The sequence below is a fragment of the Taudactylus pleione genome, unplaced genomic scaffold (genome assembly GCF_031769625.1).
Source record: "Taudactylus pleione unplaced genomic scaffold, aTauple2 ptg001661l, whole genome shotgun sequence".
NCBI classification, from domain to species: Eukaryota; Metazoa; Chordata; class Amphibia; order Anura; family Myobatrachidae; genus Taudactylus; species Taudactylus pleione.
In genome coordinates this window covers 3,660,373-3,804,551 of record NW_028286058.1, presented here as the reverse complement: position 1 = coordinate 3,804,551, position 144,179 = coordinate 3,660,373, and the positions used below count along the sequence as shown (strand labels likewise).

Genomic DNA, 144,179 nt, shown 5'->3' with positions numbered 1-144,179 from the left:
CACACTGTACACCCCCAACTGACATAGCACACGCTGTACACACCCCAACTGACATAGCACACGCTGCACACCCCCCAACTGACATAGCACACGCTGCACACGCCCTAACTGACATAGCACACGCTGCACACCCCCAACTGACATAGCCCATTCTGTACACCCCCCAACTGACATAGCCCATGCTGTACACCCCCCAACTGACATAGCACACGCTGCACACCCCCAACTGACATAGCACACGCTGCACACCCCCAACTGACATAGCACACGCTGCACCCCCCCCAACTGACATAGCACACGCTGCACACCCCCAACTGACATAGCACACGCTGTACACCCCCCAACTGACATAGCACACGCTGCACACCCCCCAACTGACATAGCACACGCTGCACACCCCCCAACTGACATAGCACATGCTGCACACCCCCCAACTGACATAGCACACGCTGCACACCCCCAACTGACATAGCACATGCTGCAAACCACCGCAAATCACATAGCACATGCTGCACACCCCCAACTGACATAGCACATGCTGCACCCCCCCCAACTGACATAGCACATGCTGCACACCCCCCCAACTGACATAGCACACGCTGCACACCCCCCCAAATCACATAGCACACGCTGTACACCCCCAACTGACATAGCACACGCTGTACACACCCCAACTGACATAGCACACGCTGCACACCCCCCAACTGACATAGCACACGCTGCACACCCCCCAACTAACATAGCACACGCTGCACACCCCCCAACTGACATAGCACATGCTGCACACCCCCCAACTGACATAGCACACGCTGCACACCCCTGTGCTGCACATCCCCAAATGACACAGCACACGCTGCACACCCCCGAAATGACACAGCACACGCTGCACCCCCCCAACTGACACAGCACACGCTGCACACCCCCAACTGACATAGCACACGCTGTACACCCCCCAACTGACATAGCACACGCTGCACACCCCCAACTGACAGAGCACACGCTGCACACCCCCAACTGACATAGCACATGCTGCACACCGTCAACTGACATAGCACACGCTGCACACCCCCCAACTGAGACAGCACACGCTGCACACACCCCAACTGACATAGCACACGCTGCACACCCCCCAACTGACATAGCACATGCTGCATACCCCCCAAATGACATAGCACACGCTGCACACCCCCAACTGAAATAGCACATGCTGTACACCCCCAACTGACATAGCACATGCTGCACACCCCCCAACTGACATAGCACAAGCTGCACACCCCCCCAACTGACATAGCACATGCTGCACACACCCCCAAATCACATAGCACACGCTGCACACCCCCAACTGACATAGCACATGCTGCACACCCCCCCAACTGACATAGCACATGCTGCACACCCCCCCAACTGACATAGCACACGCTGCACACCCCCCCAAATCACATAGCACACGCTGTACACCCCCAACTGACATAGCACACGCTGTACACACCCCAACTGACATAGCACACGCTGCACACCCCCCAACTGACATAGCACACGCTGCACACGCCCTAACTGACATAGCACATGCTGCACACCCCCATCTGACATAGCACATGCTGTACACCCCCCAACTGACATAGCACATGCTGTACACCCCCCAACTGACATAGCACATGCTGCACACCCCCAACTGACATAGCACATGCTGCACACCCCCAACTGACATAGCACACGCTGCACACCCCCCAACTGACATAGCACACGCTGCACACCCCCAACTGACATAGCACACGCTGCACACCCCCCAACTGACATAGCACACGCTGCACACCCCCCAACTGACATAGCACACGCTGCACACCCCCCAACTGACATAGCACATGCTGCATACCCCCCAACTGACATAGCACACGCTGCACACCCCCAACTGACATAGCACACGCTGCATACCCCCCAACTGACATAGCACACGCTGCACACCCCCAACTGACATAGCACATGCTGCACACCCCCAACTGACATAGCACACGCTGCACACCCCCAACTGACATAGCACATGCTGCACACCCCCAACTGACATAGCACATGCTGTACACCCCCCAACTGACATAGCACATGCTGCACACCCCCAACTGACATAGCACATGCTGAACACCCCCCAAATGACATAGCACATGCTGCACCCTCCCAACTGACACAGCACACGCTGCACAACCCCAACTGACATAGCACACGCTGCACACCCCCCAACTGACATAGCACACGCTGCACACCCCCCAACTGACATAGCACATGCTGCACACCCCCAACTGACATAGCACATGCTGTACACCCCCAACTGACATAGCACACGCTGCACACCACCAACTGACATAGCACACGCTGTACACCCCCCAACTGACATAGCACACGCTGCACACCCCCCAACTGACATAGCACACGCTGCACACCCCCCAACTGACATAGCACACGCTGCACACCCCCCAACTGACATAGCACACGCTGCACACCCCCCAACTGACATAGCACACGCTGCACACCCCCAACTGACATAGCACACGCTGCACACCCCCCAACTGACATAGCACACGCTGCACACCCCCCAACTGACATAGCACACGCTGCACACCCCCCAACTGACATAGCACATGCTGCATACCCCCCAACTGACATAGCACACGCTGCACACCCCCAACTGACATAGCACACGCTGCATACCCCCCAACTGACATAGCACACGCTGCACACCCCCAACTGACATAGCACATGCTGCACACCCCCAACTGACATAGCACATGCTGCACACCCCCCAACTGACATAGCACATGCTGCACACCCCCCCCAAATCACATAGCACATGCTGCACACCCCCAACTGACATGGCACATGCTGCACACACCCCCAACTGACATAGCACATGCTGAACACACCCCCAACTGACATAGCACATGCTGTACACCCCCCAACTGACATAGCACATGCTGCACACCCCCAACTGACATAGCACATGCTGAACACCCCCCAAATGACATAGCACATGCTGCACCCTCCCAACTGACACAGCACACGCTGCACAACCCCAACTGACATAGCACACGCTGCACACCCCCCAACTGACATAGCACACGCTGCACACCCCCCAACTGACATAGCACATGCTGCACACCCCCAACTGACATAGCACATGCTGTACACCCCCAACTGACATAGCACACGCTGCACACCACCAACTGACATAGCACACGCTGTACACCCCCCAACTGACATAGCACACGCTGCACACCCCCCAACTGACATAGCACACGCTGCACACCCCCCAACTGACATAGCACACGCTGCACACCCCCCAACTGACATAGCACACGCTGCACACCCCCCAACTGACATAGCACACGCTGCACACCCCCCAACTGACATAGCACATGCTGTACACCCCCAACTGACATAGCACACGCTGCACACCCCCCAACTGACACAGCACACGCTGCACATCCCCAAATGACACAGCACACGCTGCACACCCCCCAAATGACACAGCACACGCTGCACCCCCCCAACTGACACAGCACACGCTGCACACCCCCAACTGACATAGCACACGCTGTACACCCCCCAACTGACATAGCACATGCTGAACACACCCCCAACTGTCATAGCACATGCTGTACACCCCCCAACTGACATGGCACATGCTGCACACACCCCCAACTGACATAGCACATGCTGAACACACCCCCAACTGACATAGCACATGCTGTACACCCCCCAACTGACATAGCACATGCTGCACACCCCCAACTGACATAGCACATGCTGAACACCCCCCAAATGACATAGCACATGCTGCACCCTCCCAACTGACACAGCACACGCTGCACAACCCCAACTGACATAGCACACGCTGCACACCCCCCAACTGACATAGCACACGCTGCACACCCCCCAACTGACATAGCACATGCTGCACACCCCCAACTGACATAGCACATGCTGTACACCCCCAACTGACATAGCACACGCTGCACACCACCAACTGACATAGCACACGCTGTACACCCCCCAACTGACATAGCACACGCTGCACACCCCCCAACTGACATAGCACACGCTGCACACCCCCCAACTGACATAGCACACGCTGCACACCCCCCAACTGACATAGCACACGCTGCACACCCCCCAACTGACATAGCACACGCTGCACACCCCCCAACTGACATAGCACATGCTGTACACCCCCAACTGACATAGCACACGCTGCACACCCCCCAACTGACACAGCACACGCTGCACATCCCCAAATGACACAGCACACGCTGCACACCCCCCAAATGACACAGCACACGCTGCACCCCCCCAACTGACACAGCACACGCTGCACACCCCCAACTGACATAGCACATGCTGCAAACCACCGCAAATCACATAGCACATGCTGCACACCCCCAACTGACATAGCACATGCTGCACCCCCCCCAACTGACATAGCACATGCTGCACACCCCCCCAACTGACATAGCACACGCTGCACACCCCCCCAAATCACATAGCACACGCTGTACACCCCCAACTGACATAGCACACGCTGTACACACCCCAACTGACATAGCACACGCTGCACACCCCCCAACTGACATAGCACACGCTGCACACCCCCCAACTGACATAGCACACGCTGCACACCCCCCAACTGACATAGCACATGCTGCACACCCCCCAACTGACATAGCACACGCTGCACACCCCTGTGCTGCACATCCCCAAATGACACAGCACACGCTGCACACCCCCGAAATGACACAGCACACGCTGCACCCCCCCAACTGACACAGCACATGCTGCACACCCCCAACTGACATAGCACACGCTGTACACCCCCCAACTGACATAGCACACGCTGCACACCCCCAACTGACATAGCACACGCTGCACACCCCCAACTGACATAGCACATGCTGCACACCGTCAACTGACATAGCACACGCTGCTCACCCCCCAACTGACATAGCACACGCTGCACACCCCCAACTGACATAGCACATGCTGCACACCCCCCAACTGAGACAGCACACGCTGCACACCCCCCAACTGAGACAGCACACGCTGCACACCCCCCAACTGACATAGCACACGCTGCACACCCCCCAACTGACATAGCACATGCTGCATACCCCCCAAATGACATAGCACACGCTGCACACCCCCAACTGAAATAGCACATGCTGTACACCCCCAACTGACATAGCACATGCTGCACACCCCCCAACTGACATAGCACAAGCTGCACACCCCCCCAACTGACATAGCACATGCTGCACACCCCCCCAAATCACATAGCACACGCTGCACACCCCCAACTGACATAGCACATGCTGCACACCCCCCCAACTGACATAGCACATGCTGCACACCCCCCCAACTGACATAGCACACGCTGCACACCCCCCCAAATCACATAGCACACGCTGTACACCCCCAACTGACATAGCACACGCTGTACACACCCCAACTGACATAGCACACGCTGCACACCCCCCAACTGACATAGCACACGCTGCACATCCCCCAACTGACATAGCACACGCTGCACACGCCCTAACTGACATAGCACATGCTGCACACCCCCATCTGACATAGCACATGCTGTACACCCCCCAACTGACATAGCACATGCTGTACACCCCCCAACTGACATAGCACATGCTGCACACCCCCAACTGACATAGCACATGCTGCACACCCCCAACTGACATAGCACACGCTGCACACCCCCCAACTGACATAGCACACGCTGCACACCCCCAACTGACATAGCACACGCTGTACACCCCCCAACTGACATAGCACACGCTGCACACCCCCCAACTGACATAGCACACGCTGCACACCCCCCAACTGACATAGCACATGCTGCATACCCCCCAACTGACATAGCACACGCTGCACACCCCCAACTGACATAGCACACGCTGCATACCCCCCAACTGACATAGCACACGCTGCACACCCCCAACTGACATAGCACATGCTGCACGCCCCCAACTGACATAGCACATGCTGCACACCCCCCAACTGACATAGCACATGCTGCACACCCCCCCAAATCACATAGCACATGCTGCACACCCCCAACTGACATAGCACATGCTGCACACACCCCCAACTGACATAGCACATGCTGAACACACCCCCAACTGACATAGCACATGCTGCACACCCCCAACTGACATAGCACATGCTGTACATCCCCCAACTGACATAGCACATGCTGCACATCCCCCAAATGACATAGCACATGCTGCACACACCCCAACTGACATAGCACATGCTGCACACACCCCAACTGACATAGCACATGCTGCACATCCCCCAAAAGACATAGCACACGCTGCACACACCCCAACTGACATAGCACACGCTGCACACCCCCGAATTGACATAGTACATGCTGCACACCCCCCAACTGACATAGCACATGCTGCACACCCCCCCAAATGACATAATTCATGCTGCACCCCTCCCCAATTGACATAGCACATGCTGCACACACCCCCAAATGACATAGCACATGCTGCGCGTGCTCCCCCCCAGGCCCCAACATCCTGCTGCAGGCTGCACTGCACCCCGCACAACTGACATTATTTACACATGCTGCTCACACGCCCCCCCTTCCCCCTGCTTCCCCCGTGGAGGTGTAGTTACCTGGTGAAGCTGCTACAAGCACATGCGCAGCGCAGCACATCTCCCTGCTGTGCGCTTGCCTCATGATCCTGCCCAGTCAGTGCCCAGTCAGTGCCCAGTTCGGAGGGCGGGCGGGCGCGGCAGATGGGAGTGGACAGCCTGGCCCCAACCACCGTCCAGAGAAAGGACAGCCCGGACAGACTGACAAGTGCAGCCAGCAGCAGGATGCGGAGGCCAGTCTCAGCCGGCATCCGGACTCTTCAGTGCGGCTGTGTGCGTGGCGCGCTGCCCCCTTTCTGTCATGTGCACCCAGGAGGACAGGAGGGAAGGCGGCTATTGGTTGCGCGCCGTGCGCACGCGAAGTTAAGTTACTGTAGCCGCTCGATTGGTTGAGGCTGGGAGACAGCGCTGAGTCGGACCCGGCGAAAAAGCGGAGCGCGTCCCGTGTGATTGCACGGGTTGCCCGCCCCTAGAAACGGCCCTGAACACCACTAGGCTAGTGTAGTAAAGGCCTCAGTGACCATTGGTTCCTAGGGAGGAGCCTAGCATGCTTCATGGATAATCGGGATTTATCCGGGCGCCTAATTTATTTTTAGTTAGGGATTTCCTTACTCATCCCAAATCCTCCCTTCTGTGGTAATATCTGCTAATTGCCAAACACCACCCATCTTCCTACACAACTTTGTGCACTTTGCCGAATATCTAGGCAGACTAGCGTATATCCAGGCACAAGGTGGGGCCGACAACAAAGCTGCATAGCACCTCGGCCATTTTGTACTTCAAAATTATATCCAGGATGAGTAAATTGCTCTTAAAATCATGCAGGCATCAGGATACTTGGTCCCAGTGCCTGTACGCCACAGCTATTCAGATACCCGGGTAATCTGTAATATATACTGGTACATGTGTGAACAGCAGAGGTGAGCAGTCACTGGGGTCAGTTATCCTGGAGCCTGCACCATTACCAGGGCAGACTGACCGCGTCATGTACTGTTAGCGTGTTGAGATTCTGTGAATATTCTCATCACAGCAGCCCCTAATCACAGGAAATTAATCTCATGAGATTAATCACCGACAGAAAGACAAATCTTCCTGCGCTCTCTATTTTAAATGAATGTTTCCTAACATCGTTACCGATCAGCAATTAATCACCTATCCCCATATAAACCCTATGGAGGCATTGCATCTCCTAAAGTTCGTGCAAGTAGATTAATTTGCAATGTTGAGTGGCTGAAGGAGATTATAACACTACAGTGATTTAGGGCTCATTCAAATACGCATATTGGGGCCTGATTTAATGGATCGCAACTGCCATTGCAATAGCGATTACGCACGCAGTCTCACTGCGATAGTGTGCTAATCCATTGCGATCGCTATGCCGTCGCAGCACAACATAAAGACGCCAGCTTTACCTTACACACATCTGTAATCCATAGCAAGACTGCGAAACCATCGGTACTATCAAGTACTATCGCAGCCTCACGCACACTTGCACGAGCTCTGACCTTACTCAGGAATTGCTAGGAACCATGCTCGCAGTGAGTACTCAAGCTGCTACGGCATTGCAGTGGATAATTTATGCACGCCCATGCAACGGCGTTCAAACGCACTGGAACGTCTGCATTTCGCCGACCAACCCAACCGTCGCCTCCCACAAACGGCACTTCCTGTCAATCACTCTGCAGTGGGTCTGTGTAGTCACTGCGATCGCAGTCCCGGTTGCAGTGGCCGGTTCGAGCATGCGCATTGCGATGCATACACATGCGCAGAATGCAACAATCGGACGATTGCGTGCGTAATCGCAGTTGCGATCGGTAATGAACCCATTGTCTGCAGTTGGGCCTTATTAAGCACCATGTTTTAAAAAATGTGCTTCAAAAATGTCATGGCTTTAAATAATTGTTTTCTTTTGTAAGCCGCTAATCGGTTCATTGCCTCTCTCCCAGCCTGCAGCTATGTGGATGAACCTCTCGTACTCCATATATGGAAGAAAGTCTAGGACAGAAGAAATTGGCAGAAATAAACAAAGTGAAGAGTGAGAGGGAAATCCAAGATGGAAAGAGCAAGACTTTCCTGCGTCATAACTATTTATGTAGCACTAAATCCCTCCCTTTATTTTCCTATAGGACAGCCAGCCAGAGCTCCGCCCACTGTCTATCACCCCCAAACCTTGGCACTTACATTCCCATGCTCTTTTTCTGCACTCGCTTACATCATTTGATAAAGTCTTTAAGAATGTATCAAAGTTTTGCAGAATTCATCATTTTTTTTTTCTTACGTGAACTTTTAGCTTTGAATTAATAGCACATAAAAGAGGTTCAATGCAATTTGTATTTTTTTTTTTTTTTATATATTTAATTTTCACATTGTTTGGGGTCATAAATCTTCAATAATTTAAGTGTGATATGAGGTTTGAAAGTAGTTAGAGAGAGATAAAGTGGACGGAGATAAAGTACCGACCAATCAGCTCCTAACTGTCATGTTACAGGCTGTGTTTGAAAAATGACAGCAGCTGATTGGTTGGTACTTTATCGTTGTCCACTGTAGCTCTCTCCATGGCTTAGTACATAGACCCTTTAATATTTAATTGGGTTTGCAATGATCCACTCTCCTGCTAATCATCATGACAGTGAATGAAGCTAAAAAGCCCATTTACACAAGACTTGTCACATTATGAATGGAAGAAGCACATACCTCCAACTATCCTACTTTCCTCAGGGCAGTCATGATTTTGGAAGACTCTGCCACTGTCCCATGATCTGGAATTTTGTCCAAATTTGCGGGGCTTGGGGGGTATGCCTCTACCAAACAGTGTTATTTTTTCCAGATAGAAATGCACACTGGGGTTTCCCCAATGCCCAATGGGGGAATGGTCATGTCCCAATCCCCCCTATTGGAGACCTCCGAATCTTGGCCACACTTGCTGTAATGCCCCACGTTGCCTGGCTTTTATTTCTTATTTCTCTGTGTCTCCACTATCCAACTCTCTATCTCTCCATCTCATTCCTCCCTCCTCCACTCTTTCTCTTCCCCCTTTTATCCCTACCACATCCCAACATTTTGTTCCCACCTCTCCTTCTCCATTACACCCCCCCCACACTGTCTTTTTCCATCACCACCCCCTCACTCCTGTGCATTGCTGACACTTGTGGGAAGGATCAGAGGTCATACCACCTCTCACTACATCCCAACATGATGACATAATTTTTTTTTATCAGAAGTCGATTTTATTATATAGATGAGAAGAGCATTCTAAAGATAGTGCAGGATGGATCAAGTGTGTGCATGTATCTACTGTTCACATGCTAATGACAGCTCAGACCAAAGCAATGGAAAATAGCACATTTACGGTTTTCTGTAGTTTTGGCCTAAACCATGGCTACCGTGTGAACAGCAGATGCATGCAGATATAGCAACCAATGATTATGGTGCTTCAGTATTTTTAAAATGCCATTCCTGCATCAGATTGTGGAATACATTCTGAAAAAACCTATGAAACCAGGATCCTAAACAATTGAAAAATAACCCCTAAATCTTAGTTATTTCATATGTGTGCTCAGTAATTCCACCACAGATTTTAATTTGTGAGTAAAAGAAATTTGAAAGTAATGGGAGACTGTTTCTCTGTGATGAAGGACATTAAGAAACATACATGACCTATAGATTGTAAGCTTGTGAGCAGCGCATTCTTACTGTACCATGTTGTCCTTATTAATCACTGCCCTGGCGCGGAGACAGCTGATCTGATCTGTACAATAATGAGGGTCTGCAGGCAACAGTGAAGCATGGTGGAGGGTCCTTGCAAGTTTGGGGCTAGATTTCAGCAAATGAAGTTGGGGATTTGGTCAGGATTAATGGTGTCCTCCATACTGAGAGATACAGGCAGGTACTTATCCATCATGCAATACCATCAGGGAGGCGTCTGATTGGCTCCAAATTTATTCTGCAGCAGGAGAACGACCTCAAACATACAGCCAATGTCATTAAGAAGTATCTTCAGCGTAAAGAAGAACAAGGAGTCCTGGAAGTGATGATATGGCCCCCACAGTGCCCTGATCTCAACATCATCGAGTCTGTCTGGGATTACAGTACATAAAGAGACAGAAGGATGTGAGCAAGCCTACATCCACAGACCATCTGTGTTGGAACAATCTCCCTGCCAAGTTCCTTCAAAGACTGTGTGCAAGTGTACCTTGAAGAATTGATGCTGTTTTGAAGGCAAAGGGTGGTCACACCAAGTATTTGTCAGGATTCTGCCTGGGATCGGCTGTTACTTACCGCAGCGCCGGCTTCCCCTCACTAGCGTGAGCAGTGAACTGTCAGGTGCAGCAGTAGGTGACTTGCTGAGTATTCTCCCCGGGACCGTGGTGTCTGTCATGCAATTCTCTGTATCGGAGTTCCTGCGGTGATGGTCATGGGTGCAGCCATCTTGGCTGAATCACCTGATAGATCCTTATACAGTGGTAGCTGTTAACAAGTTAAAGGGAGAAGGGAGGGGGAGGGTAATGGAAGAAAAAAACAAAATGGGAGGTCACGGCACAGGAAATAAAAAAGCCAGTAAAATATATATATGTATATGATGGCTCACAGTGATTCCTATACAACTTTCACTGGACTATGAGGTCCAAAAGAAGGGAGCAAAAACCTGTAAAGTAACACAATGATGTAAGAGCGCAAAAAAGTACTCCTGTTTAGGGGCACACCTCTCAGAAGTTATTTAAAAATAAATCTTAAATTAGTTCTATTAAAACTGGAATCAAAACAAGACAATATGGACGAGCAAAACATCTGGAAAGAAAAATTCCAGTTTAAACAATGACTTGGGAAATACAACAAAAAAAGAAACACATATAATCAGTGCTGTGAAGTTAGTGATAAATATAGATAATTGCCTGAAAGGCAAAAATCGGCAAAAATATAGGTAAGATTCAAATAAAGATAAAGGTGAAAGAAATACATATTAAAATGCACCAAGACCACAATATTTGTCAATCTCAATATAAATGTATTATTAATCTGAGACCATCCTGTAATGGATAACATGAGATAGAGTGCCAGGTCTCCCAAAACAGTAAAGCTGGCCACACATCTAAAGATTATCTGTCCAACCAGCCAACTAGTTGATTGGTTGCAATGAAAATCTGGTAATGTATGAAAGCAAATGACAATCAGCAATTTGCTCCCAAACGCTGGAAAATGGACAAAAACTGTTGTTTGAACAAATTGTTTAGATCAAACATTTAACAAACTTGTCTGACGTCATTTTCATCTGTTTTCTGGCCTTTAGGAGCAAATTGCTGATCATCATTTACTCCCATACATTACCAGATTTTCATTCCAACCAATCAACTAGTTGGCTTGTTTGACAGATAATCTTTAGATGTGGGGCCAGCTTTAGTGTATACCCTAATCCGAGTGGAAAAATATGTATTATTAATCTGTTACTGTTTTGGGAGACCTGGCACTCTATCTCATGTTATCCATTACAGGATGGTCTCAGATTAATAATACATTTATATTGAGATTGACAAATATTGTGGTCTTGGTGCATTTTAATATGTATTTCTTTCACCTTTATCTTTATTTGAATCTTACCTATATTTTTGCCGATTTTTGCCTTTCAGGCAATTATCTATATTTATCACTAACTTCACAGCACTGATTATATGTGTTTCTTTTTTTGTTGTATTTCCCAAGTCATTGTTTAAACTGGAATTTTTCTTTCCAGATGTTTTGCTCGTCCATATTGTCTTGTTTTGATTCCAGTTTTAATAGAACTAATTATTTATTTTTAAATAACGTCTGAGAGGTGTGCCCCTAAACAGGAGTACTTTTTTGTGCTCTTGCATCATTGTGTTACTTTACAGTGGTAGCTGTGTCAGTTCTCAGCTGACTTGCTCTTCAAATGGACAGCTACCTGGGAGTATAAATAGGACTCCAGGTGAACAAGTAATTGCCTGATCAACTTCGTTATTCCCAGATGGTTGCTGTTTGCTTCATCCAGGCTTCACATGCAATCTTCCATAAACCCTTTCCAGTGGTATTTCCAGTATATGCTCTGTACCTGTCCTGTGTATTATTTACAAAGTGAAATATCCTTGTGCAGCAGTGTGATAGTACATCCTTGCCTGTTTGCTATTTATAAGAGCCATAGGGCCCTATTTATCATACCTTAAAATTCTCTGGAGGTAATTAGGTAGAACTCACATGGAGTTCTACCTAATTACCAGAGGAACTCATCATTCCTCCTCTCCATAACTATCTATTCCGAAAAGCTGTCATTTTTGCGATGACAGCTTTTCGGGAAATAGTTACCCCTGTCTACTCTAACTTACCGCAGCTGTAATCAGTGCTGCGCATGTGCTGTTACATTCGTAAACCCAGTGCATGCGCAGCACTACTTACAGCTGCGGTAATTTTGTGTGCCCCCCCTCCTCTCCCCTCCCCCCCCTCCTCTCCCCTCCCCCCCGTCCCGCAGTTACATGCCCGCGCAGCAGCCTCCGGCTCCGTCTGCTATGCTGTCATGTGTTCTCCCAGCAGACCACAGTACAGTTTAGAAAGAAAAAAAATAAGTTATTTTTTTTTCTAAACTTTATTGTATTCTGCTGGGAGAACACAGTTGTCCGAGCAACCACCAGAGCCAGAGGAGGGAACAGAGCGCCGGAGGAAGATGCCAGGGACCTGTCCAGCTGGAAGCAGGTAAGTGTTACTTGCTATTCACCACCTCACAGTAGCGGATAGTACCTCCATCAAATTCCGAAAATACATCATTTTCGGAATTTGATGAATACCATAATTTCCACATCCCCATACTAATGTACTAATGTATGGGGAGTGCGGAAATTAATGCAGGGGGACTTAACACAGGAGATGTCACTGATATCTCCTTGCTAAGTCTGTTCATGAACACTAAAATAATGTTATTTAAGGAAAATGTCCTTACAAATGTTATTTTAGTGTTGATGAATAGGCCTCTTATCCTTGTACAGCAGTGCTGCAGTACACCTTGCCTGTGTGTGCTCATTCAAGTGCCTTTTACTATTTACCGGTGTCATATCCTCGTGCATCAGTGTACAGACACCACATCATCCAAACATGTGCAATCATCACTCTCCTTCAGTGCCTGCAGCATATCCTCATTCTCCAGTATTAGCTGCAGAGCCTACTCCTCAGTGGATCCTCTCCCTCTGGTCTGCCACAGCACCTCTTCAGAAAACCTCTCTATTGTGCTTCTCTGTACTAGTGGTACAGAGATTATATTACCAGTGGGCCATAGCGCTGTGTCTTTCTCTATTCCCACTCGTATCTGATCCCTGACCTGGGGACTGCGACCTGCTTGCCGGGTGCAGCTGAAACCCATATCCCGCTTGGAGGGGTCACTGGTGAACACCTCCCGGCAGGTTAGACTCCGCACCCTAGGACAGGTCTCGCCAACATCCGATGCTTGTGGACGAGGAGACTGGACATCTAGGCCCCTCGTTTTGACTCCTTCATTGACCCGGGACCACAACTTTCAGCCCCTCTGTAGGGGACTCCAGGACGCTAAATGTGACAATATTGATTTAATTTAGATTTCTCTTCTGTTCATTCACTTTGCATTTGTTAATTGCTAAAAATAAACTATTAACACTTCTATTTTTGAAAGCATTCTTACTTTGCAGCTTTTTTCCACCACACCTGCCTAAAACTTTTGCACAGTAGTGTACACACACACATATCATAAAACAGAAATCTATAACCAATGGCGCTGAAAAGTGGAACACTAAGAATGCTTGATGTTATTGATAGGTGTCTACACGCAGCTGTTTATGGTTGCAAACCAAAAGTAAACACACAAAAAACAGTAAACAACAGCGCTGTGTTTACTGTACCAATCTCTGCCCATACATTTACCACCTATAACCACAGCTGCTACATTAGGTGTATATGGTGATCCAGATTTATATGCCACTAGTTATCATTTATTACAGTGTTTATTGGCTCTTTTTTGATGTTTAGTGTTTTTAGACACATTTTTTGATATGTATATGTACATTTGTTACATTGGCCAATGATGTCTGTTTCATATTATTACATTTGTATTTTTATTCAAGTATCCTTCATGATTTATTATTTAACGTTAATATTTTTTATTTCTGGCACAATTTTTGTATTGCATTCTATTTTTAATTTTTACTTTTTTATTTCTTATTTTTAATGTAGACTATAGGTGGTACGCACACATATCATACTTGCCTACTATACCGGAAGATGTAGGAGGCTCCCAATTTTTGGGGTAACCCCCCGCACCCCTGAAAGTGTAGGCAAATCTCCTGGATCACGTCCACTTTCTAGTGAAATGGGCAGGAAGGGGAGATTTTACTAAGAATTCAGGGGTCTGTCAGGAGGGGCTAAAAATCTGGGGCCTAATGACGTATACAGTCCGGCACCGCCTGTAAAGTCGGCAAGTATGACACGTGTCACACATACATCACACACATGTATATGTAACACATACAACACACACACACTCTCTCTCTCTTACCTTGCAACAGCTGCACATAGCAGATGGGGACAAGACCAGACTCCATGTAATAGGCCCCTCCCCCTAGCGGCAAAATACTGCGATTCATGAGGGGCGGCGCCAAAATTACGCAAATCTAATGAAATTGTGTAACATTGACACCGCCTCCTCCCCATAGACCCGCGAATTGTGGCATTTTGCCATGAGTGGGCGGGGCTTAATAAACATGGTGCCCGCGCTCTCGTCTGTCAGGATAGGTTTCTGGATACTCAGAAAACACTCTGTGTGCGCTACTGGTCTCCACAAGTCTTTTCACTGCTCCTTTCATAGCAGTGTAACTCATGCCTACTTTGAATTTTAGTTTCAGGGAGATTCTACGTGGCATGAGAGTTCGCACGGCCTATGAGCGTGTCTATTGCCACTCAGGGTGGTGTCCTGCATTGGCAGGTGGAAACTAAATGAGTAAGTGCAGCACGTTGCCAGAGCAGGCATGTGCAGTCGCAAAACATCAGTAATTTATGTGATCATTTACTAAACCAAAATGAGTCCTCTAACAAAGTGTTTTTATAACCTCCAGTGTTTAGACACACATAGGTCAGTGCCATCCTACACACACACACAGAGCTCAGTGCCACCCTACACAGAGCTGGCCCTAGGCATAGACAAGGGGCATGGATTCCAAGCCTATGGCCAACTCAGCTTGAAAGCAAGCAATGATGGGACCGGGACAGGCGGACGCACCTCTACTCTTGCTGTTCTAATGCGTTTGGAGATCTCAGCTGAGCTCTGATCGGGTGGCAGCTCATACAGCCAACAGCAGTGGGAATGGGGAGCAGAGACAGCGGGGGGGGCGGGCAGTAACAAAAATTGCCACTGGTGGAGAGATGCTGGGCATGCCCAGCCAACAGCAGCTTCTCCTCCCATGGACCTTTGCAGAGTCCAGTAGCCTGGGCCTATCTGTAGGGAGACAAACAGGGGTTTTGGGGCACCAATGCTCTTGCTGGCACAGGGCACTAACATGTCTAGTTACAGCTCTGTGGATGAGGATTGCAATGGGTGAAGGGTGATGGATGTTGCTGGCTGCTGCTGTGATCTGTACTGCTGGTTGATTGGTGCTGTGCTTGGAGAGGGGTGCTGGGTCAGAGACGGAACTAGAGATGGTGCAAGGGGGCACCACCCAAAATCCTGCCTAGGGCATCAAACATTTTTAGGGCCGGCTCTGACCCTACACACACACACATTAGTGCCCCCCTACACATACACATAGGTCAGTGCCATGGAGCTGCTGGGGTAGAATCACAGACACTTACCTTGGGACAGTGTGGGAATCTGGCAATTCTGGCAAATGCCAGAAGGGCCGATGGCCAGATGGGCCGGTCTGGATGTCCTATAGGCATGCCTGGCAGCTCTGCCTCCCGGGGCGACTTACCTATGTTGCTCAGTCAGCTAGTCATTGCGGCTGTGTCTTTGTGGAATGACGTTATGATGCGGCTGCGTAGTGACATCACTACACAGCAGCCGGGCATGATAGTGCGGCGGGGGGAATCTCAGGGGAAGGCCGGAGTCCAGGCGCCTTATGTTACCTGGCGTGCAGGGCTGCCCAGAAGTACTGTATGGAAGGAGGTTCACACTGGCGCGAGGAGCTGAGGATGAGGCGGCCTTGTCATGGTCATAAGGAGATCAGCGGTGCGCGTAGGAGGCGGGGAAGCCAGCAGCACTCGGTTCGGAAGCAGTCTCCCTGGCGAGAGGTGACTTGCTGTGGGGGGGTCACTACTGTTTGGCATATAGTGTTATGGGGGCATTACTATTTGAGCATAATGTTATTGGGCATTACTAGGGCACAATGTTATGGGGCATTACTATTAGGGCATAATGTTATAGGGGTATTACTATTAGGGCATAATGTTATGGGGCATTACTATTGGGGCATAATATTATGGGGGCATTGCTATTAGGGCATAATATCGGGGCATTACAATTAGGGCATAATGTTATGGGGTAATACTATTTTAGCATAATGTTATGGGGGCATTACTATAGGGCATAATGTTATGGGGCATTACTGTTTGGTCATAATGTGTTATGGGGGCATTACTGTTTGGCCATAATGTGTTATGGGGCATTACTTTTTTGGGACAATGTTATGGGGGATTACTGTTTTGACAATGTGTTATGGGGGCATTACTGTTTGGGCATAGTGTGTTATGGGGCATTACTGTTTGCGCATAATGTGTTATGGGGCATTACTGTGTGGGCATAATGTGTTATGGGGCATTACTGTGTGGGCATAATGTGTTATGGGGCATTACTGTTTGGGCATAATGTGTTCTGGGGAATTACTGTTTGGGTGTAATGTTTTCTGGGGGCATTACTGTTTTGGTATAATGTAGAAGGGGCACTACTACTGCAAGGCATAACGTGAATAAGGGGCAATACTGTGTGACATAACAGGAATATGGATCTCCTCCATGAGACGTAACGTGAATATGGGGCACTGCTGTGTGACATAACATAAATGTGGGGGCTCCATTGTATGACGTAACATGAATAAGGGGCTCCACTGTGCAGGGTAATGTGACGAAGGGGCACCACTGTGCGGTATAATGTGATGAAGGGGCACCAAAGTGTAGTGTAATTTGAATTTGGGGTATGATTGTGTGGTCTACCCCTTCCCAGCGAGTCCACATCTGTTTTTTTTTTTTTTTACGGGGTAATGTGAAGAAGGGGCACCAATGTGTGGTGTAATTTGCATTTGGGGTACGATTGTGTGGTTTGCCCCTTCCCAATGAGTCCATAACTGGGTTTTATCTGCGCGCGCTCTCCTTGCTCCAGTTGTGGCTGGCGGCACCACTGCTCTTTATGTACGCAGGGAACCAACATGTATAATTATGGCTCTGCTTTTGTGTGCACAGATGTGTCATCCTCTGCATGCAGCACCCCTGCCCTAAAAAATTCCTACAGTAAACACTATCTAATCCTCTAAAACTGCTAAGCTAGGGCTTGGTCAATTGGGAAAATGATTTCCCTTTTCTTTGTGTGTGACCTCCACCAAAGAAATTCCAGCTTTACCTAATAGAACCAACCAAATACCAAATGTCAGACTATGGCACATTTTTGAATCCCCTGCGGGATGAGCTCTGTTGTGTGTATTTTATTACAGAGAATGATGTTCACTTGTATGGTTTTCTGATATTAATTATATTTGTAAGAATATAGACTAAGAAGTGGGAGGAGTCAGTAATAGTAAGGGGAGGAGTTTATGCCAGGAGCCAGGTGCGAACGCGAGGTTCGCCTGTGTGTTGTAAATGCCAGGGTCTATTTTTAGTCCCAGTCCGGGCCTGCCTTGGGACCTGGCACTACTCCTCCTCCTCCTCCAGCCTCTCTCCCGGACCCAGAGGCCACCGAATAGCAATCTCCACGCCGGGCCAGCTCCCCCATCACTACTCGCACGTCTCAATCCCCGTGGCTCCCAGCGTGAATGGGGGAGTGGGTGAGGGATCCACCACTGCTGCTTCTACTGCCACTGATGCTAGAGACACTGTGGTGTGTATGGTCTCCATGTCTGCACTCACTCTGGCCACTGACAGGCTCAGCTTGGTTGGATGTCCGAAGTTGCCCATGGTCCTGTGGTGCGTGCCCTGCATATTTTGCTTTGTCACGCTAAGCTCCGCCCCCAATGCGGCCGGACTCATGCCTGCACGGTCCAAATTTCAGATGGGGCTGGGGGATTCTGGGGGATTGAGAGGGCTTTGCGGGCAGCAGGAGACTGGTGGGTGAAACGGGAGGTTCCCACAGGCAGCAGGAGCGTTGGCATGTATGATGTAACTAGTGTTCCTCTGTGACCTACAGGTCATGCAGGCACACAAAAGCCCCGGCGTCCAGTGCAAGAGCCGGACAGGGGCGGAGGGATCCAAAAGGATCCCTCTTTGCAACCTGGGATGGGACTAATTCCCATAGGGAAGGAGTGGGTTGCAGGAGCAAATGCATCTGAATATGGCAAATGCTCCAGCAATCAAGCTCCGAAAATATTGTATTTTTGGAGCTTGATGAATTCTGTCTACTAGTGTATGGGGACAGAGGGCCATTCCGGGAGAGGAAGGTAAGCAGGAGATATCTGTGATACTAGTGTATGGGGACAGCGGGCCATTCCGGGAGAGAAAGGTAAGCAGGAGATATCTGTGATACTAGTGTATGGGGACAGCGGGCCATTCCGGGAGAGGAAGGTAAGTAGGAGATATCTGTGATACTAGTGTATGGGGACAGCGGGCCATTCCGGGAGAGAAAGGTAAGCAGGAGATATCTGTGATACTAGTGTATGGGGACAGCGGGCCATTCCGGGAGAGGAAGGTAAGCAGGAGATATCTGTGATACTAGTGTATGGGGACAGCGGGCCATTCCGGGAGAGGAAGGTAAGCAGGAGATATCTGTGATACTAGTGTATGGGGACAGCGGGCTATTCCGGGAGAGAAAGGTAAGCAGGAGATATCTGTGATACTAGTGTATGGGGACAGCGGGCTATTCCGGGAGAGAAAGGTAAGCAGGAAATATCTGTGATATTAGTGTATGGGGACAGCGGGCCATTCCGGGAGAGGAAGGTAAGCAGGAGATATCTGTGATACTAGTGTATGGGGACAGCGGGCTATTCCGGGAGAGAAAGGTAAGCAGGAGATATCTGTGATACTAGTGTATGGGGACAGCGGGCTATTCCGGGAGAGAAAGGTAAGCAGGAAATATCTGTGATATTAGTGTATGGGGACAGCGGCCATTCCGGGAGAGGAAGGTAAGTAGGAGATATATGTGATACTAGTGTATGGGGACAGCGGGCCATTCCGGGAGAGGAAGGTAAGTAGGAGATATCTGTGATACTAGTGTATGGGGACAGCGGGCCATTCCGGGAGAGGAAGGTAAGCAGGAGATATCTGTGATACTAGTGTATGGGGACAGCGGGCCATTCCGGGAGAGGAAGGTAAGCAGGAGATATCTGTGATACTAGTGTATGGGGACAGCGGGCCATTCCGGGAGAGGAACGTAAGCAGGAGATATCTGTGATACTAGTGTATGAGGACAGCGGGCCATTCCGGGAGAGAAAGGTAAGCAGGAGATATCTGTGATACTAGTGTATGGGGACAGCGGCCATTCCGGGAGAGGAAGGTAAGCAGGAGATATCTGTGATACTAGTGTATGGGGACAGCGAGCAATTCCGGGAGAGGAAGGTAAGTAGGAGATATCTGTGATACTAGTGTATGGGGACAGCGGCCATTCAGGGAGAGGAAGGTAAGTAGGAGATATATGTGATACTAGTGTATGGGGACAGCGAGCAATTCCGGGAGAGGAAGGTAAGTAGGAGATATCTGTGATACTAGTGTATGGGGACAGCGGCCATTCAGGGAGAGGAAGGTAAGCATCTGTGATATCTTCTGCATTGACGTTTAGATGAATGGTCCGAAAAAGTAATTTCTACAAAAGCAGGTGCAAATGTTCATTTTCACCTACTTTTGTAGAAATTAAGTGAAGATGAATAGACTCTTAGAATCCTTTGGGAGCTGGTTGAAATTCTGCATATGCACTGTCTGCTGACCTCGCATGCACGAGTGGTGAGTGCCGGGGAGGGATCTCCCAGTACTTTTTGCGGAAAGTAGCCCATAGGCTACAATGGCTACAGCCACCTGGCTACAGGGGCCAAGCTTCTGAATGCATTGTATTCTGGAGCTTAGTGCTGTAAATTCGTCAAGAAATCTGGCCCCATAAATACCAATGGGGCAGCATTTACAAGCAAAAACTTGGTACTGCAGCTGCTGCGGTCACCTGTAAACATTTTGGGGATACTATTTGCAGGTACTCCCCAAAAATGGGTGTTTTCTGAGGATTATGCATTTATTAGTTGATAAATAGGCCCCTAAAGCGCCATTTATTCCTGTGTTTCAGTATACCGTGGGTGCACTGTAGTGGGAGAACAGCGCCATCTGGCAGGCAGGGATTGTAGCTCTACAGCAACTAGAGAACCACATGTTGTTGAATATTGCTCTGCGTAAGCAGCATATTCTTACCCCCTACAGACAGTGAACTGCAGCCAACACTGACATTTCAGTAAATTAGTTTTATTCAACAACACTTCAATAATTCATCTACTGGCAATATGAAAAGCAGATGTGGAATCCTTTCTGCAAGGCATAAATACATCTGTGTGTGTATCCCAGATGTCAGGCTAGTTAAACACCTCTGATTTACAATCTTCAGCTATAGATGGAGCTCTGGCTCCATCTACTGGTACAAAGTGACTTCCGCGCATGTTGAAGTAAGAATGTTAATTTAATAGTCTTTTTGTGTCAGATGATTTATACAATGCTGCTATGAAATGTAAAGCTAAAGGTAAACACTCTGTGGGCCCAATTCAGAGATTTACACTAGTACAATCGCAACTGCATTTTCTCACTGATCGCAGTTGCTAAAACATGCTAAAGTCCTCCAAAGCACAACTGAGCATAGGGACGACCACTGCTGCCTTCTCATATCCATCTGACAATTGCAACAGCGTAAACATCGGTACTATCGATGCACATCGGGCAGTTACGCAGCATGTAAGTCATGTTTGACCAGCCACAAGCACTGCAGCTCTAATGACGCACAGAGAGCTCTCATTCTGCACAGGAGATCGCAATGGCTCATTTATGCAGCCAATGAAAGAGCGTTAAAATAGTCAGACACGTCTGCGTCTTCTTAACCACCTCAAGTTACATCCCTGACTCACTTTGGGAATGGTTCCTCTATACGAATGTGGTTGCAAAACAATGAGTAAAAAATATGGAGGGGGCAGTGATAGAGATAAGAAGGGGGCAGTGATAGAGATATGGAGGAGGCAGTGATAGAGATAGGGAGGGGGCAGTGAGAGAGATAGGGAGGGGGCAGTGATAGAGATAGGGAGGGGGCAGAGAGAGAGATATGGAGGGGGCAGTGAGAGAGATATGGAGGGGGCAGTGAGAGAAATAGGGAGGGGGCAGTGAGAGATAGGGAGGGGGCAGTGATAGAGATAGGGAGGGAGCAGTGATAGAGATAGGGAGGGGGCAGTGAGAGAGATAGGGAGGGGGCAGTGATAGAGATAGGGAGGGGGCAGTGAGAGAGATACGGAGGGGGCAGTGAGAGAGATACGGAGGGGGTAGTGAGAGAGATACGGAGAGGCAGTGAGAGAGATATGAGGGGGCAGTGAGAGAGATATGGAGGGGGCAGTGAGAGAGATATGGAGGGAGCAGTGAGATAGATATGGAGGGGGCAGTGAGAGAGATATGGAGGGAGCAGTGAGAGAGATAAGGAGGGAGCAGTGAGAGAGATAAGGAGGGAGCAGTGAGAGAGATAAGGAGGGGGCAGTGAGAGAGATATGGAGGGGCAGTGAGAGAGCTATGGAGGGGCAGTGAGAGAGATAAGGAGGGGCAGTGAGAGAGATATGGAGGGGGCAGTGAGAGAGATATGGAGGGGCAGTGATAGAGATATGGAGGGAGCAGTGAGAGAGATATGGAGGGGCAGTGAGAGAGATATGGAGGGGCAGTGAGAGAGATAAGGAGGGAGCAATGAGAGAGATAAGGAGGGAGCAGTGAGAGAGATATGGAGGGGGCAGTGGGAGAGGTATGAAGGGGGCAGTGAGAGATATATAGAGGGGCAGTGAGAGAGATATGGAGAGGGCAGTGAGAGAGATATGGAGGGGGCAGTGAGAGAGATATGGAGGGGGCAGTGAGAGAGATATGGAGGGGGCAGTGGGAGAGGTATGAAGGGGGCAGTGAGAGATATATAGAGGGGCAGTGAGAGAGATATGGAGAGGGCAGTGAGAGAGATATGGAGGGGGCAGTGAGAGAGATATGGAGGGGGCAGTGAGAGAGATATGGAGGAGACAGTGAGAGAGGTATGGAGGGGGCAGTGGGAGAGGTATGGAGGGGGCAGTGAGAGAGATATGGAGGGGGCAGTGAGAGAGATATGGAGGAGACAGTGAGAGAGATATGGAGGGGGCAGTGGGAGAGGTATGGAGGGGCAGTGAGAGAGGTATGGAGGAGCAGTGAGAGAGATAAGGAGGGGGCAGTGAGAGAGATATGGAGAGGGCAGTGAGAGATATATAGAGGGGCAGTGAGAGAGATATGGAGAGGGCAGTGAGAGAGATATGGAGGGGGCAGTGAGAGAGATATGGAGGAGACAGTGAGAGAGATATGGAGGGGGCAGTGAGAGAGATATGGAGGAGACAGTGAGAGAGATATGGAGGGGCAGTGATAGAGATATGGAGGGACAGTGAGAGAGATATGGAGGGGGCAGAGAGATATGGAGGGGGCAGTGAGAGAGATATGGAGGGAGCAGTGAGAGAGATATGGAGGGGGCAGTGAAAGATATATAGAGGGGCAGTGAGATAGATATGGAGGGGGCAGTGAGAGAGATTTGGAGGGGGCAGTGGGAGAGGTATGGAGGGGGCAGTGAGAGAGATATGGAGGGGGCAGTGAAAGATATATAGAGGGGCAGTGAGATAGATATGGAGGGGGCAGTGAGAGAGATATGGAGGGGGCAGTGAGACAGATATGGAGGGGGCAGTGAGAGAGATACGGAGGGAGCAGTGAGAGAGATAAGTAGGGGCAGTGAGAGAGATATGGAAGGGGCAGTGAGACAGATATGGAGGGGGCAGTGAGAGAGATAAGGATTGAGCAGTGAGAGAGATAAGGAGGGGCAGTGAGAGAGATATGGAGGGGCAGTGAGAGAGATATGGAGGGGGCAGTGAGAGAGATATGGAGGGGCAGTGAGAGAGATATGGAGGGGGCAGTGAGAGAGATATGGAGAGGCAGTGAGAGAGATATGGAGGGGGCAGTGAAAGAGATATGGAGGGGGCAGTAGGAGAGATAAGGAGGGGGCAGTGAGAGAGATATGGAGGGGGCAGTGAGAGAGATAAGGAGGGGCAGTGAGAGAGATATGGAGGGGGCAGTGAGAGAGATATAGAGGGGCAGTGAGAGAGATATGGAGGGGGCAGTGAGAGAGGTATGGAGGGGGCAGTGAGAGAGATAAGGAGGGGGCAGTGAGAGAGATATGGAGGGGGCAGTGAGAGAGATATGGAGGGGGCAGTGAGAGAGATAAGGAGGGGGCAGTGAGAGAGATATGGAGGGACAGTGAGAGAGATAAGGAGGGGGCAGTGAGAGAGATATGGAGGGGGCAGTGAGAGAGATAAGGAGGGGGCAGTGAGAGAGATATGGAGGGGGCAGTGAGAGATATGAAGGGTTTAATGAGAGAGATTAGGAGGGTGGCAGTGAGAGAGATATGGAGGGGCAGTGAGAGAGATATGGAGGGGCAGTGAGAGAGATATGGAGGGGGCAGTGAGAGAGATAAGGAGGGGGCAGTGAGAGAGATATGGAGGGTTTAGTGAGAGAGATATGGAGGGTCAGTGAGAGATATGAAGGGTTTAATGAGAGAGATAAGGAGGGGGCAGTGATAGAGATATGGAGGGGGCAGTGAGAGTGTTTTAATGAGAGAGATAAGGAGGGGGCAGTGATAGAGATATGGAGGGGCAGTGAGAGAGATATGGAGGGGGCAGTGAGAGAGATAAGGAGGGGCAGTGAGAGAGATAAGGAGGGGCAGTGAGAGAGATATGGAGGGGTAGTGAGAGAGATATGGAGGGGCAGTGACAGAGATATGGAGGGGGCAGTGAGAGAGATATGGAGGGGGCAGTGAGAGAGATATGGAGGGGCAGTGAGAGAGATATGGAGGGGGCAGTGACAGAGATATGGAGGGGCAGTGAGAGAGATATGGAGGGGACAGTGGGAGAGGTATGGAGGGGGCAGTGAGAGAGTTATGAAGGGTTTAATGAGAGAGATAAGGAAGGGGCAGTAAGAGAGATATGGAGGGAGAAGTGAGAGAGATATGAAGGGTTTAATGAGAGAGATAAGGAGGGGGCAGTTAGAGAGATATGGAGGGTGTAGTGAGAGAGATATGGAGGGAGCAGTGGGAGAGGTATGGAGGGGGCAGTGAGACAGATGGGGAACTTGCAGTGATGTGTCAGGCTATTGTCCCATGTGTATCAGGGTATGGTTGGTCTCAGTCACCTTCCTGTTCACAATACGTATCCTATTCACTGTCATGCAGGGTGTGATATCTCCTCTGCTTTGCCATATGCCAGTAAGTACATTTGGGTCCCAAAGTCCCCTGTCTCTCTCCCCTGAATGAACCCTCTTGTGTTTGTCACATAATAATATACAAGGTGTAATATTGGGACTTTTACAGACTGTGGGCATGATTCAGATTTGGGAATAGAGGGGCTGATTCAGCAGTGCACAGAACTGAACCTGTCAGCAGCTGGGATCACCATCGCAACCATCGGCACCCGCCGGCTGAGTAAGCCTCATCTTACGTAGACTGGCCGGCTTGCGAGGCCTTATCCCTCCTGGAAAGCGTGGGCAACACCCCCCCTCCCTCCCCTGTTTCTGGGAACGCCCCCGCATCATACTGCAAACGCCTCTGTCAATCTGTCAGAAGCATAGGGGGGCCTGCGTGCGATCTCACAGGACCCATACTGCACATGCACAGAAAAAGCCTTGTGCATGCACAAAATCGTGAATCTGCGTGAGAATACCAGTCTGCATCCTCTGCAGAATCAGCCCCAAGTAAGAAAGACCAAATAACTTTGCACCTTGGTAACACCGTGCTGCACTGCAGGTGGGGCAGATGTAACATGTACAGAGAGATTTAGATTTGGGAGGGAGGTGTCCAAACTGACGTCTAAATTGTAGTGTAATAATAAAGCTGTATTTGTGGGCTACATGCAAAAGCAGCCAGTATTTACCCTACATGCAAAACAAATATATCTATTTGACCCCCTTTAATTACAACATGGTTTGTCCAGGTGCAATGGCCAAGTCAATCCCCTGACCTGAATCTGATTGAGCATGCATTTCACTTGATGAAGACAAAACTGAAGGGAAAATGCCCCAAGAACAAGCAGGAACTGAAGACATTTGCAGTAGAGGCCTGGCAGAGCATCACCAGGGATGAAACCCAGCGTCTGGTGATGTCTATGCGTTCCAGACTTCAGGCTGTAATTGCCTGCAAAGGATTTTCAACAAAGTATTAAAAAGTGAAAGATTTAGGATTGTTTAGTTTGTCCCATTACTTTTGGCCCCTTAAAAAGTGGGAGGCACATATAGAAACCGGTGTAATTCCTACACCGTTCACCTGATTTGGATGTAATTACCCTCAAATTGAATCTGAAAGTCTGCAGTTAAAGCACATCTTGTTTGTTTCATTTCAAAGCCATTGTGGTGGTGACTAGAGGCCAAAATCTGAAAATTCTGTCAATGCCCCATTATTTATGCACCTGACTGTATATATATATATATGTTGTTGGTTTAAGAGAAAGTCATTTGTGAATGTCACTGACAATTGAATTTGTGTATCCACCCTCAATCCATTAATGTTAGCGATGGCTATAAGAATATGCAGCAGGGCTTCTAATGCCATAATAAAAGTAAGGGTAGGCACCACCATTACATATAGGAAAAGGATCTGAGTGAGTGGCTTTTACCTGCACCCTTCAAAGGAGAATGAATATATCAACTTAATCATCTCATCATCCTAGGTAGAAGGTTCCAAAAGACTTGGCTGAATCTCTGGAATCAGGTTTTGGGACAAACCACACTTGGGAGCTTATGTAATAGAGGGCCTGATTCATTAACGATCGCAATTGCGATTCCGCACGCAATCGGATGATTTCTGCGACCTGCGCGTGCATTGCGGTGCGCGTGTGCGAACTGGCCACTGCGATCGGGACTGCGATCGCAGTGACTACACAGACCCATTGCATTGTGATTGACAGGAAGTGTTTTTTGTGGGAGGTCGCCGGGGTAGGGGGTCGGCGAATCACAGGTGTGCCAGTGCTTTTGAACGCCGTTGCAGGGACGTGCATATGTCATCCACTGCGATGCCATATGCAGCCTGACGCCTCATAGAGTGCGATGGGGTTAGCAATTCCTGAGTAAGGTCAGGGCTTGTGCAAGTGTGCGTGAGGCTGCGATTGTACTCGATGTTACCGATGATTTTGCAGTCTTGCTAAACATTACGGATGTGTGTAAGGTAAAGTGGGCGTCCTAATGTAGTGCTGAGACGGCATAGCGATTGCAATGGGTTAGTATATCATCGCAGTGAGACTGCATGCGTAATCGCTATTGCAATCGCAGTTGCGATCCTTGCTGAATCAGGCCCACAGTTACTTGCTCTAATCTTACTCTATTCCCAAATCTGTATCAGGCCCTGTGCCTTAGCCTACTATGTCATAAAGCCTGATTGCTGCTTTAAAAAACGGGAAGACTGGCAGGAGTTCCTGCAGCGGCTGCAACTCGCACCCCATTACATAAGCCACAAAATGTCATATCAGTATGACCATTTGGCACTTCCTTGGTATTGTTGGAGGAGTGAGAATAAGAATAGGCAGTTATGGCGGCCATTAGTGATGGAGGGCGGTGGTGAGCGGGGTCTTGGTCCCGGATAACAGAAAACCTACCTTTGTCCTTGTATTAGCTCAGTTGCTACTTGTCTGGGTTCTAGAACACCAGGGTCCTGTTTGGAAATGAGATCAGTACTATTCATCTCCAGGAAACATGAGCAACAAGTTGACATTTTTGGAATGGTAAATTCCTAACTTGCCTCAACATTAAATCAATAGCACCCACATTTAATGAATAGTCCTATTTTCCAGTACCAGCAGGCTCAGAGGTCCAGGGCTGGTTATGTTTTTGGGAGTAGGGACTCTGCGATTAATCCTTTATTTAATTGTTTACGCACAAAAGCCTGCACAGATCATACTGAGTTTGTTAAAAGTTTGATCTAAACAATTTGTTCAAACAATAGTTTTTGTCCATTTTCCGGCGTTTGGGAGCAAATTGCTGATTGTCATTTACTTTCATTCCTTACCAGATTTTCATTCCAACCAATCAACTAGTTGGATGGTTGGATGTAAGTTGGTCTAGTGTGTGGCCAGCTTAAAGGTATTGTCGGCCTTCAATGAAAACAGAATAACAAATTTTATGAAGATGTGACCTCTCAAAAAATAAAGAGCGCTGTGCATCTAACAGGAATGATAGTTAATCAATTTATTTAGAAGTAAAACAAATATATATATATTCTCATAATATCCAATATAAAACAATATCGCATAGTACATAATTAGTAATCACATATAATGAAATACAGAACTTCAATTATAAAACTGAGAACATTTCTAAGTCTTTTTAGTGGATAGATACAGTATATTGCACATAATATAGGAATCATTAGTCCTTACATTTTTCTTATATTTGATATATAATGTTAGTAGGAAGAATTCTTTTTTATATTAGTGTGCTCCTTTCATCCAGTTTAGGAGTAATTCTTTGAAAGTTTTATTAGTAGAGTTATACCCCATTTACACCTGAGCTAATACCCAGGTTATTGCAGGGTTAACCCGAGTAGCACCTCGTTGTAAAAGGGGAGAGGGTTGGATCGCTGGGTCGAGTGACCCGGCAATCCAACCCAGGTAACTTGTAGGGTTTAACAACCCAGGTAAATTGTAGGGTTTAACAACCCAGGTAACTTGTAGGGTTTAACCCGTGAAAACCTGCAGTTTGAAAGTAACGCTCCGGGGCGCGCCGCATGCCGGCCGATTGGTCCGGCTTCCGTGGCGCTTGGAGATGACGTCATCTCCAAGCGTCCACTTCAACGCCGGAAAAGCCAGGTCTATGCAGACCCGGCTGCGGTGTGATCGGCGCCGACTCGGGAATATCCTGGGTTGGCGCCGGCTAAATTCTGGGTCTGATCCAGATTGGAACTCTGGGCCTGATTCAGAGCCGGACGCTCTGACCAGAGCGCTCGCTCTGAATCAGGGCCCTCCTACATGAAAATGGAGCGTCCCCCTGGACGCTCGCATAGCTGTGGGTGACCACCCACAGCTTATGCGAGCGTCCATGATGATGGTCGCGATGGTCAAGACCATCGCGACCATCGGGCTTGCGACGGAGACCCTGCGGTAGGGTCTCGCTGCTGCAAGCCCTGGAGTGATTTTGGCTCTATCAGAGACAAAAACACTCCCACTGACATCACTACTGATGTCAGTGGGGCCGGCTTCAGATGGTAGGAGTTCCCATGAGAACGCCTCCGTCGGGCAGTCACGCCCCCGGCACGCCCACCAAAGGGGGCGTGCTGTCAATCAACATCGACAGCACGCCCCCTTTGGTGCGAGACCCGGAGCGACGGCTACCCCGTCGCTAGCCGGGTCTCGCGCATGCGCACGATGGAGCTCCCTTCGTCGTGCGCATGCGCAGTGGGGTAACATCGACCAGACCCGGAATTTAGGTGTAAAAGGGGTATTAGTATGCTTGCATTTATTAAACACTCCTGAGTCCTTGCGATATTTTTTTATGTTGGATATGAGAATATTATATATTTTTTTACTTCTAAATAAATTGATTAACTATCATTCCTGTTAGATGCACAGCGCTCTATTTATTGAAGGGTCACATCTTCATAAAATTTGTCATTAACGACTTGGCATGCAAATAATTTTTATTAATGCACATTGTAGGTAGGTCCAGTCAGCACCGTAACAGGGCTAAATAGTGTCCTGTACCAGGCCCCGCCCCCTTAGCCCTGACATCATGACTATGAGTGCATGACATCATTACGTCGCGTGGTTCTGGCAGCACCAGTAAGTGCAGCACTGATCTGAGCATCCTGAAGACACGCTAATCAGCGGCACAGACCGCAGAGTACCTGCCAGGAGCATCTAATGGACGTTCTGGCGGTGCCGCAGCAGTGATCCCGGATGCAGGATGCCGTTCCAGACAACCTATTAGCCAGCAGCAAGTAGCTAAGATACTATTATGCAGTACCACAAGAGGGCAGCGCAGTACTATAAGTACACAGGTTCTTACCTCCAAGCTGCTTGATAAATACCTGTACACAAGGGCTCACAGTCACACGCCAGATATATATATATATATATATATATATATATATATATATATATAAAACATATATTACCCTTTGCGATAATAGATAAATCAAATTTGTTGACTGCTGCATTGCTGGTGAAGTTTACAGACACACAGAAACAAAGCTCTTAGCATTGTAGGATCACTGTGACGTCCAGGTCGTGAGATCTTCTTCTAACACAACTTCCTGCTGAAGTCATGCAGCTTCTCGCTGTTTGTGCAACACTGGGGACTACGGTGGTGCCTCACACATAACAGGTCATTGGAAAGTGACTTAAACTGGCAATGGCTTAAGTAGGCATTGTGTTGAGCAGCTGCCCAGCAGGGAAGTGGTTAAATAGGCAGCTATATTGTGCAAGCAGCCAGCTTTAGAATGACATTTATCACGCAAGGCCGGAGTAGCCCTGAATTGTTAGGTTCTCTCTATGAGGCTGACACTGTCTATTCAGCAGGCTCATTCCGCCATCTGGCAGAATGGTGGAGCTCTCACCACAAATGCCTGTCTCCTGCACTCCCATCTCCGGGACCTAACAACCTACCCCTGCTCTCCCTGCCTTACAGGACTAAACGGGGGAGTAAACCGTTCCTCCTCATTTACATTCTGTCTGCTGGGCTATAATACCACACACAACACTTTTAATTCCTCTGCGCTGGGGTTTTAAGTAATGAAACGCACATTCGAGGGGGGGGGGGAAAAAACATTATAAAGAATAATTGATTCTTTACACCTGTAACCTATGCCTAATAAGATTTGCTAAACTGCCGCTGTGCTGCCTGGAAAACTCAATTGTACCTGTCGCTGGTTCTGGCATCTGTTTTGTGCCAGACTAGGAATTAATGACATCACGGAGGCATGAGGCATGAGGCACGACACCCGACGCTCAGGCCTGGGCTGCTAGATCCAGTCGATTTTGATAATATTGGTTTTGACCAAGTTTATAGTTTAGGGGCAGGGCTTGTAGGCCAAGGCCATTATTATTATTATTAGTAGTAGTATTACAGAATCAATACACATAATAGAAAATTAGCATTTCCAGAATAGGTGGTTGCCTGATTTTTGGGACTGTAAATAGATATATTAGTGCCAATTTGAGCCTATTTGCACTGATATCACTGTATGGGGAGATGTACTAATCCTTGGAGAGAGATAAAGTGGAGAGAGATTAAAGGGGTCTAATCATAAAGAACATGAAGTGGCTGACGATAAATATCACTATATCACATCACATGGATGCGATATATGGTGATGTTTAGTAGCCATTCATGTACACTTACCTCTTCGACGTCTTCATGCGCTCCCCGCACCCTCCGCGATCCCTGGACGCAGTGAGATTACAGACATATTGGGTGCCCGAGATGTCTGTATTCTCACTGCGCACGCGCCTGAGAGCTGCAGGTCAGGTCAGACCTGCTGCAAAGGTCGCTGGGCAAAAGGGGGCGGAGCCAGCGCCAGGTGCCGGGCAGAGAGAAGGAGAGTATGTAAGTTCCCTGTTCTGTTCGGCTTGTGGTACCAGAAAGCGCTAAAAATTAAGGGTCTCATTCAGACCCGCTCGCAAGCGCCTGAGCGCTCGCAAGTGGGTCGATGTTGATTGACAACTTGCCCCGTTTTGTAGGCGTGGCCGGGGGGTGGTTTCACAAATGGAGGCGTTCCCAAGCGAACGCTTGCCGTTTGTGGGCGGCCCCACTGACATCACCAGTGACGTCAGTGGGAGAGCTTCCGGCTCTATTAGAGCCGAAAGCTCTCTATGGCTTGCGGCAGAGGAGACCCTACCGCAAGGGTTTCGTCGCAAGCCCCGATGGTCGCGATGGTCTTGACCATCGCGACCATCATTCTGGTCGCTCGTTAAAGCTGTGGGTGGTAACCCACAGCCTAGCGAGCGTTCAGAAGGCCGGATAATTTTTTAGATGTGGCCACCCTCATTCAGAGCGAGCGCTCGCATTTTGCGAGCGGCTCTGAATAAGGTCCTAAGTGTAATAAATACAATAAATATGCCTAAAATGATAGCAAAAAATATATACTAAAATATATAATAAATGTATAATAAAAATGGTTCTGCAGGGTGTAATCAGTTATCTCAGTCAGGAACAAAAACAGCACGCCGGCTATCTGCACTGACTGTGAGCAGAAGATCACTCGGTAAGGTAAGACAGGGAGGGACAGGTCGCATGCCCTACTTAAAAAGGGGTGGCGCCTATTACAAATGGGGCGGAGCCTCGCTGCTTCCCCCGTTTTCGTCACTTTGGGAGCATGCCCAGCACTCTCCGAGATGCTGGGCAGCCCCCAGGCAGTCCGCTCGCACGAGAACAGATGCCGTGCGCATGCGGACGGCATCTGTTCTCCTCCTGCACACCTGTGCTTTCCCCAAATTCCCCCCACCACGGGACACTGCAGCCCGCGGGCGGGACAGCGGGACAGTCCCAGAAAAACATGACCGTCCCGCTGAATGCAGGACACTTGGGAGGTATTCTTACTGTGCCGGAACCCGAGAGGTTGATCACCACATTCATAGAAAAGGGGCTATAAACATCTTCTAAGTGTGCATTTATGTGTGTCCTATTAACTGATTACACCCTGCAGATCTGTTTTTATTATACATTTATTATATATTTTATTATATTATATATTTTAAGCTATCATTTTAGGCATATTTATTGTATTTATTACACTTAATTTTTAGCGCTTTCCGGTAACCACACGTAAATGTTAAGTAGAATCTGATTGGTTGCTATCGGTAACATCTCCACTTTTAAAAACCCACACTTTAGTAAATATACCCCCTACTTGCCAACTGTCCAGGGGTGAGGGGGATTTTAGCAAGCTCTTCTGGACTCACAAGAGTGTAGGCCATGGATCTGCCCATTTCCCCAAAAGAAGTGGCCTGCCCAGTGGCTCAATGCATGATTCACTGTAAAGCTGGGTACACACTGGAGCGAGGGGCATTCGTTCTGACATTGGGACAAATGCCCTTGAACGGGGATTGCCCGTACACACTGGAATGAGTTAATGAACGACAGAATGATCACTGTTCCGTCCTTCATTAACTTACTACCGGACTGATGTGCAGCACATCAAATCTAGCGACCATCGCTAGCGACCAGGGGAGCGCGCAATCACTGGCACACACTGAGTGATGTAGGCGATTTGTCGTTACGAAACAGCAAATCAGCCCGACATCGCTCCAGTGTGTACCCAGCTTTAATGGCATCACCACAGCCCCTGCTGCACAATGCTAGTGTCATCAAGGCACCACACACCCCGCACCTCCCACTTGGGCCTTCCCATCCCATCTCTAGGTTCCCAGGTAAAATGCTGGCAAGTATACAGCATGTGTGGCCAGCATTACAGCTTTTAGCTTATCAGTTAATAATGAAGGATAACGATATAGGCGCATCTGTTGTTAGGCTTTTTCGGGTTTATTTACTAAGTCTTGGATAGAGATAAAATGAACGGAGATAAACTACCAACCAATCAGCTCCTAACTGCCATGTCACAGACTGTGTTTGAAAACTGACAATTAGGAGCTGATTTTCTGGTACTTTATCTCCAACAACTTTTATCTCCATCCAAGGCTTAGTAAATAGACCCATTTGCCGGAACATGGGGGGCAATGGGGCACCCCCCCAACATTTCAGAGGCGCCAGTCAATGCATTGGGGCACACTGAGGCCCTGATTCAGAGCCGGATGCTCTGACAGAGCGCTCGCTCTGATTCAGGGCCATCCCTCTGAATTTTAGAGCGGCCTCCTGGCCGCTCGCATAGCTGTGGGTGACCACAAGCACCTGCAATCAAAAAAACACCTGGGGCATACTTGGGGACCCCCCCAAAGTCAAGTTTGCTAGTTTTTAACTTTGTCACCCCAAAATTTTTCTTTTTAACCCCCTTTTTCAAACTAATTTTTTGGGGTGTTAAGTTTTTTTTTTTTTTTTCTGACAGCTTACCTTTGGGGGACTGTCTGAAGGCTGCATGGGGGTTCCGGCAACGTTGCACCCCAAAACCCCAATTCTGCACTTATTTCCGCCTTCTATTCATAGGTGAAACTTTTTGGCCTAGTACATTGCATTGACTTTCCGCCTAGGTGGAAAGTCTTTCAAATTGAATACGGAGTAAACGCAAAACAGGCGAAAATGACATCATCGGCGAAAAAGTATGGCGGATCCGGACTTTTCTCCTCAAATTGAATACGGGCCATAGTGTGTGTAGGGGTGTCTGATAATAATCCCCAGGTGTGGCATGGATGTAATGTGTACTGCACCTATTGTGCTAAATGTAATGCATTATTAGTTGTTGCACGAATTGCAGCATGTGGGTAACCGTCTTCCTCCTCTCCCAACGCTGGTAGGATAAATGATCTGTACAGGGACGCGCTTTTTGGCTGCAACTGTTCCCTTAGCTGCGCGGTAGCGCTGTGTCAGTGTTGTGTCTGTGAGTCAGGAGTCTGGGAGAGAGCAGTGATGTCCACATGCAGAGGCCAAATCAGCAAAAGCAAAGACCCCCTCGGGCTTACTCATGTCTGCCATCAGGTCGGTGGTGTAGCGGGTTACTCCAGCTGCCCCTGAGGGGGCGACATTCAGCGTTCTTGGGTCACCAAAATGAAATTATATCTTGCCCCCCCTAACCTAAAAACATTCTTGTACCACTGGACGGACAGTTGTGGGATTTGGAAGACAAGCAGAGGGGGGGGGGGGGGCAGCTGTATGATGTCTGTGACATGTGAGAGACCAGGCACTGTGAGATCATGTGGAGACATTGCTACAGTCCATGTACCAGACTGACACATCCACAGCACCATGATGAATTATGCCAGGAACACTACGCATGTGTCGATTCAAATGTAGTGGTGGCCCCTTGGGAGGAGTGGGGGGGGGGGTCTTTTGTTAATTGTTCCTTTTCACATTTACATTAGAAGGAACATGGTCTGAGTAGAGAGGCACAATAGGAAGTCGCTGCCTCTTAGAAAGCCCTTGTACCACCTCCTGCCACAATGTGACCCTGGGGAGTTTGTGCTCTCTGGGATATAATTCCTGAATGGCATTACTGTACTCAGAGGCTGCACCTGCTAGCACGCCATCCATCAGGGGAGGGAGAGCACACGTGTATTACACCAGTCAGACATTACACTATTCAAAGTACCTCTTACATTTCACACAGCATTTCATCAGGGCCGCTGCACCGTGGGGGCAAGAGGACGGGGTTGTGACCATTGTGTGGGATTGCTACTCTGCCAAACTGCTGGGAGAGGGGATTGGCTTCCAATCTGGCCACACACAACGGTTAGCAATATGGTCAGTATTGCACACAGGTAGTCCGGGGAAAATAAATCTATTATTTTTGTGGTCACTGGTTCCCCTTTAGGTGGGTACACACTGGAAAGATATATCTGCAGATGATGGTTCTTCATACACACTGAAGAACCATCACTGCCTCTGGCCGCAGGTGCCACTGGCCGGGGGTAGCGCCGCGACCCCCTTCCCAGTGGCCCCTGCAGCAAGTGTACGGGCGGTCGGCTAGTTTCCGCATATCTAAGGTAACGGGCCATTCATCATCAGGGGTCCTGATATTCACCAAACTAAACGTTTTTGGAGTTTGCCTGCGAGAACAAGCGCCATCTTTAGAAGGAGTTCCAGGGACGCAAAGAGAGATCCGAGCGGATCCCTCCGCCGTCCCCTCACCGACTCCCCAGTGGCTTAGCACATGCATGACTTCAGGTCACACATGCAAAGAAGCCGGCGACGGGGACAGGTAACGCAGCTACTAATCGCGGGGACATCTGCTTTTCAGAGCACCTGTCCCCCCTCGCGGTGAGGAGGATACTTATACCCCTTTTACACATGAATGCGCATCATCCCGGGAATTTAGTCACTGTAAACAGATCAACCCTGTGTCCAGAGACGCGGAGATCCGACCCGGCTAGCTTGCAGGGTTGAGCATGGGTTGTACCCGGGTCACGCCGCATGCAGTATGATTGGCGGGCTTCAGTGGCGTTTGGAGATTACATAATCTCCAAGCATCCACTGACGGGCCGACCAGAATGGAGCATCGCTCCCCATCCACCCTCCCTGCCTCCGGACCGCTGTGGAGTAAGGTAAGAGGGTCACGGAGGGGGAGGGAAAGGAAGAAGCGCTGCTAGTCTGTGCCGGAGAGCCAGGTCAGTGCTGACCCGGGTCCGGTGTGAACAGTGTCGACCCGGGCATAGCCCAGCTCGGTGCTGCGGTATTAAAGGGGGTCTGTCCCGGGTTGAAACCGTGTTTCAAATCCCGGGTCAGACCCTGGACTTTGATGTAAAAGGGATAGTAATCATACGGCCCCCGATGATGAATAGTACCCTGTCTCTCACAGGGGAGAAATGAGTGAGCTGCTTAATGAAGCTGGGCGGACAATCCCTGGAGTCAAATAAAAAGACCTGAAACTCCATCTTAACATTTTATCCCAATCTTTACATATCTGGAAGACAGGACAGTAGCCCAGCCCTCCTCTAAGCCTCAGGACATATTTACCAGCCTTATCAGCCCCATGTGAAAACGTCAAAGATATCTCCTGTGTTCTACTAAGGAATGATATCCAGTCCCCATTATTTACAATGGGGAATGCGCTGTGGGGAAATGTACACCAAGTCCTGTGAATCTTAGCTTACAGAGCATGGTCCCATCTGGGAGGTGTCGGGATCCAGCCCAGGGTACTACGGTGCCCATCACTAATCCAGTCCTGTGTTATCAGCTCTATTTTGTGTTACTGCAGTTACCTGATGCTCAAGTTTTACAAACAAAAACAAAGAGACCCTGAAAGTCTATTTTCTACACTGGGGGTACATGAAACAACAGGTTCCCATGTAATAAAGCCCATCTTAATACTTGAGGTATGATATAATGAAGTTGGTTGCCCACGTCCTGCATTGGTGCTGGCATTAAATTTCTGACATATGCCTTTACTGATTGGCCTTGATCAAACTACGGTGTGCTGATTAGTGGCGTCTGAGAGCTGTGAGCGCACGGGACGCAATAATAATACCATACGCCCAGCATTGTGTGGCCAGAGGCCAGGCTGAGCACAAGTTACAGGTCTGCTATTTTGGCATTATAAATATCTAATGATCTATATACCTAAATGTCGCCGTTTAGCGTAGCATACGCATATGAAATAATCGCTTTCCAGACTTTGAGTGTGGTTCCAAAGCACAAAAGTTATTGTTCACATAAAAAGCATTTAGTTACACGCTGTAATCTAAATACAAATAGCGCAGAAATAAGGTACAGTCAATACATTACGCAGGCGCTCTGGATCCAGATTTCCAGCATCAAAGGTGAAGCCTCTGTCAAAAGAAAGAATATGGTGACTGACTACTGAATACAGAGCGCCTGAATATATCCCCATACAGAGTGCAGGCAATACAATAGGAAAGAGTTGGCATAATCCCATTGGTTCTTCCTCTTGGTTCTTCTGTCATAGGTCAGTTTGTACAATGGTAGTTCAGCCCTCCAATGGCTCTTTGTGTGTATTTTAACTAATCAATAGACACATCATACAGAATGTATTCTAACCAATAATTTCCTATATTCCATAACCATCGAACGCAAGATAGGACTCCCTCGCTGATAAATTCAGATGTCTGGAAATAAACAGGGTGTCAGTTTAGTACCAAACATGCCAGGTCTATCATGTTGTATACCATTAATATCAAATACATACATTTTACATCATAATTAATAACTTTAATATAAACCATAATGTGCAGGAACCTTTTATGAGTGCGTGTATATTTATGGTTATATGTAAGTATGCGTTGTGTGTCTACATGCAGTGTAAAAAGGTGCGCTGTGTGCAGGGCTTGTGTTTCTATTTACAAATGCAACTGTATACATATGTGTGCACGCATTGTGGATACCCATGTGATCGTTTAAGTGTGTATATATATACATATATAATATATATATATATATATATAATTATATATACATGGCTTCAAACTGGTTATTATTATATTACTTCTGTCTGAACTAAAAGAATGACAGACAATGGGGTTTTGTCCTGTTCATAGATGGAGCAAGCTTTGGCAAACAATCTGATAATTTTAACAAAAGGATCTCCAGAATACAACTGTTAGTTCTACTTAACCACATCAACATTGGATACAAGGCCTACAATTGTTAAACGATGGCTAAACATCTGACCATTGAGCCTGATTCAGAGCCACTCGTAAGCGGCAGCTCGTTCGCTCCGAGCGATGTTTGCCCAACTGCGCATGCATACGGATCGTTATACGCATGCGCGAACCAGTCAGTGCGGCCGAAATTCATGTGCTCGCAAAATAGCGAATGCCTGCTAATTTGAGTGACAGGATGAGGCGTATGTGGGTGGTAACAGGGGAAGGTGCTTGAAAACGGGGAGTGGAGATCCGAACGCAGGCGTGCTTAAAGGTCAAAACGGGCGTTTTATGGGCGTGCAAATTTAAAACAGCAGCGTCATTGACCACGTCACTGGGTTTTTTTTAAGCCAGAACTGCTCGCAAAATTGTGGTAGCAAAAACCAACCACAAGAATAGCGAGCAGCTCATACCCTATTCGATGTACTTGATTAATCTAATAAATAGCGGACATGACGTAGGATGCGAGCGGCCAGGGGGCGTAGTTTCCCAAAAAACGACCGCATGTTTTGGTCGCTCGTTCAGACCTAGAGGCGTGAACAGACCGCAAACAGCGAACGGTTCATTTGTATAGCCACCCCTATTTTCAGGACGAGCGAGCGCTAATTGCGTCCGGCTCTGAATCAGGCCCACTGTCTCCAAATCTACGTTTAGCATATCAGTGTCTGTGTTATACTTCAATTGTCATAGACACACTGTATCAATATGCAGAGAAAACACTCACAGTATCCTTGTGTATTCTTAATTATTTGTCACAAACATGTCCACCAGACATGTCTGTCATCACTGTGTAGTCTTAATAAATTTATGAATTGTTTTTGTAAGGACTTTTAACAGTGTTCTATTGCGTAGGAAACGCACGACGCTAAATAATAACATAGCGCTGTATACTGTGTAGGTTTCGTAAAATGGTGCTGAGTAGCCATTCGCAAAATGGAGTAGTGCAGATTTTGATTTAAACAGATTCTGTCTTAGCCAACCATCCAGCTTTGACAGTCCACCCTTTGATAGCAAATCAAGCGCTATCGCAACCTGTCCTGAATCTGTTTAGCCATGCATGATAATATACTGTTTAATGTTATGTATGGCATGACACAGTGTGGTCATTTGAACCATTAAATAATGCGCCTCTGGAAGGGACATAAAACTGCCCTTATAAGCACACCGCAGATCTATAAGGGATCATGGAAAAGATGTGGGGATGCATCTAACCTATAAGGGAAGTCTTGAAGGGGGATTGGGACTGCATTATCTAGGATGTTTTTAAAATAACATCAACAATACATCTCTGCATGACCAAACGAATCCAGATTATATCATCATATTGTACACTCTAATTCAGGATTGTAATGCAGTTCCTCCTTGACCTTGGTTTCCATAATATCATTGCTTATCACCATCATCTCGGTTTCTCTGTTCCCCTGGTACATTTTCCGCACTTCAATACATTAGGAACACACCTGAGACATAAGCCAATTACTAAGATGACAATCAGTATAAGTGATCAGGAGTTTACCCATGGTAGCAACCAGTTCCTGGACCCATTCTACTAGACCGGGGAACCATTTCACAGGGTTCAGCAAAGTGAACCACTCTTCTACCTTTTCCTCAACTTCAATCAGTGAAGCATTATGGTTCTTTCGAAATTCCCATTTCAGCTGCAGAATTTCATCCATCTTCTGATCTATCACCTCCCTCGGGTCACTAGTGTTCATAATGCATATGAAGATATGGAGATGGTGTGTTTTTATGGATACCAAGCATTTCACTATGTGTAAGGATTCGTAGAAGGGGGTTATATAAAAGTGCCGGTGACATGTGTGCATTCGGGTATTTACATAGCCAGCTTGGCAAGGCAAGAGCACCTGCTTGACTTGAAACTGTTCTATGTGAGCACCTTATTGCTATGATTGATATATGCTGTAATGCTTTAAAAAGGCCAGTTTGGACTGAAACTTCGCATTTAATCTGCAAGCATGGAATAAGTATTAAATAACCTTTTGGTTGCATCTGCTAGGTGAGTGCTTTCTTGTAGGACTATATTATTGTCTAACAATCAGGATGGACTGTGCGGGCTGTAGTGTACCCCATTGTTGACTACAGTTATGGATGTAAGTGCGGCACCTTTGACATATATTATATACACAAACACAGTATAGCACATTCATATATTACATAGGACGGGAAGCAGTCGGCATCCCGGATTATCGACATCGAAATCCCGACAGATCGGGATCCCGGTACCAGTATCCCGACCACCGGCATCCCAAAGGTAAGTATCGGGGTATTAGGGAGAGGTAGCGGGTTAGGGTTAGGCATTAGGAGGAGGGTTAGGGTTAAGCACTGGGGAGGGAAGGTTTGGATTAGGGTTCAGGGAGGGGGAGGTTAGGTTTAGGTACCAGGGAGGGGGTGTTAGTTTTAGGGTGCGGGGAGGGGGAGGATAGGCTTAGGCAGTAGGGGGGTAGGTTAGGGTTAGGCACCGGGGAGGGAGGGTTAGGGTAGGGGGTAGAATTTAGTTACCAGTGTCCTCTATGGGTGTCGGGATTCTGGCTGTCGGGATGCCGCTGTCGGTATTCTGACCAATGGCATCCCGACAGCCGGGATGTTATACCCATTCCCACAGGACATAGACACACACACATTTTATTTATATATATACGACCGTGAGTGGAAAAAAAATTTGGTCTTTTGGGGGGAAGGGGTTCTGAGTAATACTGGCGGGTGTGATGGAGGATAGAAGTAATAATAGAGGGTACTGTACTCTATTTTCTGCCCTGTGACCTAATCAAGATTGAAGATGGAGAAGTGCATTATGCCCAGACAGGAGGACGTAGGAGGGGGAGGAGCGTAGTGGGAGGCGGGCCCATCAGTTAGCAGCACTGCTACAGTTGTGGCACCTGGATGATGACGTTCCGCACAGTGCGCAATGTAAGGAGGAACATTGAGTGTTATTCTCGTGTTCCAGAGCAGAGAGGCAAGAACGCTAGGGTGGGCGATCGCTCCAATCGCCCCCCCCCCTGGATCCACCACTGCCTCATTGTTACTCTTCAAATATTCCTGTGGACTTACAATCAAATGAGGTTGTCTACCAAACAGTATTTCAAAGGGGGACAGATTGAGGGGGGGGGTCTAGGAGTTATCCTGATACTATGAAGGACTAGCGGTAATGCTTCTGGCCACCCCAGTCTAGTTTCTGCCATGATCTTACTTAATTTATTTTTAATAGTCCCATTCATTCTCTCCACCTTGGCGCTGGATTGCGGTCGGTAAGGGGTGTGAAGTCTACTATTAATACCCATGAACTCGCACATGTTCTGGAAGACATCACCTGTGAAATGAGTACCCCTATCACTTTCAATAATTCTAGGGATACCGTATCTGCATACAAACTCCTGAACAATCTTTTTAGCAGTAAACACAGCAGTATTAGTGGCAGCAGGGTATGCCTCTACCCAGTTAGAAAATACATCTGTACAAACTAATACATAATTGAGATTCCTGCAGGGTGGTAATTGGATTAAATCAATTTGTATTACCTGAAAAGGTCCGTCTGTCGGAGGAACATGGGATGGCTCGGTGTATTGTTTTTCCAACGTTCCAACGTCAAACAGGACATTGCCCTCTTTTCAGCTTGGGAAGAGAAACCTGGTGCACACCAATACGCCCTAACCAACTTGCACATACCTTGCTGTCCCAGGTGAGTCAGACCGTGCGCTGCCTCAGCCAAGCTTGGGTAATATGCCTTGGGTGCCACCGGCTTACCTTGTCCATCTCTCCAGAGTCCAGAGGACTCTTGCCCACATCCCTTAGATCTCTAGACTGCCTTTTCCTGAATGGAACACAAATTTTGCATCTCAATTAATTTCTGCATATCAATTGTTTGGAAAACCATCATCATTTGATTAATTGGCGGGTTTACTCTTAAACCTACTGCCCATTTGGCAGCTTCTTCTGCCCTGTTATTGCCCAGTGACACCGGATCGTCTTCACATATGTGGGCTTTACACTTAATGACAGCTACTGCCTTAGGCATTTGGATAGCTGTCAATAATCCTTTTATATGTTTTGAGTGTTCGACTGGTGTGTCTGCTGCTGTCATAAAATTTCTCAGCCGCCATAGAGTGCCGAAATCATGTACTACCCCGAAGGCATACCTAGAGTCAGTGTAGATATTAGCAGCTTTGCCTTCTGCTAATTCACATGCTCTCCTTAGTGCCACCAGCTCCGCCACTTGGGCCGAATGAGGTGGACCAAGGGGTTCGGCTTCTATGATGTCATCGTCATTTACAACAGCATTACCTGTACATAACTCTCCAGTGTCAGTTTGTCTATGACAACCCCCATTCGTGTAAAAATGTCACATCTACATTTTCTAAAGGTGTATCACGTATGTCAGTTCTTGCAGCAAAGGTCTGATTTAAATATTCCATACAATCATGTGTATCAGTATATCTGCAAAACTCACCTTCCGCCAGCGACTCGCCTCTCTCCACCCTTTGTGCATCCTGAGGCACATATGGTAAATACGTTGCTGGGTTTAACGTACTGCACCGTTTAATTGTGATGTTTGCAGGTGCTATTAGAGCTAGTTCCCATTTTGTGAACCTAGCTGAGGAAACATGGGTGGTGACAGGGTCTGGGCGCCAGAAAGGGGGGAGTGGAGGTGCGAATGCAGGCGTGCCTGAGCGTCTTAACGCCGTTTCAGAGGCAGCGTCATAGTACACGTCACCTGGCTGTATTTCACACTGAACCGCTCGCAGTGCTTGCGGTAGGGTATGGTCAGCCACAAGCGCTGCATATGCATCCGATGTTACCTGATGTATCGATGGTTGCATACACTTCCTGGAGATGATGTGCGCAAGTGGGCGTCTTAAGACAGGCTGGTGGACGTCTGCATACACACAGCGATCGCACATCAAGACATAATGGGCGTGCTAATGCCTTGCCGTGCGATTGCCTGCCTTGCCGAATTTGCATACGCATCTGGCGAGCGGGTCTGAATCAGGTCCTAAGATGCCAGTACCAGTGAAGCTGCGTTCAAAGACGCAGATGATTGATCCGACACTCCTATAAAGCAGTTGAGACACGCACACATTTTTCTACCCACCCCTCCGTTACCACCCACTAACAGATGTGCGGTTGGCACCGGTGGGCGTCTCATTACCTATCCTGGCGTCCCCAACATTTGAATATTATCACACATCAGCCACGTACAAGATCGCAGCTGCATTGCATTAGTGTACATCGCTGACTCAAGCCCTATATTGCAAACACAGCTGCCCTCCTCAAGTTATATATAACTTGGGAATCGGTATGAAATACCAGCAGCGGCAGCCCGACAGCGCTGGAAATCCCGATCGTCTTCAGGTAATAACTAACCTAACCCCCCTAACCCTAACCCTCCTTAGGGGTGCCTAACCCTAACCTCCCCCCCAAGTGCCTAACCCTAACCCCCCTTCCCCGCTGCCTAAACCTAAGTCCCCCTGGGGGTGCCTAACCCTAAGTGCCCCCCGGGGGTGCCTAACCCTCCCTCCCCCTAGCCTAACCCTAACCCTCCCGGGGGGTGCCTAACCCTAAGTCCCCCCCGGGTGCGCTAAACCTAACCCTCCCCCCCGCGGCTGTCCGCTCGCGGCGCCCGGCATCCCTTCGATCGGGATGCTGGGCGCCTGTCTCTCGCGTCGGGAAAATGACAGGCATCTAGATATAGACGCCTGTCATTTAACCCTCGCCGGGATAAAGCAGTTGGGAAGCCGGCTGTCGGGATCACGTCATCCGGTTTCCCGATTGCATCCCATTAACTGGCATCTAAGCTGCAATAATAGCCCATCCCTTAGCTATTAACTCTGCCAGGAGTATAGTGACTGAGGGGTCTATTTACTAAGCAGATTAGGAGACAGAGTGAAAAGTGATAAGAAAGTGATAAGGTGCCAGCCAATCAGCTCCAAACTGACATCTCACAGGCTGTTTGAAAAATGACAGTTGGCAGCTGATTGGCTGGTACCTTATCACTTTTCACTCTGTCTCCTAACTGCTTAGTAAATAGACCCCTAAGCCTTGGATGGAGACAAAGTGAACGGAGATAACATCCCAACCCACCAGACCCTAAATGTCATTTTTCAAACAGAATGTTAGGAGCTAGGAGTTAGGAGCTCTTTGGTTGGGACTTTGGGCCTGATTCAGACCCGGACGCAAGTGGCCGTTCGCTCGTTCGGCGTACGAGCGTAAAAATGTAAAATCAAGCGCTCGCTCGTATGTTCGCTTGCAGCTAATCTTCCGCCCCATAGTCTCCCAACCCCGCCTCTAGCTAGTGAACGTTCTAAATAGCGTCCGTCCGTCTCCTCTTTGGTTGCAGGGAACGCTCGCACAAGTCAAATCCGGAAGTGGGCCTGTCAGTTTTCGATTGCCTGCTATTTCATTCAGCAAACATACTTGAATCGATTAATGGCAATCACTATATTAATTACCTTAATTGGTATTCACATGTTTGCAATCCTTTTTTTTTTTTCAATGTCAATAAACTTTATTATTGTTAGTGTGTGTCATTGATTCCGCAGAATACGTACGGCTGGACCAAGGAGATGGTTGTTCAAAATTAAAAGTTTGTTTGAATGCTACTATTGCTTTGCGTTTTTTTATATGCAGATTTTTCATCTTTTTTATTAATATTTAAATTAGCTTACGCATGTCACTGCATCGAGCCTATCAGAACTCACATTATATAATAGGAGAAAGAAAGTGGATATGTGCGCACAGAAACCCTTGCAGCTGGTAAGTGACACTCAAACAGAGGTATCCCCACACCTCCACCAATATACAACAGCAAAAAAGAAAATGAGTCACATAACCTGCGCTTGGTTACAGTTCACAATTAGGGAAAAATATCCCACTAATTATCCCATCAGTCAGCAGAGAACTGAGCAGGGGGTACAGCTGGTAACCAGTCCCTTTATGGACCTGTAGAAATATGCTCATAGGCACAACAACACAAAGAGGAAAAACAAATGTGCAAATAGTGAAGCACAATATGGACAATTTTAATTAATCACATTAAAATAAAACAATACAAAATAGCAGCATCCATTTGATGGATAGTCCTCAAAAGGCAGAGGTACGTAAATTACCAGAAGGCTGAGAGGTGAAAACCTCAAATGAGCGTATATTGTATCTCTCCAGCATCAGTCCCGGGCACTCTGCTGGTACGCGATCATGTCCACAGCCATCAGGATAGGAACAACCTCCGTCAAAATCGGGTATCCACCTTCCCTCACCGACACGTTTCGACCCCTCACTCGGTGGTCTTTTTCAAGGTGTCCAGGACGTAGATGCCACTCCCTCCCACAAGAGCCCTTTTATATCTCCTAGTCCAATCTAAACAACTCCGGCGCAGCTGATCTCTATACAAAAGAAAACTACATCGTCCATGATCCTTTACTGCGCCGGGAGCAGTGTTTCCTGCCTACGTGACGTCACTTCCTTTGGGCACATGTTACCCACGTCTTTCCATTCGCAGGGAGATCATTCCTTCCCTGTGCAATACGTGACGTTCAATGGTAGCCTTTGTTGCCATAGTGATGATAAACAAAAGCACATATGTCCTCCGCGTTATATTTCTCCATAGCGCATATACCTTTGCTCAGATGAATTCATCCATAGGTGGCATAACATATTAAAATATCCTCAAGAAAAAAAAAATGCATCAATTAGTCACAATATAACGTTAAAATAGATCAATAATACTTAATATTTTTCATAAGGATACCATATAAAACAAATCATCAGGTGTTCATATATAAAAATATAGAAATATGAAGCAAAGAGTGTGAAATAACAGGAAATCCGCAGAACGTGCAAATTGGACCAAAGAAAGTGCAATCTATCATAGAAACCATTTTATCTCAAAATCCATGTTTAGGCCTCCCAGATTTAAGGTGCCGAGATCAAAAATAGTTTTCATCTTGGCCCTGGCTAGCTGTTTAGCCAAATCCCTCCTCCGCCAGTGGCCCTCAACATGGTGTAAACCCATAAAGCACTTGATATCCATGGGATTGCTATTATGGTATTTTTTAAAATGGTTCGACAAAGCATGGGTTTCTAATCCCTTACGGATATTCCTTAAATGTTCCCCAATGCGGACCTTCAGGGACCTAGAGGTCCTCCCTACATAAAATAGGTTGCAACTGCATCCTATTGTGTAGATAACACTCTTTGTGTTGCAGGTAATAAAAAAATTTATTTGGCAAGTCTTGCCATTTATCTCTACTTCAGTTATTTTGTTTCTTCCCTCACCTTTAATTCCCTTACAGCCCAAGCACGTCCCACACCGATAAAAACCTTTTGACTTAATTCTTGCAGAGTTTATATTTCTCGGTAACGCACTCTTCACTACATTACTACCTATATTGGGCGCTTTCTTAAAGATACATTTGGGTACTTTAGGTAATTTTGACCCCAATATTGGGTCTTTCTGTAATATTCCCCAATGTTTACGTAAAGATCTTTCAAGGATTTTGTGCTGACTACTATAAGTAGTAACAAAGGCCCACTCAAAATCTGGAGATTTTTTTCTAATATTAGTATCATAATTCAATAGATTTTCTCTCTCTATGAGTTCTACTTGTTTGCTGGCTTTTTCGATATTTTCCATTTTATAACCTGATGCCACGAATTTAGCTTTTAATTCATTTGCCTGTATCTCATATTTATTTGGGTTGCTGCAATTCCTTTTTAATCTTTTCAATTGGCCCCCAGGAATAGATCTTAACCAATTCGGATGATGGCAACTATCCGATTTAACATAAGCGGTTGAATCTGTGGGTTTAGAAAAATTGGAGGTGTGAATCTGGTTTTCTTCGATATTTACTGTGATATCTAAAAAATTAACTGAACTGGTACTCTCATTAAAAACAAATTCAATATTTAAAATGTTATCATTCAAATAATTATAAAAGTCCTTTAGCAAAATATCTCCTCCTCTCCAGATAAAAAAGACGTCGTCTATATACCTTGACCAGGACACCAGGTTCGCTCCAAATGGGTTGTGGTTCCAAATATGATTCTCCTCCCACTGACCCATAAATAGATTAGCATAACTTGGAGCGAACCTGGTGCCCATAGCGGTCCCGACTTTTTGTAGATAAAAGACATTGTTAAAAACAAAATAATTATTGTTTAAAATAAACTGCACACCATCCACCACAAATTTTTGTAGGCCTGTGTTTAGATTGCTATCTACTAGACTTTTAGTGATGGCATCAATTCCCGCCTGGTGGTCAATAATCATATATAACAATTTGACATCTGCCGTTACCATAATGTCATTTTCCTCCCATTGAATCTTGGAAATCAAGTTTAAAAAATCCTTAGTATCCTTCAAATGGGATCGATTCTTTATGACGAGTGGTTGCAAAAAATGGTCTATAAACTCTGACATATTTGATGTCACAGAGTCAATACCTGACACTATCGGTCGTCCAGGGGGAAGTGTGGGATTTTTGTGGATTTTGGGGAGTATATAGATGACTGGTATGACAGGTTCTGGATTCCACAGAAATTGACTTTCTTTATCCGTAAGCACATTATTTTCCTTGTATTTTTGTAATAGACTTTCCAGTTTATCCATTATACCCTGTGTAGGGTCTGCACGTAATTTATGATAGGTGCTTCTGTCCTCAACCTGTCTCAAAACCTCTGCTTCATACATATCCTTATTCAGAATTACCACCCCCCCACCTTTATCGGCGGGTTTAATAACTATATCCGAATTTGATTGGAGGTCCCGTAAGGCTTTACGCAATTTATTAGTCAGATTATATTTCATTTTTTTGTTATCCATAACTTTAATATCATCGTACACTAATTGAAAAAAGGTCTCCACAAAATTCCCCTTCATATAGGTTGGATAAAAAATGGACTTAGGTCTAAACGGTGTCCTTTCTCCATTAATTGATGCCTCTTCCACATTTTCCTTTTGTTAAAAATAATTTTTTTATAGCTAGTTTTCTAATATATCTATTTAAGTCTATAAAAGTCGTGAATTTATTCAGAGGAATGGAGGGGGCATATTTTAATCCCTTTTCCAAAACACTTCTCTCTTCCATAGATAAATTATGTTCACTTAGATAAAAAATTTTGACTACGCCATCTGAAATTGTCCCTGATGTAGAACTAATCGTATTTAAGTCCTCCGTCATTTTTTCTATATTTCCTACTGACCTTTTCAAATTTTTCCTCTTTTTGTATATCTTTCTTTTCTGTCTCAATGTACTTAATTGTTTTCCCCTGCATCCCCTCTTACTTTTCATCTTGGCGTGTGAGGGTGTAGGTCACATGACTCATACAATAACCAATAGAATACTTTCTGTTAATTTACAAAGTACATTAGCCAATCAAATTTTTTCTAGGACCTTTATTAAAACTGTTTGGTGTAAAAAAAATCATTGCCATCATGAGAGCCGCAGCTTTTTGTCGCAGAGAACTCCTGGTCCTCACTGATGTGATGGACCGGAGATTAACGAACTCCACGGGCCCCATCACTAACCTCCGCAAGCGGCTTGCCTACGCGGAGGTGCAGCGCCGCCTGCGTAGGATCGGATTCCGCCAAAATATCGGACAGTTAGAAAGGTGGTGGTCCGATCTCCGGCGCCGATCCCCATGCCTGTTGGACAATTTGCGTCAGCAAATCATGGAAAGTAAGTGTTTTTTTTTATAATATTTAAAATGTAAGCATACCTGCGTGTGCATGTTTCCCGTATAGCCCTATTTCTTTAATTTGGACATACCTGCATGTGCATGTTTCCCGTATAGCCCTGTTTCTTTATTTTGGACATACCTGCATGTGCATGTTTCCCGTATAGCCCTGTTTCTTTATTTTGGACATACCTGTGTGTGCATGTTTCCCGTATAGCCCTGTTTCTTTATTTTGGACATACCTGCGTGTGCATGTTTCCCGTATAGCCCTGTTTCTTTATTTTGGACATACCTGCGTGTGCATGTTTCCTGTATAGCCCTGTTTCTTTATTTTGGACATACCTGCGTGTGCATGTTTCCCGTATAGCCCTGTTTTCTTTTTTTTATTTTGGTGTGTAAATTTTGGATTCAAAATTTAAAATATGTAATAATATAAATTTTTCAACATCATTTAGGGGCTGAGCGCAGACTACGACGTCTCCAACGTCACCGACGTCGGGCTCGTCCCCTCTCCCCCACTCCCACCCAAACATCCTCTCCCCACTCTTCCCCAAATTCCCCCTCCACCCCAGACCTTGCAGACCGTGAGGCCCCTCCCTCTCCTCACATTACCATCCCTCCAACTTCATCCTCCCCTACACCCCCCTCTCTTTTCCTCACCCTCCCCTCCACCCCCCCCTCTCTTTTCCTCACCCTCAACGTCTTCCCAAATCACCCCTCCTCCCTCCGTGCAGCACTGGCCTACCTCTGAGGAGGACGATTTCGGGGCACCTGGCCCAGGCAGCATTAGGCCCGGTATGTTTCCCTTTTAAACTATGGTTGCTTTGGCATTTTTTGGTTTTTGGGTGATGTTGTCCTTTTGCCTGTGCAGTTCAAAATTGTAAAGTATTTCTAATGTTTTTGATATATATCTTTGTGAAACAATGTCTAGGATGTTTTCCCCTTACACATATGACACATGTCCAAACACTCATACTTGTGTCTTTCTTGTTTACGGTAACAACAAATGTAGTATTTTTGCGTAGTTGTAACTCTCTTTTATGTTATTTTGTCCAAATAATTTTTGTCTTTGTTTTTCCACAATCTTTTCGTTTGGCATTCATTTTATTGTGTCACCTTTTTTTCTATAGTCTGTTTTTTTAGTTGTTTTCTCACATATAAATGAAGGTGTCATTTTAGTAATCCGCACATTTTTTTGACACACAGAGGACCAGAGGCGTTATGAAGACATTTATGCAGGATTGCAGATTATGAGGGGCCATGTAGTTGGGCTGCTTGTGGCGTTGGATCACATTTTGGCGCGCCTGCACCACTAATTTTTTTTTTTACACCTCCAAAAATGTGGAAAAAAATCAATTTTATTTTGGTTTATTTAAGTCTCATTCCTTGTGTGTCAATTTTAGATTGGTGAACCTTACATAAGTCTACTATTTGGCCATGTTTTTTAAAGAAATGTAAATGTGTTTGTCGAAAGCTCAAGTAAGTATGTAAGCTTGCACATTAAACACATAACAATACCAATAGGTTTGGAGAAGTAACCTCAAAATGTGAAGATAGTTTGGTGTGGGTAATGTTACATTTAAAGCTACCTGCTTATGCCTACAATTGCAAACATACTGATTCACCATAATACCTTTGGTGTTTGTTTTTAGCAACAAAGCAGGGTACTAAACTTTTCCAAATATGAAATTACAATATTAGGCATTAAGCAACTTTGCATTTTTAGAAACAGGTTACACTTGGTTGTAATTTACGATGGAAATCATTGGTGAACGTCAAATAAAAGTTTAATGCACACAAATAATACCAAGTGAATACACACAATAATTTAAAAAAACCAAACCACACACACAAGTTAAAAATCACACCCAAAACCCAAAAAAAACACAATCAGGAACTGTTTGAAGAAGTAGCATGCCAACATGAATCCACAAATGAGGAGAAGAAATCATTGTTCCCGAAGTTATATCCAATGTGTCCACATAAAGTCATTTGTGTTGATCAGGTAGTAGGCATGGTTTTTTATGGTCATTTTAGGGATTAAAAAGAAAGAAACAAAAAACTGTTAAAAGTGAACTTTAAAATATTACATATCTACATTGTGGCATTTTTAAACATTATGAGGAAATAATTACCTAAAATATCTGGCCACAACTTCATTGTGTATGGCCCCCCCACATACTGACCACCGACCAACCTCGGGGGGGCCGTCCTCAGGCAAGGCATCCTCTGGCTGCATTGGGACACCACTCCTTATGGTGATGTTGTGAAATATCCCACACAGGACCACAATTTTCAAAACCATAGCCGGAAAATACATGAGGTCGCCACCAGAGCGGTGGAGGCATCTGAATCGGCCTTTTAAAAGGCTGATACAGCACTCCACCACCTGCCTGGTGGCTGTAAGTGCGGAATTATACTCACTTTGTGGCCCTGGTGTGGGAACCAAATAAGGAGTGAGCAGCCAGGGCGTGCAAGGGTAACCACTGTCTCCTATGAAAAAATGAAAACAAACATCAGGACCATTGTGGTACAAGCTTTGCATTGGTTTCAACAAAAGGTTTCAACTTACCCAGAAGCCACGCATCACCAGCTTGTAGGTTGTTTAATTTGTGCCAAATCCCTGATTGCCGGATGACGAAGGAATCATGTGCACTGCCGGGGAATTTGGCATTTAGGGACAGGATCTGGAGGGAGACATCACATACAACCATTACATTCATCGAGTGAAAGTGCTTTCGGTTCCTAAATATAGCCTCCAGCCTTGCTGGAGGCTGAAGTGGTGTGTGAGTGCCATCCACAACCCCTATGATGTGTGGGAAGCCAGAAATTTGGTAAAAATTCACCTTCGCCACATTAAGGGTACCCATATCCAATGGCATTTTAATAAAATGATGGAGGTGTTTAAAAAGGGCCTCCATCACTGCCCTCAGGATCCTTGAAAAGGAGGATTGGAATATTCCCGCAACTATTCCCAAAGTGGTTTGAAAGGATCCTGAGGCACAAAAATGTAACACCGACATTAATTGAGTAAGTGGTGGTATTGCTGTAGGACTGTCAATTTGCTGTTCAAGATCACTCTCTATTAATGAGAGAGTGTCTATGATGATTTCGGGCGGCAGACGGTATCGCCGTAACACCTCATCATCTGGCATTCCAAAAAGGGTGACATGTGTTCTATATATCTGGGGCCTTGCACGCCTATGAGGCATATGCCTGGGATGAAGTTGAGGTTGGTCGGGTTCTGGAACCATGGCCAATATAATACGACCAACATCAACCTGAAATGGTAAGCCAGGTAGTTATTGTTTTAGACAAATGTGTAAAGAAAAATATACTTATCTTTTCTCAGAAATCCAAAGATGCTTACAGGCCTGGGACGTATCATGTGCAGAACACCCTACATTTCAAAAGTAGAAAATATGTTTAAGATTCATTAAATAAACTATGATTGTAAACAAATTGTTTTCGTGAAAAAATAAAGAAGGGAGCACACATTAGTTCAGAAAATACTACGCTACATTTAGTGTTAAGACATGATTTTACACTGAAAATTTATTAAAACATTACTTCGCTAAATAGTACGCTACTTTTACAGTTAAATCAAGACACATTAGTTCGCTAAATAGTACGCTACTTTTACAGTTAAATCAATACACATTAGTTCGCTAAATAGTACGCTACTTTTACAGTTAAATCAAGACACATTAGTTCGCTAAATAGTACGCTACTTTTACAGTTAAATCAAGACACATTAGTTCGCTAAATAGTACGCTACATTTACAGTTAAATCAAGACACATTAGTTCGCTAAATAGTACGCTACTTTTACAATTAAAACCACTCAAACATTATTTCGCTAAATAGTACGCTACTTTTACAATTAAAACCACTCAAACATTATTTCGCTAAATAGTACGCTACATTTAGTGGTAAGACATGATTGTTCCCAGAAAATAAACAACATTACTTTGCGAAACATATGCTAAGAACAACACATCTAATTTGTAAAATCATGAAAACAAAAACACCAAAAACAGACAAATATCCCAAAGTTCAAAAACTTCACTGGGGCAATGCCAAAATAACTGTAAACCCAAAAAAAAAATATTAAAAACATTTGTAAACTATTTACTATTATTTTTTACGGTGTTTTTTTTAAATACTTACTCAAAAAAACCCAAAAAAGTAGCCAAACAATAAAAAAAATAACCAACAGAAAAGAAAGAAGCTAGAAAAAAACCAAAATATCGCTCCGAAAATGTCCTCCTTCTACTCACTAAGCCTCAAAACCACTCCAACGCCAAACCTCCAACAAACAACATGCCACATCGACTCCAGTCACACCAAGCCATAAATAGTCTTTATTTTCCCGCTCAAATTAAGGACGGACAATAGGAGCGCACAGTCAATGATGCGGCCGAATAATCCTGACGCATGTATAAAAACGTCACTGAAAAGCCAAATCGGTCTGCTGTAGTGAGACCTGAAAGTCCAAGAATGGCTACAGAGCAGCAAAGCACTGGCCAAGAGGCGCCAGGTAAGTATTTCTCTTTTTTGGGCAAAAGGATTCTGTTTAACAATAATTTTGGGAACATTTTACATTATAAATTTTACTCCCATTTTCAAAAAAGGTGTTGAGGCTGCCATGGAAGAGGCTGCTGGGCCTAGTAGGCCAACTAAACAAAAAAAAAAAGGCAGCCACAATTCACAAGAAAGGAGATGGAGGTTTTGGTGCAAATGTGCAATGACAACCTGCCACAGGCAGCAAGGAATATGGGTGCAAGCCAGAAATGGAAAATGTGGGATGACATAGCCAGTGGTGTCAATAGGGTGGGTGATTTTGAACGTTCAACCCGGGAGGTCAAACGCCGGTACGTAAAAACTACATTTTAGTAAAAAGTGTTTACAGGGCCAAATACTGCAGGAATAATGCCAACTTTTTACCCCACAGATGGAGCGACTTCAAATATCGTCTTAAGCAAAAACTGGCTGATAGGGCTAGGCATGCAGGGGGGACAGGTGGGGGTCCCACCCCTGTGTCACTGGAGCTCACAGATTTGGAGGAGCTGTCCCAGGGGTGTGTGCAGGATGAGGAGGTGTTTGGCGTGTCGAACATGGATACCGACATGCCAGACTTTGCGGCTCCTCATGTTGGCCAAGGTAAATGTTGTAATGTTAACAACTCAGAAATGTGTTTGGGACAATATCTAGATTATAATGTTACTCTTTTCTCTTTTTTCTCACAGAGACACAGGCGAATGAGTCTGCTCCAGAGGGGAGCTGTGGCCGCAGAATTTCTGCTGGCTCTGCAGGGGAGGAAGCAGTAGATCCAGCTGGGGACCCTGTGGCAGACAGTCCAGGGCATTCCCCCTCGCAGGCAGTGGGCCTCCTTACTGATCTCAATATTAAAACGGATCAGCAGACCGAGATTCTGCTGAGGATGGACGTCAATCTGCTACGGGTGGCGGACGCCCTGGAGCAAAGTGCTGCGGCCAACGTGACCATTGCTAAGGCCCTGGCGGAAAATACTGGGGCCAACGTGCGAATAGCAAATGCCCTGGAGCAGCTCGTTCGCCAGCACATGTTGGAGCCGGCCTCCCTTCCTGCCGGAACATCAGGACCCTCCACCTCTGGCACAACAACAGCCATCCCTCCAAATGTGCCTAGCCCTATGCCTAGTCCAGAGGCCACAACATCTGCCTCTGGCCAGGCCAGCAGAAGGACATCCCGGACCCGTTCAGGCTCCCTCCCTACCCCGGCCAAATGGGCCAAAAGGCGATGACAGCACTGGCTAATTTTCCCACAATCCTTCTCTGTGTTTACCCCATATTCCTTAATGCCCAAAACCTCCCTCTCCTTTCTTGTGAATTTTGTATTAATTGTGTTTGTTTGTGTGTTTCTAAATCATTTGTTATTTTTTTTTACGTTATCAAGTTTGTATTATTTCCACAAAAGTTTAAAAAAAATAATACAACAAAAAATAAAATAATGTTGAAAATCTGCACAAGTCTATTGTTAATTTATTCAAAAACTGGTTAAAAGGTAATTCCGCAAACAACATTACAAACAATACAACGAAAATCTAAACATTATTTTTGTAAAAAAAAAACAAGGGTTAAAAACAATTTCTGAGTTTTAATTAACACTTATCAAAAAACAAAAGGACGATTGTTTTATTGGCCCCTAAAAAATGAAGAAAAACAACAAACATGCGTACAATATTGTTGCAATAAAAAAAAAAAAAAAAATTTGGCAAAAACACGCAAATGTATAAGAAATTTGTAAGCTAATTGATTGTCTAACCCAGAAAATATCAGCTGAGTAGTTCACCTGTGTAAGTTTTTTTGCTACTAAAAAAAGGCTATTTGCTAAACACCTTACAAGCATTTTTGCAAATCAAAACTGATTGTTTTTGAGGCCTCAATTGATAAATCGGAAAACCATCGATGAGCCTCGGGAAGAACGAAGAGACCATCGTCATTGCGGTAGAGAATACCAGACCACAAGCTGAGCGAGCAGTTTTAATGGAAAGTGGATCAGACAGTGACGTAACACTTGTTCCGTTCACATTGGCCGTTCGCATCAGATAATTTATGTACGCCCAAAAAACGCCTCGACACGCCTGCGTTTTCCCATCTCCACCCCCGTCACCGCCCCAAAATGGACAGTTCTGTCAATCACATTTGACATGTCACTTCCTGTTCGCTATTTGACGAACGACTGAAAAAATTATCGCAATCAGCCGTACGCACATGCGCACTGTTACACCGATGCATGCGTGGTTTAACAACATCGGATGACTACGAGCGTACGTCCGCTTACGAGGCGCTCTGAATGAGGGCCTTTGGCCCTCATTCAGAGGCGGTCGTAAGAAGCGAGCGCTCGATCTGAATGAGGGCGGCCGCTTGACTTTTCAAGTGCGGCCTCCTGGTCGCTAGCTAAGCTGTGGGTTACCACCCACAGCTTTAGCGACCGACCAGGTTGATGGTCGCGATAGTCAAGACCATCTCGACCATCGGGGCTTGCGATGAGACCCTAAGGTTGGGTCTCGGCAACCGCAAGCCCCAGGGAGCTTCCTGCTCTGATCGAGCAGGAAGCTCCCCACTGACATCACTGCTGATGTCAGTGCGGCCGCCCACAAAATGGCAGGCGTTCCTTAAGGAAAGCCTCCGTTTGTGAAACCACCCCCCCGCCACGCCTACAAAACGGGTCGAGCTGTCGATCAACATCGACAACCGCCCCTTTTGTAGTGAGCTCCGGAGCAAGATCATTTCTCTCTCGCTCAGGGGCTTGCGCATGCGCAGTGCGGCCGCTGCGCGTGCGCAGGGCTTAAACATCAACCCGGTTGCTAGCGCTCAGCGCTTGCGACCGGGTCTGAATGAGGTCCTTTATCTCCGTTCACTTTATCTCCTTCCAAGGCTTAGTAAATGGACCCAGAGTGTTCCCTGAGTAACACAGTATTTTCTTAAGCAACACCGGTATTAAACCAGCTGTTTTTAATTTTATACATACTAAAGCTGCATACACACACAACGATTTTGTTACCAACGATTTTCTGAACGATTTAATGAACGATTTTCTGTCAGATTATCTGTCAGATTTTTTAAAGTGTAATGAACTACAAACGGGAACGCGCATGAACGATAATCGTTCATCGTTGTAACTCAGAAAGTGAACGTTTTTTCAACAATTGAACGATAAACGATATCGTTATCGATAATCATTCAAAAAATCGTTGTGTGTGTATGCACCTTAGGAATTATGAGTAGGGCTGTTTTAGTGCTAGTGTCATAGATTTATTATAAGGACATAGCAATTCTAAATCTCATCACATTCCAGATAACGAGCTGGGGATATGTACTAAGCCTTTGAGAGTGATGAAGTGGAGAGAGATAAAGTACCAACCAATCAGCTCCTGTCACTTTACAGGATGTTTTTGAAAAAATTACAGTTAGGAGCTGATTGGTTGGTACTTTATCTCTCTCTGCATGGTCTAAGTAATGGCACATTTGTCACATTATGAGATAGCATTTAACTGGCTGATGGCTTCCAATGGCCGAGCGTCGGCATCCCGTACCCAGTACACCCGTTTTCCCTGCAAAGCATCTTAGCCATGTCACACTCCCCTTCATGTCACTGGTGTATAAAGCCTGCTAAATGTTATTACATGTAATGGCCGAAATATATTTCCTGTGATATCCAGACTGTAGGCTCAGCGTTGGGTATTTATGAATGGGATTGTGCACAAGCCCCGAGCGGTGATCACACATCTTCTGTTTGCTTAAAAATCAAGAGGCCAAGTAGATATTTGTCATAGTGGGAGACTTTGCCTCCTCCACCTTCTGTCACGTCTAAAGACATCTCTGGAAGGCAGAAGACCCACCATCAATAAACGCATAAGTTTAATGGCCACCTCCTCACCCCCCTCTACTCCGCACATTTGTCATTCTAATAACCCCTTCCAGATCTGACAACACATTGTCTGCCAACGTAGTGGAATCGGAAGGTTGGCATTTCCAGGGTTAAGTAGATTGTCCTGTCTTCACTCAATGCCATCGTTGGCAGGGTGACAGTAGTCGAGTGTGCAAACTTGTGCTATTGTCCCCGGGCCTTGGGGTGCTATGGAGACACACTAATATGACACAGGAAAATGTTTGCCGATGGCAATTCTAAGGGCTTTGTCTAACTCTTTCTCAATCATGACGACTCGATTTAAGTCCCTAACTGTTTGAGTACAAATGCAAGAGTACTACCCAGCTCAGTGCCTTTGTCCGCAGGGTTTGAATGGGTAATTCAGCCTTTGTGTAGCTGAATTGAGGAGGCACACATAAAAGACAAGATTCTTCAGCCCTCAAACCTTCTTTCCATGGCTATGCGTACATCTCTTCAGAGATTTGTTTCATTCTTACCTTGCTGACATCACCCTTTCATCCGCAAAGAAGAGAATGGGAATAGAAGAAAACCTTGGTCAGTTAAGAGAAGGCTTGGCCGCTCAGTAATACCACTATTGTCCTATGTCATTCAGCCATGGACTCTTCCAGCCTCCCAGACAGATTCACTTATTTTAAAGGGGGAAGAGAGGGTGTCCACCTATCCCCTTTTAACCATCAGCATATCATGTTATATTGTGAGAAGGCAGAGGAGGGGAGAGGACCGGGGACATGGCAAAATAACAGAGAAATGATGGTATTTTTTTTGTGGCCTTTTTGTGGCTGTTCCCATGGGGACTATTTGAGATGGAGAAGAATGTGGGAACAGGCAGAATAATGCCTGATTGCCATGCTTTGTATTTGCACAGTGGAATCTGATTGGTCCACAAGCCCCCCCTAACTACAAGTATTCATTCACTTTACTCCCAATCTCTGGCAGCATCACTGCATCCTAGCAGGCTTGTAGTGTAACAAGATTACAGCTGCGTTCTTATACAGCAAATATGGAGACTTGGGATATTTGAGACATGTCTACAGTAAGTAAGTGGGGAGCGGAGGGGTGCACGTGGGTCAGAGGGTGTCTGGGGGGGACGGATCAGTGAGAAAATGGAGTTTAAAAGTTTTTGATCACTTGCTCTCTATAAGTAATATAGCTTTAAATATGGTTCCATTGCATTTATAAGGATAAACAGTATGCCTTAAATCTAGTTACCATTGTTGTCATTCCACAATTGTTTTCTATGCATCCTGTATAATAACATTGTTATAAAATGAAGATTGTGCATCAAAACTTGCATTAAATGAAAAAAATTTCCCCACCCTGCAAAATAAATACATTGCTGGACTGCGTTATTTGTTATCAGACTGTGCAACATTATTTGGAGACCATGGTTATTTTTTTGCCTTTTCACATACTTTTTTTACTTTATTTCCAGATCCCCTGTCCTTCTGCTCTGGTGTAGCGTCCGCTGCAATTTCATGGAAGTTTGTCATTTTTGCAAAACATGGCCTCGGACAATGAAGTCAAAACACTGCTGAATTTCGTCAACCTGGCATCATGTGATATCAAGGCAGCTTTGGATAAGTCAGCCCCTTGCAGGAGGTCTGTGGACCACAGAAAATATCTGCAGAAGCAACTGAAGAGGTTTTCCCAGAAATATTCCAGATTGCCCAGATGCCACTCTGGCAAAAATGTGGACTTGAGGAAAGGACTTGTGGACAGACTCCATTCTGCCACTCACGGCAAAGGACTAGTTGGCAAAGACATGGGTGCACTAGTGGCTGATGAGGGCATTACTGGGGACATGTGCTCTCAGGAAAACCGTATTGAGGTTGAAAGGCAGGACCAGGTTCCCATGAGAAAGAGGCAGCTTCCAGCTTCTTTCTGGGAAGAGCCCAGACCTCCCACCAATCTCCTGGAGATGTCTTGCCCATCTAGACTAGATATTATTTACCAAGATAGGACTGAAACTTCTCTTCCTGGTTATGAGGGTAAAAAAGGGAAAAACGTACCAATTCAGGACACGTCTGGTCTTAGTTGTGTCCATCCCACAGGAGACAAGGAGACCGGTAAAGGGCCCCTCATAGCATCCCTCACCGAACGGGTCAACGCTTGTGGCTGCTGTCCACTTCAGTACCATGGACAACAGGCCATGTACCAGCAAAGCCATGGCATCCACCCTCTCAACCCATTCACTGCCCTGGCCCTGTGGAGCAAAAACACAACTGTTCCCACTGTGGAAATCCAGCACTTGTGTAAAGATTCAAGCCAAAGGATATATAGACACGTGGTTCTGAAACCCATTCCCACCAAGCCGGCGGTCCCAACCTCCATTTTCAATGTTTTTGGATATATTTAACACAGACGAGACCCTAGTGATCTAACGAGGATACTTGGCCTGATTCAGCAAGGATCGCTGATGCGATTGCGGCAGCAAGAAGCACGTACGCAGTTCTGCTGCGAAATTAGGCAAATGCAGTGCCGCTGCAGCACAATATAAAGACGCCCACTTCTTTTTTACTCACACCCGTAATACCTTGCAAGTCTGCGAAAACATCGGTAACATCGAGTACCATCGGAGCCTCAAAATTAAGGCAGTTCAGACCCCACAAACTGCTAAACTTCTTTCCGGTATCTGGAGCTTAGGCTGTATGCTGTTGCAGGGGCTTAGTTAATTATGCACGCCCCAGTAACGGCTTCGAAAACACACTTGCACGCCTGCGTTTGCTCGACCCCCCCCCAGTTACCACCCACAAACGGTACTTCCTGTCAATCACTCTGTGATGGGTCTGCATACACACTGCGATCTCATTCCCGAGCGCAGTGGCTAATTCGCGCACTGCGATACATACACATGCACGGATCGCTAAAATTGGCCAACTGCGTGCCTCTTTGCATTTGCGATCGCTGCTGATTCGGGCTCTGTGTCTCTCCGAATTGATATAGACAGAGTCTGCCTGAGATGCCCTTCTGCTAAATACTGCCTCCTACATGGACCTGCGAGGACAGTCTACATTCCTCTGAGGATGCCCATGTACCGTTCTGTGCGGTAGGGGGCCAGAGACCTGGATGGTGTGAAAGTTATGCTCGTGGCACCGTTCTAATAATTGTTATCTGTGTGCAGATTGTATTGTGACGTTTTGCTGGTTATGAATTATAAGATGTGTATATTAGGCAAAGAGATCGACTTATTTTTATGACAAGAACCTGAAATTCTGTGTTGAACCCCCAAAGTGTGTAAATAATATTGTGCTTAATCTGTGTCAGAAAAGCTGATATGAGGCCTAAATGTGTTACATGTAGGTGTAATTCAGAATAAACACACCACACATTTCTGCTTCTACTGATTTCTGAGTTCCATTTGGAACTACCTGGCTATATTTTGAGTATTAATTAGGATAATAATATGCATATATATTTTTAGAGTACTTTTAGTATTTTGGTTATGGTATTGTACATTAAGCAGAGTTTCCTAATCTTCGCCATTACAGTCCAGGTTTTAAGTATATCCATGCTTGCGTCCAAATGGTTAAATCAAATTGAATGAGGTGCTAATTAAGTCACCTGTGCTCAAGCATGGATATCCTTAAAACCTGGACATTTGGGATACAATGCATTAGTGTATTTAAAATTACTTTGAAGCAATAGAAAGATTATTTTACTCTGCAGGATTTATCTCCTTAGTGATAACCTCGTCAGCTCTGTGTTTCCTCTCTGACATCAAATCTGTGATGCAATAGCCCCAAACTCAGTCCTCAAAGCACCCTAACAGTATTTATGGACATCCATTCTTTAGCATAGATGGTTAAATCAAATTGTTTGAGGTACTAATTAAGCCACCTGCATAGGCAAACGCAGGGCGGGGGGGGTTCTGTCTGCCTGGAAACCCCCCTCCCCAGCCCACACCATGACCACAATAGAAATGTTAATATTATGGAATTTTACTAGCGCTGCATGTTCTTCTCAGTATCATAAATGAAATAAATAGCATCACTTGTGGATGTTTTAACATGTATCAGCCAGTAATCAATAACCTGTGCACCAATTAGGGGATTTGGAAAACATGCACTGCTATAGAGCTCAATATTTACATATATGTCCAGGACAGTGCCAGGTTCTTCTGCTGCTCTCCCAGACTTGCTCCCATGCCCTGGAATGGTGCCCACATCTAAAATAAATACATTCAGCTCAGGCAGGATGTCCCTACTGCCGCATCAAAAGGCTTATTGTGATCTCTGGTCCTGTATATGCTGGAATTATGACACACAATACACTATGTATGACACATATAATGGGTTACTGTGATCGCTGTTCCTGTATATGCTGGAATTATGACACACAATACACTATGTATGACACATATAATGGGTTACTGTGATCACTGGTCCTGTATATGCTGGAATTATGACACACAATACACTATGTATGACACATATAATGGGTTACTGTGATCACTGGTCCTGTATATGCTGGAATTATGACACACAATACACTATGTATGACACATATAATGGGTTACTGTGATCACTGGTTCTGTATATGCTGGGATTATGACACACAATACACTATGTATGACGCATATTAACCACTTAACTGACGAATTCTTTCTCCAAAAACCGCTCCAAAATTGTTGTTTTTTTATGATTGAATTAGGTCAGGAACAGCTTTTTAAAACTTATCCAACACGATTTTCTAGAAAAAAAAAAATTTTTAAGCGCTGTATACCATAAAAAATGGGAATTTTTATGCTATATAGTACTGTTGGCCATCGATAGAAACATCGATTGTGAGCACAGCTGCCGATGTTTCCTTAACATCGGTTGGGGCTGCCATCTATATATGTGTGTATATATATATATATATATATGTGCATATATATATAAATAATAAATATATACACATATATATATATATATATATATACACACACACACACATATATATATATATATATATATATATATATATATACACACACACACATATATATATGTACATATATACACATATATATATATATTTATATATATATTTATATATTATGGCCAGGGCTCTGATTTATTCATGGGGGTGGGGTTATTATCAATGGGGAAGAGGCTGCTGATAGCGGGGGTGGAGGGAGAGAAGGACAGCGCTGTCTTCTCTACCCTGTCCTCTCGGCAGCTGCCGGGGGGGTGGGTTCGCCGGCGCTGGGCTGGCCGATCACTGCAGTGATCGGCCCACGGGGAGGGGCAAAGTGTGCAGAGGGACCAGGAGGTCCCTCTGTGATTGGCGGCTGCTAGAAAATGATTTTCCAGCAGCTGCCCATAGAGCTTTTCTGACTGGTCGTATCTGATACGACCATGCCAGGCAAGTGGTTAAAGCTGGATAAGTGGTAGTTATGCCCTCTTCATGGTCTGGCCACACTCACTCTAAAATTACACATTTGGAAACCCCCCCTCTAGAAATCCTGATTTGCCACTGACCTGTGGTCAAGCATGGATATCCTTATTACCTGGACTGAGGGCTGATATTGGAAGCCACTGATGTAAGGGGAGGTCTCATGATAAAATAGAATCACTGTGGAAGTAGAATAGTGAAGTTGTGCGCCTCAGTGGATAATATAGGGCAGTGGTTCTCAAACTCGGTCCTCAGCACCCCCACACAGTTCATGTTTTCCAGGTTACCCAGTAGGTGCACAGGTGCAGTCATTACTCACTGACACATTTTAAAAGAGCCATAGGTGCAGCTTATTATTTCACTTGTGATTCTGTGAGGAGACCTGGAAAACATGCACTGTTTGGGATCCTGAGGACCGAGTTTGAGAACCCGTGATATAACGTAAACCATTTTTTTTTAGTGTTGTCGGTTTTAGCTGTCTAGGTGCTGTTACAAGTAAATATCTGTATTAACCAATTCTCAGACCAGGGCAAAGCAACTTTGATTTAAGTAACATATTTGCATTAAACATGCATCTTACAATTATACATATACATGGCAATGATTTGCTTTCCTTTTATAACTAAAGCAGCATACACACAACGATGTGCTCCATGAGCGATATTAAGTGCGTCCCATGCTTTATGAGCGATATCGCACAGTGACGGCACCCTCCCTCATCTACGTACTTGCAGAACCTGATGATATAGTCAGGTTGCCCTGCAAGTATGGGTGATGAAAGACATCGCATCATTAACCATGTCCTGCATACACACTTGAGCGCAATGAACGGTAACGATATCCTTCATATCGTTCAACTCATCGTCTATGTGTATGCGGCATTAGGTGTAATATTACAGTCCTATTTACAATAGGTTTGCATAAGTAGGGCACGGTGTGGATTATCAGCCGCGGCGAGCAGCCAGGTACTGATAGGGCCTGATTCATTACCGTACGCAACTGCGATTATGCACGCAATGGGGCGATTGTTTTGTTCTGCGCATGCAACGCAGTGCGGGTGCGTGAACCGGCCACTGTGATCGAGACTGCGACTTCTCTCCCCCGTCCCGCCTCTTCGGGCGCAGGTGGGTGTGTGCCAGATGGGTGTGGGTCTGCAATCCTGCATATACGTGTGTTGGTTTTTTCTGGGCTTGCCTAGGGTGAAATCACACAAGATATACTACTGTACTCCAATTCTAATGAAAAGATGCAAACATGTGAACAGACCGGTAGGTAGAGCACTCATTTCCTTGTTTTTGTTGCAATAGGCTTTAATAAGTAAAGTGCAATCACTGTCAGGTACCTCTGCTGTAGATATGTAGGTAACCTGTGATTTTCCAGCTGTTGTAATCTACAAGTCTCAGGATCCTTAGTGCCAGGTGGAACAGCTATAGGCACGCAGGTTTCCTTAGGCTGCATACACACGTCAAGATTTTCTGTCCAACCATCCAACTCGTTGATTGGTTGGAATGAAAATCTGGTAACGTATGGGAGTAACTGATCAGCTATTTGCTCCTAAATGCCAGAAAACAGATGAAAATGGCGTCAGACAAGTTTGTTAAATGTTTGATCTAAACTATTTGTTCAAACAACAGTTTTTGTCCATTTTCTGGCGTTTGGGAGCAAATTGCTGATTGTCATTTACTTTCATACCTTACCAGGTTTTCATTCCAACCAATCAGCTAGTTGGCTGGTTGGACACAAAGGCCCTCATTCAGAGCCGTACGCTCTGAGCAGAGCGCACGCTCTGAATGAGGGCCGGGCTCCATTTTCATGGAGCGTCCTCCTGGACGCTCGTATAGCTGTGGGTCACCACCCACAGGCTATACGAGCGTGCATTGTGATGGTCGCGATGGTCGAGACCATCGCGACCATCGAATTTGCGAGCCGGAGCCTGCGGTTGAGGTTTTCAACCGCAAGCTCCGGAGTGATTTTGGCTCTATCAGAGCCAAAATCACTCCCACTGACATCACTAGTGATGTCAGTGGGCCGGCTTCTGACGGGAGGCGTTCCCGTGGGAACGCCCCCATCAGGGAGGCACGCCCACCAAAGGGGGCGTGCTGTCAATCAACATTGACAGCACGCCCCCTTTGATCGGACACAACGAGCGAAGGACTTTCCTTCGCTCGTCGCGTCTGGCGCATGCGCACGACGGAGCTCCCTCTGTCGTGCGCATGCTCAGTCCATAACATCGACCCACTTGCGAGCGGACAGCCGCTTGCGAGTGGGTCTGAATCAGGCCCAAAATCTTTATGTGTGTATGCAGCTTTAGCCCTGCCCTTACTGACTGTACAATAAAGATAAAGTTATATTATTTTCATATGTTGTAAAATACGTACAGTCCTGTATGCTTCAAGGATGTGCCGTTGGGGGCTATAAAAGCCATTCTTATCACGTAATATACATGTATAATTCGAGGCTCAATAGGGGGCCAAAAGTAATCCATGTTAAGTTCAGCCTGTGGCAGCAACTGAATAGCCCCCAGCACTGCTTCAGGCTAATTGAACCTGGCCCCAAAACTGAAAAGTGGAGGTGTTGCTATAACAGCCAATCAGATTTTAGCTATCATTTCTCTATTGTATTCTATAAAATGATAGGCAGAATCTGATTGGTTGCTCCACTTGCCAGTTTTAAAAGCTTTAGCAAATCTACCCCACTGACTATATTTTACCATTTTGAAATACAGTGCCAAATAGCGTTCTGTGTAACAGCAAATCAGGAGAATGTTGGAGGTCCCACCGGCTGTTCTTCCTGAGATGGACAACCATGAAATCCCAATTCCCCGGGCCTCGATCATTTTAATGTGGTTAGAGACTGTCTTGAGCTCCTGGCTTGGACAGAACGGCTATGCAAATCTGCAGGTGATGTCACTCATCTGATTGGGTAAATCTGTCCTGTCCATTAAAACTCCCCATTCTCTAATTTCCATGCAATTGAGTGACACAACCATGGATACTGGTAGTTGAGGGCACAATATAAATAACAATATTAACTTACCACTAAACAAACAAAAAATGGCTTATATAAAACCAGAGCCGTAACTAGACATTTTGGTGCCTGTGCCAGAAAGAGTATTGACGCCCCCTCATTTTTCAAAGGGACATAATGCAACCAAAAATGGGCCATGGCCTCATGGGGAAGGGCCAGGGAAGAGATAGGGGAGGCCAGGAGACGCTGGGGATAAATAGGGACATAATATAGTGCACCTGAGAGAGGGCCATGGCCTCATGGGGAAGGGCCAGGGAAGAGATAGGGGAGGCCAGGAGATGCTGGGGATAAATAGGGACATAATATAGTGCACCTGAGAGAGGGCCATGGCCTCATGGGGAAGGGCCAGGGAAGAGATAGGGGAGGCCAGGAGATGCCGGGGATAAATAGGGACATAATATAGTGCACCTGAGAGAGGGCCATGGCCTCATGGGGAAGGGCCAGGGAAGAGATAGGGGAGGCCAGGAGATGCTGGGGATAAATAGGGACATAGTATAGTGCACCTGAGAGAGGACCATGGCCTCATGGGGAAGGGTCAGGGAAGGGATAGGGGAGGCCAGGAGATGCTGGGGATAAATAGGGACATAATATAGTGCACCTGAGAGAGGACCATGGCCTCATGGGGAAGGGTCAGGGAAGGGATAGGAGAGGCCAGGAGATGCTGGGGATGAAATAAGAGGAAGCTACAAGTGAGAATTATAATAAACAGAAATTTGACAGGCCCAAACAGCGCCCCCTGACCTGTGGTGCCCTGTGCGATGGCACCAGCCGCACCACCCTAGCTACAGCCCTGTATAAAACAATAACAGTTATTACTGACATTCACAAATACACTATATATGTAAATATTTCCATACCTTAACCGAACATGAGATGTTTTACATTGTGTTTGTTTATTCAGGACAGCGCGTGCTATTGTTTCTCTGTTATCAGCCATCTAGCAGCAGGGTTTTTCTGTAGGATTACTGGTAGGAAGTCAGCTGTGTGTAGGAAACAATTGCCCCTTTGAATACAACTCACCCTCATTTTGGGCCTCACACTATACAGAAGAGGTTTCCAAACTCAGCCTTTACAGTCCAGGTTTTAAGGCTATACATGCTTGAGCACAGGTGACTTCATTAGCACCTCAGTCAATTTGATTTAACCATCTGGACTCAAGCATAGATATCCTTATAACCTGGACTGTAATGGTGGAGTTTGGCAACCTCTGCTATACAGTATCGAGCCAACAGCCTGTCTTATCCTCAACTCTACACTGTGTGAAATGGAGAAAAATCTATTTAAACCATTCCTCCTGGGGATTAGCTGGGTGGGTTAAGGACAGTGAAAGTACAAAAAGCAGATGGGAAAGTTTATCTACCTTTGATTTTTCAGCATTTATATACATCTTTTCCTTTAATTGCAGTCAGCGATTTGTGGAATCAGTGTTCTTTTTTTTTAGTAATTCAGACAAGTTGCACATTGTAAACATTTATTTAAAATCAGATTTGTAAACAAAACGTACAAAATACAAACTCGTAAAAAAAAAAGTCTTATACAAACACTAAATAAACACAAACACACAACCAAAAAAGTGCTCTCGGGAAAAAAAAAACAAGTGAATTGCACATTTTATATTTGGAATATTGTAACTCAGTCAATCCCGGCCAGTTATAGAAATCACTGTATATAACACACCTATTGGTAAGTTTGTCTTTCACACACCAAACAATAAAACCACAAACATTTAATTTTCTAAATATGGCGAGCGCAAGTCTAGCTGCCCAAGCAGCGCAAATTGCATTGTAAAGGGAAAATGTAGATGTTGCTGCCTGCAGTGGAGTCAGCTATTGTCATGAAAATCTATCTTATCAATTCATATTTATATTGTTTCATTACACAAAATGGCTGCCATGGTGTATGAGTGACTGGGACATTGTGCTGCCTGAGGTGACTGGTGAACCTTCTTCCTTCCGAAAAGCTATTATAAATGTTTGTGTATGTGTAATGTGCACTCTGGCCCTCATTCAGAGCCACTCGTAAGCGGCCGCTCGTTCGTTATGAGCGAAGTTCGCATATCTGCGCATGCGTACGGATTGTAATACGCATGTGTGAACCAGTCAGTGCGGCCAAAAATCATTTGTTCGCTAAATAGCGAATGCCTACTATTTTGAGTGACAGGAGGAGGCATGTGTGGGTGGTAACAGGGGAAGGTGCTTGAAAACGGGGAGTGGAGATCCGAACGCAGGCGTGCTTAAGGGTCAAAACTGCTCGCAAGATAGCGGTAGGAAAAACCAACCACAAGAATAGCGAGCAGTTCATACGCTGTTCGATGTACTCGATTAATCTAATAAATAGCAGACATGACGTATGGTGCGAGCGGCCAGGGGGCGTATTTTTCAAAATTACAACCGCAAGTTTTGATCGCTCGTTCAGACATAGAGGCGTGAACAGACCGCAAAAAGACGAACGGTTCATTTTAATAGCCACCCCCTTTTTTCTGAACGAGCGAGTGCAAATAGCGTCCGGCTCTGAATCAGACCCTCTGTGTAATGTGCATATATCTACCTTAATCTCTATCAGATCTATCACCAATATACTGTATAACCCAAGAATTTAGACTGTATAATTAACTCTGTACTAAACCTACTGCCTGAAGCAGCTCTTTATAGACAGACACATGCTGGGTGCCAGGTATACATGGTGTTTGCAATATGCAAGAGCGCTGAGAATGGGAAGGAGGTGGGTACTGATCACCCGGGTCCGGCACTGTCTGAGAGGTCTGGCAGGAAGGCCCAGCAAGCTGTGGAGTAGGTGAAATGTCCCCCGACGCAGCGCGCATGCTGCAAAGGGGGCTCACCGGCCCCTCAGGATCTGTCTTCTAGTATTTCTCATCACGTAATAATAATCCCTAAGGGTCATGACCACACCTCCCAGAATGTAACCACTCCCCCTTCTCTCCTGGGCCCGCGGTTTATCTTGGTGACCGTGTGGCAATATGCCATAGACATAACATTGTACAGTGTAATATAAGGATAAAGCAATATCTCTCTTGCCATAAGTGGACTACGGTCACATCAGCTTGTCTGTCTGGTATGATAGCAATATTTTGGATTTGGCACATTAAAGGACAATGATACCACCCTGATAGGAAGTTTATAAAGGAGTGCGACTAGTCCAAAATGGGCCCAAGCGACTAATTGAAAATAAAACTCTATAGGGGGAGATTTATCAAATCTTGGAGACAGATAGTGGAGTGAGATACATAAAAGTACCAACCAATCAACTTCTGTCATTTTATGGACTGTGCTAGAAAAGCTACTTGGTTGCTATGAGCAACTTCTCCACATTATCTCTCTCCAAGATTTGATAAATCTCCCCCTATGACAGAAAAACCTTGATATTGTGGAATAAAATCAAGGAAAACAAAGTGAAATTTACTTTTTAGACTAGGGTAGATGTACTAACCCGAGGAGAGAGATAAAGTGGGCGGAGATAAACCAACCTAACTGACATTTTTCAAACACATCCTGCAACATGACAGTTAGGAGCTGATTGGTTGGCACTTTGGGCCTGATTCAGAGCCGAACGCTCTGACCAGAGCGCTCGCTCTGAATCAGGGCCCTCCTCCATGAAAATGGAGCGGCCTCCTGGCCGCTCGTATAGCTGTGGGTGACCACCCACAGCATATACGAGCATCCAAAAAGATGGTCGCAATGGTCTCGACCATCGGACTTGCGACGGAGACCCTGCGGTAGGGTCTCCCAGCCACAAGCCCTGGAGTGATTTTGGCTCTATCAGAGCCAAAATCACTCCCACTGACATCACTAGTGATGTCAGTGGGGCCGGCTTCAGACGGCACGCCCACCAAAGGGGACGTGCTGTCAATCAACATCGACAGCACGCCCCCTTTGGTGCGAGACCCGGAGCGATGGAAAGCCCGTCGCTCCCCGGGTCTCGCACATGCGCACGACGGAGCTCCCTCCATCGTGCGCACGCGCAGTGGGGAACATCGACCCACTTGCGAGCGTACTGCCGCTCGCGAGTGGGTCTGAATGACCCCCTTTATCTCTCGCCAAGGCTCCCCCAAGGTTCTTCTCATGTAAAGTATCTAGCCTATCTGTGCTTGCGGTTCAGCTCATCCATTTTTGGCTGTTGTAAACATATTATTCCTGTCAGTAAGGCTGTGCTAATATTATATAAAATGAATGCTCAGCCGTATTGTGTTATTTTGTTTTTGCTTTTTTTTTTTTCTAAAGAATAAAGTCCATGTTTATGGAAATCTAAAAAATTTGTGTATTTTCAAATGACAATTGCTCATTAGATGCACTCTCCAGTGCAGCGTATCTAACATTACTTACCAGAGCACAACGCTGTATTCTGACTGCTTATGGGGAGTTGGGGATCTATGGGGAGGTATGGCAGGGCCGTAACCAGGGTAGTGCAGCCTCTGCCATGGCACAGGGCACTAAAAGACAGGGGGCGCTGTTTGGGCGTGTCAGTTTCCTGTATATTATCACTCTCAATTGTAGCTTCCTCTTATTTCATCCCCAGCATCTCCTGGCCTCCCCTATCTCTTCCCTGGTCCTTCCCCGTAAGGCTATTCCCCTTTTTTGGGTGTGTTCTGTCCCTATTTAAAAAATGGGGGGGCGCCAATGCTCTTTCTGGCACAGGGCACCAAAAAGTCTAGTTACGGCTCTGAGGTATGGTATGGTGCATAGACTACATCAGCAAATTTGATGAGTATAAACAGCAAGTATACCTCCATAATACAATCCGTCCCCAGATTAGACTCCACAACAGGGTGTATTCACTGGCGTTTTACTATACCAATGTAGACGGAAGATCAACGCAAGAGGGCATTAAGTATTAAACTAATAAATATTTTGAGACAGAGCCGTAACTAGACTTTTTGGTGCCTTGTGACATCGAGAACATTGGCGCCAGCCATTTTTTCAACAGGGAGATAGGGATGCTGGGGATAAAACAAGAGGAAGCTACAAGTGAGAATGATAATAAACAGGGAAAGTGACAGGCCCAAACAGTGCCCCCTGCCCTGCGGTGACCTGTGCCATGGCACTGGTCACACTAACCTAGTTATGGCCCTGTTTTGAGAGTACTAGTTGAAAATATATATTAACTTGACTACTCTTACCCTGTATAATGATTTCACATCACACTATGAATACATCTACGATAACCTCATCTAATAATAATACATACCACACAGACAGCAACGACTCATGTAATGAATAATGTACACCGAGCATAACCAGAAATAGATTTCGGTGCTTGAAAACTACATCTTATAATAATACTGTTTTGTTTCATAATCCAGAACCAGTGGGTGATATTTATGCGCAGTTGTCTGAGATTTTAGGTACCGCGCATGCGTCCCGTTGGTTATCGCAGGGGACGCAGAATGAATTTTGCCGCAGAGAGAGGTAATTCCTGAGAGGCACAGATGTGTCCTCGCACATCTTCGCCGCCTCTGCGACTTGTCGTGGCAGGGAAGTCGCGTGCCTGCGAATGGTCGCATGCATCTTATTCGCTCCCGCGATCCATAGGACTGCATGATGCGAATGCTGCCATGGCCTGGCACGTTGTGGCGTACTCGTGCGCGGTAATTCACAAGTCTCAATGCTTGTGCACGTTTGCTGTATTGGCGGCAAAGATAAGTGAGGATACATCTATAGTAGGGAGGGGTGGCTGGGCAGGCGCAGACGTGTCGCCGCCAGCGGGTGCGTCTTTTTTCACAGTTGTGCTGGCGGCCATGTTCTGACGGACATTCTGTGCAGGCATAGGGCTGCTCTAATGTCCAATGGTGCGACAGTCCTGCCTCCGATGGGGCGCACATTGGCGGATCAGAGCCGCAGCTGGTGGGCGTCAAAGTACAAATCCCATCGGATGCGGCATTAGCAAAGTAGAAAAGGCGCAGTCGCAGCTGCATTAGTTTCCATCTCTGAATCCTGCCCTATAATGCCTTTATGTGTATGTCACACTATAAGGGGTACATTTACTAAGATGGGAGTTCTATTAAGAAGTGATGTTGCCCATAGCAACCAATCAGATTCTACTTCTCATTTATCTAGCACCTTCTAGAATAAAATACCTGGAATCTGATTGGTTGCTATGGGAAACATCACTTCATAATAGAACTCCCATCTTAGTAAGGGTCATTAACAAAACACAGAAGCAGATGCTCTATTGTTACGTCACAAGTTTACAGCCGAACAAATATTCTCTGTACAGTGCTGCGCAAAATGGTGGCGTTATATAAACACACGGTAATAATAATACTGTGTTTCACTGGTTATACAGATAAGTTCATTGATTTGGGGACCAAAATGATGGCTTCTGTTAGGTACAAAAATGTAAGAAGAGTTAGACGGGCCACGGAGTCCTCTTTGCTAGCTGCGGTTTAAGCGCAGGCGTGGGCCAAACCTTACACTGATTTGCAGAAATAAGCGTTCATATCACAATTAGGGCACATGAACGTGCCCGTGGAGGGCAATTTCCAGCAAAAGGACTTAAGTTCTCTGAAACCACTGAGAATCCTCGGAGATCAGGCACTGCCCTCATGCTTACACAGGTTGAGTCTCCTATATCCAAATATTCCAAAATCCGGAATATTCCGAAATACAGAATATTTTTAGCATGACCAAGATAGTGACACCTTTTGCTTTTTGATGGTTCAATGTACACAAACTTTGTTTAAACCACATAATTATTGAAAATATTGTATAAAAATACCTGCAGGCTCTGTGTATAAGGTGTATATAAAACATAAATGCATTCTGTGTTCAGATTTGGGTCCCATTCCCAAGATATTTAATTATGATATGCAAATATTCCAAAATACGGAATATTCCGATATCTAAAATACCCAGGCATTTTGCATATGAGAGACCAAACCTGTATAATGATACATACTTTGCGCCAAGGAGAGAACTATAACGGGTTAAATTAATAAAGGTGATTCCATCCTGTAGCATCTGCCAACTGCAAAACTAGGCATTTCCAAAGATGGCGAAATGCGTGAGCACTTTGACATATGAACTTGGCGGATAAGCTGGCACACTTGTTCCTGCCACTGGGGAAATACTATTGGAGGCCTGGTATATAAAGCGGCTGATTCTGAGTCGCAGGCAAAGTGGCTGTACTACATTATGCTAATATGAGATTCCTTGGAGCTAATGTGAAGGATCGTCCGTCTGCAATCGGAAACCGAAGCCGCCAATCGATTGATCGCCAACTGCCGTAACTGTAATCATTAGTATCGGCACTTCGACCATACTTGGTACAAGAGCAGGCTTGCCTTCCCCGTATGCACAGCTCAGAATCGCACTGAGCTTTAGAAACACGCCCGTGACACTCGCGGTAATGTCATGGTGGTTCTGCGCACTCACACTGTCGCCGCCCCAAACCTCCCAATTTCAGACAGATCCAGCAAACATGGGACGGATATATGCAAAATTGCATATATTCGACATAGGATCAGCCCCAAGCATTGTAGGCGTGCAAAACCTGTGGTTTCTACGTTTGTTGTATTTTTTATGAATATATTTTGCCCACCACTAGAGGTCGCTGATTACACATACATTACAGGATCCTCTATCAACCCCGCCCATCACCACCAACTGGGCACTGGATCTGCCAATTCGTTTTATTGTATTATTTAATTTTGTTTCTGATCTTAACTTCTTACTCTGTAAAAGTTATAAAGTTGGTATCGGGCAGACCAACAAATAAAAATTATAATTAACCAGCATAGTTACTCATTATTAATTCAGACATCATAGACACGTGTAATTTTCATGGTTCAAACCACATGGAAAATAAAATGGAATCAAAATAAAAAAAAACTGCTGTCGATATCATCAAACGCAACAATAATCAGCTGATTTTCACTCAAATAAAATAACAATTGCGCGCTTAACAATAGAATATTATAACTATTAAATACTGTACAAAGTGACAATAGGTGACGGAGCAGTCTATAAAATAGTCAATGTGCATGACCATAAGTGGGCTCACAAAACGATGGCTGCCATTGTGTAAAGGTGATAGGGTCCATTTTCGGAAATACCTTATCACCATTCTGTTAAGTGTACAGTAACTTTACGCTTCTTTGCCTGAAGAGGTCTGTGGAGCGCCGTATTAGGGACAGCTCAGGGTCACATCTTGTAGAACCAACACCCGGCTGGCACCGTAAACTCCCATTAATAATCCATCACCTGTTTTCGTCAGACTTCTCATCCCCAGACTCTTTGCTGCAGGTACCTGAGCGCAGATCCTTGTCACACAGCTAATACTCATTAGAGCGGTCATAGCTGAGATACCGTATCAGTCTGCATGGAAGAGGCAAGGTGTCCAGCAATTTAATGCGATTGCTTCCTATCACGTTCCGCACTTTCAGGCGACACAAGTGCGCTAGGGGCCGAGGAGGTTCTACAAGAGAAACAAGATCTGTAAGCCTGGGAGATTCAATCAGAACGCATGGGGGCTCCATTGCAGCTGGGAACAGACCCATTCATAAACTAGACCACAGAACTGACTTTTGTTCACCCAGGACAGCTGGAAGCGCTGGTCTACTCACCAGGGGGTAAACTGTGTAAGCAGCGGGTTTGCTGAGGTTTACAAACCCCTGCACATCACCAGCAAATTGAAGCACCAACGCACTGAATTTACTATTCAGCAGTTCTGATGAGGTTTTGATGTCTATCTGTGTTAGGGTGGTTTTGTGGAGTGTCTTTCCTGGGGTTTTGACCAAGTTGCCATAAAACCACCTTTAAATCTAAATTTAAATGTTCTGTGCTCAAATGTAAGATAGCAGCTCAATAAGGTTAAAATATAGTGGCATATGTAAATGAGCGCTGTAAAGCATAATAATCATACAAACAAACACATAAAAAACATACAATTATTAATGTTTATAGTCTTTTTGAGACTAATTGGAAGTGGTGGCTATAGTGCCACAAATTGACCGTTGGTGTAACGAGTCCGTGGTGTCGGTCTCCGTCTGTGCTATCTCTACCTTACCACCAGTGGTGTTTACCTTCTCCAAACGATAGCTTCTAGCGTGTCTTGGCCATTGTAGTTGCCGCGGCGCTGGGAGATGACGTCAGACGCCGTCCGCCTCACGGGTCTTCACGGTGGGTATACCGCTCGGTCTGGTACTTAAGCTATCCATACTTCCTTCCTTACCCAATGCATTTCGGACCACTTCTGGTCCTTGAAAAAGGACCGAAACGCGTTGGTTAAGGAAGGAAGTGTGGAGAGCTTAAGAACCAGACCGAGCGGTATACCCACCACGAAGACCCGTGAGGTGGCCGGCGTCTGACTTCATCTCCCAGCGCTGCGGCAACTACATCGGCCAAGACACGCTAGAAGCTATCGTTTGGAGAAGGTAAACACCACCGGTGGTAAGGTAGGGATAGCACAGGCGGACACCTTTTAATCTGCCATTAAACCTCCACGTTTATCTGACCAATCAGAAGGCCTAGCCAGGAATAGTAAATATGGGGTTTCTAATGGGGAAAACATTGATGATTCTTCGATGTTCTATTGTATCCTAAAGTCTGGGTTTTCTGCGGATTGGGGCAGTTGAGCTTTAGTAAATCAGCGGGAAGCAGTCCCCAACAGTAAAATGACAGATAAACCCCAAAAATTGCAAAACCCCTGTTTAGTAAATACACCCTAAGTACCCATTTATATATGACCGCTCATAGCATATATGTTGTTACGGTATGCATTTTTTAAAATATAATTTAAAAGATATTGCTTCATCATCCAGCTCTATATTGGGGATGTAGTTAGGAAGCCTGCAGTCCAAATGCCGACCGCCGGCTTTCCGACTGTGAAATCCCGGGCATGGCAATAATGACAGGCGTCTAAATACCGACGCCTATCATCAGCCCCACGCCGAAATCCTGACGCCCAGCATACCGATCATAGATAAGCCGAGTGTCGGGAGCGCTTAGCCGCAGGAGGGGAGAGTTAGGGACTCCCGGGGGGACTTAGGGTCAGGAACCTCCCCGGGAGGGTTAGGTTTAGGCTAGGGGAAAGGGGGGGGTTAGGGTCAGGCCCCACCGGGGGAAGGTCAGGCTTAGGCGCCCCCGGGAGGGTTAGGTTTAGGGTGCAGGGAGGGGGGGTTAGGTTTAGGTACTATGGGGTGGTTAGAATTAGGCAGTGGGGGGGAGGTTAGGGTTAGACACCCCTAAGGGAGGGTTAGGTTTGGGGGGGAGGGGGAGGGTTAGCAATAGCCGGTCTCAGAACACACAATATTGTACTGACCTGATTTAATTTTAATGCACTCCCAGTCGGCATAGCTGTCTAGATGTTCTTGTAGGCGTGAACACAGCTTCACATTCCCCACATAATCCAGGAGGACGTCTATAATGGGTCCAGCCCAGCGGCTAAATTCAGGAGTAGAAACCATCTCACAGAACTGGAAAATATTAACAAGTAATTACTAAATAACGTGTATACACCTATTAAAAATATGCTAATGCCTTCCATAGCTTAGCGGGGCATAGGGACGACCGCTGCTACCTTCTCATATCTGTCCAATAACACACAACGGCGTATACATCGGTAACATCGATGCAAATCGCTGACTACCTGTCACTCACTTTGAGAATGGATCCTCTGGGCCTAATTCAGACCCACTCGCGAGCGCTCGCAAGCGGGTCGATGTTGCCCAAGTGCGCATGCGCACGAGGGAGCCGGCTCCGTCGTGCGCATGCGCGAGACCCGAATAACGCCGGCCAAGCCGTCGTTATGGGTCTCGCACCAAAGGGGGCGGGCTGTCGATGGTGAGTGACAGCACGCCCCCTTTCGTGGGCATGCCGGGGGCGTGGCTGCCCAGACGGAGGCGTTCCCATGGGAACACCTACCATCTGGGGCCGGCCCCACTGACATCACTAGTGATGTCAGTGGGAGTGTTATTGGCTCTGATAGAGCCAAAAGCACTCCAGGGCTTGCGGCAGCGAGACCCTACTGCAACGGTCTCGTCGCAAGCCCGATGGTCACGATGGTCTTGACCATCGCGACCTTCACTTTGGCCGCTCGCTATAGCTGTGGGTGGTCACCCACAGCTATGCGAGCGGCCAGAAGGCCGCTCCAAAAAGGAGGAGGGACGGCCCTGATTCAGAGCGAGCGCTCTGTCAGAGCGTCCGGGTCTGAATCAGGGCCTCTGTGCAGGTGTGATCGCAGAGCAGTCGTGCGCAGTGCAGCTGACACACATGCGCAATGGCAAACAATTGATCGATCTGCGTAAAAATTGGCATTGCGTACATATCTGAATCAGGCCCACAGTCATTTTGTCTCCATAAAATACACATTTCTGTAGTGCACATATGTGAGCCTATAATGTACATATTTGCACATCCTATACTTGCCGTCCATCATGCTTGGATGGTCATACCGCGATGTGCAAGAGTTGGTGAGCATAAACTCAGTTCAGCAATGGTGTGACCATAGGCATATATATATATATATATATATATATATATATATATATATATATATATATGTGTGTGTGTGTAGTATGTAATCCCGACAGTGGAAGCCCGGCAGGGGTGAAGATCCCGATCGCTAATAAGGTAAGTATAACTAACCCTATTTTCCCCCCTAACCCTCCCATAGGGGTGCCTAACCCTAACCTCCCCGCCTCCAAGTGCCTAAACCTAACCCCCCCGTTCCCGCAGCCTAAATCAAAGACTCCCGGGGGGGTGCCTAACCCTAACTTCCCCCTGGGGATGCCTAACCCTAACCCCCTCTTCCCCTAGCCTAACCCTAACCCTCCCGGGGCTGGTGCCTAACCCTAAGTCCCCCAGGGAGCCCTGACACCTAACCCTCCCAACCCCGCGGCTGTCCTTTGTTTGGTATGTCGTTTGGTATGCCGGGCATCGAGCTCCTGGCGTAGGTCTAATGACAGGCGTTGGGATTTCGACGCCTGTCCTTAGTACCTTGCTGGGATTTCACAGTTCGGAAGCCAGCGGTCGGCATTTAGACCGTTGGCTTCCTGATTGCATATATATAAAATGGGTGTAGGGTGCAAACCGCACACACTGCTTACTTACCTTGTGCCAGCAAGCGGGTTCCTCCTCCTTTGCGGTGACATTTTCCCAGTGGCTTCTTCCTGGAAGATGTCATCTTTGCTCTCTTGTGCGCAGATTTCCGAATATCGCTGGGAATATGGCACCGCAGAGGAGGAGGGTCCTGCTTGCCAGCACTAGGTAAGATTTGGAGCATGGGCGGCCCCACTGCTTGGAAAAGTAAAGATCATTTCTTGCTGCGACTGTACCTGCACAATTTTGGGCTGTTTATGCTGTTGGGGTATATGATCCTGTTCCCGGTTAACCTCAATGGCAGGATGAGTCCTATTTCCATATTCACATGTAAAACAGGACTCTGCATCACAGCCCAGATCCATGACGTATTTCAACAAACTCAGATACTTCATGGAGAACATGATGGAGGCTGGGAAGGAGGTGGGGTGGGTGGAGATGTAGGCGTTAATATTCGCCCCATGGTCTAGGAGCATCTTCATGGTGGTTAGACAGCCCTGCCGTATGGAGATCAGCAGCGGATTGATAATATCTATGTTGGGATTGGCGCCAGCTTCCAGGAGCATTTGCGTGGTGTTAATATTGTTATTCATGACTGCAAAGTACAGCGCAGTGCTGCGCCTGTCCTCGTACAGCCTGGCCCGGTCATAGGAAAGGGTGGCGTTGACATCGTAGCCGGCATTCATCAGCTCTTCCAAGATGTCATCATTGTTGCGCTCTGCGGCTATGTGGAGGGGGCTTATGCCGCTTCTCTTAACTCGCGTACGACTCGTCACTGGGATGAGCATTGAAACAATCCTACAAGAAAGATGTAAAATGCAGTTTACAGCTTAATCTCATTTGCATATCTTATCAGCATACAATGCAGCATTGATTTAATGACCAATATACAGAGCAGATCCCCATGTGAGCACTATTAGTGCAGAGTCCAGCAACAGCGCAGACCACCAGCCCAGGTCTAATGCTGGCTACGCACACCGCAATACCGTACGGGAGGCCAGGCATTTGGCCCGGGTGTTTTACGTTATGTCAACATGGTTCTGGATGTCAACAGTCAAAGTGTCAACATGGACGGTATGTTGACATTTAGCATGTCGACGTACAGAAATGCCGATATGATCATAACATTGCCATTACTTTATGCCGACATGTCAGCCGTCAGAATGTCATTTTTTTCACTATATTAGTCTAACGCTAAACCTAAATGTAGCACTAAAATGTACTGTCCATGTTGTGACTGTCGACATGCACAAAATTGACATAATGCTTATGTAAACATTTCTGTATGTCGACATGTTACATGTCAACATATGCCCAAGTTGACATTCTGGTGTTGACATTATGACTGGGTACATTTGTCTATTTCCCCCATATAGTATACCCTGCCCCAATAATGCTAAACTCCCCATTAGCCTTCATGCCACATCCTCAAACCACTGCCCCGGGAGACTATTGCCACATATCACACAGGGGCCTATTCATCATCACTTCTTTTCACAAAAGCAGGTGACAATGCACATCTTCACCTGCAATTGTAGGAATGAAGTTATCAGGCCATTCATGAAGAAGGTAACACAGAAGATATCACAGATACAGAAGTAGCTGCGATACTAACCACGGGGACAACTGCTTTTCGGAGCAGTTGTCCCCTCACCGGAGCAATGATGAATTGCTCCGGTGTCACGTTTCCCCCACTGCAAGTTGTATACATAAGTATCCCTCGCAGCGAGTCCAATACTTCATCATGATGAATAGGCCCCAGAGACTCTGGCCGTCTGCAGGATAGTTCCCTCTGCCCAAGGATATACCGGCCTATTTATTAATATTTATGAAAAGGCCAGAAAAGTTACATTCCTCATCACCACATAGCCCAGCGATTTGGCATGCCCCAGATACCGAGACACAGGCTCCAGTAAGAGCCTGTCCTGGTGAAGTATAAATAGCGAAGTGATTACTTACATGATCACTTTACTTCTAGGTTTGGACCCGGCAGTGGCAATGCATATGCGTGGCTATCCAGGTGGACATGGTCGAGCGGTAATTACTGGAGAGGGGTCCTAAGCAGTGATCTACGGAAAAAATATGTAATGGGCAAGCAGCGCCATCTAAAGAGTGTATTAGGTAACGCAGCCAAGCTCTGAAAAGCTAACTTTTAAGGGCCTATTTATTAAACACCTATCTACCACAGCAATAAGCTGTCTTATATATATATATATATATATATATATATATATATATTAGGGGTGAGCGGGTTCGGATTTCTGAAATCCGAACCCCCCCGAGCCCCCCCGATCCGAGTCAGGCTCGACTTTTCCCGCCTGACTCGGATCTGAAATCGAGGCAAAACGTCATCATCCCGCCTTCCGAGTCTCGCGGGTTTTGGATCCTATATAAGGTACCCGCGTCGGCGCCATTTTCTCACTCGGCTGTGGACAGTGAAGAGGGAGGGTGGGAGTTAGGACTGTGTAGTGTAGTGTAGTGTAGTGTAGTGTAGTGCTGCTGTTGTCCACTACTTCAAAGTCCATAGGGGCTGGCTGTGTTGTGCTGTGCTGCTGTTGTTAATAGGGGCTGTGTCCACTACTTCAAAGTCCATAGGGGCTGGCTGGACTGTGTTGTGCAGTCAGTTCTCCATAGGGGCTGTGTCCACTCCAAAGTCCTGTGCAGTGTCCCAGACCTAAAGGGGTGCTGTAGTGTTGTCCAGGGGGTGCTCTGTCCATCAGGGGTGCTCCCCCCAAGTGCTAAAAAAATAATATATTTTCTGTGTTTGTGAATTGTGTGCGCAGTAGCCGCACGTGCATCAACAAAGTAGTGCCAAGCGTGCGCCTGTGTCATAAGTAAAGGGCCGGCTGGCTTGACCGTTAAAGGGTGCTGTAACCCCCGAAAGTACACTCCAGTCCAAACCAAAAAAAAATTATTTTCTGTGTTTGTGAATTGTGTGCGCAGTAGCCGCACGTGCATCAACAAAGTAGTGCCAAGCGTGCGCCTGTGTCATAAGTAAAGGGCCGGCTGGCTTGACCGTTAAAGGGTGCTGTAACCCCCGAAAGTACACTCCAGTCCAAACCAAAAAAAAATTATTTTCTGTGTTTGTGAATTGTGTGCGCAGTAGCCGCACGTGCATCAACAAAGTAGTGCCAAGCGTGCGCCTGTGTCATAAGTAAAGGGCCGGCTGGCTTGACCGTTAAGGGTGCTGTAACCCCCGAGAGTACACTCCAGTCCAAACCAAAAAAAAAAATTATTTTCTGTGTTTGTGAATTGTGTGCGCAGTAGCCGCACGTGCATCAACAAAGTAGTGCCAAGCGTGCGCCTGTGTCATAAGTAAAGGGCCGGCTGGCTTGACCGTTAAAGGGTGCTGTAACCCCCGAAAGTACACTCCAGTCCAAACCAAAAAAAAATTATTTTCTGTGTTTGTGAATTGTGTGCGCAGTAGCCGCACGTGCATCAACAAAGTAGTGCCAAGCGTGCGCCTGTGTCATAAGTAAAGGGCCGGCTGGCTTGACCGTTAAGGGTGCTGTAACCCCCGAAAGTACACTCCAGTCCAAACCAAAAAATAAATTATTTTCTGTGTTTGTGAATTGTGTGCGCAGTAGCCGCACGTGCATCAACAAAGTAGTGCCAAGCGTGCGCCTGTGTCATAAGTAAAGGGCCGGCTGGCTTGACCGTTAAGGGTGCTGTAACCCCCGAGAGTACACTCCAGTCCAAACCAAAAAAAAAAATTATTTTCTGTGTTTGTGAATTGTGTGCGCAGTAGCCGCACGTGCATCAACAAAGTAGTGCCAAGTGTGCGCCTGTGTCATAAGTAAAGGGCCGGCTGGCTTGACCGTTAAAGGGTGCTGTAACCCCCAAAGTACACTCCAGTCCAAACCAAAAAAAAAATTATTTTCTGTGTTTGTGAATTGTGTGCGCAGTAGCCGCACGTGCATCAACAAAGTAGTGCCAAGCGTTGCGCCTGTGTCATAAGTAAAGGGCCGGCTGGCTTGACCGTTAAAGGGTGCTGTAACCCCCGAAAGTACACTCCAGTCCAAACCAAAAAAAAAATTATTTTCTGTGTTTAGCCGCACGTATATATCAAATCGATATAACATAAATGGAGGACCAAACTTTCTCCGATAAAAATAAAATAGAGAAAGATCAAGAACCACTTCCTCCTAGTGCTGAAGCTGCTGCCACTAGTCATGACATAGACGATAACATGCCATCAACGTCGTCTGCCAAGGCCGATGCCCAATGTCATAGTAGAGGGCACATACAATCCCAAATGGCAAAGTTCAGGAAAATGACCTTGAAAAAGACATTTAAATCAGCTGAAGAGAAACGTAAACTTGCCAATATGCCATTTACGACACGGAGTGGCAAGGAACGGCTAAGGTCGATCCCTAGTATGTTCATGACTAGTGGTTCAGCTTCACATGACGATGGAAGCCCTCCTCCCACTAAAAAAATCAAAAGAGTTAAGCTGGCAAAAGCACAGCGAAGAACTGTGCTTTCTAAGAAGATATCACAAATCCCCAAGGAGAGTCCAAGTGTGGTGGTGGTTGCGATGCCTGACCTTCCCAGCACTGGACGGGAAGAGGTGGCTCTTTCCACCATTTGCACGCCCCCTGCAAGTGCTGAAAGGAGCACCCACAGTCCACTTGCTGATATGCAAATTGAAGATGTCACTGTTGAAGTACAACAGGATGAGGATACTGGTGTAGCTGGCGCTGAGGAGGAAGTTGGCGAGGAGGATTCTGATGGTGATGTGGTTTGTTTAAATCAGGCTCCGGGGGAGACAGTTGTTGTCCGTGGGATGAAAAAGCCCATCACGGTCATGCCTGGGCAGAAGACCAAACATTCCACCTCTTTGGTCTGGCAATATTTCTATCCAAATCCGGACAACAACTGTCTTGCCATATGTACCATATGTAAAGGTGAAATAAGTAGGGGTAGGGACGTCAACCACCTAGGAACATCCTCCCTTATACGGCACCTGCAGCGCGTTCATAAAAAGTTACTGTCAAGTTCAGAAACTTTGGCTAAGACCGTAAGCAGTCCAGGGACACCTAAATCCCGTTGTCCTGTTGTATCCAAGCGCCTGCAAACCCCACCGTCAACTCCCTCCTCGTCAATTTCCTCCTTAGTCAGGATCGGAAGTAGTCCTGCAGGCCATGTCACTGGCATGACTGACTCTCCTATCCGGGATTCCTCTGGAGGATCCTGCATTGCTACGCCTACTGCTGCCGCTGCTGCTGTTGCTGCTGCTGGGAGTCGTTCATCATCCCAGAGAGGAAGTAGGAACACCACTACTTTTACTAAACAATTGACCCTCCAACAGTCCTTAGCGAGGAGGATGAAGTACGACAGCAGCCATCCTGAAGCAAAACGTATAACTGAGGCCTTGACTGCTATGTTGGTGTTAGACGTGCGTCCGGTATCCGCCATTAGTGCAGTGGGATTTAGACAATTGATGGAGGTAGTGTGTCCCCGGTTCCAAATCCCGTCTAGATTCCACTTCACTAGGCAGGCGATACCGAGACTGTACAGAAACGTCAGAAAAAGTGTCCTCAGTGTCCTGAAAAATGCCGTTGTACACAATGTCCACTTAACCACGGACATGTGGACAAGTGGAACAGGGCAGACTAAGGACTATATGACTGTGACAGCCCACTGGGTAGATGTATCACCTTACGCAGCAACAGCAGCAGCGTCACCAGTAGCAGCATCTCAGAAACGCCAGCTCGTTACAAGGCAGGCTACGCTGTGTATCACCGGTTTCAGTAAGAGGCACACCGCCGACAACCTCTTAGAGAAACTGAGGGAAATCATCGCCCAGTGGCTTACCCCACTTAGACTCTCCTGGGGATTTGTGATATCTGACAACGCCACCAATATTGTGCGGGCATTACATCTGGGCAAATTCCAGCACGTCCCATGTTTTGCTCACACAATAAACTTGGTGGTGCAGAATTTTCTGAAAAGCGACAGGGGCGTGCAGGAGACGCTTTGGGTGGCCCGAAAAATTTCTGGCCACTTTCGCCATTCAGCGACTGCGTGCCGAAGACTGGAGCGCCAGCAAACACTCTTGAACCTGCCCCGCCATCACCTGAAGCAAGAGGTTGTGACGCGGTGGAACTCAACCCTCTATATGCTTCAGAGGATGGAGGAGCAGCAAAAGGCCATACAAGCCTATACATCCACCTATGACATAGGCAAAGGAGGGGGTATGCACCTGACTCAAGCGCAGTGGAGAATGATTTCCGTGTTGTGCAAGGTTCTCCAGCCCTTCGAACTTGCCACACGTGAAGTCAGTTCAGACACAGCCAGCTTGAGTCAGGTCATTCCCCTCATCAGGCTTTTGCAGAAGCAGCTGGAGAAAGTGAAGGAGGAGCTAAGACGGAGCGATTCCGCTCGGCATGTGGGACTTGTGGATGAAGCCCTTCATTCGCTTTGCCAGGATTCCAGGGTGGTCAATCTGTTGAAATCAGACCACTACATTTTGGCCACCGTGCTTGATCCTAGGTTTAAAGCCTATGTGGTGTCTCTCTTTCCGGCCGACACAAGCCTGCAGAGGTGCAAAGACCTGCTGGTGAACACACTGTCAGCTGAAGCGGAACGTGACACGTCAACGGCTCCTTCTTCATTTTCTCCCGCAACTGGGGCTGCCAGGAAAAAACTTAGGTATCCTAAGCAACCCGCTGGCGGTGATGCAGGGCAGGCAGGACCAAGTTTGGACATCTGGTCCGGGCTGAAGGACCTGGCAACAATTTCTGACATGTCTACTGTCACTGCATATGATACTGTCACCATTGACAGAATGGTGGAGGATTACATCGGTGACAGCATCCAAGTAGGCATGTCAGACAGTCCATACCTGTACTGGCAGGAAAAAGAGGCAATTTGGAGGCCCCTGTACAAGCTGGCTCTATTTTACCTGAGTTGCCCCCCCTCCAGTGTGTACTCCGAAAGAGTGTTTAGTGCAGCCGGGAACCTTGTCAGTGAAAGGCGTAGGAGGTTGCTTCCACAGAATGTGGAGAAGATGATGTTCATCAAAATGAATTATCAGCTCTTCCAGGGAGACCAGCCTCCAGAAGGTACAGAGGGACCTGTGGTGGTGGATTCAAGTGGGGACGAGTTAATACTTTGTGAGGATGAGGATGTACACACTGAAGAGGGTGAGGAATCGGTGGATGAGGAGGATGAGGATGACATCTTGCCTCCGTAGAGCCAGTTTGTGCAGGGACACATTAATTGCCAGCTTGTTTTGTGGGGGCCCAAACGAACCAATCATTTCAGCCACAGTTGTGTGGCAGACCCTGGCGCTGAAATGATTGATTTGTTAAAGTGTGCATGTCCTGTTTATACAACATAAGGGTGGGTGGGAGGGCCCAAGGACAATTCCATCTTGCACTTCTTTTTTTTCTTTGCATTATGTACAGTTTGGGGCCTAGTTTTTCTAACTGCCATCCTGTCTGCCACTGCAGTGTCACTCCTAGATGGGTCACGTGTTTGTGCCGCCCACTCGTGTCGCTTAGCATAGTCATCCAGCTACCTCGGTGCAACCTTTTGGACATGAAAACACTATTGTGAGGTGTGAGGTGTTCAGAATAGACTGGAAATGAGTGGAAATTAAGGTTATTGAGGTTAATAATAGCATAGGAGCAGAGAAACCAACAAATTCTGTGATTTTAGCTGTTTTTATGCTTTTTAAAAAAAAAATACAGATCCAAAACACAAAACCCAGAACCCAAAACACGGAAGGGTGGTTTTGGCAAAACCAATCCAGATCCAAAACACGAAGAAAGATCCAGATCCAAAACCAAAACACAAAACACGAAAAGTGGCCGGTGCACACCCCTAATATATATATATATATATAAACAAAGACAGCAAAACATTTTTTTTTATTAAAATTAATGAATTAAACAGTAGTGCGTTATTTTCTTCCGTTATTATCAAAATCTTTACTCCCAGGAACCAATAACGAGCCAGCGGAAACAAGCTTTTTGGGACACACATCTCCTACCACAAAGCTCTCCTGAGCAGGTAGAAAGTCTCACTGGTAAAATCACCTCCAATGAGGTTGATCAAGCTATTAAATCCCAAAAAACATTCAAAACTCCAGGTCCTGATGGCCTCAGTGTAGAATTTTTTTAAATCTTACGCCCCCGTATAACTGAGTCCTTAACAAATATGTTTAACACTTTTTATTAGATGGAGGGTCTCTCCCTCAGTATTTTAATTTTTTCCACTGTAAAAGTTCTTCCAAAGCAAGGAAGAGATCCCCTATTGCCCTCTTCATACAGACCTATATCTCTACTCAATGGAGACTTTAAATTGCTGACGAAAATACTGTCTGAGAGGCTTAAGGTGATACTTCCATCGATCATACACTCAGACCAAACTGGGTTTGTATGGGGCAGGAGCTCAGTCACAAACATTAGGAAAGTCCTCGTTGTGCTACAATCCTCGCAGGGGGCTGAGATAGGTGATCCCAGGTCCCTACTATCTCTTGATGCAGAAAAAGCTTTAGACTTGGTGACCTGGGATCAATTGTTTGAATCTTTAAGCCGTTTTGGCATACCCCTTTCTTTTGTAGAGATTATAATGAAATTATATACTTCCCCTATCACCAGGATTCTTACCAACAGATACATGTCACCCCCTTTCTGTATTCAAAGAGGAACGAGGCAGGGATGTCCATTATGTAAATGTCAAAGGCATTACTAGTGGGGACCAGGAGTGTAAATTAACCTTATTTGCGGATGATATGTTGATCTTCATCTCAAATCCTTAATGTACCATCCTTGCAATTCTAGATACAATCTCCGCCTTCAGCTCTTTTGCAGGTTACCGCAACAATATAGACAAATCAGAACTACTTCCCCCCCCCTCATAATTCTACCCAGGTCCTTTTTATATACCATGTTTTATATGTTATTTTTGTATCACTCTCTTTTCCTAATAAGCCCCCCATAGCGTCTCAGGATTACGATAATTATTGTGCAATGTGAACTGCTAGGTATAATCATTTGCATGTTATAGACTTTATGCTCCAATATATTATACTGATAATTTAATGTAATACATGTAATTTTTGCTACTCTTATGTATCCAGATTGATATATTTTTCCGGTATCTGGCTTTGTATATTTTTTATACATCTTGTGTCATTAACAATCTATATTTGTTTTAAATTGAAAAACAAGAAGCAGTAATTTTATATTTGTTTACTTCAAGAAATAATAGTTTATTTTTCTTTGAATGTGTTATTGTGCGTAATTCTTGAATAATATGATGTACACTGAATAACAATTTTTTCACTGCTCAATAAACAGATTTACAAAAAAATCAAATGCCACTATCGAAGCCTGCCGCCATGTGTCGGTGGTGAAAGCATCGCTGTGATACTTGTTGCCGGTGCGGTGACTGCCAGAAATAACGGTGGCAACCACATTATTAGATAGGGCATAGTGGAAATAAGCCCCTTCACCAGCACACAGAGCTATTTTCGCCAGCACAGAGGACTTTTACCTTTGTTAAATAATCCCCGTAGTTACAGCTTTATAGTAAATAGGTAACGTAGAGAAAACACTATAAATATGTACAGTACTTAGGGGTTGAGTATGAAATACCGGTAGTCGGGATGCCAGCGTGTATCCCGACAGGGGTACGTATCTATGCTAACCCTCCTCCCTTTTGCCCCTAACCCTCCATGTTAGTGCCTAAACCTAACCCACCCCTTTAGTGCCTAACCCCCCATAGTGGTGCCTAAACCTAACCCCCCCCCCCCTGTCCGTAGCCTTACCCTAACCCCCCCTGAAGCCTAACCCCCCCCTTGTGTCTAAACCTAACCCGCCCCCACAGCTGACACCTAACCCGGCCCCTCTATATTTACGTTCGGGATGCCGGCTGTCAGGATTCCAGTGCCGGACTTTCAACAGCCGGCATCCCGTCCATCAGCAACGTAACTACAGTACAGTATATCACCTAAGAAAGGCAAAGAACCAATTTAAAAAATTCTGATTATAGCACCTTTACATTATTTTTATGTTGAAAGAACTACAGCATGCAGAATAAGCATTTCTCCTGATGTTATATAATACCGCCAGGGGCAGAACTATGGGGGACAATGGAGGCGCCTGCCGCCGGGCTCCAGCACTGAAGGGGGCACCTCCTCCACTGTCCACAACATATTCACCCCACTTAGAGCTGTAACTATGTACCCGGAGTGTACCGTCACAGCCGCCCAATACATGGCACCTCTTCCCGGCACCTGAGAAGCCACCATACACTAGTGGAGAGCTCCATGTCAGACCATCAGCTGCTGCCTTCGTCTATCTATAGTCTGAGAATTGCTACATTACAGTGTCAGCGGCTGTGAAGGGGGTGGGGGGTACACCAAATTATAACTTGCCTCCGGGCGTCTGGGTTGAACTTACGCCACTGAATACCGCTCTCCCTCTTCTATTGTAAAATGAGACAATTTCACCAGTGCATATAGGTAATGGTGGTAATACTATACTAGACTTACATCACAATAAGGTTGTCGTTACACTTGTCAGAGTTACTGTTTGTAATGTATCCGCCTGGCATTCACAAGAGACCGTAAGCAAATGTTTGGATTTCGATGAGTTGCGGAGCAGATAGATAGGTTCTGACAGCCCCTGTAACATGGAAATGCCTTTCCCCCTGCATGCTTACATCCATCTGTGCTATAGATGCAGTTACATGTTTAAAAACAGCCCGAATTCCTGAGAGGTGACATAAGACCCCCACATGACTGCAGGACAGGGTTGCTGTTAGTATTACGAGTGCCAGATGCATTACTCATTATTTGCTAAATTTTCAAGACCTGTCAGTTTAATCTCTATTTCCTCATGTTAGAAACATGTGGGGTGTTTTGTGGGGGCTGAGATCATGCACAAGAGGAGTAGGGGGGGACGGGACGGGGCAGGGGGACTCACTTGTCGTTGTCACGCTTCTTGGAGGCAATGTGGATGGGCAGGAACCCGTCCTTGTTGTGTTTGTTAGCATCAGCTCCTTGCGACAAGAGAAACTCTACGATGTGGCCGTGTCCGTGTTTACTGGCCTCAAACAGCGCGCTGGCGTTGTCGTTCGCCTGGGTGTTTATGTCAGCTCCTGAGGGGAGAAAAGCTCAGTCAGAACGACAAACCAAATGTCACATTCGAAGACTTATTTAGAAACATGGTGTATGCAGACAGGTGCTGTAACCCGTAGCAACCAATATAGAGCTCGTTTTCATTCTTAAAGTGGTTAGGCTACAGTTGGAGCAGCACTTATTGAGGCATCTATCTGACCCGGATGCATCAATAAACAAGATAATTAAGACTGATTATTACTTTTAGTATACAGTGTTTATAAAGCATGACACAGAGATGTACAAGTGAGGTTAAAGGTAATCAAAAATGACAGACTTCTAAAATCAAAACACAAAGAGACATTAACGAACCACAAAAAATTGTGTGCCTGCAATAGATACAATAGAAAGTCCTATTGCTGAATAGTATGGCGCTATTACTGTGGAGGTGACGAGGATGGTCTATGTATTAACTCAAAGGTAACATTACCTCAAAACTCTATACCCTAGCGCAGTGGTTCATAAACTCGGTCCTCAAGGAACCCTAACAGTCCAGGTTTTAAGGATGACCATGCTTGACCACAGGTGACTTAATTAGTACCTCAGCCAATTTGATTTAACCACTTGTGCTTAACAATGGATATCTCCAAAACCTGAACTGTTGGGGTGCCTTGAGGACCGCACTTGGCAACTTCTGCCCTAATAAACACGTACCGCGCCATTTTCCCAGAGACAGCAGTACTGTGCATGCACAAATCACCTGGAAAATGGCCGCCGCCATTTTCCTAGTGATTTCTGCTGCTCTGCAACGCCAGCTCAGCACTGCAGAGCAGCACTACGGACGGGTAAGTATAGGACTAACGGGTGCAGCGTGCACATTCTGCACCCATTATAGATATGCCCCTGATTTTATGTATCGGGGTTACTGTATGTAACAACAGCCTATTGCAGGATATATCAGAGATATCGCCTGCAAAATTCTAATTAGCGCCACAGAACACACTCGCTATTGTTTTCAGTGGGATCTCTGATAAGTTACGCTTGCGCTCATTGGCTAACGCCATCTTCAGACGGTTTTAGCCATTTTGTGTCTGTGGCGATCCCTCTCCAACAGCGTCCTTCCTCTTTGATGAGCATTTTCAAAAGATTTTCCCGCCCATGCGTGACTTTAAGGCCTCACATGGGCATTGTCAGAAACAGCAGTGAAATGATAATGATGACATTAACTTCAACGCCAAGATCTTCGTCAGGACAGTTTCTTATTGGTGCAGCTGTCCTGACCAGAGATCTTTGAGAACATTATTTTATTTCTTAGAGAAAACTGAATTATTTTTATTTTCAATATTACTTATATATATTTTTGATCACATTGTGGACCTCATTCAGAGGCGGTCGTTAGTTGCAAGTGGTCGCACTGAATCAGGGCGGCCGCTTGCATCCTGAACGGCTGCCTCCTTGTCGATCGTTAAGCTGTGGGTTACCACCCACAGCTTAACGACCGACCAGGTTGATGGTCGCGATGGTGATCACCATCGCGACCATCGGGGCTTACGACCAGACCCTAAGGTTGGGTCTGGGCACTCGTAAGCCCCAGGAAGCTTTCTGATGTCAGTGCGGCCGCCCACAAAACGGTAGGAGTTCGTAAAGGAATGCCTCCGTTTTGGAAACCACCCCCCCCGGCCCTACTACCAAACGGGGGTAGCCGTAATCAACAGCGACAGCCGCCCCTTTGGTAGCGAGCTCCGGAGCAACAGAGTTTCTCTGCGCAGGCCTAACCATCGAGTCGGTTACGAGCGCATCGGCACTCGCGACCGACTCTGACTAAGGTCCTGTGGGAGCAGAATTATCACTGTTTTCAGCTAGTGTTGGATGTTTGACACTCACCGCATTTCACTATGTATCGCAATGCGTCCAGTTGTCCGCTCTCTGCTGCCACAAACAGTGGTGTGATACCGTAACAGTTCTTGGCTTCGATCTTCGCCCCGCCCTTCACCAAGATATCGATGATGTCCAGGTCATTTCTCGCCACCCGCCTCGTGTAGTGCTGTCCAGCCTTGGTTGCACCTGTGGTTGACATCCGCCCTGTACTCCACCAGCAGCCGGACTACCTCCGTGTTCCTCCGCTCACAAGCTGCAATACATGAATGTGTTTTACAGGAATAAGCACACAAACGCATTAAAGGGCATAACTCACCTTCCCACAATGAGGGCAGATATTTCTTGTGGTGAACCAATATTCATTACAGTATCAATTCATTGGGTACATTTGGCATCACTGAGGAAAGACGTGCTCTCACCCCCTCCCCATCTCTGTAGCAGCCAGTTCCTCAGAAGCCACAGGCACACCGCTGGGGGATGTGTGCACAGGTGACAGGAGCACTTTAATAAAATATCAGCAAGTTGCATCATCAATACCATTGCCAAGTCCTGGTCAATGTCTGTGCTATTGCCGACAGTGGGCCCTCGATGTATGGAGCGAAACACTTTTTCCAGAGAAAATCCCTGATTTTGTTGTGTCATAGATAGGGCAAATAAAGTTCTTACGGTTTGAATTCTGCAGTAGTGTAACATATATTTTTTGTGAATTTTATGCAGTCACATCTTGTCTATAGTTACTATAGCAACCGCCTGGACGCTAAGATAAAACACTGTTATATATATATATATATATATATATATATATATATACCCGAATACACGGCCTCATTGCTTATTTTTTCTTAACTTCTATTTATAAAGTCCCAACATACTCAGCAGCCCTTTAAAACTACAATAATGACATCTTTGTACATATTAATAATATTTTATAACCTTTATATAGTGGGGTTTCCCTGGAATTGTTCACAATATCCGTCTCGGCTCCAGACTGCAGCAGAAACTCCAGACAATCCAACTTTCCAAAAACGGCCGTGAGGTACAGCGCAGTCTCCTCCTGCAAAGTCCGCTGGTCGATGGTTGTAGGATATGCTGTGCCAAAGAAACAAGTTCAACCAACATACAGCTACTTCATCACTACTACAATATACATGTGGCTGTAACATATAGACAGCTGGAAATAATAATTGTACAAAGCAGAGTGATTAATGCATTTATCAGGTCAGGATGTGAGGAAAGGCAACAAAGGCGGCTGATTAGGGCATTCACTGGCAGTAGGCCTCGGAGACGGAATAAGACACTATGGGGCTGTAGGAATGACCCTGGTTTGGCCCGCCTTCTTCCCCGTCCTGTTGTCATAAAAAGGCCACATGAAAACAGGTTAGGGCAATTCGAGTTCCCTCCGTGCTCTAGGCTTCAGCCTAGATTCCCTAATGGATGATCTGGCTTTGATTTGAGGTAAATTTACTAAGGGTCGATTGTAAGTGATTTTCTTCCATTTCAACTTGATCAGCATCGATGTTGTGTTTCTGGGGCTAAATCACACATTTACTAACACTTAAAGGGGTCTATTACTCTATTCATGAAGCCGTGAAAAGCCCTTTATCAGTGATAACAGGGCTTTCACTCCTTCGTCCTATTCACAGAAGGGCAGTGGCAAACGCAGGATTTCTAGAGGGGGGTTTCAGAATTAGTACTCAACCAGTTTTAATATGTGTCATACAAAGTGTATTGTGTATCATAATTCCAGCCTATACAGGACCAGCTATCACAATAAGCCATTAGATGCGGCAGTATGGCCATCCTGCCTGAGCTGGATGTTTTTATTTTAGATGTGGGCACCATTCCAGACTATTGGAGCAAGTCCGGGAGCCTGGAGGAGCAGCAGAAGAACCTAGCATTGCCCTGGACATATTGGGCTCTATAGCAGTGCATCCCTAATAATGCATGTTTTCCAGATCTCCTAGTTTGTGCACAGGTTATGTATTACTGTCTGATACATGTTAAGATCCACAAGTGGTGCTAATTATTTAATTTGTGATGCTGAGAAGAACATGCAACACTAACAAAATTATATTATATTACTATTTCTACTGTGGTCATGTGTGTGCTGGGGAGGGGGGTTTCCAGCCAGACGGAACCCCCCCCTGCGTTTGCCTATGGAAGGGGTTACCATGGAGAAATCTCAGATTTCCCCAGCAGTACCTCAGCTCTGTGGCTGGATCTCTTCCCCATACACTAGTATGGGGAGAGCTATTCATAGAAGCGTGGAAAGCTCAGCTTTCCGTTTCGCTTCCACATTTTGTTTTGTCCATCTCAGGACGGCGTAATGTGCCTCCTGAGGGGAGAATAGCATGGAAGACAGCTGTCTCCCTGCCTTCTCCCTGTTTTCCCCGCCCCTTCACCTGCAGCGGCCTATCAGAGGAGCCCTCGGCATATGCATATGCTGGGGCACCTCCTCCGTGCTCTCCTGCTCGGCCCAGTGCCCCCTCGTTCTGCCCCTAACACCACCACCAGTGTGCCCGCCCCTATCACTCTGCCATTAACCCCAGCTGTCATTAGAAATGTGACCTGACATATCCACACACTGCCTAACACAGTCACTCGGTCACTTGAACATGCTGTGACCAGGATATGACCACGGCCAGCCACACAGGCCCCGCCTCTCTGTCACCCTTCCCGACCCTGTCGGGTCAATTTAGACTGCTCACTCCCAGCAGCCCTCGGCTCGCTCAGCCCTCTTCCCTGCTACACGGATGTAATTACTGTGCCGGCTCACCGCCGGCCCTGATCTGCCAGAGGGTAAGTGTACATTAATTTCTACTTAACAAAGCTATATATGGCATCGATCTGATGTGATATATAGTGAAAAGTAGAAATTCAGTTTTCACTTTCTTTATGAATAGACCAGACAAAATCAAACCAAATATTGGCCCCCATTTACTAACGAGTTTTATCACCAAAACGAGTGATAAATTTCACCATTAGGGGTATTCAATATGGGAGCGAAAACATCGTTTTTGCGTTAATATCACACCTATGACGTCATTATCGCAGATTTTAGTTTTACACCGTATTCAATTTCATAGACTTTTCACATGTTCGAAAAGTCTTTGATAAAAAACGGGGATAACTTTTCACCATTGAACAGGTGTCGAAAAAAAGTGCAGAATTGGGGTTTAGGGGTGCAGGCTTAAAAAAATAGCCTGCACCCCTGGGAATGACATTTAAAAAAGAACTGTGTCAAAAAAAGTTTAAAAAAAAAATAGGAGCACCCCAAAAAATTAATAAAAAAATTGGGGTGAAAAAAAAAATGGGAAAAAATTGTTAAACAATAGGGAAATAGGTCCAGGGCTATTCTGCATGTATGCGGCAGGTGTATTCTAGAATAGGCTATTAGCGGCAGGTGTTTTCTAGAATAGATTATTAGCGGCAGGTGTTTTCTAGAATAGGCTATTAGCGGCAGGTGTATTCTAGAATAGAATTATAGCGGCAGGTGTATTCTAGAATAGGCTATTAGCGGCAGGTGTTTTCTAGAATAGATTATTAGCGGCAGGTGTTTTCTAGAATAGGCTATTAGCGGCAGGTGTATTCTAGAATAGAATTATAGCGGCAGGTGTATTCTAGAATAGAATTATAGCGGCACGTGTTTTCTAGAATAGAATTATAGCGGCAGGTGCACAAATGCAGAATTTTTAAAAACTTACTTTAGGGACTTAAACATATGCTAGTACCCATTTTCATGTACCCCAAGTTTGATGGGACCACTTAAAAAAACGAAAAAAATAACCTAAGTGCTCTTCTGCATCACTTCTTCAATGTCGGGAAAAAACACCTGCTGCGGCTATTTAAATCCCCGACTTTCAATTACAGGCTAAAACGGGGGTACCCATAGTGATCCCCCATGTTTTTACAACTTTAGGGGGGTCCTACAATTTTTTTAAGGAAAATTTCGTAACTTTACGCAAATCCCACTTCGCAGGCTCCCGTTTTCGTTAGTTTCATATTGAATACGGGGATAAGCGGGCGCGCGCCCGATACTTTAACGCAGGTAAAAGCTCCGATATGAAACGTTAACTTTGACAGCAAAGTTTACGTTTCATATTGAGTACCCCTCCAAGTATGATAAATGGTGCTCCAGCCAATCAGCTCCCAACTGTCATTTTTCTAATAGATGAGAGCTGATTGGCACTAGTTATCATACACAGAGGCCCATTGTCTGTTAGTAAATGTGTGAATTAGCCCCAGAAACACAACATCGATGCTGATCGATTTGAAATATATTAAGAGTGATTAAAATGACACGAGGCTGAAGTGTTAGCTTCTAATTAGTTTTCCAGCTTCTTATTCAGAACATGTTATATTAAAACATTTTTTATCAAATAGAATCAATAAGCTTACATTGAATAAACAAAGTATGGTATCTATTACACATATTGCAATTGTATTTTGCTTGGCCCACAAAGCTTTTGGGCATGAAATAGGTGGTAAAGTGGGCACAGGAACCCGATTTTCTATATTTGAATAACAAGCTGTAGTTGTGCAAGGGTTAAATAGCCTTGGGTAACAAATTTGACACTTGGAATCCACAGAGGGGGGTCACTTACATATGAACCACTTGCAATTGGCCTTGCCCAGCAAGGATTTGGGCATGAAATAGGGTGGTAAAGTGGGCACAGGCACCAGATTATTCAACTGCATAAATTGCTGCCTGTGCCCGCTTTACCACCCTATTTCATGTCCAAAACCTTGCTGGGCAAGGCCAATTGCAAGTGGTTCATATGTAAGTGACCCCCCTCTGTGGATTCCAAGTGTCAAATTTGTTACCCAAGGCTATTTAACCCTTGCACAACTACAGCTTGTTATTCAAATATAGAAAATCGGGTTCCTGTGCCCACTTTACCACCTATTTCATGCCCAAAAGCTTTGTGGGCCAAGCAAAATACAATTGAAATTTGTGTAATAGATACCCCTAACTCATTAACAGTAAAAATAATAGCAGAGCTTACAGCACAGAGGACATAGACTTCCTCTATCTGTGCACCCACCACCCTTCCCCTCACGAATCAGAACTGTATTTTCAGACTTTTGGGATCACCTATCTACGAGTTTTATCAAACGCAACAAGTTTTAAAAATCGTTGAGTATGATAATGGTGCTCCAGCCAATCAGCTCCCAACTGTCATCTGTTTGTAAAATGACAGTTGGAAGCCGATTAGCTGGAGCACCATTTATTACATGCAACGAGTTTTAAACATGCACAGATGGACTCCCGGGTCATAAACCTGGAAGTTCACGGCGCAGGGCAGATCGCAAAGGACAGCTCTTATCGGAAGAGCTGTCCTTTGTGCTGCTGATCGCATATGTTAGTGCATATGCGATCAGCAGGGAGGCGGCGTCCGGCGGTAAGTGCTGCGAGGTGTTAGTGCATCTCGCCCTACAAGATTCCTTGTTAGGCCTGAACGTTATCTGATTGACAGATGCTCCTTTTGACCAATTTGCAAATGTTTGATGGAGAATGTCGCTGTTGCTGTCACTGAGTATGCAGAGTGTAGTCAGCAGATCAAGATCTTTATGGAAACAGATAGGAAAGAAAACCTCCACAACATTGCAAGGAGGATGTGATACAACTAACATAACAAAATATCTTCTTGTGAAGTATTTACAAAGTTATTTATAAAGTTCTGTTCAACTGTTTACTGGCAGACATGCTCTTATTTGGGTCCTTCCACAGTAAACAGGGATCGACATAACGGTCTGCATTTCAAGTAGAAAGAACGGGTCACACAGCTTTGTTTGGCATATTTAATTAAATCCTTTAGATTGCAAGCTCTTTGGGAAAGAATGCTACTTCATTTACTTTATCAACAACAACAACAAAAAGCTCCATTTTACTTGACCCTTCACTAAGACCCGAACTGAATATCAAATTCTAGTTTTATTTGCTTTTATTTGTTTATGTTGAGTTAATTAAAGCACACTTTCCTACTCTCCCAAAATGCCATGGAGACTCCAGAATTCCAGTCATCTTCCAGTTGTCGGGAAAATATTAACCTCCCTCCCAGATCTCACTAAAATGTCTCCTAAAGTGAGCGGAGTGGAGCCTTGATGCAGCTCCTTGGGCCCTCCCACTGCGTCATTGCTGGGCCATTATGGCGCAAATTGCAATGTCAGATACTCCTCTCCCCCCACACATTTTCTCTTTTGGTGTTACAAAAGCTGGCGTGGGTTGTGTAAAATGGCAGCCATTTTGTTGGAGCCAATATTCCTAAAAAATGCATGTCATTAATTTAGTTGGAACCAGCGAAATCACAAGTGGCAGTCAGATATTGACGGACTTCATTGAAATATTAGTTCATCCCATGAAAGGGGCTGTGAAATTTGGTGGGCCTACACTGAATCTTGGTTAAACTCACAAAATGGCTGCCACCAGTGTGTTTCTGCTGCAGAGGCACGTTTAATGTTTAGGAGTTATATATTATATATTATTTCAGGCGTATAAATGAATGTTATACCACTAACCTTGAAGTAAAACCTTTAGACACCCCAGGGAGCCATAATAGGCCGCTTCGTGCAGCGGCAGCCAGCCATCTTTGTTGGGCTCACAAAGACTTTTCCTGGATTTTAGAAGATTATTCAAGGCCCCCACTTCTCTGTTCTTGATCATCTCCTCGATCGGGTTTATTTCCCTGTTGTAAGCAAAGTAAACATCATAAAGTATAATAACGCGTTTTGCCAAAAAGTTATACTTATACGCGGGCGTAGGGCGTTTTTTTTTTTTTTTACGCAAGACGCCTCCTGCAGTTTTTGTATATTTTAGAGCAGTCGCTACGTACAAAGGCGCAGTGGCGGTTCCTTAACCGTCCACCTCTGAATCAGCCTCTATGAGAATCCCATATTAAAATAAGCATTGTCCTTATCACTGCTACGGAATGCTATCCGGTTGAGAGGATTTGTGAAACGAGCATGCAGATGAGATAATCTGGGTAAGAAATGGAAACGCACAAATCTAAAAGGTGACACTGGAGCAAATTGCGCAGAAATTAAAATCCGTTGCTTTTTGCGATTCTGTAATAATCTCTGTCAGAAACACTCAGGGGGTCATTCAGTACCGCTCGCGAGCGCAGGACGCTCGCAAGCGGTCGATGGTGCCGAATTGCGCATGACGGAGGGAGCTCCGTCGTGCGCATGCGCGAGACCCCAATAACGACGACCAAGCCGTCGTTATGGGTCTCGCACCAAAGGGGGCGTGCTGTCGATGGTGAGTGACAGCACGCCCCCTTTGGTGGGCGTGCCGGGGGCGTGGGAGTGGGAGTGATTTTGGCTCTGATAGAGCCAAAATCACTCCAGGGCTTGCGGTCACCGAGACCCTACCACAGGGTCTCGTCGCAAGCCCGATGGTCGTGATTGTCTTGACCATCGCGACCATCATCATGGACGCTCGCTATAGCTGTGGGTGGTAACCCACAGCTATGCGAGCGTCCATGAGGCCGCTCCAAGTTGAGGGAGGAGGGCCCTGATTCAGAGCGAGCGCTCTGGTCAGAGTGTCCGGCTCTGAATCAGGCCCTCAGAGCGCTGCTGCGGTTTGTTGACAAATGTCATTTGGTTTCCTGATGAGCTAATATGCAGCAATTAAGGCAGCTCAGCCGTGTACTCTGAGAACATACATATCACATGAATAGACATCTTGGAGGAGAAATTATTTTATTTTGATGGTTAATTACCCTTCGTGTTGTGGAGTTCCTTTGAGCCAGGCCATTGCCAAGATAAACAGGCGCATTAAATCAATACAGATGCTAAAATCATAGCTTCTCATCACTGGCTGAGCTTGTAATAAACCGTGTCAGTATACTGTACTGTATGTGGATTGCACTTTAGACTACTCTATAGGTAAAGCAGGGCCGGCTCGAGGCATGTTCGACTAGTGCAGTCGAACAGAGACGCCACCCCATAGAGGGCACAGCCCTCCCAGCCATTCCCGATTTCAGAGGGACAGTCCCGTTTTTTGGGCACTGCTGCGCTGTTCCACCTGCAGAACGAAGTGTCCCACGGGCGGTCAGGAGGTAGGGCACCTCCGCCACAGCGGTGCCAGCACGAAGAAGAGGAATTGATGCCGCACGCATGCGCTCGGCATCCATTCAGTGCAGGAAGAGAACTGGGGGAATACCAGCTACTGACGTAGTGCTGGGCTCACCCCCAGCCTAACGTTAATGGGACACATGCCAAATGGGCACGCCCCCAAATAACGGCACTAGGGGCGTGACCTATGGTAATTAGGCCACACCCCCATTTTCTACGTCTTCGCCTTGCAGGTGACAGGCGCATGAGTCCCGTCCTGCACAGGGCGTGGCTCCTCCTGTAGCCGGCCCTGAGTTAAAGAGCTTGTTAGCAGTTATGAAGATGAGTGCACACGTCCCCAGGGCCGGACTGGCCAACTGGCACTTCTGGCAAATGGCAGATGGGATGGCCTGGTCCGAAAGCACGCCCGAGCAGCTCCGCCTCTCAGGGGCTCTGTTTGGCAAGGATACTGAGAGACAAGGGGCACACCGCGCGGCACCGCCCTATGAGATTTAACCATGCCCTGTGAGATGAGGCCACACCCCTTTCACGTGAGCGCAAACAGAGGAGAATGCCAAGGATGATCTAGAGCCCCAATCTGTCCCTTTCTCCAGATGATTCTTACACATCTCAGTCACATCTCTGCTTACAGCTAGAAAATGTAGACATGGACAAAATGACGACATATGACGTGAAAAAATAGTATTAGGGTTAGGCTGTCAATATTATGACCATGTCGACATTACTGTCAGCCATGTGTGATGGAGGTCAGTCCACACGATGAGTAACTTAACAAATATTAGTTTTTAGTTTATTAACCAGGTAGAACACAGGATGCTGGCTAACACTGGGTTAATGTAGCAGGTACACAATGCAGGAACATAACTGCAACTGGCAGGGGCGTAACTAGGTATTTGAAGGCCCCATATCAAAAGTATGTACCACCTAATGGTGAAAAGTCTACATAACACATGTGACTTTGACAAGGAAGATGCGCCCCCCTCAGCTCTGACCAGCGACTGGTCCAGTCAGGAACGTGTGTAATAATATCGCTGTTATGTACCTAGAAAATTGCAGCTCTCTCGGTAATCGCTTCTAGGGACTTCTAGGTTTATGACCCAGGAATTCCCTTCGGCGTCCTTCTGCGCAGGTGCAAAATGGCGCACGCGGGGGGTGCATGGATGGACAGATTGTGGATCCCTCTCAGGGGGAAATGCGAAAATAAGCCCATAGGATTCTATTGGGTAACCTCTGGGGTCCAATCTCCGGAATAGTTTTGACCGCATTTCAGGTTTTAGTACATCCTGCCCAATATACGGAACTTTCGCCAAGGGTACGGATATGGCAAGTGCGGTCGCAGAGAGGCGTTCAACTTGACAATAGGGAGGAATATCCGCATTTGGTTGCAGCCGTGGTACGCGCCGCTCTGTAGCGCCCCCACAAGGATGTAAGCTACCAATGTGGTTTTATATTTTAAACAGATTATCATTCTTTTACATAACATTCACCTTTAACGGTAAATTTTGAAACTCCCATTATATCCTGCCAGCGGGAACCAGAGTCATCTCCACATAAACAATAGAGGACTGATAAAGATAAATATGAACTTTAAATCACTTAGGGCCTGATTCAGAGCCACTCGTAAGCGGCAGCTCGTTCGCTCCGAGCGATGTTTGCCAAACTGCGCATGCGTACGGATCGATATACGCATGCGCGAACCAGTCAGTGCGGCCGAAATTCATGTGCTCGCAAAATAGCGAATGCCTGATAATTTGAGTGACAGGATGAGGCGTATGTGGGAGGTAACAGGGGAAGGTGCTTGAAAACGGGGAGTGGAGATCCGATCGCAGGCGTGCTTAAAGGTCAAAACGGGCGTTTTATGGGTGTGCATAATTAAAACAGCAGCGTCATTGACCACGTCACTGAGTTTTTTTTTAGCCAGAACTGCTCACAAAATTGTGGTAGCAAAAACCAACCACAAGAATAGCGAGCAGTTCATACGCTGGTCGATGTACTCGATTAATCTAATAAATAGCGGACATGACGTAGGATGCGAGCGGCCAGGGGGCGTAGTTTCCCAAAAAACGACCGCAAGTTTTGTTCGCTCGTTCAGACCTAGAGGCGTGAACAGACCGCAAACAGCGAACGGTTCATTTGAATAGCCACCCCTATTTTCTGGACGAGCGAGCGCAAATAGCGACTGGCTCTGAATCAGGCCCTTAAATCGCAGAACCTTAATTTACAGATCTACAGATTTACAAATCTAGTTTATGTGAGGTATTAAGTGCATGGTAATTCCTACAGAAGAGATATGGAGTGTAGGGAGACTGACAGCGAGTGCTCTGTGGGATAAATGGAGACTGTTTCAGCTGTCATTGCAGCTGCGCCAGGTCATGCAGCTCCTTATGGAGAGACAGACAAGTGTTTTACCATAATTACCCTGTAACGTACACAGACCCCACACAATAACACTGCTGGACCATTTATCCTACAGAGCCCTCGCTGCACAGAACCTGGAACATCGCCTCACAGCAATATAGGGATGTCACTCTCACAGTCAGCTCCCTAGCTGAACATTGCTGTTCATATACAACTATTAACAGGGGAGACCGGATATCCTGGCTTGTTTTATTTGGTAAAAGAGATCCCCACAGTGCATGCATTGCTTTTTTATCCTCAATAAGTTCTGTGGGCCTGATTCTGCAAGGAACGCACGGATGCAAACGCATGCACCCGGCCGCTGCGAGAATATGCTAATGAATGCATACGCACGGCAATCGCAGCACAGAATAAGCAGACGCCCAGCACTACATAATACCACCCACTTCCCTTTACGTGCGTCCTCTATACCTGGGAAGACAGCGGAAACATCGATAACCATCGGACCCATACGCAGTTACGCACAATAGTGGTTGACCTGACCCTCCCGCAGACATAGCGAGACTTTCTGTGAACAACTAGACCTCGGCTGCGTCCACCGCCACAAGGGCTTAATTATGCACGCCCCTGAAACGCCATCCAAACGCACAGACACGCCCACGTTTGCCCGACCACTCCCCTGTCACTACCCACAAACAGCACTTCCTGTCACTCACTTGTCCCTGGGGCTGCGGACTCCCTGCCTGCGCATGCTCCATCGCACTGGCCTATGCATGCGCAGAGAAAAACCATCGACCGATTGCGCGCGTCTGCATCCGTACATTCCTTGCTGAATCAGGCCCTGTGTCATCACTGGGTGTAATGGTTTTTGGATCTATTTTGTAAAACAGTTTACTTGAACCCGATTGTGTCTGTTTTGTTTCTAAATTGTGGCTCTTGTATTATGTGAAGTTTGGAATTCTGGTATTATTATTATGTGTATTACTAGTAGTATATTGCACCCAGCATTCACCATCACATTTTTGTATGAAAACAATGGGGATTTCCGGTTTGAAGGAAATCTCCAATTGTTTGGCAATTTTCACCAGTGCATCATGCAGATTCAGAATCACCTTCCAAACCGCCGAGGTTTCCCAGCAATGCCCATCAGTTTCCCAGCAATGCACATCAGTTTCCCAGTAATGCCCGGCAGTTTCCCAGCAATGCCCGTCAGCTTCCCAGCAATGCCCGGCAGTTCCCCAGCAATGCCCGGCAGTTTCCCAGCAATGCCCGTCAGCTTCCCAGCAATGCCCGTCAGCTTCCCAGCAATGCCCGTCAGTTTCCCAGCAATGCCCGTCAGTTTCCCAGCAAGGAGCGTCAGTTTCCCAGCAACGAGCGTCAGTTTCCCAGCAATGAGCGTCAGTTTCCCAGCAATGCCCGACAGTTTCCCAGCAATGCCCGACAGTTTCCCAACAATGCCCGACAGTTTCCCAGCAATGAGCGTCAGTTTCCCAGCAATGAGCGTCAGTTTCCCAGCAATGCCCGTCAGTTTCCCAGCAATGAGCGTCAGTTTCCCAGCAATGCACGGCAGTTTCCCAGCAATGAGCGTCAGTTTCCCAGCAATGCACGGCAGTTTCCCAGCAATGCCCGGCAGTTTCCCAGCAATGAGCGTCAGTTTCCCAGCAATGCACGGCAGTTCCCCAGCAATGCCCGGCAGTTTCCCAGCAATGAGCGTCAGTTTCCCAGCAATGAGCGTCAGTTTCCCAGCAATGCCCGTCAGTTTCCCAGCAATGAGCGTCAGTTTCCCAGCAAAGAGCGTCATTTCTGGGAAACTGCTGGGCATTGCTGGAAACTGTCGGGCATTGCTGGAAACTGCCGGGCATTGCTGGAAACTGACGGGCATTGCTGGAAACTGCCGGGCATTGCTGGGAAACTGCCAGGCATTGCTGGGAAACTGACAGGCATTGCTGGGAAACTGTCGGGCATTGCTGGAAACTGACGGGCATTGCTGGAAACTGACGGGCATTACTGGGAAACTGCCGGGCATTGCTGGAAACTGACGGGCATTGCTGGGAAACTGACGGGCATTGCTGGGAAACTGACGCTCATTGCTGGAAACTGACGGGCATTGCTGGGAAACTGACGGGCATTGCTGGAAACTGCCGGGCATTGCTGGAAACTGCCGGGCATTGCTGGGAAACTGATGGGCATTGCCGGAAACTGCCGTGCATTGCCGGAAACTTCCGGGCATTGCTGGGAAACTGCCGGGCATTGCTGGAAACTGACGCTCATTGCTGGAAACTGACGCTCATTGCTGGGAAACTGACGCTCATTGCTGGGAAACTGCCGGGCATTGCCGGAAACTGCCGGGCATTGCTGGAAACTGCCGGGCATTGCCGGGAAACTGACGGGCATTGCTGGGAAACTGCCGGGCATTGCTGGAAACTGACGCTCATTGCTGGAAACTGACGCTCATTGCTGGGAAACTGACGGGCATTGCTGGGAAACTGACGGGCATTGCTGGCAGTTTCCAGCAATGCCCGGCAGTTTCCAGCAATGTGCAGCTTCTTTTATCCAACAATCAACAGCGGTTTCTCCAGCAATATGCAGCGGTTGTTAACCATCAATGGTCAATGGTCATCCCTACCGCAGGGTGCCGCAGGCCAGAAGTCAGCAGGACATCTAGGGGCCCATTTATCAATGTATATTTGAGGTATAATCCCCGAAAATATTTAACCACAAATATTTAGTATCCCCCGGATGTATGAAGGAGGGACTGCAGCAGATATCTCAGATACCTGCTGTGATCCCTCCACTCCCGCAGGCAGCCGTATATCCCATAGGTTTCTATGGGGGATGCGATGCTGCTAAATTTACCTACATCCAGAATGCGATGCATCCCTGATATTGGCCCACGCAGCTAGCGTTAGCCCCTGTAGCCTATGGGCTACACCATGCACAATTAGCGGGAGGAACCCTCTCCGGCAATGGCGGCCGTACATGGGCAGTCAGCGTAAGTGTGCATGTGCAGCAGTCCCGGCAGCTCTCCGGGCACATCGCAGGGATGAGCTCCTTTCGGAACCCGTGACCCTGCATGTCCCGGATGTTTCATCCGGGCGGTATGATCCATACTTACCTACCCTCCCAATTCGGCCCCAGCGACTCACCTGCATTAACCCCGGCAGCGGGGGGCTGATGACGCGATTCGCGCTGAATCGCGTCATCGTAGCCCCGCCCCCTGCATCACAATGTCATTAATCTCGGCATTGTGAAGAGGGGGCAGGGCCACGATGACGCGATCGTGCTGTCACGCCCCATGCCCCGCCCACAAAGATGTGTCATCATATGAACCACGCCCCTTTCCCCGCGGCACGCCCCTTTTTTGTCAGCCCAGATCGCATTGCAATAGCGATCATTAATAAGATACAGACACCGCTGCGTCCAACTCCATTGTGTGTAAAAGGCTGAGGGTTAGGTAACGGGGGAGGGAAGGGGCACAACAGTGCAGCACAGGACGACGCTGGGCGCAAGGATAGCCTAGTGTCGGCCCTGGCAGAGTTGGAACTCAACATAAATTGTAAAGTAGAATTCTGGGCATTATGGGCTCCATTTAACAATGAGCCATAATAACCCCTTTAGCACCCGTATGTTCTCCGTTCTGTATTTAACAAACAGCGATAAGTTTAGCTTACCGCCGTTTGTCACTGTACCGCTTACACCGTCTATAAGTGGTGTTAGCGGTATGATCCTCACTACCAGCAACGGGGAGCCAGCAAAAGCCTTTTCTGCACGAGGAATTGCAATGTGTATGAGCAGACGGCCATGGCACAGGTTTATTATACAGCGGCCACCAGCTGCCAGCAACAGAGCGGAGGATGCCGCCGAGGGCGGGGACTCCACGGGAGCTCGCCGGAGGGGTAGTGATAGTAAATACCGACATATTCGTTAGTACCACTGGGATACTAAACTAAATGCCATCGGCACTACGTATCATTGATAAATGGCGCCCTATGAAATTGCGATCACTGCTTGCTGTATGAATAAATCAATTTGCATCCAGACATAGGGGCCCTTAGGGGAGCAGCTTTCTCTTACAAGGTTACAGCTCCTGCTGGTCTCCTATGGCTCTAGCTAGAGTCCATGGTGACTACATCTCTACGTAACACCCCGTTCCTTATCATGTTAGATCAGGGATAACTCCGTTCACATTATAACAGACTAGCCACGACTCCTGTCTATGGTGTGATAATGTCCTGTTCCTGTTTTCCCCAGTGAAAATATTCAGCAAAGGAACATTCTGGGGGTAACATAACTTCATTATACAGCGGAAATATGAAAGGCTTCCTATATATTAAATGTATTCATAGTAAAATACATAAATACAGCAGAATAGATGAAATACTGTCTGTGCAATAGGACAGAGATAAAAACACCATTAGAATCATATAATGTGAGTGCATTCATTAAGCAGGCCCCGTGATTAGCATGGCATAATGTATATACTGTACATCACACAGGAAGCTCTTTCCCTTCATTTGGACATATGGAATCCAAGAAACACACTACAGATCCAGACCTCTAACCTCAGCGCTCAGCTCCGAATAGTGAGATTTTTCCCTGGGAAATGAATATCATTATTTTTTTTTAACCCGTTTGCTCTCGAGTGCATAATCCTGTTTCGCTAATTACATTCATGAGACAAAGTGGGATTTTTTGGGATTTGGATCTGGATTCTGCTTTGTGTTTTGGTTTAGGAGTTTTTTTTATTTATTTATAAAAAATAGCTAAAAAGTTTTTTAAAAACAGCTAAAATCAAGTCATTTTTGCAATCAAGAACCAAATTAGGATTTAAAATCTGAATTCCGGACAGCGGGAAGATCAGAACCCACGACTCGGATCTGTCCAAACAGTGTCGGGCTGGGGCATTTAGGGTCCCCCAGGGAATGCGGTGGTAGGGGCCCAAAATGAAGGGGTGTGGCCGGCCACCAGAGGGAATGTGGCCAGCCACAACCATGGAACTTGGTCAAACATTAGAGAGGACATGCGAAGAACAGGGTTCCTTTTATAAAGGTGGGGACAGGGGTGTGTCACGACCACCCACTTGGATTGGCAGAAGGGCTAATTTTGATATAGTTTCCCTAGAAACAAATCAAGCATCCCAGATCATCCATGGGTCCCACTGGGGATTTCCCCTGTACACCTGTGGGCCAGTCCGACCCTGTGTCCAGATCTCCTCAGGAGATCAGAATCACGACTCGGATCTGTTCAGATTCACGAAATTCAGGTGGATTAAGATTCCTGGAGAATCTAAAACACATCTCTAGTTTTAACCCCTGAAATGCTAGAAGATGCCATTATAGCGTTTCTGCATAATTTTCACCCATCACTGCCAAATCAGTAGAGATTTACATACAAAGCAATATTGTAGAAAACATTAATTATTATAATAAAAATACACTGAGGGCCTGATACAGAGTTGAATGTAAATTGCCCGTATGCGGTCCCGCATTGCATGGATGGAAATACATTGCGTCTGTTCGCCTGTTCCAGCCAAGTTTAACCCCCTGGGAATAAAATACGGGGTGCTGTTTCTGCTCTATTAAAGAGTGCGTCATGAGTTCTGCATATGGGCGGTATTACGCTAGTTTTGCGTGCATCCAATTTGTGATTATATCTTCACATCACCCCCATTGTGCCGTATTTGTTATGGGCACTGAGCTAATTCTATGAAACCGCTCCTCTGAACAATTCATTACAAACTTTATTACTAATAATAGTAGACGGAAGCTGTATAAGCTTGAAAATAAATTATAATACTGTTGACAGTCTTGTTGCTGGGTAGTTTAGTTGGTGTAATTTGGTCAGGGGTTTAGTTTGGCCCAATGGAACGCTTGTAGGTGTGGTCTGGATGTTCAGTATATATAGGATGGTTTGCATGGAGTCAGTTAGGATACAGGAACTTTATTAAGAAGGTGCAGAGAACAGAATAATGCTGTTGCCCTCGCCAACCAATTGCATACTAGCTTTCATGTAGAGTCATCCAAGATTGGGAGGAATGACGCTATTTTTGAGTGCTTATAGGGTCTATTTACTAAGCTGTGTTAGGAGATAAAATTAATGGTGATAAGGTGCCAGCCAATCAGCTCCCAGCTGTCATTTTTCAAACATAGCCTGTGACATGGCAGTTAAGAGCTGATTGGCTGGTGCCTTATCAATGTTCACTTTATCTCCTAACTAGGGATGAGCGGGTTCGGTTCCCTGAGAACCGAACCCACCCGAACTTCGGGGATCCGGGGCGATCCGAGCCCAAGCTCGGATCTCCCTGTCTGCCCCGGATCCCTCTCCCGAGGCAAAACCTCGAGATCTGCTGTCGGATCTCGAGGTTTTGCCTCGAGCGGCCATTTAAAAAAAAATGCCTTTGCCTTTAATGGGCAAAGTGCTGATTGGCTGACAGAGCCGTCTGTCACGGCTCTCAGCCAATCAGCATTATGGTGCTCATTTGCATGTAGCACGGACTCGTGAGATCCGTGCTACATGCATCTGTGTGATTGACAGTGACACAGAGCACAGATGGGTCAGTGAGACCCGTCTGTGCTGCTGTGTATTTCAATGACACAGATGCACGCACGGACCAGGAGATCCGTGCTACTTGCATCTGTGTCATTGACACAGAGCACTAACGGGTCCGTGAGACCCGTCTGTGCTGCTGTGGTAAATAAAAAAAAAAAAACCTGTGTAAAAAGAGAAAAAAATGGCGTCCTCCCCCCCAAAAAAAGAGCAACCAGCCCCGGGCATTAGTGACCCAGTGCTGGGTGTGCTTAAATACAGGGGACAAACGACATAGGGGTCCCCTGTACTTAAACACAACCAGCACCGGGCTAGTCAGAACCAGAGCTGGTTGCCAAAATACGGGGGACAAACGACGTAGGGGTCCCCCGTATTCTGCGCAACCAGCTCTGGGCTCTGATCCGGTCCTGGTTCTGGAAATACAGGGGAAAAAAATGAGTAGGGTTCCCCTGTATGTTCCAGAACCAGCACTGGACTTTTTCTAGCGGGGGGCTGATGCCACAGCCAGGGGAGCCCTTTCACCGGGCCCCCCAGCCGCAGCATCAGCCCTGACCGCTAGTCAGCCCAGGCCGGGGATCCCTGGAGAGCTGGGGACCCCCCCAATAAAGGGGTCACCCTCTCCAGGGCACCCCAGGCCCAGGCTGATAGCCCGGGGCTATCCCCGCCACCCCTGGTGGCGGTGGGTGGCGGGTTGATTGTGTGGTGTGGTGTAAATAAAGAATATCAAACATTGTCTTTACAAGTAGAACTGCAAGTCCCAGCAAGCCTGCCCCGCATGCTGGTACTTGGAGAACCACAAGTACCAGCATGCAGGGCATTAAGGGCCCACTAGTACCTGTAGTTCACCTGTAAAAAAATGTTTAAAAAAAACACAGGACACACACACCGTGACAGTATAAGTTTATTAAACATACATACACACACACACACACACACACATGTACACATACTCACCTATGTAACCCTGTAGCATCGGTCCACTTGTCCGGTAAAGTATCCATAGGGGACCTGTGAAAAAAAACATACTCACCATCTCCTATGCGAGGTTCTGTCCTCTTCGTTCCAAAGTAGGCATCCCCGGACTTGGCAAAAAAAAAAAAACGAAAACGCGATCCACGAACTTAGTACCGTTCTATAGAACGGTACTTCCCGAATGAGAGCTTAGCGGCGGGGTATCACCATGGAAACCCCGCTGCTAAGCGTTCATTGGCTGAGAGAGGCCATCTCCCGTCTCTCTCAGCCAATGAACGGCTCCCTCCATTGTAGTCAATGCTGGGAGCCGCAAGGTTATTAAAGTTTACCCTGCGGTTCCCACCATTGACTACAATGGAGGGAGCCGTTCATTGGCTGAGAGACGGGAGATGACCTCTCTCAGCCAATGAACGCTTAGCAGCGGGGTTTCCATGGTGATACCCCGCCGCTAAGCTCTCATTCGGGAAGTACCGTTCTATAGAACGGTACTAAGTTCGTGGATCGCGTTTTCGTTTTTTTTTTTTTGCCAAGTCCGGGGATGCCTACTTTGGAACGAAGAGGACAGAACCTCGCATAGGAGATGGTGAGTATGTTTTTTTTCACAGGTCCCCTAGGGATACTTTACCGGACAAGTGGACCGATGCTACAGGTTACATAGGTGAGTATGTGTACATGTGTGTGTGTGTATGTATGTTTAATAAACTTATACTGTCACGGTGTGTGTGTCCTGTGTTTTTTTAAACATTTTTTTTACAGGTGAACTACAGGTACTAGTGGGCCCTTAATGCCCTGCATGCTGGTACTTGTGGTTCTCCAAGTACCAGCATGCGGGGCAGGCTAGCTGGGACTTGCAGTTCTACTTGTAAAGACAATGTTTGATATTCTTTATTTACACCACACCACACAATCAACCCGCCACCCACCGCCACCAGGGGTGGCGGGGATAGCCCCGGGCTATCAGCCTGGGCCTGGGGTGCCCTGGAGAGGGTGACCCCTTTATTGGGGGGGTCCCCAGCTCTCCAGGGATCCCCGGCCTGGGCTGACTAGCGGTCAGGGTTGATGCTGCGGCTGGGGGGCCCGGTGAAAGGGCTCCCCTGGCTGTGGCATCAGCCCCCCGCTAGAAAAAGTCCAGTGCTGGTTCTGGAACATACAGGGGAACCCTACTCATTTTTTGTCCCCTATATTTCCAGAACCAGGACCGGATCAGAGCCCAGAGCTGGTTGCGCAGAATACAGGGGACCCCTACGTCGTTTGTCCCCCGTATTTTGGCAACCAGCGCTGGTTCTGACTAGCCCGGTGCTGGTTGTGCTTAAGTACAGGGGACCCCTACGTCGTTTGTCCCCTGTATTTAAGCACACCCAGCACTGGGTTACTAATGCCCGGGGCTGGTTGCTCTTTTTTGGGGGGGTGCACGCCATTTTTTTCTTTTTTTACACAGGTTTTTTTTTTTTTTTTTACCACAGCAGCACAGACGGGTCTCACGGACCTGTCATTGCTCTGTGCCAATCACACAGATGCATGTAGCACGGATCTCCCGGGTTCGTGCTACATGCAAATGGGCACCATAACGCTGATTGGCTTCCTGTCTGCCACTGCAGTGCCACTCCTAGATGGGCCACGTGTTTGTGCCGCCCCCTTGTGTCGCTTAGCATAGTCATCCAGCTTCCTCGGTACAACCTTTTGGCCTAAAAACAATATTGTGAGGTGTGAGGTGTTCAGAATAGAGTGGAAATGAGTGGAAATTAATGTTATTGGGGTTATTAATAGCGTAGGAACAAAAAAAGGCCCATTTATGTGATTTTAGCGGGTTTTTTTTATTTTTTAAGAAAAAATCCAGATCCAAAACACAAAACCCAGAACCCAAAACACGGAAGGGTGGTTTTGGCAAAACCAATCCAGATCCAAAACACGAAGAAAGATCCAGATCCAAAACCAAAACACAAAACACGAAAAGTGTCCGGTGCACACCCCTACTCCTAACACAGTTTAGTAAATAGACCCCTAAATCTCTGCACGACCTGACTGAACTTTGCTTACATGAGCACACCTGGTTACACCCCAGTTCTGCTTCTCTAATCACAAGTGGAGATGCGATTGAAATGTGTACGGCTCTGTACAGACTTGCACACACTCAGGACCTGATTCAGACCCGCTCGCGAGCGCTATGCTTTGCTGTCATGCAGCTCCGGCCTAGATGTGAGTCTCTGCTGCTGTACAGAGCTTCAGAGCAGGAACCTGGTTTTCCAAAGTGCTTACAATTAGCCAGGACCGGCGGTGCTAACAAGGAAATAGCGGATGAAAGTCACATGTGAGAGAGCCGAAATGAGTCGCTACCCATGGAGACTTCTTACTAATTGCTTCTCTGTTGTGTCTATCCTGTTCTGATACTAATTATACAACACTTGTCTACCCCATGGCGGTAGACAGTGCCGACTCTAGGAAGTAGAGCACTGCTTGGAGTGTTTCCAATATCTGCTGGGGCCCCTCCATTTACCATTTGTCAGATTTACCAAGCTCCGGAATTCTGAGGTTTGGCCACGGCAGAATATGCGATCTGAAGACAGCATTAGCCACTGTAGACTATTGGCTACACCTTGCAAAATTTACTGGGCTCCCCTGGACACCCTGCGCCCATTGAAGATACGCCCCTGCCGCTAATGTGATCACCTTACTACTAACACATTTAGGCCAGTGGCGGCAATAGCGGCGGTGCAGTGGTGCCTTGCACCGGGGCCCGCTGTGGTGCAGGGGCACATAAGCGCCTGCATGAAACAGCGCCGCTGCACCGCGCCGCCAGTGTCCCCCCGGGCCCCACAGTATTTAAGTGTAGTGCGGACCGCAGTGAGAGCGTCCGCACTACACAGTAACAAACACATTTGTTATAGCAGCCAATGAGAGTCAGATAGACTCTAAATTGGCTGCTACGTCCACGGAGGGAGCCGGGCTGGAGCTCGCTCATGAGCTCCGCTATCCGGCTTCCGCAGTGGGTGATGTGAGAGATGTCATGACGTCTCTCCCATCGTGCAGCGCAGGAGGACAGAGGAGCTGACGGCAGCGGGCGCAGGAGCAGGGATCTAGGTAAGTGTGGGTTTTTTTTGTGTGTGTGTGTGTGTGTTTGTCTTATATATGTAGGGGGGGCCACTACTGGGGGCACTGTACAAGGGGCACTACTGGGGAACTGCATAGGGGGGACCACTACTGGGGGCACTGTATAGGGGGGACCACTACTGGGAGCACTGCATAGGGGGGCCACTACTGGGGGCACTGTATAAGGGGCACTACTGGGGAACTGCATAGGGGGGACCACTACTGGGGGCACTGTATAGGGGGGACCACTACTGGGAGCACTGCATAGGGGGGCCACTACTGGAGGCACTATGAGGCACTACTAGGGGCACTGCATATGGGGGACCACTACTGGGGGCACTGCATAGGGGGACCACTACTGGGGGCATTATATAAAGGGCACTACTGGGGGCACTGCATAGGGGGACCACTACTGGGGGCACTGTATAAGGGGCACTACTGGGGGCACTGCATAGGGGAGACCACTTCTGGAGGCACTGTATAAGGGGCACTACTGGGAGCACTGCATAGGGGGCCCACTACTGGAGGCACTATGAGGCACTACTAGGGGCACTGCATATGGGGGACCACTACTGGGGGCACTGCATAGGGGGACCACTACTGGGGGCATTATATAAAGGGCACTACTGGGGGCACTGCATAGGGGGACCACTACTGGGGGCACTGTATAAGGGGAACTACTGAGAGCACTGCATAGGGGGACCACTTCTGGAGGCACTGTATAAGAGGCACTACTGGGAGCACTACATAGGGGGCCCACTACTGGGGGCACTGTATAAGAGGCACTACTGGGGGCACTGCATAGGGGGACCACTACTGGGGGGCACTGTATAAGGGGACCACTACTGGGGGCACTGTATAAGGGGCACTACTGAGAGCACTGCATAGGGGGCCCACTACTGGGGGCACTATATAAGAGGCACTACTGGGGGCACTGCATATGGGGGACCACTACTGAGGGCACTGTATAAGGGGCACTACTGAGAACACTGCATAGGGGGCCCACTACTGGGGGCACTGTATAAGAGGCACTACTGGGGGCACTGCATATGGGGGACCACTACTGGGGGCATTATATAAGGTGCACTACTGGGGGCACTGCATAGGGGGACCACTACTGGGGGGCACTATATAAGGGGACCACTACTGGGGGCACTGTATAAGGGGCACTACTGAGGGCACTGCATAGGGGGACCACTACTGGGGGCACTGCATAGGGGGGCCCAAAGCATATTCTTGCACCTGTGCCCACCACTCTCTAGTTCTGTCACTGATTTAGGCGATAAATAATTTCTTATTGCCGCGAATAGCGGCGATAAGAAATTACAATTATGGGGTCTAAAACCTGATAATTTATAAATATGCTCCTTAGACTCATCCAATGTTTGTATATTTAGAATACAATGACTTTATTAAGAAGGTGCAGAATGCAGAAAAATGCCCACGGCAACCAAGTGCATACTAGCTTTCATTTAGAGCCATCCAAGAGCAAAACTTTGATTGGTTGCACACTATTAGTAAAGTTTTTAATAATTTGTTCAGAGAAGCGGTTTCATAGACTTAGCTCAGGTCACGTTCCAAATACAGCATAATGGGGGCGATGCAGAGATATAGGGCCTGATTCAGCATTTCACATGTTTCCTGTCCTCGCAAGCCGGCCAGCCTGAGTAAGCCTCACCGCACTCAGCTGTCCGGCGGACCGGTGCCATCCACCTCGTGGCAGTGCTGGTATCGCAAATGCAGCAGAGGGCGTCATACATCTCCTGCTACATCTGCTTATTAGCAAGGACGGAATTGCAAAACTGCCGCCTGCAATTCCGTCCGAAGCTGAATCACTCCCAAGTCAGGAAATGGGTGCACTCAAAAAATAGCGTAATTCCCCCTATATGCAGAGCTCATGATGCACTGTTTAATACAGCAGAAAAAGCACCCCGGAATTTTATTGCCAGAGGTTAAAACGTGCTTCAATGCTGTCACAAAAGCATAGTCTATACCCCAACAATTATTATATTATTATTACAAACTTGTTTTGTTTGTTTCTGATTTTTTTTTTGTATATTTTTTTTAACGGACAAATCCAAAAAGCTGGCGGACGCCGGACAGTCACTACTTTAGATAATCACAAACCGAGCGCGGGATTATAGCAGAAATGTGTATCGATTACACAGATAAAAACCCAAAAACAAAACTAATCATGACATAGTAAGGCAAACTCATAAGATCAGGATATTTGCAGATTAGGATCAATAGGAAACACTCAAACAGCACAAATACAAGAAGCTGGCGGACAGTCACGACTTTAGTATATCACACTCTGAGCGCAGGAATTATAGCAGAAATGGGTGTCGATCAAACAGAAAAAAAGAACAAAGATAAATCTAATCATAATATAGTAAAGTAAAACCATAAAATCAGGATATTTGCAGATTGGCATCAATATGAAACACTCAAACAGCACAAACACAACAAGCTGCAGATGTCACTTACGCAGGCTGTGTGGCAGCGAAGTAGCTTCCATCGTATCTCTTCTTGAGGGCCCCTCTGTTGGAGCCTGAGTTGGGGGACTGTGCAGCGCCGGCCTGGGAGGACCTGGATTTGTGGCGACATGTATGGAAGAGTGAGAAATATTCAGAGTACGAGAAGCAGATCATATCCACACCTTGTGAGGAGAGGCAGGAGAGCCCCACACAGAGAGAGAGGCGGCCAGGGCTGAGTGAGGGGCTGACAGATAAAAGCTCTCGCAGGCTGAACAGAAGCAGATGGTGCAGGCTCTGAAATCAGCTGCTAAGAGCACTTGATTATTTTTGGCCCTGGGAGGAAACGTCAAGGGATTTGAATGACCATATAAGACAACAATGAAGTAAAAAACAGACACACACTCTCTAGGATCTATAGGTCTCAGGGTCCGGGTTCACCTCTAGGAAACCTGACATTGGGGGTTGAGTGCTGCTGGACAGCACTGGAATCACCCCATGCTCTCTTCTGGAGACACCCAGCCAGGGGGCAATGATTACCTGCTTCTCCTGGCTGGGTGTACCTGACAATATGCATGTAAAGAGTATACGGACTTAGGGCTATTTGCGTCCGCTCGCTGGCTAAAAGGGGCCGGCTATTTAAATCATGTGCTCGCATTGAGTCGCGTAAAGCCGCCCACTAAGTAATAGCGAGCGGCCGCACTATGCGCTTGCACCTGTATAAAGACGCCCCTTTGACACTCGCAACACACGTCATCTCCGGCAGTTGTAGGATTAATCAGTAACATCGAGAGCCATCGGAGCTGCTCGCAGCGCTTGTGGTAGCCTTTTCCCACCACAACATTGCGAGCAGTTCAGGCTAAAATACAACGCAGTCATGTGTGTAATTACGCAACTTTGCTAATTATGCACACCCATTAAATGTTGTTCTGACGGTCGGGCACGCCTGCGTTCACACATCCACACCCCCGTTTTCAAGCACCTTCCCGTTACTCAAAATAGCGGCCCGACTGCGGGCAATGGGCGAGCACTTTCCCATCGCAATGACTGGTTCGAAAAATCGCTCAATGCGAGTGAGCGCAGCATAGCTTCTGGGTCTGAATTAGGCCCTTATTCCCAACTCTGCGCAATCCATATCTTCCGACATATCCCCCTTCACCTGGGACCCAATGTTTTACTTCTGGTTTTCCCACTTATTTTCCAAAAACATGCACTTTTTGCTATTAAAGCTATTTGATGACTGAGGGTTCATGCAGGGTTGAGTGCCTACTTATTGTAATAGGCACTACGCAGATTTGTACTACGTTTATGCCTACGTTCGCGTGCAGATTTGGGGGCCTATTTGTCATTAAATAATTGCGTCGTATTCTGAGATATCTGCAACTTTTTGCGTCTCACCATTGAAACTTGCATCAGCCCCATGCTAGGTGCATAGAATACTTACCTACTCTCCCAGAAACCCACGCAACCCCGGAAGAGTAGGCACTTTTCCTGCATCCCACCCACTTCCTAGTGAAGTGGGCAGAATGGAGAACATTTTTCCCAGGGGGCTCAGCAGTGCAAGAGTAGGGGGCGGAGCCTAATGACGCAATTCTTTTAGAATCACATCATTTGGCTCCGTCCCTTTAAATATGTGGGATTCAGTGGATTTTAACCATGAAGGGGTGGGACCTAGTGCCACGTATGGTCTGGTCCTGCCCGCATCGCCGTCCACCTGCATCTCCTCTTTGGGCACCTCCCGGAGAGGAAAATAAGAAGGTACGCAAGTATGGTGCATATTGTCCATTAGAGTATAGCCTCCAGAGTGAACGATGATGGGCCTGGTTCCCAACCACTTCTGCAACACTCCCACAACACGTCCATACAATGGACCATCTCTGTCTCTCCGCTTAGTCACCGCCCAGGAACGCCCAAAACATTTTCAATACATTTCTGAGACCACAACTGGGACTAGGAATTGCCATCGCTTTGATGTCCATCGATGTTTCCCATCGATTGGCCCATCGATGATTGCCCTCGATGGCACAAATACCATCTATGGTGAACCATCAATGGTTTGCACCCCCTCGATGGTCACCTCTGCTGCGGTCACGGCGGGCTGCGGGCCAATCAAAAATGGGGGGGCAGGACGTAGCGGCTGCTGGGGAGTGGGGCTAAGCTCCGTCCTGCCACAACTAAAAAAACATCAGCTCTCACTCATCCATCGACGGCAATTTACTTGCAGCTTTTCCTTTGCGTGTATGTAAAGTAATTACCGTACAGCCATGCAGTCTGCATCTTTCACATGTACATGCAATCCTGCAGGGTGCTGCCTAGTTATCCAGTCTTCATTCCATTGTATGACAATAAGACAAGATTAATGTGTGAAAGGCACCGTTGACCACAATGTTGGGCAGATCTGTATGTTTAGTGCAAATGTATGAAGTCATTGTAAGAGAACAGGGGACAAAGAGCGGGGTTCATCCTCGGCTGGCCCCAGTGGTGCATTAGACTCTGTTATCAGAATAAAGTACATGAGTATAATGTATGCGCTGCCTGTGACAGAGGGTGGGGGGTGTTGGTTGGCAAATGCAAAAAAACATTGTCCAATAAAAGAATCGGGGGGTGGGTTGAGGGGAAAGGTCTACAGCGACAAAGAGATCTGCATCCTGCATATGAAGCAGACCCCCCTTCCCCCGATCACTAATTGCCAGCACTGAATATCCTTCTGTCATGTTGGACCTGGAATTTGAAATGTAGAAAGTGGCACATTAATGAGGAACCTACACTTAGACGATTCCACCTTGTACTCTGTATTACCAACAACAGATAACTCACATGTGTGCATTAGATGTCACTGTATACACACAACAATCGTGCCGTCCAGCTATCCAGAGAGCAAAGAAACTATCCTGTCCAGAATGAGGTGCAGCATTTACAATGCCGACACCAGAATGCTTACACTTATGATGCCAACACAGCACTGAGGTTGTGGGTTTGATTACCACCACGGCCCTAACTGTGTGGCGTTTGTATATTCTCCCTGTGCTTGCATGGGTTTTCTCTGGGTAGTCCGGTTTCCTCCCACACTCCAAAAATATACTGCTAGGTTAATTGGCTCCCAACAAAAATTAACCCTCGTGTGTATGTGTGTGAGCATGTGATGGGGAATATAGATTGTAAGCTCCACCGGGGCAGGGACTGATGTGAATAGCTGAATATTCTCTGTAAAGCGCTGCGGAATATGTGTGCGCTATATAAATAACTGGTAATAATAATAATAATAATAATGTTTACAATGTCGACATTCTGCAGGGACCAGAAGGTTAGGTTAGGCTGCGGCAGTGGAGGGTTAGGGTTAGGCTGCGGCAGTGGAGGGTTAGGGTTAGGCACTCTAGGGAGGGTTAGGCTATGGGAGGAGCGCTATGGAGGAACGCTATGGAGGAACGCTATGGGAGGAACGCCCAAAACTGGCACTCTGGGTTAGGGTTAGGAACAAGGGGGGGTAGGGTTAGGCTATGGGAGGGCAGGTTAGGGATAGGCTGCGGTAGTGGAGGGTTAAGTTTAGGCTGCGGGAGGGTTTGGGTTAGACATTCTGGGGAGGGTTAGGGTTAGGCTATGGGGGGCAGGTTAGGGTTAGGCACAAGGGGGAGGGTTAGGCTGCGGGAGGGGAGGGTTAGTGTTAGGCACTAGGGGGAGGTATACAGTAGGTTTAAGCCACGGGAGAAGAGGGTTAGGGTTAGGCACTATGGAGAGGGTTAGGCTATGGGAGGACAGGTTAGGGATAGGCACTAGAGGGAGGGTTAGGGTTAGGCACTATGGAGAGGGTTAGGCTATGGGAGGACAGGTTAGGGATAGGCACTAGGGGGAGGGTTAGGGTTAGGCACTAGGGGGAGGTATACAGTAGGTTTAGGCTACGGGAAAAGGTTAGGGATATGCAGCGGCAGTGGAGGGTTAAGTTTAGGCTGCGGGAGGGTTAGGGTTAGGCTATGGGGGGGCAGGTTAGGGTTAGGCACAAGGGGGAGGGTTAGTGTTAGGCACTAGGGGGAGGTATACAGTTGGTTTAGGCTATGGGAAAAGAGGGTTAGGGTTAGGCACTATGGGGAGGGTTAGGCTATGGGAGGACAGGTTAGGGATAGGCACTAGGGGGAGGGTTAGGCTATGGGGGGGCAGGTTAGGGTTAGGCACAAGGGGGAGGGTTAGGGTTAGGCACTAGGGGGAGGGTTAGGCTGTGGGAGAGGAGGGTTAGTGTTAGGCACTAGGGGGAGGTATACAGTAGGTTTAGGCTACGGGAAAAGAGGGTTAGGGTTAGGCACTATGGGGAGGGTTAGTCTATGGGAGGGCAGGTTAGGGATTGGCACTAGGGGGAGGGTTAGGCTGCGGGAGGGTAGGGTTAGTGTTAGGCACCTGGGGAAGTATACAGTAGGTTTAAGCTACGGGAGAAGAGGGTTAGGCTATGGGAGGGCAGATTAGGGATAGGCACTATGGGGAGGGTTAGGCTATGGGAGGGCAGGTTAGGGATAGGCACTAGGGGGAGGGTTAGGGATAGGCACTAGAGGGAGGGTTAGGCTGTGGGAGAGGAGGGTTAGTGTTAGGCACTAGGGTGAGGTATACAGTAGGTTTAGGCTACGGGAAAAGAGGGTTAGGGTTAAGCACTATGGGGAGGGTTAGGCTATGGGAAGGCAGGTTAGGGATAGGCACCAGGGGGAGGGTTAGGCTGTGGGAGGGGAGGGTTAGTGTTAGGCACTAGGGGGAGGTATACAGTAGGTTTAGGCTACGGGAAAAGAGGGTTAGGCACTATGAGGAGGGTTAGGCTATGGGAGGACAGGTTAGGGATAGGCACCAGGGGGAGGGTTAGGGATAGGCACTAGAGGGAGGGTTAGGCTGTGGGAGAGGAGGGTTAGTGTTAGGCACTAGGGGGAGGTATACAGTAGGTTTAGGCTACGGGAAAAGAGGGTTAGGGTTAAGCACTATGGGGAGGGTTAGGCTATGGGAAGGCAGGTTAGGGATAGGCACCAGGGGGAGGGTTAGGCTGTGGGAGGGGAGGGTTAGTGTTAGGCACTAGGGGGAGGTATACAGTAGGTTTAGGCTACGGGAAAAGAGGGTTAGGCACTATGGGGAGGGTTAGGCTATGGAAGGACAGGTTAGGGATAGGCACTAGGGGGAGGGTTAGGGTTAGGCTATGGGGGGGCAGGTTAGGGTTAGGCACAAGAGGGAGTGTTAGGGTTAGGCACTAGGGGGAGGGTTAGGCTGTGGGAGAGGAGGGTTAGTGTTAGGCACTAGGGGGAGGTATACAGTAGGTTTAGGCTACGGGAAAAGAGGGTTAGGGTTAGGCACTATGGGAAGGGTTAGGCTATGGGAGGGCAGGTTAGGGATAGGCAATAGTGGGAGGGTTAGGCTGCGGGAGGGGAGGGTTAGTGTTAGGCTCCTGGGGAAGTATACAGTAGGTTTAGGATACGGGAGAAGAGGGTTAGGGTTAGGCACTAGGGGGAGGGTTAGGCTATGGGAGGGCAGGTTAGGGATAGGCACTAGGGGGAGGGTTAGGCTGCGGGAGGGGAGGGATAGTGTTAGGCACTAGGGGGAGGTATACAGTAGGTTTAGGCTACGGGAGAAAAGGGTTAGGGTTAGGCACTATGGGGAGGGTAAGGCTATGGGGGACAGGTTAGGGATAGGCACCAGGGGGAGGGTTAGGCTGCGGGAGGGGAGGGTTAGTGTTAGGCACTAGGGGGAGGTATACAGTAGGTTTACGCTACGGGAAAAGAGGGTTAGGCACTATGATGAGGGTTAGGCTATGGGAGGACAGGTTAGGGATAGGCACTAGGGGGAGGGTTAGGCTGCGGGAGGGGAGGGTTAGTGTTAGGCACTAGGGGGAGGTATACAGTAGGTTTAGGATACGGGAGAAGAGGGTTAGGGTTAGGCACTATGGGGAGGGTTAGTCTATGGGAGGGCAGGCTAGGGATGGGCACTAGGGGGAGGGTTAGGCTGCGGGAGGGTAGGGTTAGTGTTAGGCACTAGGGGGAGGTATACAGTAGGTTTAGGCTACAGGAAAAGAGGGTTAGGCACTATGGGGAGGGTTAGGCTATGGGAGGGTAGGTTAGGGATAGGCACTAGGGGGAGGGTTAGGCTGCGGGAGGGGAGGGTTAGTGTTAGGCACTAGGGGGAGGTATACAGTAGGTTTAGGCTACAGGAAAAGAGGGTTAGGCACTATGGGGAGGGTTAGGCTATGGGAGGGCAGGTTAGGGATGGGCACTGGGGTAAGGGTTAGGGATATACTCATAGCCAGAAGTGACGCATGATGAGCAGAAAGTCATCACCACTGTAACCTGGATAACTCAGAGCTAAACAATGCCAAATTGCTATTTATCCAGAAAAAACACAAATAAATAATAAATAGGCCCCTCTGTGCGTTGATGGGTGTCTGCTTTGGATGCTGACTGTTCAAACCAAAGTTTCATCTACTCTCGCCAAGCCAGACAGCAGGTGCGTGATCTTTTTGTATACAGGGTTGCAGCACTGTCTCAGGGTGCAAATTGGGTGTATTTTTACATCTGTAATTATTGTGGTGGTAACTGGAAATGTAATGCGAGTGTCCTAAGCGCAGCTGTGCTTACTGGGAAATAATGTAAGTAAGAGGTTTAAATGGAGGAACATGAAACATTCATGAGACAGACCCTTAATTGGGACCATTCCTCCCATGAGATGAGCTGATAGCTTCATCCCAAGCAGCACTCTCCAAGGCAGAAGAATCAGGGCTCTCACCTGGCTCCGTCCTAACATGTGTCTCCCCAACACCCCCCATGCTCCAGCCGCTGACTGCTCGGTAATAACTATAGCTGCATACACACGGGACGATCTGTAGCACCAACGACATGAAAGATATCTCTCAGTGAGTTATCCTGCCACATCTCTGACCAGGCAAAGTTGACAATATCATCCAGATTGGCCTGCATGTAAGGACGATCATAGATATCGTTATGGTTCATGCGGGAACGCGCATCGTTGGTCATTCACTGAATAAAAAAGACCGATATGAATAATATATCGTTGAACTATATCATTATCGTTCATATCGTAACGATATATCTGTCCGTGTGTACGCACCTTAATTGCAGAAGGAACGTCGTGTGACATAGATCCCTGTTCTGCTCCCTCCAATGCCTGTAGTGCCGTGAATGAGCGCGTGAGAGAAGAAGGGACAGGAAACAACTGACCCGATTCTGAGTGGGAGGCAGAGGCGCATGCAGTAGCATCTATAGGCGGTCGCCTGCCTGCGACTTTATGCAAATGCCACTACAAACTCCTTTACTTGTGTACATCCATGCGGCCAAATGTGGACTGAGGTGCACTGTCAGCGTCCGCACAAACTATAATACCGATTGGTGCGTCCTAATACACCACCATCGGTCACACCATCAAAACTTGTATCAGCTCCATAGCAGGTAAAGTTCTCCATCTGACTATGCACATGCCCTGTTGCAAAAAATCGATCAACTACTTTGGCACTGCATGATGACAGCCACTGTACTTATTGTTACATACAGGTGTGGTACAAAATGTCAACATTAAGAATTTTGGATGTTATGGCGACATGTGAAATGTCAACATTCACAGTAACCCTAACCTCACCCCGGGGGAGCCTAACCCTCCCTCCCCCTAGCCTAATCCTAACCTCCCGGGGGGGTGCCTAACCCTGTCCCCCCGGGAGCCCCTAACCCTCCCCCCCGTGGCTGTCCGCGCCCGGCATCACTTCGATTGGGATGCCGGGCGCTGGTCTACATTTAGACACCTGTCATTTTTTAACCCTCGCCAGGATTAAGTAGTTGGGAAGCCGGCTGTCTGCATTGCGACGGCCGGCTTCCTGAACGTATACCATACTACTTAACCTTGTAGGACCTTGTATTGGGTTTACTGATTTGCACTATGGAAGCTTGTCATATGTGTTTTCCCCCAACTATGGAGTGACCCAAAGATATCCAGAGCTACGTTGTATTTTGCAACCACCACGGTGAAAATTGTGTTCAACGCCTATCACCCACCGGTAAATGGTGAGTGCACTTATTTTTCTTAAAAAATAAAACTTTTTTTGACGGTATTATACGATATTGCCATTCTGTTTTTTTACATATCTCTGAATACATCGAAGACACCATCAAACAAATTTATAGGACAGATCATAGAAAGCGCTGGAACCACCCTGTATTTCCCTAAGACTAACATGAGTTGTCAAGGGATCGGTATAATTGACCGCCGGACCTGTGTTTGGTAGTTCAAATCCCGACGCCTGAAGGCCAGCAGCAAGTGAAGATCCCAACAGTAAACTAAGTATACCTAACCCTCTTCTCCCCCTAACCTTCCCTCAGAAGTGCCTAACCCTACCCCCCCCATAAGTGCCTAAACCTAACCCCCCCATCCCCGCAGCCTAAGCCTAACCCTCCCGGGGGGTACCTAACCCTAACCTCCCCCACGGGGGTGCCTAACCCTAACCCCCCCTTCTGCTAGCCTAACCCTAACTCTCCCAGGGGGATGCCTATCCCTAAGTCCCCCTGGGGAGCCCCTAATTTAACCGTCCCCCCCACGCGGCTGTCCGTGCCTGCCGCCCGGCTTACCTTCATTCGGTAAGCCCGGGCGTCGGGCTCCCAGCGTAGAGATAATGATAGGCGTCGGGATTTTGACGCCTATCAATAGTCCCCTGTCGGGATTGCAGTTGCACAGTCGGGAAGCCGGCGGTCGGCATTTCGACCGTCTGTTTTCTGACTGCATACCGTTGTCAACAATGTGCCCGTTGACACCTTCACAATGTCGACCAGCGGAGGCTCCAGAGGTGGAGCTGCAGCACAGCAAAAGATTCAAAAAGGGGAGCTAAACCCAGGGCCGCCCCAAGCCAAAGTTTTTTGGTAAGCGGGAATAGATTTTGGCACCCCTCAGTGGACCTTCATCCTAGCTCACTCATCCCCCCCCATGGAGCCCCTAACAGCCCAGCACCCCTCATCACAGCCACTCACAGCACCCCTCACCACAGCCCCAGTCATCACAACCCCCCTCATCACAGCCCCTCCATCACAGCCCCTCATATCCCCTCTTCACAGCCCCTCATATCACCTCTTCACAGCCCCTCATATCCCCTCTTCACAGCCCCTCATATCCTCTCTTCACAGCCCCTCAACATAGCCCCTCTCACTCCCCCTCATCACAGTCACCTCTATCACAGCCCCTCCATCACAGGCCCTCATATCCCCTCTTCACAGCCCCTCATATCACCCTCATCACAGCCCGTCATATCCCCTCCTCAGAGACCCTCAACATAGCCCACCTCACCCCCCTCATCACAGTCACTTCCATCACAGCCACTCCATCACAGCTCCTCATATCCCCTCTTCATTCACAGCCCCTCAATATAGCCCCTCTCACTCCCCCTCATCAGTCACCTCCATCACAGTCATCTCCATTAGAGCCCCCCTCCATCACAGCCCCTCCATCACAGCACCCCTCCATCACAGCACCCCTCCATCACAGCACCCCTCCATCACAGCCCCTTACTCAGACTTACCTGCTGGCTCCAACAGCGGCAGCAGAGGACTGAAGGTGGGGAACAGGTCTGGCTGGCAGTGAAGTCAGCAGGTGCCCTCCTGAGCAGTCACAGTGACACAATCTGCCCGGAGGCATATGACCCGTCACCCAGCCCGGCCCCCTCCCGCGTAGTTCTCAGTGCAGCCAGCACTGCTCGGATCGGATTACCAAAGAGAGGATCCGCGGCCAGCTGCTGGCCGCAGATCATCACTTTGGTAATCCGATCGCTTCATCGCTCTATAGATGAGAGGGGAGGAGAGCGGTCCCTCCTCCCCCTCCAGCAGGGACTCGAGCCTCTGGACAGGTGATTGCCGTGGCGCCCTCCACAGTCTGGCACTCTACGTGGGTGCGTACCCTTCGTATAGGTCATGTTGGCCCTGGCTACACCAACTGCCAGTGACTCCCAGCCATCTATGTTTGGCTGCGTTTGGAGTGGCAGTTGGTGTGGCTCCCCTATTTGAATTTTAAACTGTGCTGCATCCCCACCTCTGGAACCGCCACTGATGTCGACATTATGTCAATATACAGTATGTCCATATTGACATTCCGAATGTCGACATTATGACTACATACCCTAATATAGAAACTTACGCCTACGTGTTTTAAAGAATTAGTATAGTGAAAAAAAACAGTAAAAGGAACAAACTTATAAACAGTGTATCCTTACATAAGCCTACAGGAAGAGGAGTTCCTCTTATATTTACAATATATACTTGTATTAAGCAGAATTTTTGATTTTACTTTATTTTTTCTGGCTTCATGTGAAATCAAATATCAGACACGGATTCCATGAAACAGTGCCCCCAAGTGGTGAGATTATCATGAAAACTGTTTGGTAAGGTTATTATCAATATAAAACAGTGGTTCTCAAACTCTGTCCTCAGGACCCCCACACAGGTCACGTTTTCCAGGTCACCCAGCAGGTGCACAGGTGTACTCATTACTCAAGTACATTTTGAAAGATCCACAGGTGAAGCTAATTATTTCACTTGTGATTGTGAGGAGACCTGGAAAACATGCACTGTGCGGGGGTCCTGAGGACCGAGTTTGAGAACCTGTGTTATAAAAAGTTTCCATTAAAACACCTCTCAGACAGCATTATAGCTTTGTATAGAAGAGAGTTGCAAATCACAAACAAGTACCGTTTCTGCCTAATATCCATGTAAAGGTTTGTACGATCAGTTATACCATGCTTCAGATGGAGTCGTGAATGCTGCTTCCTGTAAGTATTTATTTTGGTATGCTAGTGTGCATGTTTTCTCCGTTACATAACAAACAGACTTTTGATTACTAAGGAGTTTTCTTTTGGGAATCTTCTACATAGCACGCCCATTGTTTGTGCGAGTATCTGACTTATAATGGGATTATTAGTCAGATTCCTAGAGATAGACGCTCTCATATCGCACACGATGGCAAGATTGCAGAAAGTTACAATGAATAATGCAGATTTATACTCTAAATATGTAGCTTTATTTTACTTCCCCATCAAGTATGCTAATTAATGGTCATTTATAAATCATCCTGGAAGGCTGATATCATAACAGTGTTATAGAGTTCCATCTGCCGGATGTGATGGACTGTATTCAGCACACTCCAGGGCTGCAAGGAAAATTACTGCAGAGTAATTATATCTAAATCCCATTAAGCTCTTTGCTGTGTCACTGTTGGCGATGGTCCTAGCGTTATCCAGTCTTTGGTTTTGTTTCATTACGAATGAGCCCCAGGAAAAATATCTGGGTCCAGCGACTGAGTGTTACTGAGTCCTAGTGCCGTTGGATGTGAGCGTTAACAAGGTTCATGCGCTTTGTTTCATATATAGTTATATTATACACATTTCTTACTTTCTTTTATTACATATGACATAAAAGGTGGGGAGCAGGAACAAAGACCTTTTACAGAGATCATTCACATTCCGGCTTGCGGGCATCTAACCGGTTTATAATGATCTTATTGGCTACTGGTTGCAACGTCTCTCATTTGAAACCAGTCAACAATAATATAAATACAAACTGCACATACTGTACTGTAAGGTGCCATTAGGCATAGTGTGCAAAGCTGAAAGATTTGGCTGTATGGCCCTCAGGTTGGACGGCTGGATCCATGAGGGCACCATTGGTGAGGTTGGGTGCATACATGTCCAGGTGAGATCATAATACTTATTGGGGTCAATCCACTTAGGAGTGGAGGGCAAATAGCTGTTGGAACGGCAAAGAAATGCCGGCAACAGCACAGCAATTCACCCCACTCGCGGCCCGATCTCCCCCGGACTCACACATTTTTGCCTGTAGCCTTATGGGACTGCGAACGGAAATGTGCGAGACCGGAGGTATCGTAATTGCGACATACAGCTGCATTTACTCACGGTGGCAAGAACATCGCTCCTAACTGGACTGACCCCTTTGTCTGTCCTGACAGACAGCTGTTGGCTCACCATCAGTGGCTGATTTATATGCTGTGCGGCCTCTATGTGGGCCCCACCTCTCTCACAGCGGCGCAGAAACAAGGTATATATAATGTCACGGCACCTGAGTCTACTGCACATGCGCAGGTCTCTTGGAACATGGCACCCCCGCCATGTTCCCGGTGATTTCTATACTGCACATGCGCAAATCTTCATGAAAATGGCGGACTTACCATTTCGTAGGGTGATTTCTACAGTGTTGGATTCTAGAGAGGTAAATATAATGTATGAGTGCAGGCAATGTGCGCTCCCCTGGACCCTGAGGTCCATGTGTACCGCATTCCCCGCACCTATTAACCTACTATAGATTCGCCCGTGGTTCTCGACATAATGGATATAAAGTAGATACTGGACATAAATCTACTGCTGGGACTTCCAGAATGATCTTTTAAGTCTCAATTTTCTTTTATATACCGTGTGTGTGTATGTGTATGTATGTATGTATATATATATATAACCCTGTATAAACTTTGTATAAACACAGGTACACTTATACTTTGCTAATTGTTTTCTACTTTGCACAATGGGGCACATTTATCATTAATTATTTTTTGGTGGGTGACCTAACCGCAAATATTTAGTATCACCCCCATGTATAAAGGAGGGACTGCAGCAGATGTCTCCGATACCTGCTGTGATCCCTCCATTCCCGCCGGCAGCCGCATCCCCCCTTAGGTTTCTATGGGGGGATGTGATGCTGAGATTTACCAACTTTCGGAATTCAAAGCATTCCAGAGATTGTCCCCCGCAGGTAACGCCATCTGAAGATGACATTAGCCTGTTGTAGCCTATGGGTTACACTTCACATAATTAGCCGGTAGAGTGTTAGACCGGAATCCTCCCCGGCAATGGCGGCCGTGCATGTGCAGTAGCCCTGGCGGCACTCCACTCACATCACAGGGACGGCTCCTTTCGGAGCCCCCTGTCCCTGCAGGCGCCGGAGGATACTTTCCGGCGCTATGATCGCATCTTGCAATGTAATCATGGGCAGTAATGTCATGCCCAGACTGCTTTGTAAATGCCACCATTAATAAATGGGCGCCCGTGTGTTACTGCAGCCTGCCCTCACAATAAGGAGAAGTTGGTATAAAAGTTTCACCATTTACACTGTACTTCCCTGGTGTGAATATGCGCATCAGCATAGCAGTGGTTAACACTATCCTAGCGATCTCAGTCACCTGGTGCTGGTGCGAGGTGGCCGGTGAGACGGTCTCTGCGCCCAGCTGGCAGCAGCTGTTGAATCTGCGTTGAGGTTGGGGGCTAGCTTCTGATGGCTGTGGGCAGTTGGTTGGCCGATGCTATTCTCAGAGAGACTTTGTTCAATGGCCATCTGTATCAGTTCTTCCTCACTCAGGCTGCTGTACAGACTGTACTCCTCCGAGCCCAGCGTGCGCTGGGGCTCCTGTGAGCCGGAGACCTCCGTCGCCATCTTTGCTGCTTTGTGCTATGGGAGAGAGAGAAAAGTATTTCATTAAAAGTGAATAAAGAAACTTCTGCTCAGACATGGGAGAAATGTAAAAATAATAATTTCCAGGCTGATTTTGCTGAGATGCATCCAGGTACATATACAGTACACAGAACTACAGGAAATGGTTATTTTAGATATAAAATGTTTCTGTAAATCTGGAAGTCCCTGGAAATGACAGGTAAAAGCTGATTCAGACCCGTTCGCTATCTGCGTACGCTATCTGGATGCGTATGCAAATTTGTCAAAGTGAGGCCACGGGAAGCGATCACTCGACAAGGCATAAGCACGCCCACCATGTCTTAGCGAGCGGCCACTTTGTGTATGCGTATGATCAATCGCACAGGCAGAGCCGCCCACCAGCAACATGTCATCTCCAGGAAGTGTATTAAAACATTGGTACATCGAGCACCATCAGATGTGAACGCAGTGCTTGAGGTTGCTTTACCCTACCACAGGGTTGCCTACCTTTAATATTCTGTTTCCGGGAGAAGCCCGGGTAAGAGAAGCAGCAGGGGGCCGACAGGGGCGCGATTGGGCACAATTTACATAGGGGGCGGGGCCAAATGCTGTGATTCATGCAGAATCACAGCTTAAGCCCCGCCCCCTTCGCGATTGCCGCGGGTATTCTCCTAATTCTGCCCACTTCACTAGGAAGTGGGCAGAATGCGGGAGAAATGCCTACCCTTCCGGGGGTGCGGGGGGTTACCCGAAAAATCGGGAGCCTCCCGCGAAAACCGGGAGGGTAGGCATGTATGCCCTACCACAAGCATTGCGAGGAAATCGGTGTAAAAAAAAAGGCAAGTGACGTGTACTATGATGCTGCCTGTTAATTATGCACGCCGCTAAAACGGTGTTGAAACTCTCTGGCACGCCTGCGTTCGCTTCTCCAACCACCCGTTATTAGTGTCCTGCCCCTGTTACCACCCACAAAAGGCCTCTCCTGTCACTGCAGTGAGTAGTTCGGGCACGTGCAGAACATCGGCCCGCTTGCCAGCGCACGCATATAGTGAACGGGTCTGAATCAGGCCCTATGTTTTCAGCTAAGAGAAAAGCATCATTCCCACTCACAAAAAAAACAAAACACACAACTAAGGGATCTATTATCATATAGCAGCAATAGAATCTAGCTGCTATGCTGCAGTGTATCACTAAGGGGCAATGGGGTGCATTTATCATTAACTATTTGCAGCATATATTCCAAAAAACACCCGTTTTCGGGATATATCTGCAAAAAATGAGTATCCCTGCAATGTATTATGGAGGGACCGCAGAAAGTATCCCCGATATCTGCTACTGTCCCTCCATATGCAACAGCAGTCGCAGCCCCCATAGGTTTCAATGGGGGATGCACAGGGGCGCCAAGAGGGGGGGGTGAGCAGGTATTAATTACCTCAGCCCGGGCTTGCTGGAAAGTCGGAGCCAGGATGATGCGATTCAACACGAATCCCTTCAACGGCCGTCTGTGCCTCAAACCCAGGAGACTTGCCCACCTTTCCGGGTGGCTGGGAGCACCACCCGATTTTCATGCGTGATTGAGCGCACGGTATCAGAAATGTATGGGAACTGTGCTGGAACTTCCTGGGTGGTGACTGGGAGGTGGCTATTCAGATGCAGGAAAATCGTCCATCCTATTGTCACATGCGTGACGCTGAATTGGTGGCGTACACAGACACATAGTCACTCACAATGGACTGGAGGTCATAGTAAGATGATTCTGCACCTAACATAGGGCTGATGCAAGTTTCAATGATGTGACCGATGGCGGAATCTAAAGATGCAACATGCAGGATTACAGCGTCTAATTACTTTTAAAGTGGGCATCTCAGTTCTTGCACAGTTAGACGCACGGATGTACACCAGGGGATGGGCTGATAGTAGCATTAGCCTATAGTATTGGCTTAAGAGTTTGCAGCAGTGAGCGACTCGCGGTGCACCACCATTGGGTCTGTGCACCACCAATGGGTCTACAAAGTGTGCTGGGTACACAGCAAAAATAGCTTTGATTTTGCATCTAGACAGCCAAACTAGCGCATTTCAAGATCTAGGCTTACTGTCTGCTCTCCGGGAACGCGACCAAGTGCGTCTAGACATGGTGGATAATTTTGAAAGACTGCACTGTGCAAAACTGTGACGATCATAGCAAAATTCCAACCTCTTACACCTCCTAGCACTTTAGATCCACCCTGAATTCAACTTTTCCATCTCTCTCCTAAAATACTGCTTGATTTACTCTCATTCCAGCACCTAGAAATGTGCCCTCTACACCCCTCATTTCAATAATCTGCCTGAATAAATCTTATTTGCGCACTGCTCTGCAAAATAGGCCTCAAGATACTTGCTCCGCACTTAGCAACTCTGCCCATTGGCTAGTGCAAACTTGTGTTCCTTGATTTCTGCCATGCTGCCTATTCTGCCAATGTGCTCTGGCAGAAATTGCAAAGCTATAGCCCCACCAAAGAGGTTTTTTGTGCTGATTCTTCCCTGTTTTACCTGTTTTGCTCTCCAGTCCCTTTGAGCAAAGCTAATGATGACATATAAGTGCCTCATCACTAGATGGCGCTGTGTGCCAAGTCCACATTTCATAATAGACATTTGAAAAGAGTAGATTTATTAAAATTGATTAAAGGGACTAGCTCAGTGTAGGGATGGCTATCGGTATGGTTATCATTGATGGTTACCATCGATTACATTTTTGCAAGTGACCAACTATGCAATGGATGACCATCGATGGTTTCACTAACAGATTGTCAACCCTGTCCTTTGACTGACTGGCCCGGGGTCCACAAAAAATCGGGGAGCTGGGCTTCACGGGTGTCGGGGGCGGAGCTATGCTCTGTGTCCCGGGACCTTGCAAATAAAAAAAATATATATATATTCAGTTATGCTTTACCATCGAAGGAGGGAAACAATCTGGTTCTTCGCCATCGATGGTAAAAGCATTCAACATCGAGCATAAACTATCGATGATTATGAATCATCGGTGGACGATGGCCATCCCTAGCTCAGTGGTTCCCAAACTCTGCTGATACAAGGCCTGATTCAGACCCACTCGCGAGCGCTATGCGCTCGCAACCGGGTCGATGGTGGCCCAGTGCGCATGACGGAGCCGGCTCCGTCGTGCGCATGCGCGAGACCCGGATAGCGACGGGCAAACAGTCGCTCCGGGTCTTGTACCAAAGGGGGCGTGCTGTCGATGTTGAGTGACAGCATGCCCCCTTTGGTGGGCGGGCCGGGGGAGTGGCTGCCCAAACGGAGGCGCTCCCATGTGAACGCCTCCATCTGGGGCCGGGCCCACTGACATCACAAGTGATGTCAGTGGGAAAGATTTCGGCTCTGTAAGAGTTGTAATCTCTCTAGGGCTAGCGGCAACGAAACCCTACCACAAGGGTTTCGTCGCAAGCCCGATTGTCACGATGGTCTTGACCATCGCGACCATCTTCCTGGCCGCGCGCTATAGCTGTGGGTGGTCACCCACAGCTATGCGAGCGGCCAGGAGGCCGCTCTAAAAAACAAGAAGGCCGGCCCTGATTCAGAGCGAGCGCTCTGTCAGAGCATCCGGCTCTGAATCAGGGCCACAGGGCACTTGTAGGAATGCCTTGGTTGGTGGTCCAGGAACAAATCAAATTACTTAGAATTAGAGATGAGTGGGTCCAGTTCCCTGAGAACTGAACCCACGAAAACTTGCAGATCCGAGGCGAGATCCGAGTCCGGCCTGACTCAGATCTCAAAGCAAGGCAAAACATCATCCTGCTGTGTCGGATTCTCGCGGGTTTTGGATTGTATAAAAGTAAGTGGAAAACGCAATGTATTCGTAAAAAATATTGTCACACTGTAAGTGGAAAACGCAGTGTATTCATAAAAAATGTTGTCACACTGTTAGTGGAAACGCAGTGTATTCGTAAAAATATTGTCACACTGTTAGTGGAAAGTGGAAACTCAGTATATTCGTAAAAAATATTGACGTGTGTGTTGTACCCCATTCCATTAGTGTTTGTTATGGAGAACGATCAGTTGAGAGGAGAGCAGGAACCACATACTAGTGGTGGAGCTGCTGCCAGTGCCACCAGTCATGACGATACTAGTCCATCTACATCATCTACTAAAGACGATGCCCAAGGGTATACAGGGCTTAAGTCAAGGCATCTAAAATCAAGCAAGCAATGTTTTACAGTGTTAAAGAGAAAAAAATTAAAAGCTAAGGCCCTCATTCAGAGCCGTTCGCTATTTGCGGTCGTTCGTTCAAAAACAAGGGGTGGCTATTCAAATGATCCGTTCGCACATTGCAGTCTGTTCACACCTCTAAGTCTGAACGAGCGAGCAAAACATACGCTCGTTTATTTGTTAAAAACGCCACGTCATGTCCGCTATTTATTAGATTAATCGAGTACATCGTACAGCGTATGAACTGCTCGCTATTCTTGTGGTTGTTTTTTTCAACCGCTATTTTGCGAGCAGTTCTGAGTTAAAAAAAAACAAGTGAGGTGGTCAATGACGCTGCTGTATTAATTATGCACACCCATAAAACGCCCGTTTTGACCTTTAAGCACGCCTGCGTTCGAATTCCACTCCCCGTTTTCAAGCACCTTCCCCTGTTACCACCCACATACGCCTCCTCCTGTCACTCAAAATAGCAGGCACTCGCTATATAGCGTACAAACGATTTTCGGCCGCACTGACTGGTTCGCGCATGCGTACTAAAAACCGTACGCATGCGCAGATGTGCGAACATCGCTCGGAACGAGCGTACTGCCGCTAGCGAGTGGCTCTGAATGAGGGCCTAAAAGTTAGCTGCAGAGAAAGAAAAAATTGCCATTTACTACACGAAGTGGCAAAGAAAGGATAAGGCCTTGGCCTTTATGTGTGACTGGTGGTTCTGCATCTTATGATGATGTAAGCTCTTCTCCCTGTAGAAGTGTCAAAAAAATTAAAATCGCTAAGGCACATGAACCAACTGTCGGCCTGATTCAGACCCGGTCGCTCTGACAGAGTGCTCGCTCTGAATCAGGGCCAGGCTTTTGATTTTTTAGAACGGCCTCCTGGCCGCTCGCATAGCTGTGAGTGACCACCCACAGCTACAGCGAGCGGCCATGATGATGGTCGCGATGGTCAAGACCATCGCGACCATCGGGTTGTCAAGCCATCTGTAACCATTACCATGTAACAGTGAGTAGAGGTAAGGACCTTACCCATCTAGGAACCTCCTCCCTGTTCCGTTACTTGCAGCACATTCATCAAATTGGAAAGGGTATTTAAAATTCTGAAACTTTGGGGACAAAAAAAACAAACAACAATCCGTCCAGTGCCACCAAGCTGCTCCTTTCTCTCTGGATCCAAGCGACTGCAATCTCCACCACCACCACCTGCATCATCATCATCAACAACATCCTCATTCGTGATCGGAAGTAGTCCTGCATCCAATTTCATAAGAATGACTGACTCCTCTCCTATCCGTTGTTCTTCAGAAGGATCCGTGAGTGCTATAGTACGCCTGTTGCTGCTGCTGCTGTGAGTGGATCTTCATCCCAGAAGGGGACCAGGAAGAAGACTACTTTTAGTTTAATCAAACAATTGACTGTCAAACAAGAAAGAATGACAGCAATCACCCAGTTGCACAGCGGATTACTGACACCATAACAGCTATGCTGGTATTAGATGTGCGTCCAGTATCTGCCATTAAACAGTTAACTGAGGTCCTGTGTCCCCGCTACCATGTCCCTTCTAAATTCCACTTCTCTAGAACAGCAATTCCCAATCTGTACAAGGACATTAAATAAAACCTTATTAATGTCCTCAGAAATGCCGTTGTGCCCACTGTCAACTTAACCACAGATATGTGGACAAGAGGGACAGGGCAAACTAAAGATGACATGACTGTGACAGCCCATTGGGTAGGTGTATTACCTCCAACAGTGCAAACAGCAGCAGCATGTTAGAAATGCCAGCTCATTCAGAGGCAGGCTACCGCTGAGAAACTCAGGGAAATCATTGCTAAATGGCTTACCCCACTTGGACTCTCCTCGGGATTTGAGATTTCTGACAATGCCACCAATATTGTGCGAGCATTACATCTGGGCGAATTCGAACACGTCCCATGTTTTGCTCACACAATTAATTTGGTGGTGCCACATGTAAAAAAAAAAAAATGACAGGGGCGTGCAGGAGATGCTCTCGGTGACCCGAAAGATTTTGGGACATTTTCGACATTCAGCAACTGCGTGTTGAAGATTGCAGCACCAGCAAGTACTGTTGAATTTACCCTGCCATTAGCTGAAGCAAGAGGTAGTAACTAGGTGGAATTCTACCCTCTTTATTATTATTATTATTATTATTATTATTATTATCCTTTATATGGCGCCACAAGTGTTCCGCAGCGCCTTACATAGTACATAGAACTAATAGGTGAACAGGAAACAAGTAACTTGCAGTACATTACAGTGCAGGACAAGGACACGATTTATATACATTGCTGCAACAGCGATTATAACACTCACAATAAGCAGCCGGGAGTTGTCAGTCACGTGTTAGGTGCCCTTATGGGGAGTAAGGAGTAGAAGAAAATGTAAAGAGAAGCACATGAGGGAAGAGGTCCCTGCTCGTGAGAGCTTACATTCTAAGGGAAGGGGCAGACAGACAGGCGTGACACAGAAGGGGAAGATAGGGAGGAAAGTGTATGAAGTGGGTTAGGATGAGAGCTGGAAGGCCTTGATGAAGTAGTGGTCTTGAGAGCCCATTTGAGGATTTGTAGAGAGGTGGAGAGTCTGATAGGGAGAGGGAGAGCATTCCAAAGGTAGGGAGCAGCACGGGCAAAATCTTGGATGCAGTGGGAGGAAGTAATCAGTTGGCAAGAGAGGCGGCATTTGTTGAGCGAAGTGGACGGGCAGGAGTGTGAAGGGAGAGAAGGTCAGAAATGTATGCGGGAGAGGATTTGGTGAGGGTTTTGTTGGCGAGTGTAAGAACCTTGAATTGGCATCTGAAGGGGAAGGGGAGCCAGTGTAGGGCTTGAAGGAGAGGGGAAGCAGATGTAGAACGTCTGGAGAGGAAGATGAGCCGAGCAGCAGCATTAAGAACCGATTGTAGTGGAGAGAGGTGAGAGACTGGGAGGCCAGCTAGGAGAAGGTTACAGTAGTCCAATCTGGAGATGACCAGTGAGTGGATGAGGGTTTTAGTGGCATCCTGGGTGAGGAAAGGTCTAATCCTGGAGATATTTTTTAGGTGGAAACGGCAGGACTGCGAGAGGTGCTGAATGTGTGGTTTAAAGGAGAGGGAAGAGTCTAGGATAACTCCAAGACAGTGCACTTTGGGGCTAGAGGAGATAGTTGTGCCATCAATGGATAATGAAATTGTGGGAAGTGAGGTAGTGGAAGAGGGTGGGAAGATGATCAGATCAGTCTTAGACATGGTAAGTTTAAGAAAGCGCTGGGACATCCATGAAGAGACAGCAGAGAGACAGTTGGAGATACGGGTAAGGAGCGAGGGGAGAGCTCAGGGGTGTAAAGGTAAATTTGAGTGTCATCAGCATAGAGATGATATTGGAAGTTAAAGGAGTTAATGAGTTCCCCTAAAGAGGACGTATATAGGGAGAAAAGGAGGGGTCCAAGAACAGAACCTTGGGGAACTCCTCCTGTTAGTGGAAGTGGCGGGGGAGGAGGAGTCATGAGAGGACACAGAGAAGGACCGATCATGTTTCAGCAGATGGAGGAGCAGCAAAAGGCCATCCAAGGCTACACTATGGCCTATGATATAGGGAAAGGAGCAGGAATGCACCTTAGTCAAGCACAGTGGAGAATAATTTCCGTGTTGTGCAAGGTTCTCAATCCCTTTGAACTTGCCACATGTGAAGTTAGTTCAAATGCTGCCAGCTTGAGTCAGGTCATTCCCCTATTCAAACTTTTGCAAAAGCAGCTGGAAAAACTGAAGGAGGAGCTGAAACAAAGTGATTTCGTAAGTATGTCGGACTTGTAGACCAAGCCCTTAATTCGCTTCGCAAGGATCCAAGGGTCGTCAATCTCTTAAATCAGATCACTATATTTTGGTGACCATACTTGGTTGCAATAGCGATTACGCACGCAGTCCCACTGTGATGATATGCTATCCACTGCGATGCTATGCCAGCGCAGAACTACATAAGGACGCCCACTTTACCTTACACACATTCGTAATCCTTAGTAAGACTACAAAACCATCGGTAACATCGAGTACCATCGCAGCCTCACGCACACTTGCACAAACTCTGACCTTACTCAGGAATTGCTAACTTCATTGCACGCTATGAGTACTCAAGATGCGTATGGCATCGCAGTGGATAATTTATGCATGCCCCTGCACTGGCACGCCGGCGTTTCACCAACCACCCCCCCCTCCGTCACCACCCACAAGCGGCACTTCCTGTCAATCACTCTGTGATGGGTCTGCGTAGTCACTGCGAATGTAGTAGCTGGTTCGAGCTCTCGCACAGCGATGTATGCGCAGAACACAACAATCTGCCTATTGCGTGCGTAATCGCAGTTGCGATCGGTAATGAATCTACCCCTATAGCAATACATATCTCTGAATAAACCAGATTTTGGTGGGACAGTGTGAGATGTGTGGGGCATATGCCTGAACTAATGAGGGCAAAATTGGGTGGTTTCAGCTGGACTTTGGTAGTTTGGGGTGGGGAATATTATTTTGGCCTGATTTTGCACATTAAATGTTAGAAGGTATATGGAGTTGTTATTTAGAGATTACATTGATGTAGGTATAATAGTCTGTTTATGACACAGTACTTTATAAAGCTCAGATAATTTTATACATTAGCATCATGATTCCCAATCTAGAAGCACGTGGAACTTTCCTTGTAAACACGACACCTCATGCACCATCTGTCTCTCCTGACACCACCATCAATCATGGCCCAGCATTAGCTATTCATTTATTAGGAAACACTGATCAGATGTCAGCAAGTCCATGTGAGTTTGGCACAACATGAGCTCTGATCTGTTACATAACATCTTCCTGCAGGACCACAGGTGATCTAGTGGCCGGGTCACCACTGCTGAAGTTGGGCCTATGAAGTTGGACCTGTGTCACACAAAACCACATTGGTGTAAGTGTAACATTGTATTTGAATTTAATTCGCTACATAAAAGTCCTGGCTGCCCCCATGTATAGCACATAGGAGAGTTCCTTTGGGCACTGCCCCGTTACCTGAACAGGAGAGAGGGCTCTAATTGCCAAGCACCGGGGGGGTCAGTACATACAGTAAAGCTTCACTATCAAGGCACCTCTCCGATTCAGGGGGCTTGTGGGCAGGAATGATTAATAAAGGAGTGCCCAAAAGCGGACACCCCAATAAACAAGGCTGATGCTACCACTCAGCATACCTAGGCATTCGCTTAGGGCACCAAGGTATAGAGGGTACCTAAAAGACAAAGGGGTCTATGTACTAAGCCTTGGAGAGAGATAAAGTGGATGAAGTACCAACCAATAAGCTCCTAACTGTCACTTTTCAAACACAGGGACCTATTTACTAAGCCTTGGATGCAGATAAAGGGAATGAAGATAAAGTACCAGCCAATCAGCTCCTAACTGCCATGTCATGGGCTGTGTTTGAAAAATTACAGTTAGGAGCTGGTTGGTTGGGTCTTTGGGCCTGATTCAGAGCCGGACACTATTTGCGCTCGCTCATCCAGAAAAAGGGGCTGGCTATTTAAATTGACCGTTCGCTCTTTGCAGTCTGTTGACGCCTCTATGTCTAAACGAGCGAACAAAACATGCGGACGTTTTTTTGTAAAAAACGCCCCCTGGCCGCTCGCATCATACGTCATCTCCGCTATTTATTAGATTAATCGAGAACATCAAAAGGCGTCTGAACTGCTCGCAGTGCTTGTGGTTGGATTTTCCTACCGCAATCATGCGAACAGTTCAGGCTAAGAGACAACCAAGTGACGTGGTCGATGACGCTGCTTTGTTAATTATGCACACCCTTAAAACGCCCGTTTTGACCGTTTGGCACGCCTGCATTCGGATCTCCACTCCCCGTTTTCAAGCACCTTCCCCTGTTACCACCCACAAACACCTCATCCTGTGACTCAAATTAGCAGGCATTTGCTATTTTGCGAGTACACGATTTTCGGCCGCACTGACTGGTTCGCGCATGTGTACTAAAACCCATATGCATGCGCAGATGTGCGAACATCGCTCGGAGCGAAGGAGCGGCCGCTTACGAGCGGCTCTGAATCAGGCCCTTTATCTCTTTCCACTTTATCTCCATACAAGGCTTAGTAAATAGACCGCACAGCCTGTAAGGTAACAGTTAGGAGCTGGTTGGTTGGGACTTTTATCTCAGTCCACTTTACCTCTCTCCAAGGCTAAGTACATATAGACCCCTAACTCTTCTGTGTCACCTGATCACCAAGCATAGAGGGGCAGCAGCTGGCAGCGTAAGAATTGGGCTGGTTTGTGATGTCACAGCCGCCAAACTCCTAAGAAAGGAAAATATTTTCCACACAACACACAAGGTAAGAAGCGCAGTATTTGGGGCACATGCACTAGCCCTGTCTGTAAAGGTACACCGAACCTGAGGGCACGTTGCCACGATAGTAAAAAGCGACTGTTACTACCACTAACAAACAAATAGGTAAACATTTCAGTAGCTCGGCAGAATTAGAAATACTTGAGATAGGAGTGAGATTGGTGACGGATATATTTACTACACACACAATTCTGGCCGCAGTCCCATTGATGAGCAAGGCGTTTGGCCTCTTTTTAGACTGAAATGGGAAATAACAGAAAACAATAGGCTCCTCCCATCTGCATAGCACATATAACAATAGGCTCCTCCCATCTGCATAGCACATATAACAATAGGCTCTTCCCATCGGCATAGCACACATAATAGGCTCCTCCCATCTGCATAGCACACAACAATAGGCTCCTCCCATCTGCATAGCACACATAACAATAGGCTCCTCCCATCTGCATAGCACATATAACAATAGGCTCCTCCCATCTGTATAGCACATATAACAATAGGCTCCTCCCATCTGCATAGCACACATCATAGGCTCCTCCCATCTGCATAGCACACAACAGGCTCCTCCCATCTGCATAGCACACAATCGACTCCTCCCATCTGCATAGCACATATAACAATAGGCTCCTCCCATCTGCATAGCACATATAACAATAGGCTCCTCCCATCTGCATAGCACATATAACAATAGGCTCCTCCCATCTGCATAGCACATATAACAATAGGCTCCTCCCATCTGCATAGCACATATAACAATAGGCTCCTCCCATCTGCATAGCACATATAACAATAGGCTCCTCCCATCTGCATAGCACACATCATAGGCTCCTCCCATCTGCATAGCACACAACAGGCTCCTCCCATCTGCATAGCACACATAATCGACTCCTCCCATCTGCATAGCACATATAACAATAGGCTCCTCCCATCTGCATAGCACATATAACAATAGGCTCCTCCCATCTGCATAGCACATATAACAATAGGCTCCTCCCATCTGCATAGCACATATAACAATAGGCTCCTCCCATCTGCATAGCACATATAACAATAGGCTCCTCCCATCTGCATAGCACATATAACAATAGGCTCCTCCCATCTGCATAGCACATATAACAATAGGCTCCTCCCATCTGCATAGCACATATAACAATAGGCTCTTCCCATCTGCATAGCACATATAACAATAGGCTCCTCCCATCTGCATAGCACATATAACAATAGGCTCCTCCCATCTGTATAGCACATATAACAATAGGCTCCTCCCATCTGTATAGCACATATAACAATAGGCTCCTCCCATCTGTATAGCACATATAACAATAGGCTCCTCCCATCTGCATAGCACATATAACAATAGGCTCCTCCCATCTGCATAGCACATATAACAATAGGCTCCTCCCATCTGCATAGCACATATAACAATAGGCTCCTCCCATCTGCATAGCACATATAACAATAGGCTCCTCCCATCTGCATAGCACATACAACAATAGGCTCCTCCCATCTGCATAGCACATATAACAATAGGCTCCTCCCATCTGCATAGCACACAACAGGCTCCTCCCATCTGCATAGCACACATAATCGGCTCCTCCCATCTGCATAGCACATATAACAATAGGCTCCTCCCATCTGCATAGCACATATAACAATAGGCTCCTCCCATCTGCATAGCACATATAACAATAGGCTCCTCCCATCTGCATAGCACATATAACAATAGGCTCCTCCCATCTGCATAGCACATATAACAATAGGCTCCTCCCATCTGCATAGCACATATAACAATAGGCTCCTCCCATCTGCATAGCACATATAACAATAGGCTCCTCCCATCTGCATAGCACATATAACAATAGGCTCCTCCCATCTGCATAGCACACATCATAGGCTCCTCCCATCTGCATAGCACACAACAGGCTCCTCCCATCTGCATAGCACACATAATCGACTCCTCCCATCTGCATAGCACATATAACAATAGGCTCCTCCCATCTGCATAGCACATATAACAATAGGCTCCTCCCATCTGCATAGCACATATAACAATAGGCTCCTCCCATCTGCATAGCACATATAACAATAGGCTCCTCCCATCTGCATAGCACATATAACAATAGGCTCTTCCCATCTGCATAGCACATATAACAATAGGCTCCTCCCATCTGCATAGCACATATAACAATAGGCTCTTCCCATCTGCATAGCACATATAACAATAGGCTCCTCCCATCTGCATAGCACATATAACAATAGGCTCCTCCCATCTGTATAGCACATATAACAATAGGCTCCTCCCATCTGTATAGCACATATAACAATAGGCTCCTCCCATCTGCATAGCACATATAACAATAGGCTCTTCCCATCTGCATAGCACATATAACAATAGGCTCCTCCCATCTGCATAGCACATATAACAATAGGCTCCTCCCATCTGCATAGCACATATAACAATAGGCTCCTCCCATCTGTATAGCACATATAACAATAGGCTCCTCCCATCTGCATAGCACATATAACAATAGGCTCCTCCCATCTGCATAGCACATATAACAATAGGCTCCTCCCATCTGCATAGCACATATAACAATAGGCTCCTCCCATCTGCATAGCACATATAACAATAGGCTCCTCCCATCTGCATAGCACATATAACAATAGGCTCCTCCCATCTGCATAGCACATATAACAATAGGCTCCTCCCATCTGCATAGCACATATAACAATAGGCTCCTCCCATCTGCATAGCACATATAACAATAGGCTCCTCCCATCTGCATAGCACATATAACAATAGGCTCTTCCCATCTGCATAGCACATATAACAATAGGCTCCTCCCATCTGCATAGCACATATAACAATAGGCTCCTCCCATCTGTATAGCACATATAACAATAGGCTCCTCCCATCTGTATAGCACATATAACAATAGGCTCCTCCCATCTGCATAGCACATATAACAATAGGCTCCTCCCATCTGCATAGCACATATAACAATAGGCTCCTCCCATCTGCATAGCACATATAACAATAGGCTCCTCCCATCTGCATAGCACATATAACAATAGGCTCCTCCCATCTGCATAGCACATATAACAATAGGCTCCTCCCATCTGCATAGCACATATAACAATAGGCTCCTCCCATCTGCATAGCACATATAACAATAGGCTCCTCCCATCTGCATAGCACATATAACAATAGGCTCCTCCCATCTGCATAGCACATATAACAATAGGCTCCTCCCATCTGCATAGCACATATAACAATAGGCTCCTCCCATCTGCATAGCACATATAACAATAGGCTCCTCCCATCTGCATAGCACATATAACAATAGGCTCCTCCCATCTGCATAGCACATATAACAATAGGCTCCTCCCATCTGCATAGCACACATAAATACAATATCAGACAGGTAAAGTTATGTCATGGAATGGAACCTTTACATTTCTGAATGTCATATGTATCTTTTATATAAGGATCATTTTCATAACAGAAAAATATCTTCTGCAACTATAATTTAATTTTTCTCAACAAATCTACAATGGTCAGGTTCATCTTAGCTTTTTTTTCTTTTAACTCCTAGAATACTGCTTGGTCTGTCTCTGCTGTCATTTGCATGCTTTGCCAATGCTTATTTTGAAGAAATCCGATAAATCATGATGACCAACTAAAAGATAAGCAATTCTACAGCAAGTTGCATAACAGCAACACAAAGATGACAGAACACTACAAATTGTAGCTTTACATGCTCCAGTATTTACACTGAGATGATATGAAGACATTGGCCTAAGGGCCGTACTAATTATGTTAATTATCGGGGTCCAGGGGGACACCGATAATTAATATTCTAACTCACGGTGAGCGCCAGAGCAATGATGAATTTGAAAATCAGCTGTCTCCCCGAATGTTTTCCCTGCTCCTCTCTGGGCAGTGAAACTTAGCGCTGCTGAGTCTGACTCGGGAGTGCGCCTGCGTCAACTAGAGTTCACGTAGGTGCACCAAGCCCCGGCATCTGGCGAAAAGGAGCTGGACAGGGGCGGGGGGAGCTGAAAGGAAGGGAAGGAGCGGGTGTGCGGGAGCAAATGCCATCTGAAGATGGTGAATGCTGCCGCTGTCAAGCTCTGATAATATAATTTTTTTGGAGCTTGTTGAATTTAGGTCCCTATACTAGAGGGGACAGCGGGCCACATTGGGAGAGAAAGGTAAGCAGGACATATCTGTGATTTCTCCTGTGTTACCTCTATGATGAATGGCCCAGAGCTTAATTTCTCCAAAAGTAGGTGAAAATGTTCATTTTCACCTGCTTTTGTAGAACTTAAGTGACATTGAATAGACCCCTAAGTGCAGCATTGTCCATGATAACTGTTTAAACATCGACAAGTGAATGACAATTTATTAACAACCTGCAACTGTAACTCATAATAGCCAATTAGAAGTTAGCTTTCATCAATAGCAAGTGAGACAATGAAAGCAGATTTCTGATTGGTTGCTGTGGGTTATAGCACTTTTCAATGTTAGTAAATACCCTCCATTATGAATACCTAATATACTTGTGCCATGATTATAGTATTATTGCATCAATTACCTGATTGTATTTCAATGAGTTTGGAAGGCAGATCCCATTTTTAGGGTTCACAGACTGCGGCGCACCCCTCCAGCCCTCTCTGCAGAAGATTGCCTGTGTCTCTCCCAGGGACCAGTCTCTGGCAGTTTCAGTGTATTTCTGGAGCAGCACATGATCACAAGTGACAAGCCAAAACCTACTGTGCCCGTGTATCTCAGATTTCCAGTGCGGTGATTGCTGAACACATCTCTCCCAGACACAGCGCTCTGCAGCTGGCTGGCACAGAGGGTTAATCCTCCCATTGCATCACTGTTTATCTGCCCTGAGCAGTAGGCCATATATGGACAAGTAACTGGGAATCTGACACTGATATTAGTGTATTAACCCTAAATACAGGGACCTGTGGGAAATCATAATTAATCATAACAATTCTTGACTACAGTTGTTGATCTTGGCAAACTAACTTTAATGTCATTCTCCATTCTTATTTACAAAGCTGCGGTGGGAGCAGGATAGGGCCAAAGATGGAAGAACCTAGACGTCAGAGCCTTAAAGAGGGGTATGCGACCGACAGAGCCATAAATAGGGGTGCACGAGTGGTGCCGTCGCACAGGTAGATGGAAGAGTTTCCCACCTCTAGCCAACTTAATCACTATGTGGTTTCTTCATGTGATCCTGTGTTTCATAAATTTTTCCCCTTTTCTGTGCTTTTCATTAATGCCTTTATATCATCTAGAAGGAGTTGTTTATATACAGTTACTTTTGGATTTGATTTTTAAAAAATTGCTTTGTGGATACAGGGCCTGATTCAGACCTGCTCCCAAGCACTTGAGCGCTGGCGAGCGGATCGATGGTATGCTTTGCGCACGCGCAGCGGCCGCACTGCGTGTGCGAAAGCCCCAGAGAGAGAGAGAAATTCTCTCGCTCCGTGGCTCATTACAAAAGGGGCGGCTGTCCATGTTGATCGACAGCTCGCCCCGTTTTGTAGGCATGGCGGGGGGGTGGCTTCACAAACGGAGGCGTCCCCATGCGAACGCCTGCCGTTTGTGGGCGGCCCCACTGACATCACCAGTGATGTCAGTGAGAGAGCTTCCGGCTCTATTAGAGCCAGAAGCTCTCTGGGGCTTGCGGCCACGAGACCCTACCACAAGGGTCTTGTCGCAAGCCCCGATGGTCGCGATGGTCTTGACCATCGCGACCATCATCTGGCCGTTCGCAATAGCTGTAGGTGGTCACCCACAGCTATGCAAGCGGCCAGGAGGCCACTCAAAAAAAATAAATAAATGCCCTGATTCA

General features: G+C 47.0%; 2 protein-coding genes across 2 annotated transcripts; one reads left to right on the top strand and one right to left on the bottom strand.

The window, feature by feature from the left end:
* Nucleotides 1-58,338: 58,338 nt before the first annotated feature.
* On the top strand, nt 58,339-60,783 carry FAM181A (family with sequence similarity 181 member A). The gene is made up of 2 exons (XM_088464358.1): nt 58,339-58,430; nt 58,830-60,783. The coding sequence occupies exon 2, from the start codon at nt 58,899-58,901 to the stop codon at nt 59,751-59,753; it is 855 nt and encodes a 284-aa protein (XP_088320484.1). The 5' UTR covers nt 58,339-58,430; nt 58,830-58,898; the 3' UTR covers nt 59,754-60,783.
* Nucleotides 60,784-67,260: 6,477 nt separating this feature from the next.
* On the bottom strand, nt 67,261-143,077 carry ASB2 (ankyrin repeat and SOCS box containing 2). Its single transcript, XM_088464343.1, is given in 11 exon segments — nt 67,261-74,230; nt 76,076-76,229; nt 78,090-78,651; nt 88,794-88,968; nt 90,812-90,956; nt 90,958-91,058; nt 91,739-91,894; nt 97,325-97,491; nt 114,332-114,433; nt 127,504-127,769; nt 142,905-143,077. Coding segments are annotated over 10 exon segments (1,956 nt in total). The 5' UTR covers nt 127,755-127,769; nt 142,905-143,077; the 3' UTR covers nt 67,261-74,087.
* Nucleotides 143,078-144,179: the final 1,102 nt, after the last annotated feature.

Coding starts and splice junctions, on each gene's coding strand:
- FAM181A (XM_088464358.1), top strand. CDS start 58,899: ATGGCCTCGGACAATGAAGTCAAAACACTGCTGAATTTCGTCAACCTG.